The following is a 128,665-nucleotide window of genomic DNA, read 5'->3' on the forward strand; positions in this document are numbered from 1 at the left end:
CGATGCTAGTCGTAGTGCATTAAATATCACAGCAAGTGTGATATAAAATAATGTACAAATGACCCCGATGCTAGTCGTAGTGCATTGAATATCACAGCAAGTGTGATATAAAGTAATGTACAAATGACCCCGATGCTAGTCGTAGTGCATTGAATATCACAGCAAGTGTGATATAAAATAATGTACAAATGACCCCGATGCTAGTCGTAGTGCATTAAATATCACAGCAAGTGTGATATAAAATAATGTACAAATGACCCCGATGCTAGTCGTAGTGCATTAAATATCACAGCAAGTGTGATATAAAATAATGTACAAATGACCCCGATGCTAGTCGTAGTGCATTAAATATCACATCAAGTGTGATATAAAATAATGTACAAATGACCCCGATGCTAGTCGTAGTGCATTAAATATCACAGCAAGTGTGATATAAAATAATGTACAAATGACCCCGATGCTAGTCGTAGTGCATTAAATATCACAGCAAGTGTGATATAAAATAATGTACAAATGACCCCGATGCCAGTCGTAGTGCATTGAATATCACATCAAGTGTGATATAAAATAATGTACAAATGACCCCGATGCTAGTCGTAGTGCATTAAATATCACATCAAGTGTGATATAAAATAATGTACAAATGACCCCGATGCTAGTCGTAGTGCATTAAATATCACATCAAGTGTGATATAAAATAATGTACAAATGACCCCGATGCTAGTCGTAGTGCATTAAATATCACATCAAGTGTGATATAAAATAATGTACAAATGACCCCGATGCCAGTCGTAGTGCATTGAATATCACATCAAGTGTGATATAAAATAATGTACAAATGACCCCGATGCTAGTCGTAGTGCATTAAATATCACAGCAAGTGTGATATAAAATAATGTACAAATGACCCCGATGCCAGTCGTAGTGCATTAAATATCACATCAAGTGATTCACATATATATGCCATATAATGATTGTCCAAAATTATACAATAATATTACTACTGCTATTTATCTACAAATATAAAAATGAGCCTACTGTTGTAAGTGAGGATTTAACTTGGTTCAAGATCCAGAACGAGTTTCATTAAAATATCAGTAATTGTAATGTTAAAAATGCATTATTAAGGATACAAGAAATCTTTGTACTCGTTGATCCATAGTGAGGGCTTTAAATGCAGAATTAAAGAGATATACACTGAGAAGAAAATGTCATTTAAAAAACAAGTGAACCAAGTTATATAGCTGACCTTACCATCATAATACTGCATTTAAATTCACACATTTTCATTTGCGGTAAAGGTTTGTAGAAATTTAACGTTTTCTCACTGATAAAATATCTATTAGAAATCGAACATTTCATGAAAAGAATAAAACTACAAAACGCTTCAGATGATTGTGATGTAAATAATATCAATGTATATAATTCAAATTCAAGATTTACCAAAACATATTATTTCTAACTACTTGGAAACTAGTGGAAAAAACATTTCGTATCTTTCGTTTAAAAAATTTAAATTTAAAGAGGCAATTAACTATTGCAACAAAAACAGTTCTTCCGGTACTAATGATTGAAAAAGAATGATCCCATGGGACATTATAATTTATTAATATTGAACTCTAAACAAATCCTTAAGGAAGAAAGCTGTCAGGAAATACTGTAGTAAATTTAGAGTATGTGCACTTGGTTATAGCGCCCCGTTTTAAGCAATTCTTAGATTTGTGTGATTACTTGTGTGATTATTGGAATTCGGCGCCATGGAAATATTCCTGGCCCGAACTAATGAGCTAATTAATAGGAGCAAACTTCACGGAGTGAAGTGTTAGTGTGTTTCCATGATCTGGTTCACTAGTAGTGAATTCCGACCAAAACCGAATGAATGTCCCTGAGTAAAATAGTACATATTAAAATCTAGTGGTATACATTGGTAGCGTGACTGCAAGGACAGTACTTACGGTATTAAACCGGTAAATTACACAAGGGAATAAATAAAAAGGGACTTGGCAGACACCGTTTATGTCGCCATGTGGGCGAATATGGTGCAGTTATATCGGCGAAATGTGCCTGGAAAGCATACATTGACTGGCTTAAGGTGGCGGAGTTAAAATAGTTCCCATTGTTAGGGAGTACTCGTATATGTTCTAAGGCGTGAACGGTTGGTGGTACGGAAGCATAATGAAGCCAAAACACGCAGATGTACGGTTGATAGATAGTTGGCAGTTTGGTTTATCTGTGGTCTTGCATTAATTAGAGGAAAATTTAGGTATAGAATGGACACGTCGGGCTTTCTAATTTAGAACTGAGGTTGTATGGAAGTCTTTGGAAAGTCGGGGAAACTTATGACTTCTAGCGAGAATCGCGCCAGGGTTTGACAACCGCTCGGTCAAGTAAATACCCGTGTGCGTGTAACAACACCATTATATCCAGATTAAAATGGGTAGAATAGGACGCGAAATCAACAAGACTTTTACCATAAAGAAAATATTAACCACGTGAATAAAGTAATTACAAAATTAGAGATGAATGATAGTTATTACTAGTTATGTTCGATTTTTAACGTAGCTTTAACAATTTGTCAGTCGTATAGCTACGATGTCTGCAGTGTGGCATTTTATAGTGATATCTAGCACTATCCCACCCACTTATATTATCCTGATACCAGATCGACTAGTCTTAAAACTAACGTCTCAATGCTGAGCGCCTAGCGAGGCAGTTGTTAATATAAAGTCTTTGGCATGACTCGGCCGTGGTTTGAACCCAAGACCTCTCGGATCTGAGGCAGTCGTTCTAACCACTAGGCCACTGGAGTGGTCTTGGTCATTTTGATATCCTAGGGGAAATTAAATAGCATCATGACAATGCTAAAATGCTTGTTCATCTGCGCATTCCGTTACCACATTATCCGCATAAAGTTATTCGGGAATCAAATAAATTGTGTTTAACGTTTATATGGTCGTCAAAATTGTAAAGTTAAAAAACAGGTTATGCATCAAATTTTTTTCTCAAGGTTGCTTGCCGATGGAAGACATAGATGTGTATTTAAACTTTCAAAATGAAATGATTCCAAATAGAACTTTTTTATGGATGAACTAGCTTATGAAGGCGAACAACATACCAGTTTTCTAAAAGAAACATTAGTCTAACCTACTCACACGTAAGGAATATATCATCGATTTAGATAGTTTAAAGCTAATATAATCCCTACATGAATTACTTTATTTTTAAAAAGTATAATTCAACATGTCAGTTCCTTATGTAAACAAGTTATATTTAGATGTAAGGAACCCTTTCGATGTTGAAATTGCATTTCATGATAATGAAGGCTGTAATGCCACTTTATAAGTCATTTGAAAACGGATGTTACACCAACTGGTGAAAATAAATCAAATTGATCTTTCACTTTGAATATGGAAGAGTGACGTAACATTTGTACAGTAAAAAAAAAAACCACCTCAAATTTACAAGGGTTTCAATTACCTGTTACACACCGAGTGCTACCAATCAATTTTTAGTATGTTACGTGTTTAGACTAGAAGAAACAGTAATCCAGAAAGAGTGAAAACAAGCTTTTTAAAATTTAACAAATAATTTATTTTCCTGGAAAAATTCTGTACAAATGATAAAAGGATTTACGGATTCATGAATCAAATCCAAAAATAATTTAAGAATAATCCACGAATTATTTTGCAAAAGTCCTAATAACCAATGTTCTTTTAATTTCAAGTTCAAATCTTGATGGAAAATCAAAGATTGACGATGACGTATGTTGTAGTCAGTACTGTGCTTATCTACAGTTTCTTGTAGAAATACAAATAATGGCACTCCGGTGCTGGAAATCCAAATTAAACTTGTAAGCAATGTCTTTCCAAAATTTCTGTGCGAGCACTCCTCAAAATATTTCCAGAGAAAAAGAATTAATCCTTTTGAAATCAAACTGATCTGAAGAAAATTATAACTTAAATCTGGCTACAGAAAAATAACTTTACATCAGTATACAATCCCCCAAAATGAGAAATCTCTCTTAATGCATCTCTATTAAAGCTAACAAATGCGCGTAATGGAAAAACTGGAATTGCCAAATAGAAATGGGGGGGGGGGGGTGTCATGTGATCATGTTTATGTCACGTACACTAAAAATAACCCTTACGACAACCAATCGTTTTACTTAAAGAAATAAAATAAATTAAAAAAATTGTTTACCATGTAGTCCCCTCATGACCTTGGAAACTACCAATCATTTTAAAATATAACTTTTTTACGAAGGTAGCTAAAGTTCTGAAACAAGGTCAGAATTTAGATCAACACCTGGTGTTTATAAACTAAGTCAATGTCAAACAAGTTTCTGAAAAAGTATCAGCTCTAGTGAATAAATGTAGATTATAATAGCATATAATAAAATAAAAATTTAAAGCTGACAAATAATTAAATTAAAATAAATATGAATTAAATCAGATATACCTAACAAGTATACGATAAAATTGTGATGCCGATAAAAAAATTAGCTTTAAAAGATGATGAAATATCGGACATCGTGCATATATAAAAGTAATAAAACAGTCAGTGATGCTATTTGCGGCTGTCTTGGCTATCAAATGTGCTGCCCCACTGACATAGGCTTCAAACAAATAAACAAACAAACAAACAAACAAACCCCGACACACATTAGAAAATAAGAGAATACGAGGTTATCCAGACTACCTAATAAAGGAAGGGGACCAGTGATAGATAGATAGAAAAAGAGATAAAACCAATAAGTTGGTTTCTTCGTTCGTTGACAATTCAAAGCACATAAGCAAAGCTAAGATTACAGGTAAAAATATTACTACTAACCAAATTTTGAAGGAAAAAATAACTGGTTTAGGAAGTGGGAACGGACAATATTAGCAACAATAAAGAAAAATGAAACGTCTTCCACGATCTATTTCCCGGTTTAGTTATAATCCACTTACAAACAATACATTTTCCTCAAACTTTGTATATTGGTTAATCATTTAAGTATGTTTATATTTTTCTCTTTTTCCGAGAGAGGGGGAGGAAGAGGTGGTGGTGGTGGAGAGGCTCGCTTGGCACTGTAGTGGTCGTCATGGATTCTGAACTGGACTCTTCGTGCTGTTGTTGTTTTCTGTATTTTGCCAGTGTATTCTGGAACCACACTTGGGCCACACGCTTGTTTAGTCCAGTTAAGTGTGCCGTGCTGTCCATGTCCGTCTGTTTTCCTGTTCAATTAGAAATTGATACAAAGAGTTAGAGTCTGTTCCATGCTGAAGCTAGTTCCAAGTCATTTTCTCCTATGGACATTTTCAAAATCTGAATAACAAAAATGATAATAATAATGATAATAATAATAATGATGACGATAATGATACTAATAATATTACTAATGATAATAGTAATGATAATAATGATGATAATAATGATGATGATAATAATATCGATAATGATGATAATAATAATGATAATAATAATAATAATAATAATAATAATAATAATAGCCATTATCATCACTATAAACAGTAATGATAATATTAATTATATTTCATTACTTTAAGGATTACCACCAGAACGACTATAATAATGAAGGAAAAAACTAGCTTCATAATCATTACGTTAATATATATTCGATGAAATTATGAATGAGTATCTTATCTCTTTGATTTGCTTCAGATAAAATTTCAGGTCTTGGCTCACGTTTTCGTTAGAAAGAAAGGAAGGGAGGGAAAGAATGAAGAGTTAGACATGAATACGAAAATAAATTGGCACTGGAAATAATGTTATAATAATGTATCTGAAAAAGAGTGCATATTTGGTATCTTCATGTTGAAAATTTCAACTACTGGAACCGCAATAAACTTTTCGTTCACCATTTCGTATGCTTTTAAATTTCATATTCAAATATGAATCGTATCTAATATTGCAAGTCAACTGATGTCATTGCATATCTTGTATTGTCCGGAAAAAGAATGTTTTAAGAATTTCAGTACTGCTATTATGTTACCGCATTGTTGTCCTATGACGTATATACAAAATAAACCAACAAAATAAACCAACCCCACCTGACAGTTTCTTATTTATTTATCCGTTTCTAAAATACACATGTTTATTTACAAAACAATCTAACATTTAGAAAGGAACGGTATCTTTTCATTTACATTGCAGTTTAAAAGAACAAGCGAAACAGAACGCTACGTTTAGAAAGGAATAGGGACACATTTAGTACGAATTTAATCAGAGATCTATTTTCAATGGTTTGTATTGACCAACAATGATGTCTTTGCAAGGTCAGTAGAGTGTAACGGAAAATGTAAACATGCTACCTGAAGCGCCTGGACGATACAACACAGACGCACGCGCGCCCCGTGAACGTCGATATCGTACCTAATCTCTGGCATCGTCACTCCGAAAAAGACCCAACACAATAAGTTATATACCATACAAATGGTTTTTTAATAATAGGGGAAACTACAGAGGAAAACGTATGAAGCGAAAAAGTAAAAACCTAACCGTCTCCACCCTACAAAAACAAGGTGCAGAATTACGTCTATATGACATTAAACAATATTAAAACTTCGGTGCTTAAGATCTTGTAGTACTATCAGGTAGTATTAAAACAAGAGGTCTGCGGTTTTGTGAGTCTAACGTATTTGTACATGTATACAGATTCTGTGATGATATTAATAATCCCAGCATGTGTTTTTGCAGCTGAAACACAAACTGGTATAACTGCTGGTGATGTCATTGTTATTGTTGATAGCAATACGCCTGTTCCAGCGATAATAGCGGACACCAAATGCACAATTGTCAACGCCAACCGACAAATCTTAGCTTTGCAAAGAAATATCAACGATTCCATTTATTTTTTGCGAAAATTTATAAAAGCGTTTGTGATTAGAATATCCATATCTAAGCGAGATCAGTCCACCATTAATTGCAGTTACCGAGTTCATCATTGGGAGGTTGTTCTTGTCGACGTATTTCTTCATTGCAGCGTCATCGTTTGATTCTGGTTCTCCAAGGCCAACAATTTTTTTATTAGCCATATTGAGAGAACCAATCATTGCATCATCTGCGGTTTAGCAAACGATCATTGATATCAGTTCCAATCGTGTTAGTGTTGCTGTCTACGTATCTTTTTGTTGACACATCATCGTCTGATTTTGGTTCTCTCACATTAATAGTTGTATTTCTGCTGATATTGAGATCACCACACTCAGTATCTCCAATTTTTGTTGCGTTCAGTAATCTCTCCTATGAGTGTTAAGATTGATTCTTCTGAGTTTTTAATTCTACCGTTTAAATGTAAACACTACTAAGTTATCTTCTGTTGCATCTAGAACCCGCAGAATAATTTCAACGAGATATTACTCGTTTTTACTCGTCCGTGTTTACCCTGAAAAACGACTTCATTTTGGTCCACATTTGCAAGGTTCAAAAGATTAGCGAGTGCATCCTTGACCTCGTCGAGGGCTGAATATATAGATAAGTTGCCTTGAGGTTTGCTCGAAGTCTTAATCACATTAGATCTTCCGTAAATATCTACCATTATACTTTAAGATTCTTTTTAAAATGCTGAACGACGACGTATACTCGTGCACGACTTTATGAGGCGCTGATGTTGATGATGACACAGCGTCGAGTACAGCGAGTACTTCACGGCCACATATTGGCGGATCGATTATTGTCTGTGTTAGTAATGTTGAATACCAGACGGGAGTGTTTTGAAGACGAGTGCTTTGCAATCTGCCGACATATTTTACAAATTCTTTTGGTGGCGCCAACCCATACGAATCCAAACAATGTTATTTTTATTATTCTTACTATTATTACTGTTATTATTTTTATTGTTATTGTTATTACAAAAAGGATTGTTATTGTTACAAAACTGTATCAAGCAGCATCATTAATTAATGATGATAGTAATAACATTCTAATATACGGATTCTATACTATTTGTTGTATCAATATTTTACTTAAATAAGCCTTTTTATCTTATTGCCATCTCGCTTTTGTGACGTATTGTTATCAACAGGAAATATTAGCTTAATATTGTGGTAGAAGTAAAACTAGTAAATGAATGAGGTGACCTACTGTAAAAGTCGGTCAAGTTCATGTATACAAAAATAATTATTATATTTGAGAGCGGTGTTGTGTGCAACCGAATAGTCAATTAAATTCCATTTAGTATAATAAGAATATTGTTTTGGCATATATCTACCAGTATTTCTCAGTAGTATCAATGTATTGATCAAGTGTTACACGTTTACTCGGTAACTTATGTTCATCGAGAACTTTTGCAGTATCATTGAATAATAAAAAAGTAACCTAATCTTCTTCAAAATTGGCGTGTTTCATAAGGACCTTCTATCAAATAATTATTTATGAGTTCTAGAATTAAACTTTTCCGTTAAAAGGACTTCCTCCAGCCAGTGAAAGTCATGCTAATGTAACCATCAAAAGATATTGCCAAAGCTAGTAATATCTGCTTCCCCTAGTTGTATCCAGAGAGGTTGAGGTTGCTTTTAGTCCAAACTTATAAATGTCAGCTAACACTTGTAAACATACAACGCACCTGTATGATACTCCATGGTAAGCATGAATGGATATTGTGTACACATGATTGAACAAAATGGGAACTACTGCCCTTTTGCGGTCAAAGGCCACGATTTACTTGTCCATGGACTAGTAACTTTCAAAAGGCTCATTCGTAGGAACAAATGTCCGACTCGGACAAGCCTGGATAAATAAAATGTTATGTATGTATGCATGTGTGTATGTGTGTTCTAGCTAATGAAAATAATATAATACAAGGTATCGTTTTTATTCATCCCGTTTTGGGACAATTCAGGTGTATTTATTATATGACTGACTTGAACGGTTATTATACATGAAGGAATGAAAGAAAGAACGTACTTTCGCATGCATACACACATACACATACATACATACGATAGTAGTAGTACTAGCCCTGCTAGTTTTAAGTTTACATAGTTTGTAATTCATAATTTCGCATATGTTTACCAATTTGGAGTCGGCCAGGAAATGTACAATAGGGTGCGATTAATTCTGTTATGTATGTATGTATGTCTGGCTGGCTGGCTGTGTATGTGTGTGTGTGTGTGTGTTCTAGCTAATGAAAACAATATAATACAAGGGATCAATTAGATTTATCCCGTTATGGGACAATTCAGGTGAATCTTGTATACGACTGACTTTAACAGTTATTATACATGAAGGAATGAAAGAAAGAGAATGTAATTTTACACACACGCACAACATACATACATACATACATACATACATACATACAATAGTAGTAGTAGTAGCTGTACTAGTTTTAATTTTACATAGTTTGTAATTTATAATTTCGCATATGTTACTTTACCAATTTGGAGTCGATCAGGAAATGTACTCTTGCCGGATGTCTAACAATAGGGTGAGATTAGTACGAGATATACCTTGGGCAATATTGAGTAATCATATGTACGGTGAATGCACTCGCTCCCCATTGGGAAGTTTGGTGTGAAAGGAGGCGCAAGAGTGGCTTAAAAGTTCTTTAAAAGGCACTTTAGTTGTCAGTTCTGTATTCTAGAGTTTGTTATTCAATAATCATTGTCTGCCCCCCCCCCCCCCAATTCTTTTAATGTATGAAGCGTTTGTTGTGTATCAAGTGTTCTAGTATACTGAATCTAAAACATTCCTAGATTTTTGTAGCTGACCTTTGTAAATTCCTTCAGGGATTTTTCATTACAACCATTTGCTCTGAGCATTGGTCATTCAATGATTATTATTGGATGGCGTGTCTTGGATGTATGCAGCCAGCAGATGACGATCAGTGAGCGGAGATCAGAAGCCATTGTGGCAGCCAGCTACTGCTGTCGCATCTGCACATTTATTCACATCTAATATAGGATTTTGGATTTAATTATTGGAACTCTGTGTCAGGTATTCCTTTATCTATACTACTTTGCCATTATGTATATTGTCAGTGTCTTAAACATTATCAAAAAATGTATAAATCTGATTGCCGTAAGCACGAAGAAGGAAAAAGGAGGAAGTTGAGGTCTTACTTCCCAACTGACTTAGGAATAACTCGGGGGGGGGGAGGGGGGAGCTTGAATGTATACAGGGAAGAAGGGTGCAACGTGTTTGATCTGTACCCCAAAGGATTCCATCGTGGAGATAGGGGACCAAACAAAAATCAAAATAGGGAGCCCCCCCCCCCCATTACAAGATTGTTGAGACATATACACAGGTACACTGTTCAGGACTCCCACAAGAAATACCCAATCTAGAGCTAAGAAATAAGCTGGGGAAGAAACATGGGATTAAACTACAAGAAGACAAGACGGCAACCTTTTGGGGATACTCCACAATTGTCACCGGAAACCGCTCCTGTGGCCTAGTGGTTAGAGCGTCCGCCTCGGATGCGGGAGGTCGTGGGTTCGATCCCCGGCCGAGTCATACCAAAGTCTTACAAAAACGGTACTAACAGCTGCCTCGCTTGGCGCTCAGCATTAAGAGGTTAGTGTTAGGACTGGTCGGCCCGGTGTCAGGATAATGTGACTGGGTGGGACATCATGCTACATGTCTACGGTATGATGCCCCAGTGCTAGACATCACTATAAACTGCCACATTGCAGACATCGTAGCGATATGACTGAAAAATTGTTAAAGCTACGTTAAAAATCCAAATCACACACACACACACACACACACACACACACACACACACACATTGTCACCGGAGTACGCATACTCTACATAAGTACACAAGACGCCAGAAGGGTAACGTCTCATTAGAGCGCAAACCATTAGAGCTTATCACACTATAGCGCAAAAAAATATTTTTGTCCTACTAGAGCTAATCTTATTAGGGCGCATCCCATTAGAGCGCGAAGTACAAGCATCATCTGAGCGCGAACAATGAAAAAATAGAAGATGCTCCCCCCCCCCTTCACAAGACAAATAGAACAACGTGCAGTAGAAGTACACGCAATGGGACTCCCCATGGAAATAGAAACCAAGGAGATAACTAACAAAATCGCCAGAAAATTCAAGGCAAATGTTAAAGCACACAAGATGGCTACTATCTGGGGATTTGGACCCATAAAATTGGGCACTAGAATCTTAGTGATGGAAAGAGAAGAGGCAAAGAAAAGATACCACCATTTTTCTACGTCATGGGCTTCATGATAAAAACGTGGTATAGAGGGAGTGAGATGGACAGGGTATGCCCCATGTGCAAGCAAGTGGGACATGCACCCAAAAACTGCACAAATGGAAACATAAGACCGGACAACACTGGCACCTATGCAAGCAAAGTGACCACAAATAAAATAATAACAGAGTTACCGACATAAATAGAACAAATGATAGAAAACGCAAGAGAGAATACGGAGGGACAAAAACAGAAAAAGAAAATGTCCATAAACCGTAAACAGCGCAAATAGAAGAGACAAATCGCCAGTGGGACAAATTTTTAAGCCCATATAAAACTGGACCAGCCATAATACCAACTAAGGAGGGGATAACTCTGAGTAATAAATATGGTGCTTTACAAGGAATAGAAGAGGGAGAAGAAGAAATAACAAGTGGGGAGGAAGAAGATACAAATATCTCCGGAATGACCCCCTTGGATTGCTCGACACCACTGGCACACAAAATAATTCACAAACGGAAGGCAAGGACGCCCACACCGCCCTCACAAGAAGATGGAACATTTATAGACACATCACCAGAAAAAAACAGTGAAAAAAAAGAGGGACCAAATGGAACGAGGAAATGAGGAGGAGAGCGATAGCGGAGGGGATAATGAAGACGAGAAGACAGACAGAGACCGGGGACTCGACAAAGGACATGAACACAGAGACAAATACGGTTACATGGATATACCAGAACACGACGGGAAGCATGGAAACGGAAACGGAAAACACGACAGATGGGACAGAATTTACGGAAAAGTCACAAACAATAATTGAGAATAGTTTAGGGGGGACCCAGTTTCCCCCACAAAACAATACTATAACTTAAAGAATTAATATAACTATTAATATTATCAATATTAAACGAACATACTTTGAATATTATTAAAAATTACAACCAGCGGTAACCTGGGAAAAACAAAAAAAATGGAGGAAAAGAACTTCCAGATTCTGTCTATTAACACAAATGGGATTAACAAGGAAAAAATTACTAAATTAAGTACAATAACAAATTATGATATATGGTTTATACAAGAAACACACAATGGGTTCACTAAAGAATTAACCAAATTATGTGAAGAACAAATGGATGGGATTTTAATTTTAAATAACTATGTAGAAAATGATATTAGAGGAGGAGTGGCAGTAATTATTAAAAATAAAAAGGGGATACAATGGGAAAGGAAGGAGGAAGGGAATTTTTTTAAAGGCAGATTATTACATATTACGATTGGAGAATTACAGCTAATAAACGTATATTCACCAGCAAATAAATATAAGAAACAAGAATTTTTGAATAATCTTAATAAATATATTGAAAAATATAACATGGAATAGGAGGGGATTTTAACTGGGTGGGAGATGTAATAGATAGAAAGAGTGGAATTCTAACAACTAATGATTTAAGATTCAAACCAGAAATAGAAACCTTCGTTAATAACCATAAATTGGTAGATATTTATAGACATTTCAATATACATATGAAAACAAAATAAGTGAAGGCAGTAGGATAGATAAATTTTATGGAACAAATTTTAATAAAATCATGTACAAAGAAACAGGAATTGAGGATTTTAAAATATCAGATCACAAATTAATATATTTAGAAATAAAAATAAAAAAATTCATCCAGATGGGGCACAGGAACATGGAAACTAAATTGTAAAATCCTGGACTCACAAGACCTAACAAAAGAAATTAGGAAGAAATACTTAATTTTTAAAGACAAGAGGAACAATGACATAATCAAGGAATGGGAAGAACTAAAAAAAAACTTTAAAAATATATCGGTAAGACATTCACAAATAAGGGCATACAGGAATAAAAAGGAAAAGGAAGCCATTTTATATACACTTAAAGATAAACATAAAAACAATATCACGAAAGAAACAGAAGAAACTCAAACAAAAACACTAAACAAAATAAAGGAAGAAGAAATTAAAGGGAGAGAAATACGGGCGGGTAAATATACAAATATATATAAAAAAGCGGAGGGACTATTCAAAAGAGAGGAAATGGGGGGGGGGAGGGAAAATTTTAGACAGAATTAAAATAGGGAATAAATCAACTACCGATAAAAACTAAATATTAAACCACATACATAATTATTATAGCGATCTATACAACTCAAAAGCAATAGAAGGGAAAATCATTGACTATTTGGAAGGAGTAAAATGCGAAACGATAACGCCACAACATAAAATCTTATGTGGCGATTTCGTTTCGCTAAATGAAATTAAGACTAATACAAAATCTATCACTAGGGAAAGCACCAAGGAGAGATGGACTCGCTGCAGAATTCTATCAGAAATTCAGTAGTGAGTTGTCGCCAATTTTAGAATGGTTGTATAAAAATATACTATTAGGAAATGACAAAATGACTGAAAGTATGAGGGAGGGCACGATTACATTAATTTAGAAGGGAAAGGGAGAAAGGGAAGATATCAAAAACTGGAGGCCCATCTCCTTCCTTAACACAGACTATAAAATTCTTAGTAGGATACTAGCCGAGCGGGTAAAACAAGACATGGGGAAAATAATAAACAAAAATCAAACATGCGGAACCAAAGGACGAGACATACAAAATAATATTCTAAATATCAGAACTATCATTGATTATATAAATACTTCGGGTCAGAGGGGTGCTATGGCACTACTCGACCAGGAGAAAGCCTTCGACAGATTAGAACAAAACTATATACAGAAAGTTTTAAAGAAATTTGGATTTGGGAAAAACTTCCGAAATTGGACTAAAATCCTGTATAATGGAATTACTTCAACAGTACAGGTTAACGGAGCCAGCACAGATAAAATTGACATAAAAAGATCGGTGAGGCAAGGATGCCCCCTGTCGATGCTATTATACGTGATAGCGATTGAAATACTAAGTATAAAAATACGGAGAACAACCAAATTAAAGAATTCAAGTCCCGAACATAAAAGAAGAAATTAAAATGCTTCAGCACGCAGATGATTGCACTAACTTTATAAGGGATGCCACTTCATTCAAGTACCTTATGAGTGAATATGATATATTCGGTAAAGCATCAAGTTCCCAAATCAACCACGGAAAGACCGAAATTTTAAAAATAGGCAACTGGAGGGGAGATCACTTTGGGATAACCCCCAATCTAATAAAAGGTACGGTCAAAGCATTAGGAATATACTTTGGCAGTCATGAAGATAAAGAAAATTATAACCTTATTAAGAACAAAATAACCAAAAGTGTGAACATCTGGGCTCTAACGCCATTATGTCTCATGGAACGGGCACAAGTAGCAAAAACATATATGTATTCAAATATCAACTATATAACTAAATCAATTGACTTTAAAAATGATAGGCTAAAAATAATAGATAACCAAATTATTGACTATACCTGGGATTTTAAAACTCACTATATTAAAAATGAAATACTTTACAAAGCAAGGGAAAAGGGGGGTTTAGCACTTACTAGTCCAACTATACTAAAACAGTCAAATATAATAAAAAAAGTTTAAAGATTTAAAACCCATGCCAGATATGGCATGGGAAGGACTTTACATATATTGGTTTGGTTTTTTAATGAGGCGTAGGAAAGACATATACAATAATAATAAACTAAGCAGACTACTGGAAACACCCAAAAAGTTCAGGGAAATTAGAGAAATACTTATGAAATATAGAGACAGAACAGAACAGTGGGAATTAGAAAAAGACAAGACATACAATTGGATTAGGGAAGATATAACCGGGAAAACTAAGAGTAAAGTAGAGTTAGAAAATATATATGTAAACTGGGATAAAGCATGGGGAAACTGGGTGAAATTAGGGTCCTTAAAAATGCAAAGCCTCTGTTTCAAATACATGCATAATGCATGGTTGACCGGAGAAGTCGCAGTGAGGCGGCACATGATCAGAGTATCGCCGATATGCCCATTGTGCAAAAAAATACAATTTTACTAAAATACGTGCTATAATACAATGTGAAACAAGACATACTCTAAGACAGAAGATAATTGATGAAATTAAAGAGAAGACTACATACAAGACGCAGAATCTACTATATCTCGACGGTAATTTTGACAAGAAAACCTTGTACACAGTGACAAATTACATAGTAGACACCATGATGAAATGTGGACAAATTATAAAAATTGGAAGAGACTGAGGGACAATCCTCTGCAAATCGCAAACCTCCCATTTAGAGGAAGTAGGGGGAGGGACAGAGCCCTTTATGGAACAAGTACTATCAATGAACCACAGGGCAATATCACAAGGCGCCACGCGAAGTGAGCAGGTCTGTGAAAGAGAATGGAAAAAGCCCATAAAGGGAATTACAATAAATACAACATAACACAAAAACTGACTCTTAACATTTAGTCTGACTTTTTTTTCCTTGCCTACTATATTCTCACTCTTCTATTTCTATACAAAATTTAGAACAAAAATAAACTTTAGAAATTTTGGAAATAATAAACTAGAAGACAACCTGCTCAAGAGGGGAGAAGTGCAATAAATAATTAAAATACTGAACCCACCTCGAGCACAGTTGTCTTAATTGAAAAATACGAGAGCGACACCATATAGCAAACATATAAACCACTAGGGTTTTAATTTCACAACAACGCAACGCTATCTCGTCCAAAATGAAAATTATATAGCCTCCGAGAGAGGTGACAGGACAACTGGGCTGAGATTTGAACACGGCTGAAGTCCCTACATAGAAACAATATATAGCAAACACAACAAATAGCACCAACATATAACACACACGGGACGTAAGAGACCACTAGAAAGGTCACCAAAAGAACAAAGAGAAGCAAAACCGAAATTAGGTGATGGAAATCTATTTTGGAAAAAAAAACCTTAGACACACTAGGGTCATTTGGAATACCCCGACAAAATTCTAAATAAAACTTGCTTTGTAAAATTCTTTTAATAAAAACAACATATACAACAAATCATTGGGGGAAACACATGAAACTACTTTCTCTTTGATCAAGTAGGGGTGGAGGGGCATCTGTCTGGTACCCCCCCCCCCAAAAAAAAAAAAGAAAAAAAAAAAAGAACAATGTAAAACACATTTGTTAACTGTAACTATATATTTATTTTAAATGGGTTGATTCCGAATATGGCTAATACCAATTATCAGTTCAATAGCATCAATGCTCCCATCGTTGTACAGTACCGTCAGTCTCTGAATGCGTTTTTCAATGTCCAAATAGTTCTTGTTTGGACGTACCACATCTTGTCCTGCAGGGATTTGCAGTCGTGTAACAGCGGAACTTGCCTGCTCGTCACGAATTGTTCTAAGTAGATTTTTTAAAAATTGTTTTCTCCGCGTCCTTATGTGAATGCGCTTTAGTGAGATTTTTTTGTGCCCTAAAGAGAAAACAAAACTTTTCAGCGTCTCACTGACCGGCGCTCAAATGGGATGCGCTCTAGTGAGACCAAACCGCCAGAAGGTTGGCCCCCCCCCCCCCCATATGTAATGACATTCGTTAAAAAAAAAAAAACATGGTTTAGGGGATGCAAATACATAAGAAATTGTAACCGGTGTGGGAAAACGGGTCACCCGTCAAGGGAATGCCCTAATCCCACCAGAAACAATCGCATGCAGCCCAACTTAACACACAAAAAAAAAATTAGGGTGTAAAGAAAGAACAACAGGGAATTGCAGATCCGGTGAAAGAAGCCGACATCCGAAATAATGATCATGAATCATAAATATTAGTGACAGAAGCGCAAATGGAAGTAATTTGGGTGATAACTCCAGTATATACTCCAATCCCGCCTCATGGCAGAGTTATGAAAAACGAGCTTGGCGGAAAAGATAAAACGAAAGGCAAAGAATTAGGAGACAAGAAACATAAAGAGAAATAATAAAAAAAATGAAGTAGACATTACTTGTAGAAAATTGTGGCTCCTTTCTTTTAAATCATTGAGCCCAGCTTTACCTCACAAAAATTTATCAATTAAATAACTCTCAGAAAATAGGAGACGTATGATGTATTCAAATTGAACCATTAACCTCAGGCACGGCTCCGGAGGAGAAAGGAACCAATAATGGGGAGGAGGAAATGCGAAAGTTCCAGACCTCGACCCCCTAAAAACAGCTCAAAAGGAAAATGACACAGTCTACACAATGCCCACAAAAAGAAATTAAAGACCTTATTCAATCAATTTGAGATCCAGATGAGCGTATTGCAAATGCAGACTAAAAGAAGGGCTGTCTCCCTTACAAAGGGAGAACATACAAAATTAGCCTAAGTCTGGATCAATAAAGGACCATTAAGGCCAACTAATGTGATACTTCAATGCCGTCCAACCACAAACCCAAGGTAACATACAAGCAATATAGTATACACATATAACAAACACTGGACACTATTGATCTCTGGCCATGAAGACTCAATAGTAGTGAATAGGGATAGTATAGAGACAATGGGACTGACCATTAAAATCACCCCTGGGACAATATAGCGACTATGTAAATTTAACATGGAGAAAAACCCTGGGACAATATAGCGACAATGGGAATTTAACATGGACGAAAAACCCTGGGACAATATAGCGACAATGGGAATTTAACATGGGAATAAATGGTGGGACTGTCTAGGGACAAGGAGAATTTAACATGGGATTTTTTTAATTATATTTTTTTTAAAAAAATTTAAAAAAATGGGATAGGCAATTGAAAGTCTATCTCTTTTCGAGAGATGTGGGTGGCTTTGAAAAGGGCCTTTGGTTTTCTTCTTCTAATTTCTTCTATTTCTCCACCAGATTCTTATTTTCTCTCCTACACTTTTTCCCTTCTTTTCTTTCTTTTCTTCCTTCTTTTTTCTTCTTTCTTCTTCTTCTCCTCTTCTTTCCTCCTCTTCTCATTTTCTTCTTCTCTTTCAATTTTTTCGTTCCATGCTCTCATCCTTATCCTTTCCTCTTCATCCTCCTTCTCCTCCTTTATTTCTTTCAACAGATCACTTATCATTTCCTTTGCTTTTCGTAAGTTGTTAATCTACATCTTCACTCGATGGGGGCTATAAGAATAGTGATCCTCGTTTAAGTTAACTAACATTTGCTCCATCATACCCAAATTGTCCAGGACGTCTTGCAATGTTTTCATTTTATCAAGCTGGTTCGAAGCCATCTTCTTTTTTATTCTTTGTAGAATGGTGTGAATGACGAACGTTGTGGGTTCTTATACGAAAAGCGCGGACGTGAAGGAAAACATCCCCCTAAAGCTCAAAATTTATGTTACCTAGATCATGGCCAAACTACGCGCGTAAGTGAAGGAAAACATCCCCTACTTTTCTCATTTTATATTATCTACTATCCACATATGTGAAGGAGCAATAAACAAACCTCAAATCTAGTATCGACACACGCAAAGCGTTAAAATGAAACCCAAATCTACTATCCACACAAACCAACTTAAACACTTACAAAACCCAATAATCTACTATCCACACAAACGTATGTGAGCGCTTACAAACACAAACACATACACTCACACTAGAAAAAAAAGAGTGTTTATATTCACACTACTCTACATACACACATTGGCAAATGGATTACTATTTCTTTTCTAAAGGTTTGGGTAGCCCTGAAAAGGGCTGTTTGTTTTTTGAACTCCAGTCACACCTGGTTAATGATGACACCTTCCAGGCCTGGCACCACACACACATCTTCTTCCCCAGTCTCCTTTTACTTTTTTCTTGGGAGTGCAGAGGCGGGATAAGTGGCTTCAGAATCCCAATCTTCTGTCTCTGGGATTCTGAAATTTCCTCTCTCGTTTTCCTCCTCTTCTTTTTTTCTTCTTTCCTCCTCTTTCATCCTTCCCTCTTCGACAATGGCCTCCGCGGCTAGTTCATTTAGAATGTGCCTGGCATATTCCAGGTACATCTGGAGTTCTAGCAGTTTCACAATTCTGGTATTCATTGTCTTGTCAACGAATGAACAGGGTAGCTAGACTGCCCAGCGATTTTCAATTTATAGTGACAGCGCGGACGTGAAGGAAAACATCCCCCAAAACAAAATTTATATTACCTAGATCATGACCAAACAACGCGCGGACCTAAAAGAAACACTCACTCACTTTTTTTATACTACCCATTACTAATTTAAAAATTTTCATTAATCACTTCAATATACTATTCGCATACGCAAAGCAATCAAACCCCAAATCTACTCTCCACGCACGTCAAACAGCAAAAAAAAAAAAAAAAAACAAAACCATGATCATTATCTACTATCCACACAATCACATACAATCACACCACAAAAGAGCCAGTGTTTATAATCACACTACTCTACATACACACATTGGCAAATCGATTGTTATTTCTTTTCTAGAGTATTGGGTAGCCCTGAAAAGGGCTGTTCTTTTGTGTGCAAAGTTGAAGTTAGGGCGATCTTTTAGTTTCTAAGAATGCGACGTCCTCTGACGATAGACTTTCTGATTATAGGTCTGCTTCTTCGGAAAGAGAAGAAGAACTCTTTGGTGTCGATACGACAATCGACAAAGCCTCTGTCAGGTTCAGGTTCCTGCTGCTGCTGTTGTTGCTGTTGCTGCTCTCTCTGCTGTTTCTGAAGTCTGTACTTCTCTGTCCATTCTTCTTTCTCCCTGTTCACTTCTTCTCTGAAGAGCTCTTCTATCAGGTCTTCAGTGACTTTTAACATTCTCACATTCTCTATCTCTTCTGGCTTCGGTATCAGACTGTGTCTGACCCTATGCAAATTCACGTAGGCTTCGTTTAGCTTAGCTAGTTTGGAGCACATCTTCGTAGGAGGATGAGTCGACAATGGATGGTTAGACTGGAGGCTACCCCGGCTTTAAAGTCAAAACGCGGACGTGAAGGAAAACATCCCTCCACGGTTTTCGAGCCGCAACGTTCAATGAGTGTCATGAGAGGGATAGTAAGAAGTCAAAGAGCATGAATCAGGATACCTATAGCCCAACAAACCACAAAGGCCTTTTTTTTAAAAAAAACAACATTTTTTATTCAAAAATCACTTAACACTAACAAACAACTATAACATTTTTAACAATAATCCAACAATATAACATCAAACATTTTTTTTTCCAATCACGAACATTTTTTTAACTAACACTCTACTTTAAACAGGGCTGACAACGTTGTGAATGAAATTGTGATTTCCACTGTTGGAAGTCATTAGACCATTGATGGACACTACGTTTCCTAGCTTGAGGCAAAAGATAAGCATAATGGTCACATTTCCATTGATCTACTTTCACATCGTTTCTAGAAGAAGAACGAGGATCAAAATGAGTCACTAAATGTTCTAAGGAATAACCCAGGCTGCAATGATGCAGAAAATACGCACAGTACTGTCCACACACCAAGGAATCTGTGCCTTGTAATTTCCCATTATTGAATTGGGTGGTCTGAGCATTTCTTCTGATAAAGTCGATGATGTCGTCTTCCAAAGGAGGCAATCCATACGAATCGAAATATTCCACACATCCTTCTTGAGGAAAGTAGACGGCTACCCAGTGGGTTCCTGGGAGATGACTGTCGTCCGTGTTGATCACATAAGCTTGATGGTCTTGAGGTTTGCGATGAGGGAGTTCATCTTTAGCACAGACGACAGGATTCCAAGAAGCCGTGTACAAGCTGTGGTTCGAATGGTAATAAAGTTCCCAGGTATCCATGTTTTTCTTCTTCTTCACAGGTAATAGTAAGTGATCAATTCGATCCTGACTTTTTGCTTGAAAATGTCTGACAAATAACCGTTTCTTCGCTTCGTCTCCCCACTCTGATTCAGGACAGCTTCGATACGATGGATCTCTTGAGTGGTTAATGGTGGACAAGAATGTTCACGCAAGTCTTTATACCACTGATGCAACACGACTTCGTCCGAGATGAGACTCCAAGCTTCGTCCAGATACTCGTCCAATTTTTCTTCTTGACTCAGCATCAGGCATTTATCGTGTTGAATTTGACTGGGATGATCGTTTTGACATCCATGGCAATCTTTCTTGATCAATTCCGTCATTTTTTCGACCAAGTGTTTGGCAAAACAGGAGACTAAATGGGCTTCTTGTTCTGGCCATCTTGACTTCACCATGATAACTTCTTCTTCCACAGTCTCCTCACATTCCATCTTCAAAGTTTCTCCATTAGGTAAAGAGGGACAACAGTCTTCCATGGCTTCTAATAATCTAGAATGACTTCTCTTAAACTGTTGATTTCTATCGTATTATCAAATTCTGCATACAGGATGACGTTCACTGTCTCTGCTAGATTTGAAGCAAACTGAATTTCCACACGAATCTGGCCGGATTTTATAGGGTGGAAATGTCCCTCGTCGCTGCCTTGGTCAGGGGTGAAATCGAAAGCCCACAAAGCATAGCCTCCTGCGTAATCCTCGTACGTAATGCCATTACTGGTGTTGGTTCCTAACTGTCCGGTGGCTTCGTACAAGGACAAGTACGATCTCAAATAACTCTTCGCGACACTAAAGTTAGGTTCGAAAGGTCGGGTACACAAGGTCTTGCCATCGCGACTGACTTCGATCTTGGACACGTTAAAGTGTTCAAAGTGGAAAGGATTTTTATCGATAGCTCCGCTGAAAGCTGCATTGCTCACGATGCCAAGGATCAAACGTTTGGGTATCTGTCCTTGGAACAGATGATCTTCGATCATGGATCGTTGCCCCGTAGGAATGGTGAAGGTTTTCACTTCCACGCGTCGTATCGGATACTTAGCGGTCGTTCTGCTCAACGTCTGACTGATGTCGTTTCCCACTTTAGGTAACACTTCCACACGACGCACGTAAAGTCGGGCTTCTTGAATGATAGTTTTGTAAGAGGCATCAGCCATCAAACGGAATGCAGCACTGCTACGATTCAGTCTCAGGCGGACATCCACCCCGTTCAGCAAATACTTTTCTTGCAACCACATGTCCAAATGCAAACGATCCATCAGTTCTAAACTACGACTTTGCTTGATTTTCAGTCGTCGAGCTATATATCCCGCATTGTGAGGATTTCCATCTTCTGGTGCAATAGCTTGGTCGTTAAACGTGGTTGCACCCGCTGTGTCAGGTTTTCATACCACGCAAGCATCCAGATGAGTATTCTTGGCGTCTTTTCCGTACGTCAAGAGATTTTCCAGGTGGGCACGATAAGCGTAAGTATCCATGCTGCTGCTGATCAGTTTGTTATTCAAGTACAGATCCACTGAGCTGAACAAAGAATGCATGAAATTGTTGACGGGAGCTACTTTGTCATCGGCTCCTGAAGGAGTGTTGTCCGCTTTGATCACTTTGACTTTCAAGTACAAGTAACTGCTATTGAGATTGATGTAATCTTAGGGCTGTCCTTTTATTTCAAACTCGATAGGTGCTGAATCCGTCAAAGAGGAGACTGGATGAAATTCCACCCACTGGGATTCTTGCATCGTCATCATCGTGGGTGGCATGGCAAACAGTTCCAGTTCCGACTTGGAACATGCGCAAGATTCTCGGTGCATCATTTTTGTCTGTTTTTCAATAATCGAAAACGTCTAAGTCGGGAACGGTTCTTCTTTTCTTTGTCTTTCTAGCTTTAGACGCGTAAAGTCTGGTGAAAGGGTGTTTTCTTCGTCGTCTCTTTCTGCTTTGTCCTTGCTGAATGCCTGACTCGGTAGCGTGCAGGGCATTTATAGGTGTTTCTCGTCGGCCCAAAAGGTCTTTGCCCGTTTGCAGCAATACATTTTTGCCTGCCCTCATGAAGCCTTCTTTAGGGTTTTGTTTGTCGATGATAACATTTTGGAGAAATTCTTTGACTTGCGTCAGTGCCGCATCTTTCAAGGAGTGCAATCCTCGTGTCACCATCGGTTTCAACACCGGGACCACCGAACGAAAAGCCGATTTTAGCATATCTCCTAAACCGTGTCCTCGCTGTCGAGCAACGCCTCGGTACACTGGATACATGACTTACGAGTCGTGACAGAACCGTTTTCGAAAATGAAGTTTCACCGTGACTTGTCCTTTGGTGAATGAAATATTTTGTCCCAGATCTCCTTTTATAGCAATGTTGACCGTGTCCAAATAAGACTTGCTGACAGGCAAATAGTGAGGATGTCAGCGGACGTGACAGGATCCACTTTGAAATGAATGACACGCATTAACGGCTCGGAGGTGTGTCCCACCACGTTATACTCCACCACATCGGAATACACAAACATCAAATTCAGTCCTTGGTTCAGTTCTACCGGGGTACGAAAATACTTGGCAAAAGTATCGTTGTCAGAAATGACTGGTAATTCGGTTTTTTTTGTTCTACTTTCTTCCTCATCTCCATGTCCCCGCCCAACATGGCAAACAATTCAGGACAAATTAAGAAAGACATGATTTTACGCCCATCAGGAAATATCATCAGGAAGCGACGAGCTGTTTTGTGGTACTCCAGGGTGACACTTTTATTGGCACTCTCCAAAGCGTTCAGAAACACGACATTAAACCTGGAGGCTATGGTGCTGACCAAATGTTGACCACTAAAATAATAGCCTGGGGGAACGAACAATTGGTAGGATCACGTTTGAGTTTTGTCATCATAGGTTTTGTGATCATAGGTGACATGGGTATTCAAGTACTTTTGCGTTTGCTCGTCATGAACTGCCACATAAAAAAAAGTTTTGATTGGGAAGGACATTGAGGACTTGGGTCGGGTGAATGATTTCTACTAAAGCCACTTCCCAATGGGCTTCGTGATCTAATGGGATGGCCTGAGGTAATTTGGCCGTGTAACAGCACAACGTGTTCTTGGGAAACACCTCCATGGAACTGTCACTGGGTAAGTTTAAGTAAAATTGGTTAGTGTGACTCATAATTCCAGAGTTCTGTGGCTGTCCGAGGGGTTACTGGACGTCAGAGACGTGTCTCCGCCCAAAATGGGGTTGTTATAGTTATTGGAGTGGTGACTGACACTGGCACTGGGCACAAGGTTCCCGTTGTTCCCGTTCGAGGAGAATTTCAGGGAGGGATTGGGAAGCAGGTAACCGATGCAACTGCTTAATAAAATGGTCCACAATTGTTTGTCTCCTTGTTGCAAACTCAAATTGGCGATGGTTGCCCCGACGACACAATACACCACGAAGATTTGGCAGAAAAAGACGATTTGCGTTTTAGGCACACGTTCTCCACACCACACCCACAAAGGTTGCTTTTGAAATCTTGCAGAGAAGAACTAGATGAAGGAGTGGTCGACGTAGCTGTCTGTGTGAAAGGGCATGATGGTCACTTCTTTTTATAGTCGATGACTTGCGAAGCGTCGATCCAAGAATCAAAACTGGGTGGATATCCTTTCCAACGTACTTTGACTTCTTTGACACGTCGTTTACCCACTTTGCGTTCGAGAATGCTTTCGATGTCGTACACGTCGTCTTCTTTTTTGGTGACACGTTGTAATTCGGCAAATAAAACGTTCCTTTGAGCACTTCTCCGTTCATGTCTTCCAATTTATAGACGGCAGGATGACGGCCATGCACTCGTCCAGTGACACGAAACAATTCGGTCGTCCAGTTAGGTAAGTAACCTTTGTCGAAAGCGCGTTTGGTTTTGCCAATGCGTACCCAATCTCCTACGGCCAGCACTCCACTTTTCTTGGGGACAACCCTCGTCGGGGACGTACCAAACAGGCGCTCAAACATCAACACTTCGTTCTCGGGAGTCACTTCTTGCGGGGCACGTCCAATGCTTCGATGGTAAGATTGGTTGTACGCTTGCACCAGGTGCGGTAAGATGTCAATGTACTTCAGAGTGTGGTGATGCGTAAAATATTTCCATATGCGTTCTTTCAAAGTGCGTTGAAAACGTTCCACTATGCTGGCTTTGGTTTCGGGATTCTCGGTGGTAAAAAAATGAATGTCACGTTTCTTTAATTCTTTTTGGAAAGCTTGGTTCCGAAATTCGGTGCCTTTGTCTGTTTGCCATCGAAGAGGGTGACGACCGCTTTGTTTCAACACCTGTTGCAGGGCTCGCACTAACTCACTGCTCGATTTGGAAGTCAAGGGTACGACCCAGACAAATTTGGAAAAGACGTCGATGACAAAAAACAAATATTTGTAGCCGCGATTGTAGCTGGCCAAATTAGAGACATCGACTAAGTCGGCTTGTCATTGATGATCGATGCCTTCCACTTGGGTGCGACTTCTGGAAAACTTGCGTCGAATGGGATTGTGCAAAGTGTAGGTAGCTTGTTCTTGTAACCATCGTTGCACTTGAGGTAAACGGAGACTTTTCAGTCGAGTTTTGGCAGCACGATACAATTTTTGAACTCCTGCGTAACCTGCAGGATGTGAGGGATCGTAGTAAATGCTGGCTAACACCTTCTCCATTTTTTGTGTGTTAATAAGTCACCCACTCTTCGGTGATGCTACGTTGGGTGGGACGAAAGGGTGGTTTGGAAACGGATTTACGTGTCCGATGGGCTACGGGAGTAGAATTCGAAGGTAGTGGTGGCGGCAATGGAATGGCTTTGGTCTTCTTTTCTTTTTTCACTTCTGGTTTCCCTTCTTTCTTTTTCACTTCTGTCGAAGGAGGAGTGGACATCATCTTTTTAACCCAAGCTTTCATTTCTTCTCGTTGGGGTGTGGGGGACGGGGTCAACAAGGATGCTGCAGTCTTACTTGAAATGGGAGCTGCTGACGGTGTTTGAAACACTTCTCGCATCTCTTCTTCCTCAGGTCTTCGTGGGGTAGCATCTCTGGTGACCCCTGGGGATGGTAGTAGTGGTGGTGGTGGTAGTGACGATGGTGCTGGACTTTTCATCAAGGTCTTAAAATCTTTCAGAGTGGGTAGAGATGTTTCGTCTAAAGCTTTCTGGTGAAAGAGTTGCAGTCGTTGCAAGAGTTGACCATACTTTTGCGATTTTTCTGTTTCGGACAAATCTTGGCGATCCATCAAGGACTGCAATTCGTGTTGTAACTGGGACATCTCGCTCAAATGGGGATTGGGAGGTAAATGCGGGGTGCGTTGTTCTTGCCAACGAATGGTATTCCATCCATCGTTTGTAAGGCACTAAAGCTAGTTTTCGTCCTTCCATGGGGTTGTCAGGGATCGATTCTGAGATCTTGGGACTTCAGAGGGCCTTTCTATCTTGCTCCCACCAGTCCTCCCAACATGGTTCGCAAGACTCCTTTCAGCAATGGACCTAACAAGAGGGATAAAATGCCTCCACGTTGGACCAATATCTTCTTCTTTTGACGAATGGGAATTTTCTTTTGAACCATTTGACGCATAACGTGACGATGTTTGCCTAAGCATTGTTTCTGGTGTTTGGACAAAGGGATCGTGCCTTTCAAGACGTTCAAACAACATTCGCACACGGTATCGATGACCTCTTTGGAGGCCGATTGAATGAGTTTTTTTCGTAGGGGTGGAGAGAGGACAGATAACATGTCCCCGTGTTTGACTAAACGAGGAGGCAGTCCTTTCCTTTTCTTTCCTTGGGGTTGTTTAGAAGAGGGCTGTTGTCTGGAGGGTGACATCTTTGAGTCTTCAGCACCAAAAACACTGATACCCCTACTTGGTCACAGGCCTTTTTTATACTGGAACACGTCGCCACTGGTTGTCTTTACGGCGTATCAACTTCAGGACAGGCATGACACGTAGTGCAGGGGTACGTAACGGACTAAATCGAGCCAGTTCTTGCTTGGACAAATCCAGTAAACTTTGTAACATGCCCGATCTCTCTTGAACTTTGATTTTGGGAGAAGGTACTTTGTGAGCAGCGGCCACTGCCGTTAAATTGGAGAGACCTGCCACTGCGGAAGTTCTTGGGGTCATCAACGGAGATGTTCTTGGTGTGATCAACGTCTCCAAGTACTCTTCAGTTCTTGGTGACATCAACGGAGAAGTGAATGAACCTGAGGCTACCGGAGGCGCGGTCACCGACTTTGCAGGTCGTGGTTTGCGAGTGTAAGGTTGTGTCCTGGCCGAAGTGCCTCTCTTGCGACTAGTTTTCTTCTGTGGGCTTTTCTTTTTCTGGGGACTTTTTCTCTGCTTCTTTTTCTGGGGGCTTCTTTTCTTTTTCCGGGGTGGTGTCTGGTAAGAGGAGGGTCCCGCCACTGGAAAAGTTCTTGGAGACACGGGTCTAGTTGGGGACCTGGTCTTGACACTGTGGCTCTTTTGCTTCTTGGAGCTTCGTTTGACCTTTTTCTTGGGGAGAAGTTTGGGAGCATTAGGATCCCATCTTAAGAGAGAGCGAATGATGACCCCTCCTAGAGTATCGCTCCCTCCAGGTTTCAAAATGATTTGTTTTTTGGTTTGAGTGTCGATGTGGGGATCGACCAGTTGGATCAAAGCGACTTTGTTTCGATCAAAAAAACGTTTGGTTTGATGAGGAATCTGAATGATTCCTTGTAGTAATTGACGTGCTGTCACCGTGAACCATCGTAAGACTTCTTTGAGACTCACTTCTGAGACACGAGCTCGTATTTGTGGATTTTTTTCTCGACTGATACCATACAAGGCACGAATCAATTTGACGGGAAGATGCGACTGAAGGGACGTCATGTTCAAGCTGTGTGTGAGACAGACGAAAAGTGTCTGAGGCTTTTATAGATTTTTTTTGTTGAGTGAAGTTAAGTCAAGGACGGAGACGTGTACAGGACAGGCCCTCCGTCTTGGCACCAGTGGTGAAACAAGTGGGTACGAAATCGCAAATCCTCGGGGGTCGTAGGTTTCAAATCGACGAGTAAATAGGCGTGTGGAGTTTGAGTGTCATCGTCGTACGCCTGAGTCAGCCAAGGCGTTCCTAACTGTTTGGCTAAGACTTGCACTTGCGATTTATCTCGAGGGCTTTTAAACAAAACCACGTAATGAGCATTGAGACTGATGGTGCGATGGGCTTTACTTTGTTGAAACAAATTTTGGGTGAGGTAAACGACACTGGCATTACGGTGATGCCCTTTGCGCGTGAACCACAGTTTAATTTCTTCTTCGTCTTCTCCTAACATGTCGTCGAAAATGACCAAATGGGTTTGACGGGAGTCAGAGACGATGCCGTCGTCTTCTTTAGGAATGCCTTCCACAAACACGATGGAATCGCCTTGACTTTCTCGCAAGAGGCTGTACGCCGATTGCCACTCTTTGTAACACCACACGATGCGCTGAGGTGGTCGATCGATCAAATGATGTTTATGTTCGATCAAGCGTTTGACAAATTCGGTTTTGCCTGAACCGCTAGGTCCAGGAATGAGCATGTTAAAGGGATGGCGAAGATACAAAGCCTCGCAACTGGCACGATCTCAGTGTTCGTCGATGACTTTGACAGTGGAGGAAGAGGGAGCAGAGACAGCAGAGGTAGCCATAGTGTTAGGAATGTCACTTGTGACACGAAAACAAACAAGACGAGAGTTTATATACTTTTTCAGGACACGTTTATTGAATGTTTCAAATATGAACAACACGAAAGACAAAAATACATAAAAGCCAAATAGTTATGTACAGGAATAAAAAACACATCAATACGATCAAAGTGGAATATAAACAAGTCTCTGTACAACATGTTTTGGGTAACCAAGATGTCCTAGGGACAGTGTGTAATGTTCTTACAGTCTCTACATGAGGTATTGTCACACAAGTGTCCTCCCGGAATGACCTTTCAGGAATGTCCATGATAGTCCTGTCCTGAAGCGAGTGGTTGTTCTCGGTGATGGGTTCTTCTGGCACTGTCACTAACACAGATTGAAAAGTAACTTCTTTCCTTGAACAACTCTTGTGCATACTGGGCCACTTCTTGGGTCCAAGCCTCAAAACCCCCCCTTTTTCCAGTCACGAACATCTGTCCAATGGGGGTGTAATTCACAAGCTACACACGCATCGTCATACACGTCTTCGGTAGCTAAAAGTTGACGAATCTTTTTTTCCTGTTGAGGTCGAGAAGTATCCAGATGAAAACGCAAGGCTTTGAGCAAAAGAAGTCTTTCGTGACCATTTAAGGCCATTGGGGTGATAAGTACTGATCGTAAAGAGCCCATAAAGAATCGGCTGGTAAACGAAATCCCAGAAAACAATTCACTAAGACACACACTATGCGTCGTCCAAAATTGACTGGATGCAGATCTTGTAATAATTGATGGTAATGATCCACGGTTTGAATATGGTCATTGAGTTCCTTCCACGGAATCTGTTCAATCACTTGTGACATAAGCCGTGGCATGGATTCCTGATTTTATAGTCTCTTTATTTCGGAAGCAATAAAGGTACTTTCTAACTAGACATTTTCGTCCTCCGGTAGGGAATCTAAATCTTGCATACTGTAACCTACACTTCAGAGTTTGTCTAGATGTTTCGTCTTCCGCTAAGCAGATTCCACGTAAAATATGTTGGTAATCCTTTAACTCGTCTTCCTCAATACGTTGCTCTAGGTGAATCTCGAAGTAACCAAAATTACGAACATTTTAGTTCATTCACTAACTGAAAGTGATGAACAAGGTCTGACCACTGAAACAATTTCTGACGAATCAGTCCTCTTACACCATTCAGGTACCAGTGGTTAAACATCTGGTGACGTAACGAATGCAATTGTTCTTTACATTTGACTTGTATTTTGACCAGCTCTCGGTAAATGCGTTCTCTCACCTCCACAGGCAAAGCACGAATGTTCTCTTGTAAAGTATCCATGAAGAGGTCATACTATATCCTCTTTCTGACACAAGAAATGTACCGTTTGCACAGACATGGTTTTACTTCAGTGTCGAATTTAAATCGTTTAGTCACTAATTTACACATTATCATTCGTTCAGAAGTTTCCTCTTTCACTAAGTTGACATTGTGTAAAAGATGTTGGTAATTCGTTAACTCTTCCTCTGGAATTCGATGCAGTAAGTTTACAATGTAGTAAATAGAATCATCAATAGCAAACCATTCCTTTTTAAAACTAGGGGGTCGTTGATCAATGTCTGTCCAATGGAACACTTTCAACTGAATCAGTCCTTGTATAGCATTCAGGTACCAGTGATTCAAACACCTGTGACGTAACGGATGCAATTGTTCTTTACGTTTGACTTGTATTTTGACCAGCTCTCGGTAAACCTTTTCTCTCAACTCCACAGGCAAAGCACGAATGTTCTCTAGCAAAGCATCCATGAATAGGTCAGTCGGTACAATTCACAATCTTCTCCTAGTGCAAAAGTAATCCACATAGTGAGTAATTTCTGACCACTGCCACTCAGGGTAACGTCCAAGAATCTCATTGAACTCTTTTGATGTAAACGGTCTAGAATAATATAACAGGACGAATGCACACTTGACCCAGAGAAATCTAACACACACTGGTTGACTTTTTTCACTTTCCTCTTGTGAATTTCTCGACACAAAAGTTCTACAGTCACCCATTGAGATTTCACTCTGGCAAACCCTTGCCAAACTTCCTTGTAAATCTTATCTTGCAGTTCTTTAGGTAATGATTCGATATCGTTTTTGAAATGAAATTTAAATACTGGTCTCGGTGATGTCCAACATTTGACTCCTAACCAATCTTGTTTCTGCTTCGTCTACGACATGGTAAGTTATTTCAATGTATCGGTCCCACTAAGGGTAAGTAATGACAATTCGGTGACCATCGAGCATGTTCTAGGTAGGCCGAACCTTGTGGTTCCCAATGGTGAAGTGGCACACCGCAACTGAAGCACTTGACTTTATCCCCTTCGCCCAAGTAGAAAAATCCGGCTCTGGCTAATTCTTCGGGGATTGGTCCTCCCAGATACTTAGGCCATTTTCCTTTGAACGATTGAAGACGATTTTCAAAGTCGCAGTATTCCGACAAACGCACAGAAAACGAATATTCGTCTTTCACAGGTTCGTTTCGATGAGGGTTGGCTGACATGGACAAGAGTTTGCTCAGGGCTCGATGACATCCGTAGGGGGGTAAACGTGAAGGTGAACATTCACCTTTAAAACGAAACCCAGTAAAGTGTCCAAGAGGACGAGCGGCATCGCTTTCGCATCCCTCAGGTTTGGCACGCACAGCATCACTTTCCATGATAGGGGTAGTGAAAACAAAGTTCCCATGATGCTTTACGGCATCGCTAAGGTCACAGCGTACAGCATCGTTCCCATCGCAAGGCTCACAATCGCATTTTACTTCCGAAGCCCCACACTTGAATTGTGCCTGTCTGAACTTGTTTTGAGTTTCTCTGAAAGTATTCATCTTGTTCGCTTCGTCTTGGTAGTCACAATGAACTATCGATCTTGACCATAGCCCCTTTTTATACTAGTCGCAATGCAGTCTCAAGCTTGTACATCGTTCCTTTTTTGTGTCTAGTTTTGGAAGGTACCGCCGTCTCTAAGGTACCGTCATCATTGTACCGTAGTGTAATGGGTGGAAAGGCCATAGAAAGGTAAGGGCAGTGCGGAGACCATCGAGTATGTTCCAGAATAGCTAAATCTTTATAGACACTCGCTTCTGGTACACGATTTGATAGACTTTTTCCAAGGGTCGACTGACGATGTGGTGGGTGGGTAAACATACAATTTTGTTGGGTTGATAGGTGATCACTTTAAAGTGTTCATCTTCTCTAGACTGCAAGGCTTCTTTCAATACCCCAAAGTTGACCATACGACTGGTACGATAATTCAGAGTCAATCCTTTCACTTTACACTTCGTGTGCACTTCTCCTTGTTTGTCCCGGTATTCGTAGCCGTAATTTTTTGGACCACCACTGACGAAACTTAGAATCTTGTCATCGGGGTGCTCGTCTGTCCAGGCTCCTAAACGGTCTCCTTCGATGTCAGGGTGATGTCGACTCGGGTGATGGATGTAGATGCAACTGTCCGTGTCAAAGTACAGGACGCGTTCCCCTAACAGTTCTAAAGCTTCGTACAATTTTAAGCGAGCATGAGCTGTCACGTAAGCCGCAATGATGACATTTCCAAAGGCGTCGTCTTGTACAAAGTCCAGATCTTCTTCGTAATTGACCAAGATCAAATCCTCGCGAAAGACGTCCACGTGTTTCATGAATTTGGTTTTGTCGTGAATCATCTGGAAGTAGCGGGGAGGTTCTGTCAAATATTCCGTCTTGGGTAAACACGGTCGTTGTGCCATTTTGCCCCACAAGCAATTTAACATCACTTTGGCAAACGATCGCCTGCCTTCGTTTTTCTCTATGTGGTCTAAAGTGATGCCTTCTTGTTCCCGGTATTTCTCTTTGAATGTCTTTTGGTCTTCGGGAGTGTGACACCAGGAAGGATAGCCGCTGGCTTCTTGTTTCAGTTTCAAAAAGGCATCCACGTAGTCTGCGAAAATGCCTTTCTGAGTGGGGTCACCCTTGTCGCATTGTTGTGTCTTGGGAAAGTGGCAAATTTCGTACACTTCTAATAGTTGGTATCCCATGTCCAGAGCTTTGAACAATTCTACGCTGAACCACGTCCCCGTCAAGGCCCGTTCTTCTTGGGTGTGCTGACAAGTCTGGTCTTGGTTGCACGTTTCGGCACAAGTACGGCACAAGGGAAACATCAGTTTGCCTTGGCAATGGCGAGGTAAGACGGGATGGTACAAGTCCGTGGGAGGCAAAACTTTACACTTGATCAGACCTTCGTATTGTCGAATGTTTTTCAGGTCGATGTGTTCCGTGAACAATTGTGGGTGCCCTGCAGGAAAGCGACAATATTTGCACACGTAGGGATACAGCGAACACACGTCCAAGTATTTCATTTCTTCTCCTTTCTCTTCGTCGGCTTGGTACAGCAAACAGGTGGCATTGGTCCTTCCTCCGTACAAACTATCCCTCGGGTTCAGCGGGTCCATGAACTGGTAACTTTCCACGACACGTTTAAACTCAGGATCGATTTTCAAACGGTGATCGTATTCGTGTTCCCACATTTCCACCACTTGGTATCCTTGCTGTTCTAACTTTAGGCGTCGCTGACAAGTGGCCTGGTACAGGTCTTCCATGGTTCGTTGTAAAAACTGATTTTTAGTGCTACGATCAGGGTAACAGACGGGACATCCGTGAAATAAGCAACCGTTAAACTCGTACACGATCTTGGGATTTTCTAAGTCCCAGCCATCAACCGAATACATTCCGATGGTCTTTTCTCCCCCTCCATTGCAGGCATGCTGAATCCATTTGTCTTCCTTGTCGCACAAGTAATGTAACCAGCGTAGGGCTTTGACCGAGTATTGACGTTTGACAAAGTTGGTCGTTTGAGGACTGATGACAGCCACGGTGCTTTCAGGCATGAATCGTTGTCGATACACTAAGGAACACGCTTTGGCAATGGTGCAAGCTTCTTTCAAAGGATCGACCCCTCCGTGTTCCATGAACAGTTCTCGAAATTTTCCACAGCAACGCCGTAAAATGTCCACGTCGGAACGACAATACTTTAGCATTTCTTCCTGAAAGTCAAAAGGGTCGGAGGCGTGAGCCTGGTACCAAGCGTAGAAAGTTTCTCGTTGTTCGGTACGCATGTTGTCGGGGTCGTAATAGTGAGCCTCGGGTAAATGGGGTAGAACGGCGTGTTGATTGGCTTCCGTATTGAAAAAGTGAGGAAAATAACCTTTAGCCATTTCTGTCATTCCAAACGTTTTAGGCATTCGACTCAAAGGCATGGCCAAGTAACTCATCGAATCTTTAAACTGTACTTGTCCCATTTGCACGAAAATGATTTTGGCTCCGTTCAAAGTGACTTTAGGACGTTCGGTGCCATGTTCTGTATAGTATCTGAGAAGAAACTGTCCATCGTATCAGGAGAAATTGTGAGGCATCACCGTGGCATGACGATGACAATCTCCGTAACGTTCGATGTATTCTTGGCTCCATGTCTTGTCGATGGGGTCTAAGACCCATCAGGCAAAATCGTCTAGCGTGTTCGGTCCCCGAAAGATTTTTTCACGTCCTCCAGGAATTTTGCTGCAGTGAGGGCAATAACTCAAGATAGGTTCTTGAATACACTTCTCGCACGCTCGATGAGCCACGCAGAAATTAGGAATGTGAATGCCAGTCTCTTGCATGCATTCGAAATCGAAAAAATTGATATTGCATTTCTTCTTCTGTTCATCCTCTTTCTCTGGTTGGGGTTGGTATTTTTGCACGTAGCATTGGTGTTCCAAGTCCACGATGTGGTGACAAATGTGACATTTTTTCTTTCCTCGACATACGTGTGCCTTGACAGTTTTGGTACATAGGCCTTGTCCACACGTAGGGCACAATCTCAGCAGTTGACAAGCGCATTTCTTCTGTGAACCTTGTGTTTTCAAATGTTGTTGGTAACAGGCAGGGCTGACAAACGTGCGCAGACAAGCAGGACAATGCACTGGTTCTTGCCCTTCGCTCAGACAGGGTGGAGAGGCCAAACATCCTGAGCATTTCGATCCACACTGTTTGTGTTGCTGTCGATTGTTATAGCCATAGTCACATTTCTCACAGTAATAACCGTATCCCAGGAATCCGGTGATACTGGTAATGGTATCGAAATGGTCATCGTTTTGATAGACATGAATGTATTTTCCGTCCTTAAAGTCTTTCCCTCGAAACAACAGAGGTCCGCGCACTTCTTGAGGGTGCACTTTCAAGGTGTATCGTGGAGCTAGGGCATCTTGCAATTTTTGCATCTCAGGAATGCCACAGGGTGTGTCTTTGGACAGTCTGGCTTGTTGTAACAGGAGTTCTGCTTCGTTTCGTTGTTTGGCTCGGTGGGATCGTTGAATAGTTTTCCAGGTTCTTTTCCATTCTACCGTGTCGTTCTTGTTGGCATAGGTTCGTCCCACCACGAAGGCCCGAGCTAAACACATCTGGTCTTGAGGGTTGTGAATTTGGACGAGGCTACGCTTAATGCTGCGAAGCTCGTTCACCAATAACATCTTTTTGCGTCCAGTCCCTTGAGGAGGAGAGACGTGGGTCATGTCCAGTGTGGCTTTTCCATCGGTGATGTCAAACTTGTCATTGGATTGTTGTACGTGTTGAATTTTGTCCATGACTTTGGAAGCCGTCAATTCTGCGGGTCTGCTAAACTCGATCCAAACAGGGGATTTCAAACCGTCGTGTTGTATGGAAAGTCTCAAGCGATCGTCTTCTTTGGGTTGACATTGTCGCTTGAGTGTGGTGAGCAAAGAATCCCACATCTCGGTGATGAACCCTTCTGCTTTCTCTAACGGTACGTCGGACTTGAAATCTTTAAACTTCACCGTGTATTTGTAAGCCGTGGTTCTAAATTTTCTAGAGGTACGCTTTTCCGTCTCTCGAATGGAATAGTAATTCTCAGGGTTGACTAAGGGCGATGAACTTTGTTTAGAGGGTTTGGATTCTGGTTTACTCATGTCCTCTTCAAAATCACTGGCATGAATTTGTGCCAAGACTTCAGCCCTGGTACGAGGCGATAGATCACGTTTCTGCCTCTTACTTTCTTCTTCTTTCTTCTCAAATGAATTGGATCGTTTCAGCTTGATAGCAAAACGTCAAATGACTCAAGTTTAAACACCATGGACTAATTTATAGTCCTAGCAGACCAGCGTATATAAAGGGTGTGTGTCTTGTCCTTTCACTATTCATTTCACTCTCAAACCGAGCACAACGATGGAAGAGACTACCCAAATCGAACATTTCATCAGAGCGTTGGGAGGGGTCATTAGAAAATTTTCTTCAGACCAGCCGACGGACTACTCTCCTTCCTTGCGAGATAAAAGTCAAGATACTAGCTATATCTGTCAGAAGAAAAGGCATTGGTCTTGAGAGTGTTCAGACCGTCAAAAAAGAAAAAAAAGGGCTAAAAGAGACAAAAGTCAAGATACCTGTTATTATTGTCAAGAAGAAGGACATTGGTCTCCAGATTACCCAAAAAAGAAACAAAAGGAGTCAGAAGAAGAGAGGGATTCTTCAGAGGAAGAAGAGGAAGAAAGAAGACAATTCAATTTACTAGAGGCAAAGAAAAAGAAACAGGAGAAGAAAAGAAGAAGCGAAGAAAGTGAGGAGGAAGAGGAGGAAAAGACTGTGATGGTGAAGAAATTAAAAAAAGCAGAGAGAGTGAACAATGAGACAGAAGTCTATGAACTTTTTAAAGTGATTTGTTGTGAAATGTGAATTGGATTGTAAATATTGATAAAAGAATAAATTAGATATAAAGGTAAGTGTCTTTGGGTTTTGATTATAAAATAAGAACGTACACTCACACACTCATACACAGACACGTACTATAGGGGTAAAATGGTTTTTTTTTTAGTTATTGGCAATTGAAAGTCTATCTCTTTCCGAGAGACGTGGGTGGCCCTGAAAAGGGCCTTTGGTTTTGGGTGTAGGGGTGAGTATAAGCAATCAGCTTTAACTGTCTTAAGCCTTTGCCACGGCCAAGGCCTACTTCTGGACTGCGTACTGTTGATGATGATGATTTGGTTGAAATCACTAAGGGTGGTACGGTAGGCTTAGTCACAGGGTTGGAGTGTTTAGCTCGGGAAGGTCGTATTCTCTTCGGTCGTAATAAAGAAGTCTGATACATTTGTTTTAGACTTCTTAACTCCGCTAAAATGTCTAACAGTACCGTGACCGTTTGATTTTCACACCCTTGTTTCTTTGCTGCTGCTTCTTCTTCTTCTTGTTTTTTTCTTACCTCTTCTTCTTGCTGTTGTTGCTGTAAAGAAAAGCTTGTTCCGCTTCCTTTTGCTGTTGTATAAATTTCTCCAATTCTTCTTTCTGTCTCTGTCTAAAATTCTCCACGTGCGGTAATGAAGAAGGTGACGAAGGTTCCAGAACAAATTCTTGCGAGGTAAGAAAATCCACAAAATCCCAATTTACCTCTTCTGAAAGTAAGTCCGGGTTCCCTTGGGTGGTTTCCACTGCTTGTGCACCCCAACTGATCGTTTTCTGAGTTTCCGTCATGTTGAATAACTGTCGCATGAATTGACTGCGCACCGGCGCTAGCGAATCTATATAGACCACGTGACGTCACAGACTGCTCTCTTCGGATTGGATGCGGGCTGACTGAATTTTGTAACGCGTGTTTGGATTGGTCAATGAACTCAATCAGTTTCAATCCTTTCTCTACCTATAAATAAGCGCAGTTCACTGCATTGATTCACCTGTTCTCGGCGCCTCAGCATGTGGACCGACGTTGAATCTTCCACCCTTGTGTCAACAATGATGTTCAGGACGGACATACCGATGTATGTCTGATCCGAATGGACAGTTGTCCATAGGACCGCCAGCAGCCTATGGATACGTAGGATTTACGTGGAAAGGCAAGGATGCCTCAAAAGAGTGTTAGTGTATGGTCCTGCCATTAGACGAAGCCTAAGGACAAGAAGAAGTCACAGATGCCCTTCATGTTAAGGGCATATATTAACCCAAAGACCCTTTTCAGGGCCACCCACATCTCTCGAAAAGAGATAGACTTTCAATTGCCTACCCCATTTTTTTTATCTTTTTTATTTTAAAAAAAAATATTTTAAAAAATCCCATGTTAAATTCCCCTTGTCCCTAGACAGTCCCACCATTTATTCCCATGTTAAATTCCCATTGTCGCTATATTGTCCCAGGGTTTTTCGTCCATGTTAAATTCCCATTGTCGCTATATTGTCCCAGGGTTTTTCTCCATGTTAAATTTACATAGTCGCTATATTGTCCCAGGGGTGTTTTTAATGGTAAGTCCCATTGTCGCTATACTATCCCTATTCACTACTCTCAATAAACCAGCTTGGGTTTAATTAAATTGTCTATTTGAACACTAGCATATGGTGGTGCATAAACCCTATCTAAACTTCCATAAAATTGTATCAAAATTCTATTTAATATTTTTCACCTGTACAGTCACAATTAATGTCCATCATACATATATTAAAACATTTAAATTTTCGGCAATAGGGGGGTCCTCTCTAAGATGATCAAAATGGGGACCGCACCAATAATGGATGTATGTAGTTGCAAAATTCACAAACAATTCAACGCCCGTTCTGGAGAATAATTACATGCTTTATGCATTTGGACATAATTATTTAACTAAGTTTTTTCTTTATTAAGTGTTACAGTATTCTGAATCAAAAACATCCTTAAATTTTTGTAGCTGAACTTTGTAAATTCCTTCCCGGACTACAACTATTTGCGCTGCGCATTGATATAGAAATATTTCGATTCATGGCATTAGCAAGTCCAATTTACATACTTTAATTGCTTTGCAATATTTGTATCACTCATAATACATCCTTACTTGCATTTATGTACATGCAACGATTTCTAGTCAACTAACGGCATTAACTCACCCCACTTTACACAAACCCGCCCCCCACTTCCATTCAGCTTGCGTCATCCAAATAATGCATTTGAGCCAACTCGCCCCCCACTTTGGCTTCAACTCGCCCCTACTTCAATTAGATTCGCCCCATAAAGATTTTGCAGCTTATATATTTGCTGTTTCTCCAGTTTTCGTTCCATTTGATATTGATTTAATCAAAAAAACTTCTATATATCGTGAAATCTTACTGGGACGATACTCAGAGATGAGAGACAACCATATGCCACATTAAAAACCGATAAGTCTCCCCATAAATACCAACAATTTGGTTTGCACTAGACTAATCTGAATACTTAGCCGAACATTTATAATTAAAAGAAGCAAGGCATTAAAATTGATCGTACATCTCTGCATCAACATTGGCAAATATAAGTTATCAGTAATATTATAATTCATACGACAAACAGTCATCAGGGTGATAAATTATACTCCAATATCCTCAGTTAGACTCAAATACTTTCAAATACATCATTTTTGGTATAAATATTATATTTACGTTGTGTTATTGGTGTATTTAAACAAAAAAGTTATAATTTGTGAAATATTATTAATATATGTTAATAACTATATGTACCTTTCAGCGATCATGTGACAATGCAGTTTGCAAATGAATTAAAGTTTAAACGCTAGCAGGAGATATCTGTCCATAACAAAGTCGGCCCAGAACAAAGTCGGTCCATTACAGATTAGGCTCAAGCCAGGCTAATTAAGAAATGTCGCCATAACAGTCTCGGTCCATTATAGAGTCGGCACTCAAGAAAGTCAGCCTTACTCATGATCTTGTATGGCTTCGTGAAACTGTTGTTATTGGACAATAGCCAATACTGTCCGTTTTTGTTGTTGTTGTTGTTGTAGGGCTTAACGCCATTTTTCAGCACGCGATTGGCTATACATGGCGGCCAGTATTAATGGTGGAGGAAGAACCCGGGAAAACTCCGGAAAGAACCACCGATCCACGAGAAGTTACTGTCAAGCTTTCTCACATACCCACATTAGCCGAATCCGAGACTCGAACCCACGCAGACTGTCCGTTTTGGACCAAAGTTGTAATTTGGGAGATCTTATAAGGTTTGTCACATCTGTTATTAAACAAGAAATATTTAATTCAAACATATTACTTATTAACTAATTATTTCAACATTAGTTAATATGCAAAATTTGCGAGTTTGATTATCCGTGAGGAGACACATTCGTTTGTAAATGGTTGTGAAGTTCTATGTGACTCACTGTTATGCGTTGGGATGGGATGCTCCCAATATTTATTTGAATTACTGAGGAATTCCCACCCTGGCTCGTTTTTGTAGGAAGTGAAATTAGTGATAGAGAGAGGTAAAGCTCCGAGCCCCCAGTCAGCAATACCGACAATTAAATTATTAAGAACACAAAGGTGAAATCCGAAAGAATAACAATTTAATACAAATTAAACGATATTAATTTCTCAACCAATCTACTTCCTCTCGACCATGTGACAACCTATTTCATCACGTGATTATAGTGTGAGATGGCTTTCCCCTGTACTTGGTTTCTACTCATATGTGTTTACTACGCCAATTGCTTTCCTCCTTCCGGCGTTCTCCGATTCTTCCTGTCCTCTTCCCCTTTTGTCTTCTGTTCTCCTCCTCCTTTCCTTTCTCTCTTTCTCCTTCAACGAGGCTTGTTCTTCGCCTACTTCTATCCTGTCTCTCTGAGACTCGGGACTTCACTACTCTGTCCCCAAAAGCTTCCTTTACGAAGCTTTCTGTCCTTAGAATGTACTAAGAGGTTTCCCGCCAAATCACAAGTGACTCCCTCGGAGTGAGTATATTATGCTTTACCAGTATGACGGCTTAAAAGTCACTAATTCATTATTAGTCCGAATGACTGTTAAGTTCTGGTTCGAATTGTTGGCCTCACCCTTCCTCAGTTCTGATTGGATATAAATTCTACCCCCAGTCGGTTTAGTTTAACAGACGAGCCTCAGGCCATCTGTCAAAGCGGGGAGATTTACAATAGCGTTGAGGGTCCTTTGTTCTCAGAACAAAGCTTCTAAGATCTATATGCGAGTGTTAACATCCAACGAGGGGGCTTTTGTACAAACAAAAATCGCATTAAGAGTGCAGGGTCGACATATTGCGCTAACCCATTCCTTTGTTCCTGACTTACGCAATCGCGGGCAGGCAAACGTGACAATCGTCAACCGATATATATATATATATATATATATATATATATATATATATATATACCATTGCGGCCTTAGCAGGACAAAGACATTTGAAACTTAGTTCAATGTAAAACTTAGTATGATGGATAATATTTACTGTTGGTACCAACTTTAGAGTATATGGCTTGGAAGTAATCAGATTCACACGTGTCAACACACGTTTACTATTACAAATAGTAGTAAAGATACGTGCTGTCGTAAAACTCAATTAATAATTAACAGCGGCAGAACATGGAGAACTTCTAAATGTTGATTATGCAGTATCTAATAATCGGTCGTTGAAAGAAATGTACCAAAAATATGAAATATGAAATGGCCGTTGAGCAAAAAGAACATCGCAGGCACATTAGTATTATATAAATTTTGACCCAATAGGCTGACCGAGCATATAATGGGCCGATTTGGTTAGGCCAAATTCGTTACGGGAAGAGTTCGTTATGGGGCTGACTCTGCTATGGGCAGAGTAGGCCCGTAATCGGTTTAAACCTGCAGTTGAATCAGGTTAACTGATTTAACTATTTAAAACCGTTTTGTATTTGTGTGCGTCCTAATAAATAATAATTCTTTCTTGTTTATCAGTAATCGTGTCATTGCACACCGGCATTAGAGTTTTATTGTTATGTGCGTATACAAGCTTTATAAACTACTTTCTTGACTAAGAGTGTTGACGGATTATAGGACTACTCGGGCCATTACATAGTCGGCCCATGAGGAACTCGGCCTTCCCATATTGGCATATAATGTACGAGAGAGACGGACAGAGAGGACTTTGGAAGTATTATTTGTGAATTAGATTTAGCTTACTAAAAGGCAACGTCCTACCAAAACATTTATTGCGTCAAACACCTCACGTGTTTATATAGAAAGAGCATGCTATACGTGCGTTTCTGGATGTGATAAGTGGCGTGACAATATTTAAGTGACATTTTCCTGTCTACTTATGAAACATTGTATGTGAATCAGTTAGCATGGCAATGTTATAATAATTTTATGCAATTATATGTGTGAATCAGTCATACTTGTAATGTGCAGAATCAAAACAAACATTTTTCGAACCCAAATGTAAATATTGCATTAATGACCACCCTTTGAGACAATGAATTCACACCGTAATGAAATGTAAAGTAAAACACTCTAACGTCAGCCTGGCAAAGTTGTATAATAATAAAACAAGTAAACATGAATGTATTTATTGTTAATTTTTAATTTAGACTTCTTTTAGAATGTATAATTTGGATGATAACTGATCGATTTCTTCGAAAACACTTAAGGTAATAATTGACAGCGGAAAATAATATTAGAGACAGTTATTTCTTTCACTTTACCAGACAAGCTCTCTTTCTGTCTGTATTTTTCTCTCCAGACAATCTGGGTCGACTTCTCCAACCACCCTTATGTAACTTTTCTAGATACGTTGGACGGGTTATAAATGAAGCGAGTTCTCCCAAAGCGAGTTCTCTATTTTCCATAGATCCCGTCGTGTGTGTGTGTGTGTGTGTGGAAAATTATTCAATAGATCTCTTTATCTATGGATCTTGCATTTTATGCTGGAAAGATACATTAATATCCTTTATATACGAAGTCGCACGTTGATAACTGTGACTTAAACTACATATAGAAAGTGAATTAGAATAAGATGCTGGAGTTTTCATTAACGTATTATTCTAGAGTGAAGTATATTGCAATTATCTAATGTATTTGATCTGAAATCGGTTCACATGTGTAAGGTCCACTTTGAAATGCAAACAAATAAATATATAATTTGTATTTGATGCCAATGCAAAAACGGCAATAGTAGATTGCTTTGGGCTATAACGACGTTCCATTATTGTATTTCCTTTTTGGAACAAAGGATTGAAAATATTCAGAGCTTATCTCTGATACAAGTTTGAAGCTTAAATCGAGAAATAGAAAAATGAGCTGAAGCTACTCAATGAGGTAAATATACTCATTTGTGTTAAGGATTCAGATCTCCAGTTAGTGACGTGTCACAATAATAGCAGCAATCATCTGAAGGTAGCTTACCTAATATACTCAGGAAATGCCAACCGGAGACGTCAAAGTCACTGAACCTTAACGCCTAATTGAATTGGTAAGCTAAAAAGTAGCACATTTTCCACATGTTTTGGAATAAAATGTAGGTTTCCCAACTAAACATATCATTGCAACTGGTTGACTGATCACTTGATTTCAGCAATTATACTGCTTTATACTGATTTATTTGTGGACCAGTCTCCCAGCTATGGATGTGACAGATTGAACATGAGACTCAAAAGAAGAAGATAACGTAAGTGTTAATTCATGAAATTTCTATTTAAATTAGGTAAGCTTGGCAGGCATAACAATTGATATTTTTTTTTATATGGCTGTCGATATTGTTCAGTTAAATTACAAGCTTACGTGCCATTTAAATATTCTGTACAGGTCATGTAGATATTCATTACCAATTATTTTGCACATCCGCGACATTTTCTACAATTGGATTACACACCTTTCAAAGGTATTTGTCAAAATTTAGAAAAACAATTAATATTTTATTTAATTTGTGCAAAGACACATACATATCAATGTTGACATACATTTTAATTAAGGATTCCTTCTTGCAGTACCAGATAATATATCATTCTCCTTCTAAACATGATACAATTACTGAACCACACAGATAATAAAAACGGTATTTTTAACATTCTGACTGAAAATAATAACTCCAGTTCACGAAATTCTTTGATGTGCGCCTGGCAAAGTTGAAAAGAAAATGGTCTTAGCTGCTGTATTCATTTTCTCTAATTTATATTTTACCAGGCGATAATCCTATCAAATCCAGTACTAACCATTAAAAACCGTAATAATTTGTTTCTTAAATATGAAATATAATCAACCAAACTTATTTATATCGCAGAAAGAGTTTCTAGGCAACAAATTTCTCCCATTGAAAACTCGGCCTAGCTTTACCGTAACTCGCTCTTACTACAGAGTCAACTCGCTCCCACCTCAATTTAACTTGCCTCATAAAAATAATACATTTATGCCAACTCGCCCCCACTTTGGCTTCGACTGGTCCCATAACAAAATAATACAGTATATTTTGCTGCTTCCATAGTTTTCATTCCATTTAATATGGATTGAATCGTCGTTTTTTTTTTTGTTTAAATCTACAGTGAAAATCTTTGCTGGAGGATAACATGACAAGGAAGCACGAAGAAGAGAGACAAACATTTACCATATGCTCTCAGACTTATAATAATTATCGACGACAATTTCTAACGCAAAGGAGCAATGCGATAAATCGATCATATGGCATAAATATGAAATGTCAACAATGATCACACTGATCTATAAACAGCTGAAAGCAAGCAATTTATTTTTCTGTGATACAAGCAGCAGGGAGGGCGAACAGACCTAAGGATTCCGACAAAAAAAGTAAAGCTTCCACGGAAATCTAATCCGTAGAAGGGCTTTATTTTACAAATAAAAGCTTCCTGGGAGGTTTTTATTTTTGTTGAACCCCAACCTGGGAATAAAATCCTATTCGAAAAGATGGCTGCAAAATAAAGTTGTATACGTATTTATTTAATTGTTGCTTACCTTTTTGTCATGACTATGGGTATCGCCCTCCCTGCTGCTATAGTAATTTTAATTATTATGAGTCAGAGGAAATGTTAAAAGATTCTATCTAGACCTACTTGATATCTTGTTCTAGGATCACATAAATTTACCGTCACAAAACCATAAGGAGTAGCTTGAGCTCGACTAAATAAATTTTTAAATTTATTTAAATCCATGTCGCCGCTACACCAAGTTTGATGTATATTTCTAAGTGTATGAACATCAACGCCGTTAAAGACAACTAACATATTACATTTATCCCTGATGACTTTTGGTATTTGAATATACCTCTGAGTTACATAAATGACATAGGTGTTTTTATGCCGTCCGCGGGAAAATATTCTAGCAGGATTAGATTGTTTATCTAGCATGACATCGTCGTAGACAACTAGATTATTAATTGATCCATCTAGAACATCAACTGAGGGTGCTTCTTCGACATCAGTAATATAATCAATAATATTCTCACCGTCATTGAGCAACGCTGCGTTTTCATTAAACTCTTTTAATACCTGATAACATCGTTGATCATCTACAGATGGTGCAACTAAATATAACTTATCCCATTTTATCCATTTCATTATCAAATTCAGCAATAACTGAGTTTTACCACTACCAGATGGGCCAATTATTATCATTCTAATTGAATTTGGTAACGCAGCATGATGTTTAACTGGAACTGCTTTTTTGTAGCTGAAAAATCAATTACATTCATGATATAATTATATTATGTATTTATATTGTGTTAAGTGTAAAACACGTACGCCAACAAAGGATCTAACCGCGGTTACTACACGTAATAACAGATCAGCTGTTACTGGTACATGTGAAATATGTGGTACAAAAAGGTTTAGATTTACTTCATCGGGTAAAAAATCAACTAAATCAGAAACAATTAAAAAAAAAGAAGAAAACACGGAGGTGATATTGCAGCAAAGTTAATGTCTGTTCCAGGATTTTTTTGGTCTAAATGTCGTGGAGAAAAACATTTACCGTGATATAATTACTGTGGACCAGGAACACGACTCGATATCAGATTAAATAATCAGGATCAACCAAATCCTGGTGAGGATCCAATAAATGCAATTGATCGAGCTTGTCTGGCTCATGATATCGTGTATCGAAGTAATGATCTACAACAACGATATCTAGCTGATGTAAAATTAATTCATACATTAAATTCTATAAAAAAATAAATCTGTCAAACAAAGATTAGCTAGTTGGATAATTAATACCGCAATGAAAGGTAAATTAGTTTTAGATGCTGGTAATTAATATCATGGAAGCAATTTATTATTCCCCTGTTGGATTTTGGCGTGGTAAACCAGCTATTACAAAATTAGCAAAAGCTGCTTGAGTAAAGCCATCAGTAGCTGCTGCGTGATTATCAAAACAAGCTATATGGCAAATTTATTTACCACCACCTAAACGAATCGAATACGCGCACTTTGATGTCAGTGTACCAAATGAGGTTCACCAAGCAGATATAATGTTTTTACCACATGATACTGTTAATGATAAAACTTACAAGTATGTACTAACTGTGGTTGATATCGCAAGCAGATACAAGGAAGCTGAACCATTAATAACTAAAACAGCACCTGAGGTTGCTAACGCATTTGAAAAAATATATCAACGAGGTCCATTAACGTGGCCAAATTTACTTCAGGTTAATCCAGGGAGAGAATTTCTTGGTGCGGTAACTTTTTTTAATGAAGCAAAAAAAAAAATACAAAAATAAGACGCGGAAAAGTTAATATTCATAATGATCAGGCTATTGTTGAACGATTTAATAAAACATTAGCTGAGCGACTATTTGGTTATCAATATGCGATGGAATTCATTTAAAATAAAAGATCTAATGATTGGGTTACTAGGTTACCAAATGTCATAGCAGCAATAAATAATGAGCCCACAAGAGCGACAGCAATGAAACCATCAGTTGCTATCACAAAAAATTTATACCGATAGCGAGGCGTGATTTTTCAACTCGACCGGTATTAGGTGATGTTATTGTCAGATATTTATATAAACCAGGTGAAGATGAAGGAGGTAGAAAAAGAGCAACTGATCCTATTTGGAGTACAACAACACATAAAATAGTATCTGTAACAAGATCATCAGGTAGACCAGCAATTTATATACTTGATTCATTAGCTCCCCAACGTGGTTTTACACGTGAAGAATTACAAGTAATTCCAGTTGATACTCAGTTATCTCCTCAGTCACTTAGATAATCAAGTCCACGCCGATTACATTCTAAGCACGCTAGAGTAACATTTTCTTTGTTATGACCTAAATTATTATTTATTCTGTCTACGGTAAACTGTCTGGAATCATTTTTTAGATAACTCCAAGTCATAATACAGTTACAACCGCTACAATGATCACTTTGTTTTTCTTTCAGCGATAAAATAAAATCTACATCCAAGTCAAATTCATGATTATTATTTTTGTCAAATTGTTTATAGCTGAATAATTTTTTTCTTATTACGTATTCGTTGGTTTCGCAGTTAATAATTGATCTATCCAAGATAATACGGCCTGAGATATTTTTCTCACTCTGGAAACAGCTAAATATACTAAGTTGGACCATTCGATGTAGTCATCGATAATCCAAACCCGGGTATCAGAAATAGTTAATCCTTGTGAAGAGTGTATAGTCATAGCATATCCTAGGGTCCAAGGTGATTTTGTTGCCTTTAGTGCTTCTTCAGCTAAATTAATATCAACTGTGACTATATCATTTAACACAAGATTTTGCTTTCCCCGTCCTGGTATATCAACGTCGATATTTTGTAATCTGGCATCAGCTGGTCTATAGCATAACGGCACAGGTAATAATGGAAATTTTTCCTGATGTAACTTAAATTTTTTTGTTGAAGCACATCTCTGATTATTTTTCTACTAGCAACTATTAGATCATTTGGCGTCCACGTTAATAAAAAATCTTTCATTGATGTTTCAGAAATTACTTCACGCATCACATTACACTGAATTTTATTAGATTTTAATCGAATTAATTTTTTAAATTCGCTCAGTCGGCCATCTAATGATCTGTAGTCGGTATCAACCTCCTCTTAGTAATCAACAAAATCTTCAGCCACCTATGAGGTGTCTCTCCATCAATTGGATTTGGTTGACCATGATCGCCACACATGATTATAGCAACATTTTTCGTTAACAAACAATCAAGAAACATTTTTAATACTCCAACAAATACAGTACAAATCTCATCCCAAATAATAACTTTATTTATATATTTTTCTCCCATTCGAGATGGACTCCACGTACCACCGTTGTATTTGAAAAAAACTATGATACGTGCATGAATTAACCCCACGCTGTTTCATCTCTCTTGGTAATCTATGTGTTGGTGTTAAAACAATTACATCGGAGTTTTTAAATAATTCTATCATTCTTGTTGTTTTTCCTGATCCACCTGGTCCGTTTATGTAAACCATTTTATATCTCGCTGCGGGATCATACACTGATGGCGCTGTCGATATTTCTAATATGCTATCTGAGTAGTATTTGTTTTCGGCTGGTACATCAGCGTTTTCACAATAATATAAGATAATTTCATCTTTTACTCTCCATGTACCCCATGAACCATCTCCGGTTAATTTTTCTAACTCTGATAAATGTTTTCTATCAATGCAGAATGAATCAGTTGCTACTCTAACCGCGTCACAAGGAAACCTATTTATCATCGATAATAAATTTATACTCGCATAAGCTAACATCGATGATCTTAAGTGAGTATGCTGCGGTGACTCTCCTTCAAGAGAGCTGACCACGGTACCTAACTTTGTTCCATCAGATAAATAAATATCTTCTCTGCTACAAAATATTCCCCTCTCAGCGGTATCAGCTATTATAAAATCTAATTCGACCTCATCCATAATTAATCTACAATGATGTCGTTGATGATCATACGCACCACCCTGAGTAAATTTTCCAATTATTTTTCTGCTTAAATCTTTTGCATCATTGTGTTCCGTTGGTAACCAAACATCAACTTGTTTCTGATATGAAATAATTGCTTCATTAACTATTAGCGACGATAACATCACAGAATCCAGCATATATCTCAATAACACTACTGGAACCCATTTCTGTTCTGAAAAGTGTTAAACAAAACAAATATAACATATTTTATGCAATCCAGCAGCAAACTTAAATGATACAACACGAGCAAATCCTGTCATGGGAAACTCTGGTAATGGGCCATTAATTGATACACGGGTTATCTCATCAGTAGGATGACCAAATTGAGGGAAATATTTATTGCACTCGCCGTATCCTAAAAAACTACCTGGATAGCATGCAGTCATGTCAAATGAAATCATATTAATGAAATTATAATCATTATTCCATAATCCACCATGACCATATTCGATGCAACTTTGCTGAATATCTTTAAGAAATTCTTTTCTGGTTGGTTTCCATGAATTTTTTCTCTTGCTGCGTGAACAACAACAGATGGAATAGTAAAGCAATTAGCAAGTAAATCTTTATTTACTGAATATTTTTCTGCTATTTTTATCATTGAATCATGTAAAGATTCACTTCGATACATATCACCGTTGGGTCTGACAAACTGATCATATCGCTCATTACTAGAAAATAACCAAACAGATACAGGATCTGATTTACTTATTTTATAAATAAAATCAAATATATTTTCAGAGTAGAATTTAATATTACGATCCTTTGGAAAAATTGTTACTGATTTACTCCAAGCATGAGAATTGTGATCAATTATTTCAATAGGTGCTCCTTTGGATTTATACGCAGAAGAGTATAATATCTCACCCGATAGTGTTTTTACTGTTATCGGAAATTTTAATTTCGCTGATAACGCAGCAACATCACTTATTGATACACCATCAGCAACTGATTCGGCCCAATTATTTATTTTTTCTTTTCGTAGATCTGTTAATCCGTTTCCACGTCGCGCGTTTGTAAAATGTTCTATAACTCGTTCAGCTACACAATTTATTTTTATCGACATTTTCATCTTAGTGAGATTATCAGCAATAGGTTTATTTAATCTGTAAATACCATAAACAACAGCTGCTACCGGATAAGCTCGTGAGTAATAAGGTTTATCAATACCTGTTAGTAATCCGGGTCTAGAATTATTACTCGCCGTGACAGATTTTTTCCGTTAATTATAGGATCGCGTTTATCACGCGTAATCCAAACATCGTTCTCATTATTTACAATAAATTTTATTCTGAATATAAATTTATCATCACTAAGTGAGCTAATTATTTTTTTAGCTCTTGTGTCGTTCATAGTATTATCGATATCAGCTGCTTTCCACGTCGACCACACATGAGCTGCTCCATCATCGTAAAATTCTTTTTTAGCTTGATCAGCTTCAGGAATAATATATTCTGTCTCATCCAGATCGAATAACATATTATATTTTAAACAAGTATTTAAATAATAATGAACAGGTACAAATGGCTCATGGTTGGCTCATTAGTTTGTTGTAATAGATCATGCAGAAAAGAATGCTGTGGAATACATCTAGCTTATATAAAATGAGGAGGAGTTGGACCAACGAGATGTATCAGATGCAACATTGGAATTCATGGAAAAACTCGAATTTGTGCACAGTGTGGTGGAAAAAATACAGAGAACTAAAAAGACACTACGATAAGAAATCACCATGATAGTAATATTGCTATTAAGTGTGAAGAAGATTATTTTAGTAGATTTTCAGACAAACTTTGATTTAAAGAAATGGATTATTGTATATGAATCCTACATTCAGGAAGCATCCTACTGTTGATAATTATGAAGCATCTTGCGACGGTGTTGTTAGACACGTTAGAACGAAAAATAAAGTTGGTAACATTGATAAATATGGTTATCTTCATTTTGTACTGGAAAAACACATTAATCTTACTCACAGATTTGTATATGAGTGCTTTCATGGACCAATCAGGTATGGTCTAGTAGTTGATAATATCGACGGAAATCCACTTAATAACTCAATAGAAAATCTTCAAGCAATAACATCAAGTGAAAATTCTGCAAAAGGAAATGCTGGTTATGGACGTAAAATTTCCAAGGCAGTTAAATCAATAAACACAGAAACCAACGAAGAATTATATTTTCAATCGATGACCTCTGCTGCAAAATATTTTGGTATTAATCCAGCTTCAGTATATAGAATTGCAAATAAAATATATAAGTCAGCGTTTTCTTTTAAATTTGGTTGCTGAATAAAATTTTCTTATTATCCTCTGATATTAGATTTAGATAAATAGATAATAATATAATGAATCAAGAAAATGTTGATGAAATAATTAAATCCATTAAGGTATTAAAAATCAAATAGATACCACTATCAGATGAGTTAGATACTGATAAAATTATTATGGATTTTGAGACCATAATACAGAACAAGCAAGAAGGTAGATATACTCTGTCGTCCGAGTATAGATTTATAAAAAAAATTCAGTCTGCTATGTATAAATCACTTAATAACATCGATGAGACTGAGATAGCAGATTTCAGTCCGTTAGCAAGTGTCGCTGAAAGGATCAGATCAGAGTTATCTGACGAATACGAATCTAAAAAAATGATTGATACACGTGCACGACAAATAAGAAAGTTGATACATGGTGAAAATCAGTAAAAAATATTTAGCAGAAAAATAAAAATATATTTTTTTTTGTTATTTTATTTTTTTACCTATATAATTTATGATTTTATCAGCAAATTTATACTCAGAGTTTCTCCACGCAGATCAAGCAAATGTCCGGACTGATCAGGTAGTGAAAAATTTACTCGCTGCAGTAAATTATTATGACATCGAAGATAAACAGGATTAATTGGTTCTTGTATGATTAAAAATCCTGATGGTTCCTTTGGTGAGAATGAATAAAGAACGAACCCCTGTTGAGTTTGATCTGACACCGATGCATCAGCGACGTAGCTGTTCTCGAAGATATCACAATTAAGATTAACTGCGATAACGTTAGTTATGTTAACTATTTCAGGTGAAATATGTCGTCCGGTACCATCTTCAGCGTTATTACGTTTGAGGATAGCTGGTGGTGGTAATTTTTTTCTCCACGATTTATGTATTTCATTAAATGAATCATCTATGGTTTTAGCGAGAGATTCTCTTAATTTATCTGCGTTATATCCAGAAAATTTATAATTTGGTAACATCGCCTCGGTCAGTGAATACGCGGTTAAAAATTTTTGTTTATTATCTGATTTGTCACCAATTATTATCTGAATTAATAGTGTATTAAGATATTCCATGTCATGTATAATATGATTTACCATTTCTACAGGTTTAATAATCTCATTACATGAGCTTGATGCATCAAAAATACACTCATGAAAATATTTCTGTAATTGTTTTAATTTTTCATTATAAGCCTGATTATATAAATCTGATATTTGATTAATCTTAACTAAATCTAAAATTTGATTAGTTACTGGTTTGTCGAATCTTGGTAATATCATGCTAAAAGTCCACATAATATCATCTTTCTTTCTGAAGATAAAATCAAATACTGTTGACATCTCTATTCTATTTAATATGCAATAAAAACTTAAATCGTGATAAGCTCGTTTGTTTGTGACATAATCAGATTTTTTTGGTTCTGGTGGTGCTGGTTGTTCTGGTGGTTTAATTATAGGCCAACCTAGTATGGTTCTTATTGAACTCGCATAAATGTCAACCTGGTAATCTGAGCTTACTTCAATAATTGATTTTAATGTTTGTTTATGTACAGATATCTTTATTCCAGGATCAGTTCCTGTTATATTTTTTATGTTATATATGAGCTCATCATTGATAACTACCTGTTGATATTCCAACTACGTTCCAATCCGGTGTTCCATCAACTTTATTTTTATAAGCAAAAACAAAAGAATTATTTGATTGTAACCCATCAAATGATGTTGATCTGATATTTGGCCAGCTGTGATAGACGCGCAACTGAGCTAGTGCTATCTCGCTAATAGAAATAGGAGTAGGAAAAATAATACTAAATTCAGGTTTACTTGAACTAGCTGATATCATTGTTGTTTTTATCTGTGTCGTGTTCGTCGCAATCTGCTGCAGTAGCTCTGTCATTATTTATATTAGTATCTTTAATCGTTTGATTATAAATTTTAGTTATTAATGCAAACTCTGTATCGGATATAATACCGTCATTAAGGCTCTCTGATAACAGCGAAGGTAATTTTGAGTAAGCCGCTGTTGCTGTGTTTAATTTATCTTTATACTCAGCTAATTTTGCATTAGCGCACGAAGATATTTTTTTTGTTATGATATTAAATACACCAGCTAACGTGGTGGTAGCAGAAACAACTATGGTAACAGTTATCGGTGCTATCATCGTTATCGCAGATAATATTATTCCAACACCAGCAACAACAGCTGAGACAGAGTAAACAGTAACATCAATGATAACTAATCTGCGCTGATATTTTTTTATTTTTATCTGATAGATATCGATGATGTTCTTCAACGACATCTGCCATGCACGAGCCTGATTATGTCTGTACTTGGATGCGCTCATTATTTATTAATTGATGTTTTAACTAGAAATTCCATCACGTATGAGTAAGTTGCTCCAAATAAAACATTATCAACTTGCTATAATTCAAATGCTGCTTCAGTATCTTTTTGTAATTCAACTGTTACTGGGTGAGGAGATTCAATTGATAATCCAGCTATAATTACTTTAAATTTCATTGGACTGATTACTGATAATCTGTATATGCCAGTAACAGCTAGAATATATTTCATTGTATTATCTGTTCTTGTCCATGTTGCAGATAAAGATGATGATGCTACACGAACTGCATCATCAAGTAATTTTTTAATCTCTGCGAGTTTTATGCTAACTACAGGAGGTTTTCCAAAAAATTCATTAGCTGCTTTGTTCGGATCTAAAGTATTTTTTCTAAAGTTTGCGAAGGTTATTATATGAGAATCATATTCTGCGCGTAAAATACCTAATTTTAAATTTACATCGTCGACGTATTTTTTTTTTGCAGCATCTTCACCTGCTGTTGGATCTCCTAGTGAAGATATTTTATTTTTATTCATGTTAATTTCTCCTAACATTATATCACCGGTGATTTTTACGCGATTACTAATATCTTCATTGGCTTTTTTGATAGCATTGCTAATTTTTCTGGTATCTTCTTTAATAGTATTAAAATCACCTACGTGAGTATTATATTCATTTCGTTTGATGATATCAGTTATTTTAACATTACTTGTTTTTAACTTTCCATGTTGATCCTGAAAGACAGCAACCTCGTCAGATTCTGCTTCTACTAATGATAAAAGATTATTAATATCATCCTTTGTCGCATACTTAGATAGATCACCAGCATCAATTTTTTCTTTTTCTAATATTTTTTTTATTGTTCTTGTTAACAAAGATCTACCATAAATATCGACCATTTATTTGCTTGATTTAATTTACCCGACATGTACTCGTGGACTGTTTTATGATATGGTTTATCCGACTTAGATATCGCAGCAAGAATATTTATTGTTTCACGGCCGCATATCGGAGGATCAGTTAGTGTTTGTGTTGGTAGCGTAGAATACCACGATGGAGTATTTAACTGAGCTACATAGTTTAAAAATTCCTCAGGTGGAGCTAATCCGTATGAGTCAGCGGAAATAATTTCACGTGGATTAATAGCATAAGCTACCCAATGAGTACCTGGTCCGGTGCTGTTATCAAGATTTATGATTCCTGTTTCATATTTATTTGGATACGCTGGTAGTTGATCTCGCATAAATACTCCTCTGAAAAACTTTATTTTTAATTTTTTAGCAGCATTAATTAGATCATAATTCGACATCGGCGTTATTATTTTCCGTACCATGACGGAGGTGTTCCTGGTAATCGGAGACCTCGAACTTTTTTTTGCTATATCTTCCACCGAGCATTTATTTTGCTGCCATACCTGATGGTGTTCCAACAGCACCTAACGCAGCAGCTTTTGCTACAGCTGGTGCAGCAGCAGCGAATAACGCTGGTAACGCAGCTAACAGTGGAAAAAATCCGCCTATTTTAACCATATCTTTTATAGCACTCGGAGATAAACTAATTTGTACTCCGATACTGGATGATTTAGCTTTATCAAAATGTTTCTGCTGCATTTTAGTTATCGATAGTTTATTTGGCCCACCTTGAATCTGATTATTTTTTAGTGTTAATTTCACCCCACATTTTTTTGCTGTATCTGATTGAAGTTTTTTAGTCTGACTCGGAGTCAGAGTCACACTAGCATGTTCGTATGGCATTTTATAGATAACGTGATTGATTTAAATCATATTTTCTCCACAGGAGCATCAATAATTATCATTCTACCATCAATACCTTCAAGAATCATAGTTCTGTCGCTGAGTATGACAGCAACCGCTCTGAAATGATGATTATCTGGAGGATCAGCTATAGCAGGATTATGTATTTTAGCCTTAAAATGTATATCAACGACGGATTGTTTTAACTGATCAAGATGCTCCAATGAAAATTAATAGATCGGATATACACTTTTAAAATCTAACTGAGATATTTGTAAACCAGTATCAATATTTTGATCTCGTCCCATGTAACTCCACAAACGATGATATCCATGTGCAATTGAGTTATCTGCATAATCTAGCGATATCTCTTCAACTGTTTCCTGATGTCCATTTATTCTCAGTGAGATCTCACTAGCATTAAAATTATCAAATATCATATGACTTCTAGTTTGATTATTTAATCGATTAGCTCGTTGAAGAACTATAAAGATATGTCTAGGTGCAGAAACACCTTGCTGAGATGCTATATGCCAAGTGAAGCTACCATTAATATCACTAGAAATACTAACAGTAACCGTCGTCAACCAAGACATAACAAATTTACCACCCTGATCCATAAAGGATAATAATTTTTTTTTCCTCAGCTATTGATGGTGTCATCGATGGCATCCACAAAGTAAGCTTAGTTAACACAACTTTACCGTTATCACCCGCTTCTCTCCAAATAGCATCGTTGCTGTCACCTTTTCGATAAAAGACAACTGTGTGTTTAGCTCCAAAAATAACCTTTCTAAACCACCTACAGAATCCAAATATATGTGATAATGGAATAGCACATGAAAATCTTCTATTATCACCTAATAACATATTTTTTCGCGCAGAAAATCCAAGATTAAAATTAGTATTAGAACCCATAACAACTGGACTCATATCAGCATTTACATTAGCATCACTAGTTTTCTTTGGTGTTCCCATATGGTTCAGGATCAGCTCTATCAGTATTATCTTTAGTAAATATCATACTAGGACCAGCCGATCTAGTAAAATTATCTGAGTACCTTGCTAGGCCAATAATTGTTGTTGCTACATCAAGATTATCATTAATTGATCCAATTTCTTTTCCATCAATCATGTAAGCGGCGCTCTTGAATAATGCCATGATACCATTGTTAACGAATCCAACCTTAAAATTTGCACCATAGTTGGTGCCATCATTTTTTACGATATGACCAACAACCTCGATAAACGCCTCATATGGTAGAAAATACCTTGTTGTATCCTGTACCTGTAATTCAATTCGACTACTACTATTTGGTGTTATCGCGTCATACGAGTAGTACTGAAAATCTCGTACTGATTCATCTTTCTCTGTTAGCTCATGTAGCTTAAAAGCGTCATTGGATGTCCACGAGAACATTTTATTATTAATATTTATCGTCTAAAACGAAGACCACCTCCATACATGCCAGTATTTATTATTTCCTGTTGTGGTTGTAACAACGATGCTAGTTTTTGATTAGCTGAGTCATTTATTATTTTACTAATATCGCCAGGCATTTCAGTGGTACTCGGTAATTTTACAGCTGGTTTTTCTCGTCTTATGAATCTTAATATTCTGTCATTGACAGCGTCGAATGCTTTACTAACAGCAGCACCAACAGCAGCAGCAGCCTTATCACGAACAAAATCCATTGCTTTCATTGATAACTGCTTAGCTATAGGACCAGGTTTAGGTGCTATTCGTGTAATAAAACCTAATTCACCACCATATTTGATTTTATACATCGGTAATCTCGAGTTTACAACACGAGCTGGTAATGATGCACGACACGATGACCCTTATGCACGATCATTTTTATTTATTATTTAATTGTTTAACCGCTATAGTCATCGACGAGCTCATCAATAAGATCACGGTAAAGAGGTACATCAATAATATTTTCCTGAAACAGTCTTCGGCAGATATCAGTTGCTTCATTAATTATTTCGTGCGAGTTGTTTCCAGCTCGTTTTCCTCCAATAAGAACCTCTAATCGAGATACATCATTAACAACGCTATCAGGCAGATATTATAACCCTTACCAGTAATAGGATTTTGTGATCGAGAAAATATTTTTTGTGCCTCCACTACTTTTTCAGAAAATTTTTTATATTCTGGATCATCAACATTAAATTCCTTATTTTTAGATACAAAATACACTGCTGGTGGCCATAAATCATGCTGTATGTCATCAAGATATTCTTTTTTCAAATAAAGATCTCTAAATTCGGGACGCGAAGCAATTCTAAGTGTCTCATCCTCACCACTTTGAATTTTTTGAATAGCACCTTCCTTAAACATATTTTTATAATGTTCCAAAGGTGATTCTTTATCTTGTTGTTGAGTATCATAATAATCTTCTTCAATATCCTCATCAGGTTGTATATCACGATATACTAGTTCAGGAATTTTTTCTTCCTGCTGAGGGGGAGGTATCTGCTGAGGTTGAGGATCTTTCTTTTTTTTCTTTGTTTCTTTTTTTTTTTATTTCTTCTGCTCTCTGTTTCTCGTACTCTGATGCATCTAATGCACCTCGCATAAATGTTTGATAAAGAGGATCCTTTTTACTTAAACGATTCTCATCTCGTTTTACTTTAAATACTTAATCTTTCCATAAATTATTACTATTAATTTTAGGAAGATATTCAGGTTTTAAAATTTTTTTCTTTCCCTAAAAGGAGAGTGAGCAAAAGTACCAAGTTCACGTGTTTCTTTTTCGTTAGTAAAAGGAAATTTTTTTATTACTTGTAAACCATCATCATTAAGTTTATCCCATGGAAAGATTTTATCAGATTCATCTTCAGGTTCACCTGCATCTTCAGCTTCAGGTTCACCTGCATCTTCAGGTTTATCTACATCTTCAGCTTCAGATTCTGCGTGTCCTTCAGCTGCGACACCATCTTTAGGTTTATACTTAATTCTAGACTTATATTTGATTTTAGGTTTTTTGGTTTTAGATAGTACAGGTTGTGGTTGAGTTTGTTCCTCGATTCTTTTCAACACAGGAAGGATACCATGTTTCCTCACTTCAGGTTCATCCACATCACCTAAAATAACTTTTTCCGTGGTCTAAGTTACTGGTTTAAATAATTCTTGAGCTGATTCAGCGAATCCTTCCTTTGCATCTTGAGCCGCTCGCATTTTTCTTTTAACTGATTCTCGTACTGGTAGATATTCTTCTATTGATTTTAATCGCTCTCGTGCTATTCTGGTTCTTAATGCTTCTCCTACATCCATTGATTATAAAATAATTATTAATTTCAATACATATCTTAAAATTAAAATTAATTTTTTTGTAAAACTTTGATGTGAAATTTCTCTGACAAACTAATTAAAATTACTATAGCAGCAGGGAGGGCGATACCCATAGTCATGACAAAAAGGTAAGCAACAATTAAATAAATACGTATACAACTTTATTTTGCAGCCATCTTTTCGAATAGGATTTTATTCCCAGGTTGAAGTTCAACAAAAATAAAAACCTTTATTTGTAAAATAAAGCCCTTCTACGGATTAGATTTCCGTGGAAGCTTTATTTTTTTGTCGGAACCCTTAGGTCTGTTCGCCCTCCCTGCTGCTGATGCATGTACATGCAGTTACGGATGGTTAAGGTCAATGAATAAACAATGGAAAAGAATTCTGAGAACTGTTGATGGTAACAAAATACAGCGAAGCAGATTTTGCTAGCAAGACTACTATTCAAAGAAACCGAAAAAGATACAAGACGTTTTGAGTTTGCAAAATAGACTAAACCGGCATCAATTCATAATTTGTATAATACTTACTACCTGAAGTGAGAAGATTTTGTTTATTCTTAAAAGAATATGTTTGTGATGCGTGATTCACAATAGTTATTGCAGAAGTATTGTGATAGAGTGTTATTCTGAACTTTCTTGTGTAGTATAGTCAACACTAATATCGGAGTTATACACTTCGTATACATGCCAAAATATGTAAACACACAAGCAGTAAGGAGCAGTTGGTAAAAATAAAACGTACTCATACGAGTCCATTCGTCTGCAGACTAGTTCAAATACGATTATATATTTAATGGTGTGGTTGCAAATATTACAGAAATTCAATAAATAATAATTTAAAAATAATAATAAACATAATGACCATCAGAATAATAATAATAATAATAATAATAATAATAATGATATTATTACTATTATTATTATTATTATTATTATTATTATCGTTTTTTCGTAACCATTAATTTGATTATTATTATTATTATTATTCTTATTATTATTATTATTATCATTATTTGGACCTGTATTAATACCAGTATTAGAGGTACTCCTTTTGTAGTGGTAACAGAAATTGTATTACAGGTATTCGTTTTCAATGACATTACACCTGCTGATTAGTACATTTATTTTCAGCCACGAAATATTCTCATAAATCTGTGGACTAGTTCAAATATGTACGAATATACATTTAGTGCGGTGCTGATAATTTTTTTAAGAAATTTGTTTAATAACAATAATAATAATAATAATAATAATAATAATTATTATTATTATTATTATTATTATTATTATTATTATTATTAGTGTTTGCACAATTAAAAGAAAATAGTTATATTGGTACTTGTTTCAATGACACTAGTGCAAATTGGTAAAGTTCTTATCTACAAGGAAATTATTATTATATGTGTAATAATTATAGTATTATTGGTACCCCTTTATTACTTCAAGTGATAATAAAATAGTACTATTAGCACTCGTTTTCAATGCCATATTAGTGCTTGAGGTTATTTTCTTCTATGACAGGAAATAATCTAATGACAGATGTATAACAATGTAGACTCAATCGTACGAGGTATATCTTATGCAGTATAGTGACATGACCAATCCGTGTAATGCATCCGTTTCTCATTTGTCAGTTTTTTTAAGTGGAAAAGAAAAAAAATTGTCTTTCCACATACAAGTGTGATCAATGTTCTTTCAAAACCACATAATGTTTCATTCTGAATGATGAGTTTCAGTGAGTGTCATTCCAAAAATAGTTTGGATTTGTCTAGCTTGGACTTTCACCAATCATTCAAGGATCGTCATTGAGAAAAATCATGTGATTTACTTTTTCAAAACTCACGAGCTTTTTTACTCCGCTGGCACGGTTGACAGACGAGACGGAAATACATCGCTGCTGAAATTTGACTTGGTTGCGACATACCTACAGACATGTAACTAAAAATGCAAATGGCGAGATCCAGGTCAAATTTCAGCAACGATATAGTTTTGTCTCGTCTGTGAGCGGATTAAAGATATAACGAATGCTATGCTCGCAATTTCTGAGAAAATAAATCATATTCTTAACGAGTTCATGCAGGTATGCCTCGATGAAAGGTCGATCAAGTTTGTTAGGTGGCTACAAAGCGGATACCCTATGCCGATATCAAATGGTGTTGGCGAATTCCAACGTTTTGACACGGTGAATACTCGGACCCTACATACCAAACATCTGTGGATATATTTTTGATTAGTTAGTTAATAAGGGTGCGTACAATTTGTTAAAAAATTCTTAAGATATGTATAATAATAACAAACTGATAATGAAAATAATGATCAGAATAAGAATAAATTAAAATAATTAAAAAATAATAATAATATCAGTTTTAAGAGAAAAAGTTATTATCATTTGTATCATTGTTAACTTTTTTCTAAGGATTATTATTATTATTATTATTACTGTGATTATTATTAACGTTGTTCGTTTTTTTATTAAGAAATTTTATTATTATTATTTTTTATTATAATTTTTATTATTGAAATAATTATAGCATTATTGATATTACTTGTAGTGGTAATTAAAATATTACTAGTGGTATACGTTTTATTGCTTGTAGTGGTAATAATAATAGTGCTAGTAGCAGTCATTATGAATTGATAAAATAATGTTAATTGATTTTCTTCTCTGCCAGGAAAAAGTCTAATGCCGGATATCTAACAATGAATACTCAATCGTTCGGGGTATATCTCGTGCAGTATTGTGAATAGTTCATCCGTGTAATGAACTCGTTCCTCATTTGTCATTTTTTTAAGTGGAAAAGAAAAAAATAATGTATTTACACATACAAGTGTGATCAATGTTCTTTCAAAGCCACATAAGGTTTCATTCTGAATCATGTGTTTCAGTGAGTGTCATTCCAAAAAAATAGTCTTGGATTCGTCTAGCTTGGATTTTCACCAATCATTCAAGGATCGTCGTTGAGAACAATCCTGTGTTCTTCATCAATCTCATTGTGAAGTGAAGTGTAAAAGTATCATTCCAGCAAAGCTTTGTGATTCTGACATGTGGCCAACGATTCGTATTCTTGATAGATGATTAGTGTGGTCAACGATTGTTATTCCAGATGTTTTATATTAGGGAGATGCTTTACCAGTTTGAAGAATGGCAAATGAAAACTTTGATTCCAAGTGCTCCTGTGATGTGAAGCATCGTCAAATAGTGTTATTGAATCAGTTCTTTATGATAGGGAAGTGCGTCCACAAAAGTTATTTAATATGCGCAGATAAGTGGGAAGAAGTGCCTGCCATAGTAATTCCAGCAGTGATTTATGTTTTGACGTGGCCCTGTTATTCCAACTTCGTTAATGATTATGAAATTTGTGAAGTGGGTTTATGATTTCGATGTGCGTCTAGATTTGGTCATTCCACAATCGGATGCATTTGTGAAGTATGTCGAAAGACTTACATTCCAAAGCGCGCATTTTGAAATATATGCCCAACGATAATTTATGTGGCCGTCGTTCGTCATTGAGAAGTGTGATCAAGTTTTGCTCTTCAACATTCGCTATGGATGTGATAGGTTTCCAACGATATTTCGCGTGATACGTGATTTATGATTCAAAAATGTGGCCAAGGAGTTCAATTCCATCTGCGCTTATGGTTGTGAAATTTGTGAAGTGCGTATAGGGATACAAAGTGTGGCAAAATATTTTGATTCCTAATCTGCTTATATTTGCGAATTGATTTTAAAAGAATGTTTATTCTTAAAGAGTATTGAAGTGTAGAGTAAACTCGTAAATACATGTTTAGTAAGATCGTTATTGTAACCGAGCTTGTGTAGTAGAGTCAACGGTTGTTCCTGAGCTAATCTCGTCCTTTGCTTGTTCGATTTTCCTCTGACGCCTGACAACGCATATCTGATATTTCGACAACTATGTTGGGATGTAGGGTCAGAGCCCATTGCCCGTATAAAGTTGAAAACTGTTAGGTACATGCATAGGCTAACCAGCGACTAGTCACTTACTAACTGTCCTATCAAACTTGAACGATCATATAAACGAAACGAATATAATTTATTTTCTCAAACGTCACGAGCATAGCAATCGACACGCCTTTACTCCGCTGGCACGGTTGACAGACGAGACGGAAATACATCGCTGTTGAAATTTGACCTGGTTGAGAGAGTTGTATAGTCACGTGACTAGAAATGCAAATGGTGAAATCCAGCACAAATTTTAGCAACGATATAGTTTTGTCTCGTCTGTGAGCGGATTAAAGATATAACGAATGCTATGCTCGAAATTTCTGAGAAAATTAATCATATTCTTAACGATTTCGTGCAGGTATGCCTCGATGAAAGGTCGTTCAAGTTTGCTAGGTGGCTACAAAGCAGATACCCTATGCCAATGCCAAATGGTGTTGGCGAATTCCAACGTTTTGACACGGCGAATACTCGGACCCTACATACCAAACATCTGTAGATATATTTTTGATCAGTTAGTTAATAGGGAGCGTACAATATGTTAAGAAATTCTTTAGATATGTATAATGATAACAAACTGATAATAAAAATAATGATCAGAATAAGAATAAATTAAAATAATTAAAAAATAATAATAACAATTTTAAGAGAAAAAGTCATTAATATTTGTATTATTGTTAACTTTGTCTAAGGATTATTATTATTATTATTATTAAAATTATTATTATTATTGTTTATATTTTTTGTTATTATTATTATTATTATTACTGTTATTATTATTAACGTTGTTCGGTTTATTATTAAGATAATTATGATTATTATTTTTTATTATAATTTTTTTATTGAAATAATTATAGTATTATTGGTATTACTTGTAGTGATAATTAAAATATTACTCGTAGTATACATTTTATTGCTTGTAGTGGTAATAATAATAGTACTAGTAGCGGTCATTATTTAATGACAAAATAATGTTAATTGGTGATTTTCTTCTCTGCCATGAAATAGTCTAATGCCGGATGTCTAACAATGAATACTCAATCGTTCGGGGTATATCTTGTGCAGTATTGTGAATCACTAATCCGTGTAATGCACTCGTTTCTTATTTGTCAGTTTTTTTAGTGGAAAAGAAAAAAATAATGCATTTACACATACAAGTGTGATCAGTGTTTTTTCAAAGCCAGATAAGGTTTCATTCTTAATCGCATGCTTCAGTGAGTGTCATTCCAAAAAAAAATAGTCTTGGATTCGTCTAGCTTGGACTTTCACCAATCATTCAAGGATCGTGATTGAGAAAAATCCTGTGTTCTTCATCAATCTCATTGTGAAGTGAAGTGTAAAAGTATAATTCCAGCAAAGCTTTCTGATTCTGACATGTGGCCAACGATTCGTATTCCTGAAGTGCTTGATAGATGATTAGTTTGGTCAATGATTGTTATTCCAGATGTTTTATATTAGGGAGATGCTTTACCAGTGTGAAGAACGGTAAATGAAAAATTTTATTCCAAGTGCTCCTATGATGTGAAGTATCGTCAAAAAGTGTTACTGAATCAGTTCTTTATGATAGGGAAGTGCGTCCACAAAAGTTATTTAATATGCGCACAAATTTCACATTCATTAGCGAAGTTGGAATAACAGGGCCACATCGAACCATAAAACACTGCTGGAACTACTATCGCAGGCACCGCTTCCCACTTATCTGCGCATATTAAATAATTATTGTGGACGCACTTCCCTATCAAAAAGAACTGATTTAATAACACTTTTTGACGATGCTTCATTTCACAGAAGCACTTATTAATATGATTTCTCTACTTTGCGTTTTAATTACCATAACACTCGGTATATACAATACACCATCCCTACCAATTTCACTGTTTAGCCGGACTTTTGAAATTGAAACACTAATCAATTCAAACAGACACCACTTGTGACCTAATCCGCTGCTTTATGCGCAATATTCCAACCTCTATTAAAATATATTGATCTAGATTTTTTTTTTGGTGTTTGCTACATAAAATGCTTTATTATCTGATCATGGTACTGATTATTAAGACTTGTTATCCGAAAGTGCATAAATTTATTAATCCCTCTAAACTGTTGAACTTACATCAAATGATACTTTTGCACACCAATAACAAAACATGCCAAGAATTTAATTACTCTTTAAAAACTTGTTTTGCCTTGCATATAAATGTATAGTAATGCTATATTTTGTATTACAATACTTGTTTTTGATCAGAAAATGTATAACACAACAATAAGAAGAACACGTTATGTACCCATTTCGAGTATGTCCAATTGTTATTTAGTCCATTTGCAAATGTCTTGACAAATACCTGTTATAAACATGGGTATATAGTACTGTGCAATAATATGTTGAATACAGTCATATCCTGATGAACACTTTTTGTGCACAAACAACTAGAAAACTCTAATACTGGACCATCTTGATGATTCGACGAACTCATCTATAATCATAAATATGGGACATCACACTTTTTTTTAATGTGCATAAGTGTCTAAAAAGGCTTGGTAAATTGATAGTATAATGTAGCCAAACCCGTCGAAAAGAACCACCTGTGGCATGTAAACATAGCTATGGGCTTCTATAATAGCTGATAGGTTATTGTTACAATTATCTGGTTTAGGGAATTCAAACATTGGTAGTCTTAATTGGGTTATTTATTACTAGAGGTGACCACTGAAACAGTTCCGACTGTATTTACCTTTCAAATATTTAGGCGAAATGACAAAATGACAGAAAGACACATATTGACACAAAAACCACAAACAGTTTCATTGATCAGAGTTAGGGAAATATTTTAATTTTTCACATAATTATTAAATATGTCATACTTCTTCGTTTCGAAAGTATATTTGTTTTATTGTATGTTCTATTTGAACACGTTACCAGTTTTACATAAAAGCGGTTTTCTCAAATAAACTACTTACAAATTAGCCTTGCTAATGAAGCTACTCCGTTACCAAATGTCATCAAATTTAATTAAAACACTTTTAACGAGCTGTATGCAGTTTCTTATATATATATATATATATATATATATATATATATATATATATATATATATATATATATATATTAGTGTTTCAGTAGCATCTGTCTATTTAGACAAAAACTAGCTCATATTATGACCAAGCTAGTGATTAATAATTAATCTCCCATAGAACACATACATTAAAATGGAAACAAAATTTTATATATTAGATGGCATTCAATCCATACAAAGTTTGTGTATCATATTGACACAAAAACCACAAACAGTTTCATTGATCAGAGTTAGGGAAATATTTTAATTCTTGACAAGTGGGTGTTATGCGGTACTGTCTTGAACCAAACAGGGTTGACGCATGATCTACATCTTCGCATCAAGAGTGTACATACTACATTTCCAGCAGGGAATTAAATTCTGGATACCCAAATAAAAGCAAATATTGTTGTCAACTATAGTACAAAAGATTACTCTTTGTGAAATTAATAGTGAGACAAAATCCATTAACTATCTAACCGGTGCATCTCAAAACATTTAGTAAAAAAGTTTGTATTCCCTCACCGGTAGACTGTTCTCTATCTGTAAAATAAGTTTTGATTTGATATGCTCTATTCAGCTTAAATCATACATTTGCTAAACAGTATTATAGTCTCTTTCATAATTTGTTTGGAAATACAGAAACATATATTTATTATAACAAATTGGTTCATTTATGAAACAAATAATACAAATTTAAAGCGATTGTTAGTTACACGATAAATGCAGGCATGCAACTTTAAAACAGTTTCTAACTTCGTGAAAACGACACTGTTATGTACAATGTGTATTAGTAATCCCAGAAAATATCCTTAATGACACAAACAGTTATAACATTCGATGCAAAATAAATTCAACCTGGCACATTCCATTTATGGAAGAATCTATACTTTAAACCATGTCAAATCCTTGTGACACCGCCGTTTATAAGTTTATAAAACTAGATGTGAGCTAGAAACCTTTTATGTACAATTTAGCTTAATATATACGCTCCAATATTTACTATATAGTATTCTACAATTCACTAGTAACCATCGTTATACAAAGCTTACATTCATAGATATACTGTTCTTGTTGATCAGGTTATCATAAAGTCACCATAGGATTTATTACTGTCGTAGACATTCTGGCCCTCTCGCTGGAACATATAGGCAACGTAAAACCATTTTTTTCTCTACGCTGAATCGTTCCGGTACCTAAAAATGGAGCATACATTATATTTGGATCAAGCATAATAGGTTTGGTTAGTAGTTTATACAAGATGTGTTGTATACAATTGATATACTCGCCGAATAACTAATTTGTCATAGAGAATATAGTATCATGGCTTATATAATAGGTAGCTAATTTTATTCTAAATGTGATATGTATGCATTGGGATATGAAATATACTATTCTCCTGATGTTACGCCTTAAGCCTTCAAAGAATTCAAGTAGTTACACACTTTAATGCTTATGCTGATGCAATCATTAGTGTTGGCTAGTCTTAGCGTTAAAGTGGTCAGATCATGTCTGTGCGAAAGTAAGGTTGTCGACTGGTGCCTCGGCAGGTAGGAAAGGAAAGTTGTATATGGGCTATTCTCTCTCTCTCTCTCTCTTTTGCCATAGTAGTATGAAATATATTCATCCTGTATCCATTACTTCATGGTGTAATTTAATGATTGCTTTATGAATTACATGTCATTTCAACTTCATGTCAGTTGTTGGAGGACACTTTCTTATGTATTCTTATTTGTCATCTATTCGTATGTCTTTTGAGTATTTAAACTCATATACGCTGTTGGGAATTAAAATCGTATGTATTTATTTATTCATATGTTTGTTTCGATCACAATTTCATCGATTTATGTATCATAAGTGAACATCAAAGATAGGTATCATCGCAATACCACTAAATGACATAACGAATTAAATTTGAACTTACCAGAATATTAAAAACCAAGCTTGTCATGAGCACAAAATAACGTGACAATGACTTCGAAGTACTTCATTTTGAATTTAAAATTCGATCGGAAAAGTAGCATTTGGTGCATGTGTACGCTAATTTGTAGTTAGTCTCTGTTTAATCTAAATTAAGTACTATGTCGAAAACTAATTGTTTAGCCATTGTGTCAGACGAGCATATATTACACTAGGACCGAAATGTTTTAACATATACGTATTTATTTGTGAATACCTATGCCATTTTATATTTGTATTGTGCCTAGTCACTAATCCTATATCCAAAAAGTCTCCGATTCGGATCAGAAATACAGCTTTTAATGTGGGAACTAACACAGACAATCCTAATGCAGGTAACCTTATTAATATGTACAGATTCCTAATATCAAACGTTTCCTAAATATTGATTATTTTTTTTATGATATGATGTGTTCAGAGAGGATTGATGAATTATGACTCCTGTCATTCTCTATAAATATAACAGCCACAACGGTCAGAAATTTTAACGTTTAAGTTACATGTTTTGCAAAATATATAAATTCTATGCTACTTAGAGAGGTTTTATATTTCAATAACAATTCAAAAATATGAAATGGTCTTGATAGAAATTGATTTTATTGTTACATATAAATTGTTGCTGTTGCGAGTTTCAGGTGTAGTCTATGCACATGTAGTTTCATTCTTGATTCTAATGCAGTTATTTGACTTAGGACATCGTAACATATTAAGTGTTCTTTTATTGATTAAGTTTGCTGCTGCAAGCGACCTTTAGCCAGACAAAGAGAGAAAACATGGAACTCAAGGACAAAATACTAAAGTTACAGTTCATTTTAGATTTCTAGCATAAGATTGAACGTATATAAATTAGTGAGATTGTGACTTTTATTCCTTAAGAACCACTCAATATATCGTATATCTTTACTCTGTTAATGCTGATACCAGATATATATCACAAAAAATATGAAACGCCTATGATAATATGATAAAACATAAATGTGTGAGCGGCAATAGAGAAAAAAGGATTATAATTAACAGTTTGGTTTAATTCTCATAGTTTACATCAACTAATAATCAGACATCATCTAAGCAGAGTTTGATTGTGTTAAAAGTACTTACATCATTCTATTCCTATGGTTCATCTCTGCAGTCATTACTTCTTCGTCTTAGCTTGAAACAAATACTGTTTATGTTAGAGAATATGGCATAGGTATAGCGACGTATAAATTAGAAATAGTAAAATATTTTGAAAGTTTGCTACCATGGCTACATGTAAAGCAGGGCTGCAGAATGAGTACAATATGTACCAATACTATTTTCATACAAATATAATCCCTTGCGTACCTTACCTAACACCTCAAGATTGTAATAAATATTGATGTGAAATTTAATTTATGTCGAACATTTTTGGCATATTGGCCAATGTTATGTGTTTGGAAAATTGCTTAGATATTGATTTCAACTCCATGAAGCCTGCTAAGTGCACATTCCTGAGAAATGGATTGTTTATATCTATTGTGGAACGTGACTATTTCTTTTTATTTACTTGTCAGACTGTTTAAGATTAAACATAATATAAAGATGCGACAAACGCGTATGGCATAAGTGATGCGACTACCAAGCTATTTAAGATGCCCATATGTGGAGATTTTATATTAAAATTCAACTCATTTCTATCCAATTCACCTAAAAAAAAGACCACAATCGTTTTAATTCATGTTTTATTTCAGTGGTAAGACTCGATATTCGGTGGATCGGCCACTAACAGTGTTGCATATGACGAGTCGTTGTTTTGAAGTTAATGGGTATGTTTTTAGAGTAAAAACATTTAAGTTGTGTTAATGATCTAATTTAATTATATGTTCACGGTCCATTTGTCTAATTAACTTGTGCCACAGATCGTACTATGTAAATGATTAAACAGATAATTTTACGCAAAGCTTTCAAATCTCACTCCCTCAACAATAACTAATAAACTACTCTCTTGAAACCTTGATTCTCTAAATGAATATACGGTTCAGTTCAGAATGTTTTAGACTTAAAAGAACAGTTCTCTTGTTTCTTCACTCAAACACTAGATGCTCAATGAAATATAATCCATATGCACCGGCGTTAATACAGGATACATATCACACAGATGACATGTTTCAAAGAAATTGGTGGGTATCACTATGGAGTCTGTTTCCAACATTGCGAAAGTAAGTTCAAAACGTGCGTCAAGATAGTGAACGCTCTAGTTGTGTGTGTGTGTGTGTGTATATATATATATATATATATATATATATATATATATATATATATATATATTCTAATTTGATTAACTTATAGTTTCTTTAAATAAATAGGTGTTCCAGTATTTAAATTTGCCATGCACATGGGTTGCCATATTTATTTATGCATGTGTCTTTCGTTTGATATTGCAACTAATATTCAGAAACAACCGTTCCATTTCAACTCGTAAATACTCAACGGAGGCATCACACACATCAATAGCTTTCATGTTGCAGCGCATAAGTCATCCATTTGAGAAATATAGATTGTTTTCCATTTCTGGTGTTCTCTACTCAATTGTAAACGCACATACGAATATGAAGGTGACATACATTTTATTTGACGCACATACACAGACACGGACATTCTTTCGTACAAATTATTTCTTGTTGTGCAATATTTATTATTCTAGATTCTACATCACTGATTTAAGTCTTGGAATATGCCACAATGCCAATAGTTCCACGTGTTCTTCTTATAGTGAAAGCTGGGCCTTAGAAGTTTTGGAATGTTGTTGTATTTATATCATAAAATCTAGCATACATTTCTGAAAGTAAAGATTTACAAGAACACCAGAGAGAAAAATGCACACCCTTCTCTAAAATTTGAAAGAAAATGTTTATATTAGTCAATAATTAATAGATATTCAGTAATTGTGTGAACTGTGAGCTACTTCAATCCTAGAAATAAATTCAACAGAATATACTATGCGGCTGATAGTGATGATTCATGTCATGAGTAAATCAATATATCAACTGTCATTTAAGTAGATTAGAACCTTACAAACTAGGAACTGCTGCAACATTGTCAGGGGTTTCATCATGCGTACCACAATTGTTCATCCATATAGATATGATAATGATCCTATATAGTAAAACCAGTTTATTCAGCACATTTTATCCAGCTGTTGTGTTTTTAATTTGTATTTTACTTTCACCGATATTCTTAATCAAATAATATACATATTTTCTTTTGAATTTGTAAGAGACTCTTGATTATAGCCTTGTGTGTAAAAATTAAACTTCTAGATTGCGTTCTTATTATTACATAATAGCTCTTTACAGATTGAACATGATACAAAGTTATACATTTTCCGAACTGTACCCATTGTAGCGTGTTACATGAATATTCTCTGACTTTTTTTTCAAGAAGTGTGAATCGAAATTTAGATTATACAGTACAGTGGTAATGCAGGCGTAATTTACACTATTAAATAGCAGCATCATGATACAATATTAATGAAGGCATCCTAATCCATAGATAATATGCTTCAGATTTTGATTTGAAGGACACATTGTTTTTATTATATATCTTGTACCTTTCTTATAAAAGAATTTCGTATCTTCAAAATATTCTATAAGTTGAGTCACATGGGTATTTATTATCATAACCATACTTCATCATTAATTACATTAATTACACACAAAGATGATAACAAGAATAACTCTACCTAATAACTCCCGTTTACAAGCAAGGCACATCTAAACTTGTCCGATAGACACCCATCCACACCCATACATTAAATTAAACATTATATAGCAAATGACTATCTTTCAAATACACCAGCCCTTTGAGAGATCGAATTTGTCAGGGAAAACTATAGAGGGAACAAATATGACAAGCTAAAGTGCAACAAGAAACTGCCCAAGAACGTTTGATATTTGCAAATCCCTTTTTGAAGGCGGACGATGTAAATAAATCATATTTTCAAAAAGAAAAACATGTAAAAATATTTCACTCACTATTACGTTATCAAAACTAAAAGCAAAGAATATAATCCTAATATATTCTATTAAGCAGAAAACTGCATACTGAACTATATACATTTTGGCAACGCTCGTTTTGTCCGTTTGGGAAGAACACTCTTCCGCGTTTCACATTACCCTATCTCACCTATTTAACTCGATGAAACAAAGAAAATGTAACATTATAATTCTGCTTTGGATAACATTTATTGTATAGTTATAATCTAAAAAATGAAGGTACCGACCTTATAAAATTCCGAATGAGATATTATATATTTTATGTACTAGCGTTAAATAGCACGTCAGCACAATATAGGATACATGATAGCAATTAAAAATAATGTTCAAAAAATGTCAAAACCAATAATTGCGCATACACCATAGGAATATAAACGTTTCCAAATAAACGTCAACAAGAAACCGGAAATGTTTTCAAACTTGTTTCCAAAATTAAGAGTAAGATGATTTTTGAACGTGTCAGCGTCTAATGGCACCCAGCACAATAATGACTAAAACATGCCAGTTACAAGTACCTTTTCAAACGTGAAGAAAATAATTCTCGCACACAAAAAAACTAGGACGCTAAACCCACCCAGACAATTGTAAACATATATAGAGAGATGGGTTTCTAATGAGCTTCCAAAAATATAAAATATAAAATGAAATGGCATCAATGTCTGTCTGTCTGTACATATATATTAGAAGATATCGGCATCTCAGTAAAAATAAATCGTAACATGGTGCGATATTAAAGCAACTTTCGAAAACAATATAGTAAATTTTAAAACAAACAAAAAAAGATAAAACATTCAAAAACTACATGCAAACATAAAAAGGGTCATGTATTTATAATGTATTTGCAAATTAGAATGACATATGTATGCATTTATTAGCGGTTAACGTCACCTCAGCATACTAATCGGTATGCTTGATGGTGACAATTAAATATTCCAAAGATGTAAAAACCAAGTATAACACAACATCCCTACAAATATAGGAACATTAAATAGGTAGACGGAAATGAATTTATGTTCCTCTTTATGCAAGAGGCCTGATCTAATAGTTCTGATATTGCGAACCAGCAAGTTTCCTTTCTCTTCTGGTTTCGGTGTTTCAGTTTTGGTTGTGGGCTATTCAGCTATTGAGACCAGGATAATGTCATTTAAATGGTGTACTGCAATGGGGATTCGAACTATTTCTCTTGTTCGCTAGTTGGATCTATGTAGATCCATCCTCCTGTTTATTTTGTCGGTCTCACCAAAATACTCGATTAAACAAACTTTTGCATGTTATTAAGCATATCACGTTTTGCGTTTTGTTTTACATGTGAAGATGTTGCCGTAAATATTCATCTTTTTCCCTTGATGAGCTGAACAAATCACAAGCTTTTATACTATTTCGGCTACGTCTAACATCTTTCATCCCCACATGGCTAGTAGGATCCGTTCACAGTTTTGTTTGTGAAGATATTTAAATTTTCTCTGAAGAGGATATCTCTGAGATGTTTTGTTCAGCGGCATAATATGTCTTGTTTGCATGGAAAACATAATTTATCAGGATTTCAGATAACTCAATAGTAGACCTGTTCTACTTAATGATATTACTTACGCAAGAGAAATCTGATTAAAAAATCAGGATGAATAGTCAATTATTTAATATTTCTCCTTATTTTGTACATTAAACGTTTATCCCCATTTTCCATTTTCATCTTCCCATGACATCATCCACAATGTGTCTATCATAATTTCACTTAGATGCTGAGATGATTTCTTTATATCGTTTATCGAATTTTTTGTCATAGCAGACCTTTCATACTTGTAGTGCCTGGTTAAGTGATTGTTTTGCTTGCAATATTTTGGATTGTAGCTTGATGGGAGCATGTAGTGATGTTTGTTAGTTAGTTTGGAATATATATATATATATATATATATATATATATATATATATATATATATATATATATATATATATATATATACTTGTGAGTTTGTTTTCAACGATTTCTGTTGTTGCTTCCAAATGCGCATGATTTGTATTTGCAATTTATACAGTGAACGTGATTGATTGATGCAAGCCATAAGGCATTGAGTATGAGAGTCTGCCTACTAATTTGCCAATGAAAATAGTTGTGGTCAATGCCGTGTCTCTAATTTTCGGGTAGTGATTTCCACTGAATTCGAAGCCCTTTGGTTATGTTACTCGTTTCAGGAGTTTTACAAGACAGAAAATTTGTGGTTTCTTCTAGGGTCTTATTGGCCTTGCCTCATAGCTTTATGTTATTCCTTTATCATGTGGGATATTGGTGTACTAAGAAGGTACCTCTGCGTAGCAAAGAAGACTGTTGGATGGCAATGGTTCATTATGTTTGCTTTGAACCACTAAATAGGTGGGGTCTTGATGATAAGACGTAAGTTATGAGACATGATGTGTCGTGTGAAAAAAGAACTATTCATAAATGTTCTCCGCTCTGTGAAGTAGCTTGTACCAGCACCTATTGGTCTCCAAGGGTCTCCTGTTGCATGTGTCAAGGGTTTGCAGCCCTTAGGTGTTTGTGGGCAAGGTCATCCCATGGTTTTGTTCATCTTGGTTTGCCTATTCAAACATTTCATTACTGAGAGACATGACACTTCTTGTCTGACCGGTTGTACGTTCTTTAAAAACTTTTAATCACTTAGTTTCCTGTTGGCCTCGTTTACGAAGTTTGCTCTGTCCAATACTACAACCGCAGAACCTCTCTCAGCTGGTTTGATAGCAATGCATAGCCTGCGTTTTATTAATTGCAGGACATGCTTTTCTGTCTTTTGTCAGCTTAGAGAAACTTGGTCTTTTTTACTCTAATGTTCGACACTGTCGCTTGTTGCTCACAAAATAAAATACCCAGGTAATCCCTGAAAGCTTTTGGTGGTTTTATCAGAAGAACTATATTTCACCATTTACTCTGTAGCAAAATAAACATTAAGCCTAAATTTTCGGCTAAACTCATCAGTCTTTCAAAACTTGTTCGCTATCGTTGGTTTTCGGTCAGGGACAGAAACTGAGAAACATGGAAAGCAGGTTTATTTTTGCTTCCAAAATAGACTTTTTGATGGGATAAAACTAGAGATTAGGTCCGTAGGGCCGAATTCGTCTTTGTGTGTTGCTGTTGTTTTTATTTGACTGATTTCTCCTTATAATGTCTGTATTTCTTTTCAGTGCTTGATTGAGGCTCTGGGTTCTCAAGATCTCAGTTTTACAGCAATTCTACAATTGCGTCTTTGAAAGTCATTCTCACTTATTGTCTTTAAGGTTTGTGGTCGTATTTTCTGAACCATTGTTATAATAATATTCAAGATGTTGAGCTATTCGTAATAACGACAGAAACCAGAATTGATGTGTAATATATTCTGTATGCTTTACAAAACATATTTTCTGCATACTTTGCTGCTTTTTTCTGGCTTAATACCAATACATATACAAAAGTGATAATGGCAAGAAAGTAATTTTTGCGTGAAAGAACGCGCATTTGCGTATACGATTGATCCACTGAACGTAAAGATCATAATTTTAGTTTCTAATTCAGATTGTTCTACAACACCAACAATTCCCACATGTTTTGCGCATAGTGATAACATGGCTTTTCTTATTGTGACAACAACAGTGTTGTGTTGATATCATGGGTATCTAAACATGTATTCCTTGAAGCATAAATTTGCCAGAAAACATGAGGGAATGAAGAACTTGAATGCAACATCAGTAATTTTATGTTGTGCTTCTCTTTGGTAAATTATCAATCGATACACTTTTCATATTGCATAGTTGTTCCTTCGTTGCTGATTGACATATCACATAAATACTTTGCAAATGATGAGTTGGATAATGCAGCAGAACATATTGGGCAGCATTGGATAGACAAAAAAACAAAACAAACATCCAATGCTAATTTACCGGTGCGTCACATTACAAAGTTTCGCACAATCAAAAACATCTACTGATCTTAGTAGCACTCGATTATGTTAGGCTATCTGCCGATTTGCTTCATTCGACAACCGAGCTTTTACTCAATTTAAATTACTTACCCTTTGTTTTCTGTAAGGAAAGGAAATAGTACATATTACTGAATAATTCATGCGTAGTTCATAGAATATACATATATCAGCTTGATAATTCGGCAGCGAAATTTTCTTCAAAGCTGATAGTAACATTTACAAAAATATATGCTTATAACCTGAGAAAATTGCTATATCTGCTTAATAATTTAGCATCTTGTAAGCAATTAATCGTTACAAGGTAGAGCATGATTTTCCGCATGCGTAGAAAAGATGCCACCCACAATTGTTCTTTGATCACGTTTATTCCTTGCTTTTTTATCTTCCATGTGTTTGTTTTATTTCATCTGATTGTATACATAGTCTACCGATAGAAACAACAATTAACGCAGTGTTCCGTTCAGTTTTTAAGGGGGTCATGATTACAGCGTTGAGTGTAAAAAGCAATATGATTTTAATGAAATTTCTAGCTCGTACTCTTATCGCTAAATAATAACTCTCTGAAGATTTCATAGCCTGAAAACAAAATACACTTCCGTAACTTACTGAACGGAATGGATTAAATTTTCATATTTTAGAATATTTTGTTCTTCCAGAATTTCCCTTCTACGATAGAGAATCAAAATATTCATAACGATTGTCATTAGTTTTTAGAATCATAGTTCAATCTATGAAGAAGTCATAATAAACCTGCTAGAATATACATCAACGAACATGTCAATGTACCTTTGCATTCGTATCATGCGAAAATTAATATTCAATTTATTCAACATGTTAAGTGGCAAAACTACTTTGCACCATAAATATGATAAACAGATTTCAGCGTTAATAACAGACAGAGATTTTGACTAGATTATTTATGGCAATGAACAACATCCGGATTACGGTTCACGACCTGCTTATCTATTCAGTGTATCAAATTACTTACTTTGTTTCAAGCTCAGGAATCTATAGAATGAGCCTTTCCAACAAATCAGTTTACAACCCAAGCCTACATACACGTAGATGATACACACGCACATACCCACACATGACACATATTCTTTTAAATGAAATTGTTAGCACATTTTATTAGCTTTACTTAATAATTCCCTTAAGATTTAATATGTGCAAATCAGATACATTTTCAAAGTTTCTTAATAACGGGCGTTTTAGTTATTCTCTAACATTATGTTGTTTTGTTTTCAAAACGGGTTTTAATTTGCATTTATCGTAAAGACTCAATATATGAGCATCTTGTATTATTAATTTGCATATATCCTAAACGTGCAACAATATAGGCAAGAGTTTACATTTATGAACTGTGTTTCCTTCTGATATAACTTGTTCCTTTTGATATGAAAATGTGTTCGAAATCTTCTACAAGTAAACCAACAAAGCTACTTAATGCTGAATTAACTGCATACATAAATGACAATGTGAATGCTAAGGATTAAAAACCGGATACCGTATTACAACAAAATTACCTATTGAGAATGTGGTATGGTTTGGTTTGTCTTATGATCAACACTCTACGTTACAACCGACGCCCATCTAGACTTGCCAGAAACACAAACACACAGTTACTTATACCCACAAACGCGTGGGTATGTTAGAATATACTTACTGAATTTACTCTAGTCCATGATACATTTCTTTCAGTTCTAATCTGAAAAAACGAAATTAAAATGTTTTGCGCATGATATTTAACTAAGTTCACTAGACTTCCGTTTTTTATAGGTTACAAGTAACAAATGACCAGTTGTCACGGAGGAACAACTTGCTTGCTTTCACTTTGCCAAAAGACTTGGGAACTTTCTATGTAAGGGAAAGATAACGTCCATTTTGAAAATATATGTCCTCTCTCTAGTCAAAATATCTTATAGCCGAAGCAGAATTATTTGATACTTTCCGCAGAGAAAATATTCACCAGATTTTCAATTATGTTTGTACATGCATGAAAAGATATGTTATGCCCCTACATGGAATTTTACTGCAACCAAACCTTTTCAAAAGAACAAAACAATGAAATGGAAACCAGTGGGGGGTGTCCTTCAGCCCACATTCTATCATGAATAATAGCGCACACTTTAAACTGACTGTTTTCTTTCATACCTTATATATATATATATATATATAGATATATATATATATATATATATATATATATATATATATATATATATATATATATATATATATATATCTAATTATTCTAAAAGACTCACTGAGGTCAGTGAAACTAACTTTGCAATTTAAAAGGGGGCAGGGGCGTTGCGTACTGGACATCACTGTTTGACTAAAACCGTTCGTAAATTAAGACATTTCGAATTTCCTAAAAGTTGCTGAATTACTCATGCAATGATTTAAGGATTTGGACATACCATAATGGATATATACGGATATATATGTATCAATAAGGTAGGAATTTCAGTTTGTGGGAAAAAGGGGGTCTTTATTAAAAGGGGGCTTCTGTTAGAATAATTAAAGTATATATATATATATATATATATATATATATATATATATATATATATACATGTGTGTGTGTGTGTGTGCCAATGAGAAAACTAGCCATATTGTGATTTAAATTCTAGGATTATACAAGAACAAGACGATACCTATTAATATGTTAATATATTCAACGCGTACCATGTGTCATCATCCTTGATGCAGAGATTAGTATTGACATGGGTCTGATATCTATTTCGAGTTATATAATGACTTTGTAATGGTGTCAACCTTTTATAACTTGTATCTTAAAGCGTTCCTATTTTTGATCAATATGTACAAGATTCATTTGCTTGCTGTACATGGGAAGTAATTTTTATCGAACCGTGTCTCGACTGAAGCGTATGTATCTCCGATATTTGTGAAGGAGAGGATGGCTGGTTTTGTAGTATATGCTGAAGCTTGAATCCGTACAATCGAACCTCGAATAAATTGTTTCATTGGATCAAAAATCCAATTGGGCGTTCTCTTCTCACTTTTTGTGCCAAAATTCCCACGATTCGTCTAAATCTGAACGTCACGTAAAAGTTCATTAATTTTGTCAGCTGATGGTTCATTGAGTGCTTAAATGTTTGTGTGTGGATTTGTGCGTTTTTGATTATGGAAACATACTACTGAATCCAGATAGGCTTCTGACATCAATATCACAGAACGGAAATAGTAAATAATTTTAATTCAGCACATATACCTGGTAGCTATCAATCCGCATTGTTCTTACGACTCCATGGTCTTAAACTAGGCAACAAGATAGCAAGGAATTAAAATCAACGAAATTTATTTCTCTTAGTTACAAAGTGAATATTTAGGAGCAAATTGAATTAATGTGAATCAAATCCGAAAAAATCATAAATGCTCCATCACCGTCCAAAGGTACAGAATGTTCCGAATTAATTATAATAATCCTGAATGTGTTGATGTATGAATAGTCTTGAAAAGGCTGATCTGCCAACTGTCTGGAATGTGTTGATTTACCAATAGTCTTGAATAGGCTGATGTACCAACAGTCTTGATGTATCATAATGATAAAATCCAGAATAACTTTGAATGAATCCACAATAATCAGAAAATAGTTTTCTCGTGGAAAGGTCAATGAGCACATTGTAATTCCAATGAATAATTCTTAAATAAATGATTCCTATCAAATTATGCCTGAACACAACTGAAAATGAGTCCACACACTAATCTTAAGATAGGAAGTAATAGTTTTGTTTACCTCAGGCTTATATACAAACCCAGGACACAATACAAATGACCCGGATGTTGGTCACAAATTCGCTTCCAGAACATTCTACACCTTGAACTCAGATATTAGTAAAGAACCTGACAAAAAAACCAAGAGAATTCTTAGGAAGGTCAAACCTCGTCTCACAGTTGCTGACAAAGGAAATGTACACAAAACAAATTTTTAATATACATAACACTTTACCTCATATACAAAAAGAAGATTTATACGATATTTCTTTCATTGTATATTCGTCAAATATTTATATGTTACTATAATACTTAAAATTACATAGAAATGTAATTCTTATAAATGAGACAAAATATACATAAGGCAATACACTACTTATGTATGCGTGATGAAAGTACATTTGGTCTGCAGATGCTTCGGTCCTCGGCCTGCACTTCCCAGCCATCGGGTGAAATGTCACATGCTTTCATGTCCCTCTTGCACACATCCTTGAAACGGAGTGAGGGGCGGCTGACTCTTCTTGTGCCAGTTGCCAGCTGTCCATATAGGATGTCCTTATGCTGGGGATACTTGCACGCTGCAGGATCTCGCTGTATGGGATACGGTCTTGCCGGCTGATTTTCAGGATACGTTTTAGGCACCGTATATGGAAGGAGTTGAGCCGATGTTCTTGCCTCATATAGGTGCTATAGGTCTCACTTCCATATAGGAGGGTACTGAGAACGCAGGCATATTCCCTTGCTGTGCCTAATGTGATTGTTGTTTTCCTGCAACCTCAAGCTCAATCCAACTATGATTTTGTTTTGCATTGTGTTAGTAACGTTAAGGTGTTTATGATCTCCGACTACAAAAGTAAGAGAAAAAAATTGAACTAATATACACTTCAAAAGTGTTTTAAAGTTAATATCAAATCCAAACATTCCTTCTCGATTGTGAAAGACTTTATTTGTTTAGCTTTTTAGACCAATAGCTCACTGAATGATTCACGCCATTTTTAACTTCGTGAGTCAATAAAACATAAATCCTTACATCATTTGCATCAACAACGCTTTAAATAATTGACTCAGATTGGACATGAAATAACTAGTGCACACCTAATATGGCGCTTACTGTATCAAAACCCTCCTGGCATTTTTCAGACCAGTAGAAGAGCGCCAAATGAAACGCAATCCGCCTTTATTGTGACTTGAACCAGTCATAAACCTTTGCTAGTGCCTAATGTTATTGATATGAAAAAAAAATATTCTCGCTTTAATTTGATCTTGAATAGGACACTAAGAATATTACAAAAGAAACTTTATAAGATATTTTTGTCCTACCCATATGCCTGTTGTAATCAAGGCATAGAAATGAAAGCCACAAACATCTCGCATATATATGTTACTTATGTTTTCCATTTCGATGACATTTTACTTTGTGAGGATAACTTCTAAATGTGATAAAGGCTGCTAAGATTGCATCAAACCTCTCCAAAAATATTTTGTATCCAAAGAACAGCCTCAATATTATTCTAATAGTAGTCGTAAGCTGAAATACCTGTTATTCAGAGAGTTCTTCAGGAATCAGGGCAGTCAATGCCTTTTACATATTATTTTCACACAGACGTTATTGGTGATCTACTTCTAATAAAGTATCAAACAATCTTAATAATAGTCTTTCAAAACGTTAAACTACAGACAAGGATATACCAGTGGTGCATGCTGCAGGGAACGCGTGGGAACGGCGTTTTCTTATTTTGTTGCGATTTCCCTTACTTTTGATGCTCTCGCCATTCTCGCCTATCCACCCACCCGCATATAAGTCGCATGTCAGCGCTCACTTCTTTATTACCTTCTCTCACGTCCTTATTTAGCACTACACCACTAGTAAATACTAAACGTTTTCCTTTCCGTGTAAGCCTTGCATATCAGTAATTGATCTTAACATAATGTGCTAAACATCAAAAACCAAAAGGCAGCGGAGTTTAATTGAAATGCTTCCATGTGCTAAATTAAAAACATTTAATATTTCCGTTTTGTTCTATTGATGTCAGAAGCCTATTTAAATTCAATACTTTGTTACATAATTGTCTAAAAGCTTGAATACATTATTAAACTATTGCTTAGAACATCATACACAACCCATGTATCTGTTTCCATAATCAAAAACGCACAAATCCACACACAAACATTCAAGCACTCAATGAACCATCAGCTGAGAAAATCAGTATATTTTTACGTGATATTTACATTTAGACAATCGTGGGAATTGTGGCACATACAGTAAAGAGAAAACGCCCAATTGGATTTTTGATCCAGTGAAACGACTTATTCGAGGTTCAATTGTACGGATTCAGCCTTCAACATATACTACAAAACCAGCATCCTCTCGTTCACAAATATCAGAGAAACATACGCTTCAATCGAGACACGGTTCGATAGAAATTACTTCCCATGTACTGCAAGCAAATGAATCTTGTACATATTGATTAAAAATAGGAACGCTTTAAGATAAAAATTATAAAAGGCTGACACCATGACAAAGTCATTACGTAACTCGAAATAAATATCAGACCCATGTCAATAGGAATCTCTGCATCGAGGATGATGACACATGGTACGCGTTGAATATATTAACATATTAATATGCATCGTCTTGTTCTTGTATAATCCTAGAATTGAAATCACAGTATGGCTAGTTTTCTCATTGGCACAGACACACACAAACACACACACATACACACACTCATGTATAAACGTAATGAAGCAAGGGCTTACCTTCGATTCTACACCCTGCTTGCACTGGACAATACATTCACTGTGATAGTGAATTCTCGTACAATCGCAATGAACGTTTGATTTCAAAACATACGAAATGACAGATATAAACACTAATAAAGAAGGCGTTTAGAAAACAAAGATGGAAGTAGGTATCGCAGCGTTCTCCTTCTCGCGTAACCCTGACATTTCAGCCAAAAACCAAAACATAATTTGCGAAGCATCAAGGCAAATTCAGTCTGATATACAATAAAATGCTTTTGGAAGCCTCACACATGTATATATCAAACTATATGTATAAAATGTATAAATAAACTGTCATCTTAAGGACATAAAGCCATTTGGCCTATAACACAAATTTGTTTCGTAATTGAAAAAGTACTTGCAAAATCATCAACATTCAGCATAATAAATTTAGTGTTATATCTTTTCGTAATGAAACAAACTCACATACAAACGCTTAGGAAAACAAACGTACTCTCAAATCACACACACACACAGACACACACACATTCATAAATCATGACATTTACATCTTCATGACATTGCACATTTAGGGAAAGTTAATTTTGAATCAATTTTATACATTGCCTACTCGTTAGGTCCATCTATTTAGATTCATTACCCGACATGAGTATCTGATATTTTATCCAAATAAAATATTCTTTAGATGTTTTATTTCCGAGCATATGGTATCAAAGATTTATTTTGCCAGGATTTTATTTTCTTCGATTCTTTGATTTGAGTAATGTCCAAATAGGATTGTTCCAATCCTATCCGTCAATATTCTTCATTGATCGGCCGGATGTCTAGCTTGATATATTTAAGCAAAAAAACTCATTGTTTTACAAACATATTTCCTATTCCACTTGGTTCTCTCATCAACCCCAATAACAAATGAAATAAAAAAATGAGGATGATGACATAAACTCTTGGAATAGTGGGATATAAAGGGACCTCATTACCCGAATGGAATTCATGATCGAATGCAATATTTTATTGGAGATTCAATTGTACGGTTTCAGCCGTCAAAATATACTACAAAACCAGACATTCTTTCGTCCACAAATATAGCAGAAACATTCGCTTCAGTCATTACTGGGTTCAATAAAAATTACGTCCCATGTACTTTCATCCAAATAAACGTTGCACAGAATATTGAAACATAGGAATGCTTCAACATACAAGTTTTAAAAGGCTAACACCATGATAAAGTCATTATGAAACTTGAAATAAATATTAGCTTTTCCGATATGTAAATAAATATCATACCCAAATGCATCGAGGATAATGACATACGCGTGAATTAACTTATAAGTAGGCATCGTCTTGATGCTGAATACTCATAGAACTTAAATGATAATATGGCTAGTGACTCACTGGAACACATATATACAGCGTTTAAATGTAAACATCTTTAAAAGATATCGAAATAAACACGACCAAAAACTGATGTGCAAAAACAAACAAATCAGCAGGACACCAAAGCACACAGATCACCAATTATTGTCACTTTACGACTAATTCAAGTGTACTGGTATTAACATTAAGAAAACACAAAATACTGGTATAAAACGTTTACGACTTTTCTTTTCTCATATATATGAGATCAATGTAATCAAACTCTGCAAATACATCACGTACTTCAAAAGCGACAGAGCGTGGGATATCTATTTCCATTGTGATGATATCTGAGACGCAGATAATACTTTATAAATGTGAGGGAGACTATTTATTTTCCATGAATCGCATCATTTCAACGATTCTCCAATATAATGTCTGTCCGTAGAACATAGTCCATGCAGAAAATCAAGAGACATCCTTTCTAAACGTGACAATGCAGAGATGGAAATATAAAACGCGACGTTTTCATTTTCATGTAATCCTCACATTTCAGCCATTGACATTTATTTCCTAAACATTAATTCAAAACAAGGCGCATATGAACCGAAATACTTTTGGAAGCCTGGCACGCGCTGAGATCAAAACATTTCAATATAACTTCCTGTCATGTTTAAGACGGAAACAAATATCGACTAAAACAACCCGTATCGCGAAATTTACCTATTCAAGATATTGCGAATTTAAAACATCCCGCATATAAATTAATACTGGTACTTATTTCCGTAAGTAAACAATGCGTAGCGAGACACACACAAACTCACACGCAATCCCTCTCTGCCTCTCTCTCCCTCGCACTGGGAAACACACACGCAAACACGCACACACACATACATATATACACATGCAAACACGCACACATACACATTCAAGCACGCACACATACATACACACAAACACACACAGATATATATATATATATATATATATATATATATATATATATATATATATATACATTTATCCTTACAGTTTCGACATTCGATACTTCTTCGCATTGAAAAGAAAGATATTTAACACTTAAATTCATTGCATAACAACACGCAGTTTAAGTTTCAAAATATATTAAACAAAGATATGAAAATGATGAAGATGACATAAACTCTTGGAATTGAGGGATATAAAGGGCCGTCATTAATGGAATGGAATTTATGACCTAATGAAATATTTTATTTTAGTTTCGATTGTACGGATTCAACCATCAGCATATACTACAAAACCAAACATTCTTTCGTTAACAAATATCGTAGAAACATTCGCTTCATTCATTACAGTGTTTAATAAAAAATTATGTCCATGAACTTGCATGCAAAAGAACGTTGTACAAATTAATTAAATATTGGAACGCTTTGAGATATAAGTTCAAAACGTCTGACACCATGACAAAGTCATTATATAGTTTCAAATAAATATTCAACCCTGTCAGTACACAATTCTAGCATCGAGGATAATGACACATCGTACGCGCTAAACATATTAACTTATTAATATTCATCGTCTTGTTGAATAATCCTAAGATGAAAATCATAAAACTTCTAGAGTTGTCATTGGAACACACATTCAGCATTTCAATTAATAAATATATACAAGAAAATCGATCAAAGCACGACTAAAAAAAGACACGCAAAAACAAATGATTCGACAGAACACCAAACGACATTGACCCGCCATTATTGTAACTTTACCTTTCGTGAAACTGCAGTGGTAGTAAAATTAACAAAGCACAGAGAGATTTATACAAAAACTGTACAACTCCTCTCTTGTCATATTTTATCCATTGACCATAACTTGTTATTCATCAAGACAAAACTATGCGGACATGATTTGAAATACTATTCGAAGTCTGATACATGCAGACATGTAACATTTAAGTTTTATATCCTGTCATATTTGGGACGGAAACCTATCTCGCCTACAAAAAATTTCTTTTGTAATCCAGGAAAAACATGCAAAAACACATCGATATTTTGCTTAAGACACTGTCCACTACCCATATAATTTTACAATATTCGCCGGTATCGTGACATTTACCTTTTCATGATATTGCACATTTAAACATCGTGCATAAATATTAATACTGGTATATGCTAGCGATAAGAATCGCAAACAAACCTATCCACACACAGACACACATGCAGTTTCTCTGTCTCTATCTCATATATATTTATAGGTATATGAAATGTATATACTTACCTGTAAAATCCCTGTTCCAGATGAGACATTGTATCCGCGTTGAAGAAAAAAAATTAATACCTGTATACATCACCGTAATGAAACACATACATACACACATACAGACACACAACCAAACTGTCTGTTTTCTTCTCACTCTCTTCCTCTCGCAAAGATATATATATATATATATATATATATATATATATATATATATATATATATATATATATATATATATATATATATATATAGATAGATAGATAGATAGATATCTCGTATTTAGTTACCTTTGAATCCCTTGAATCCCATGTATCCAATCGGACAGGTAGAGGGCACTGAAGATATTAATTTATTCAATTTTCGAAATAATTGTCCTTTCTATAATTAATAATGTTGACTGAAAGAGATCTATATAATGATATCTCAGTGCAAGATTATATATCAATAATATCGTTATGTTTAAGTAAATGTGCTAAAATAAAGTCTGGTTTATTTTCTTCTAACTATTCAAGTCCAAATTATCTTTCCTCCACAAATTCTATTTACACAGGAATAAGGCTGTCATATTAGCAACATCTACAATGCTTTCAATCTTGAATTCTCTAACTTAATTAATATATATCATCTTGTCGCTTAATAATGTCAAACCTGAAATAAGAATCAGGTTTGTCTTCTTATTCCAACACATATATTTGAATTCATACATGCATATTTCTAAAGCTCACATTACAGACAGCGAAATACACACATAACGTTTCTCGTTCCATGAAAAACCGCCCATTTCAGCCATTGGCCTTAGCACAATTTGCCAAACACCAAGTCAAAACCAGGTGGACTAGAATTGAAATAATTTTGGAATCCTGACGTGTGCACAGATCAAGATAACTAACTTTTCCTTCCCGTGATCTCTAGCAAAGAAACCTATCGGGCCTACAATAACTTTGTTTCCTGATGCAGGAAACTCTTGTTAACATTACCAAACTCCAGCTTCGAGCTGAAGAAAAATAAATGTAATATTTAAATTCAGTGCACAACACAGTGCAGTTTATGTGTCAAAGGATATAAAACTAGGATAATAACACTTCTAACGAACACGTATAAATAAGCATTTCACAACATTTCCAAAACGAGGCAATATCCCTCCGCATCGTGATATTTACCTCTTCATGACATTGTACATTTAGCGAAAGTTAGTGTTTTCAATCTGATACATTTCCTAATCGTTACGTCCATTTCTATTTTATTCAGATTCATTATCTAACAGGGATATTTAATATTTTCTCCAAAGACAATAGTTAGGCTTCCAATTTTCGAGCATATTGTATCAAAGATTTATGTTTCAATATTGCATTTTATTCCAAGATGTGCGTAATGTCCAAACATAAGTCTTTCATTCCTATCTGTCAATATTCGTCACTGATCGGACAGGCATCAAGGTTGGGATATTTAAGCACATAACTCATTGTTCTACAAATTTATTTCCTATTCAACTTTGTTCTGTGATCTACCCCAATAAGGTATGAGACATGAAAATGATGATGATGACATAAACTCTTGGAATTGTGCGATATAAATGGACTTCACTACGACGAATATAATTTACGATGTAATGAAATATTTTATTCCAGGCTTGATTGTACGGATTCAAAAATCAGCATATGCTACAAAATCAACATCATTTCATTCCCAAATATCAGTAAAAAACATTTGCTTTAGTCATTGCCCGGTTCGATAAAAATTACTTCCTATGATCTTCCGTACAAATGAACGTTGTACAGATTAACTGAAATAGGAACCCTTTCAGATAAAAGTTCTAAAAGGCTGATACCATGACAAAAATAATTATGTAATTTGAAATAAATATTAGCCCCTATCAGTACCCAATCTAAGAATCGAGAATGATGACGCATCGTACGCGCTAAACATATTAACTTATCAATATGCATCGCCTTGTTGTTGAATCATCCTAAAAACATTAAATCATAATGAGGTTAGTTCTCCTATTGGAAAACGCACACACAGCATTAAAATTTAAAAATATAACAAGAAGATAGATATACACACGACTCCAAAAAGACATGCAAAAAATAGAGAATTCAGCTGAACACCATACGACTTTGATCCGCCATTATTGTAACTTTACCTGTCATGAAATTGCTTTAGTAGTAAGGTTAATAAAGCACAAGGATATCTATATAAAGCTTTTACAACCTCTCTCTTGTCACACATATGATATCGATGCAATCAAACTATGTAAATATGTCGCGTACTTCAAAAGCGACAGAGAGTGCGGATATATATTTACTAACAACTTCCATTCCGGTCATATTTGAGAGACAGATAATACTTCTAAATGTGACAGAGACTATTCCTTTTGCATGCATGGCACCATTGCAAACATTCTCCAATATATTGTCTGTCATAAGAACATAGCCCATACCGCACATCTAGAGACATCCTTTCTAAACGTGCCAATGCAGAGATAGAAATATAAAACGCAACGTTTTCATTTTCATGTAATCCTCACATTTCAGCCATTGACAATTCTTTGCTAAACATTAATTCAAAACAAGGCGGATATGAATTGAAATATTTTTGGAAGCCTGGCACGCGCTGAGATCAAAACATTTCAATATTATTTCCTGTCATGTCAAAGACGGCAACAAATATCGACTAAAACAAATTTGTTTCGCAATGCAAGAAACACTTGCAAGAAGGATCAATATTTTGCTTAAGACACAGGCCATGACCATATAAATTTACAATATCCGCCCGTATCGCGAAATTTACCTATTCAAGATATTGCGTATTTAAAACATCCCGCATATAAATTAATACTGGTACTTATTTCCGTAAGTAAACAATGCGTATCCAGACACACACAAACTCACACGCAATTCCTCTCTGCCTCTATCTCTCTCGCATTGGAAAACACGCAAACACGCACACATACATACACACACATGCAAACACGCACACATACACACATACACATTCAAGCACGCACACATACATACATACACACAAACACACACACACACACACATATATATATATATACACATGTATACATTTATCCTTACAGTTTCGACATTCGATACTTCTTCGCACTGAAAAGAAAGATATTTAACAGTTAAATTCATTGCATAACAACATGCAGTTTAAGTTTCAAAATATATTAAACAAAGATATGAACGCTAGCAACGAACACGTATAAATAAGCATTTCATATTTCCAAAAAGGAGAGAATTTCCCTCCGCATTGTGACATTTATCCCTTTACGACATTGCACATTTAGGAAAAGTTATATATTTCAATTTGTTACATTGCCTAGTGGTTATGTCTATATATATTTTATTCATATTCATTACCTGACATGAGTGTTTGTTAATTTCTTCAAAGATAATCTTCTTTAGATTTTTAATTTTCGAGCATAGGGTAACAAATATTTATTTTCCTGGATTGTATTTTATTCTATTATTTGAATAATTTCCAAATAATGTTGTTTCATTCCTATCCGTCAATATTCCACATTGATCCGCCAGACATCAAGTTTCCGATATTTAAGCATATAATTCATTATTTTACAACTATATTGTCTATTCCACTTTGCTCTGTGATCTACCCCAATAACGTATGAGATATGAAAATGATGAAGATGACATAAACTCTTGGAATTGAGGGATATAAAGGGCCGTCATTAATGGAATGGAATTTATGACCTAATGAAATATTTTATTTTAGTTTCGATTGTATGGATTCAACCATCAGCATATACTACAAAACCAAACATTCTTTCGTTAACAAATATCGTAGAAGCATTCGCTTCATTCATTACAGTGAATTATGTCCATGAACTTGCATGCAAAAGAACGTTGTACAAATTAATTAAATATTGGAACGCTTTGAGATATAAGTTCAAAGCGTCTGACACCATGACAAAGTCATTATATAGTTTCAAATAAATATTCAACGCTGTCAGTACCCAATTCTAGCATCGAGGATAATGACACATCGTACGCGCTAATACATATTAACTTATTAATATTCATCGTCTTGTTGAATAATCCTAAGATGAAAATCATAAAACTTCTAGAGTTGTCATTGGAACACAATTCAGCATTTCAATTAAAAAATATATACAAGAAAATCGATCAAAGCACGACTAAAAACAGACACGCAAAAACAAATGATTCGACAGAACACAAAAAGAATTGACCCGCCATTATTGTAACTTTACCTTTCGTGAAACTGCAATGTTAGTAAAATTAACAAAGCACAGAGAGACTTATACAAAAACTGTACAACTCCTCTCCTGTCATATTTTATCCATTGACCATAATTTGTTATTCATCAAGTCAAAACTATGCGGACATGATTTGAAATACTGTTCGAAGTCTGATACATGCAGGCATGTAACATTTAAGTTTTATATCCTGTCATATTTGGGACGGAAACCTATCTCGCCTACAAAAAATTTCTTTTGTAATCAAGGAAAAACTTTCAAAAACACATCGATATTTTGCTTAAGACACTGTCCACTACCCATATAATTTTACAATATTCGCCGGTATCGTGACATTTATCTTTTCATGATATTGCACATTTAAACATCGTGCATAAATATTAATACTGGTATATGTTAGCGATAAGAATCGCAAACAAACCTATCCACACACAGACACACATGCAGTTTCTCTGTCTCTATCTCATATATATTTATAAGTATATGAAATGTATATACTTACCTGTAGAATCCCTGTTCCAGATGAGACATTGTATCCGCGTTGAAGAAAAAAAATTAATACCTGTATACATTACCGTAATGAAACACATACATACACACATACAGACACACAACCAAACTGTCTGTTTTCTTCTCACTCTCTTCCTCTCGCAAAGATATATATATATATATATATATATATATATATATATATATATATATATATATATATATATATATATATATATATATATATATATAGATAGATAGATAGATATCTCGTATTTAGTTACCTTTGAATCCCTTGAATCCCGTGTATCCAATCGGACAGGTAGAGGGAACTGAAGATATTAATTTATTCAATTTTCGAAATAATTGTCCTTTCTATAATTAATAATGTTGACTGAAAGAGATCTATATAATGATATCTCAGTGCAAGATTATATATCAATAATATCGTTATGTTTAAGTAAATGTGCTAAAATAAAGTCTGGTTTATTTTCTTCTAACTATTCAAGTCCAAATTATCTTTCCTCCACGAATTCTATTTACACAGGAATAAGGCTGTCATATTAGCAACATCTACAATGCTTTCAATCTTGAATTCTCTAACTTAATTAATATATATCATCTTGTCGCTTAATAATGTCAAACCTGAAATAAGAATCAGGTTTGTCTTCTTATTCCAACACATATATTTGAATTCATACATGCATATTTCTAAAGCTCACATTACAGACAACGAAATACACACATAACGTTTCTCGTTCCATGAAAAACCGCCCATTTCAGCCATTGGCCTTAGCACAATTTGCCAAACACCAAGTCAAAACCAGGTGGACTAGAATTGAAATAATTTTGGAATCCTGACGTGTGCACAGATCAAGATAACTAACTATTCCTTCCCGTGATCTCTAGCAAAGAAACCTATCGGGCCTACAATAACTTTGTTTCCTGATGCAGGAAACTCTTGTTAACATTACCAAACTCCAGCTTCGAGCTGAAGAAAAATAAATGTAATATTTAAATTCAGTGCACAACACAGTGCAGTTTATGTGTCAAAGGATATAAAACTAGGATAATAACACTTCTAACGAACACGTATAAATAAGCATTTCACAACATTTCCAAAACGAGGCAATATCCCTCCGCATCGTGATATTTACCTCTTCATGACATTGTACATTTAGCGAAAGTTAGTGTTTTCAATCTGATACATTTCCTAATCGTTACGTCCATTTCTATTTTATTCAGATTCATTATCTAACAGGGATATTTAATATTTTCTCCAAAGACAATAGTTAGGCTTCCAATTTTCGAGCATATTGTATCAAAGATTTATGTTTCAATATTGCATTTTATTCCAAGATGTGCGTAATGTCCAAACATAAGTCTTTCATTCCTATCTGTCAATATTCGTCACTGATCGGACAGGCATCAAGGTTGGGATATTTAAGCACATAACTCATTGTTCTACAAATTTATTTCCTATTCAACTTTGTTCTGTGATCTACCCCAATAAGGTATGAGACATGAAAATGATGATGATGACATAAACTCTTGGAATTGTGCGATATAAATGGACTTCACTACGACGAATATAATTTACGATGTAATGAAATATTTTATTCCAGGCTTGATTGTACGGATTCAAAAATCAGCATATGCTACAAAATCAACATCATTTCATTCCCAAATATCAGTAAAAAACATTTGCTTTAGTCATTGCCCGGTTCGATAAAAATTACTTCCTATGATCTTCCGTACAAATGAACGTTGTACAGATTAACTGAAATAGGAACCCTTTCAGATAAAAGTTCTAAAAGGCTGATACCATGACAAAAATAATTATGTAATTTGAAATAAATATTAGCCCCTATCAGTACCCAATCTAAGAATCGAGAATGATGACGCATCGTACGCGCTAAACATATTAACTTATCAATATGCATCGCCTTGTTGTTGAATCATCCTAAAAACATTAAATCATAATGAGGTTAGTTCTCCTATTGGAAAACGCACACACAGCATTAAAATTTAAAAATATAACAAGAAGATAGATATACACACGACTCCAAAAAGACATGCGAAAAATAGAGAATTCAGCTGAACACCATACGACTTTGATCCGCCATTATTGTAACTTTACCTGTCATGAAATTGCTTTAGTAGTAAGGTTAATAAAGCACAAGGATATCTATATAAAGCTTTTACAACCTCTCTCTTGTCACACATATGATATCGATGCAATCAAACTATGTAAATATGTCGCGTACTTCAAAAGCGACAGAGAGTGCGGATATATATTTACTAACAACTTCCATTCCGGTCATATTTGAGAGACAGATAATACTTCTAAATGTGACAGAGACTATTCCTTTTGCATGCATGGCACCATTGCAAACATTCTCCAATATATTGTCTGTCATAAGAACATAGCCCATACCGCACATCTAGAGACATCCTTTCTAAACGTGCCAATGCAGAGATAGAAATATAAAACGCAACGTTTTCATTTTCATGTAATCCTCACATTTCAGCCATTGACAATTCTTTGCTAAACATTAATTCAAAACAAGGCGGATATGAATTGAAATATTTTTGGAAGCCTGGCACGCGCTGAGATCAAAACATTTCAATATTATTTCCTGTCATGTCAAAGACGGCAACAAATATCGACTAAAACAAATTTGTTTCGCAATGCAAGAAACACTTGCAAGAAGGATCAATATTTTGCTTAAGACACAGGCCATGACCATATAAATTTACAATATCCGCCCGTATCGCGAAATTTACCTATTCAAGATATTGCGTATTTAAAACATCCCGCATATAAATTAATACTGGTACTTATTTCCGTAAGTAAACAATGCGTATCCAGACACACACAAACTCACACGCAATTCCTCTCTGCCTCTATCTCTCTCGCATTGGAAAACACGCAAACACGCACACATACATACACACACATGCAAACACGCACACATACACACATACACATTCAAGCACGCACACATACATACATACACACAAACACACACACACACACACATATATATATACACATGTATACATTTATCCTTACAGTTTCGACATTCGATACTTCTTCGCACTGAAAAGAAAGATATTTAACAGTTAAATTCATTGCATAACAACATGCAGTTTAAGTTTCAAAATATATTAAACAAAGATATGAACGCTAGCAACGAACACGTATAAATAAGCATTTCATATTTCCAAAAAGGAGAGAATTTCCCTCCGCATTGTGACATTTATCCCTTTACGACATTGCACATTTAGGAAAAGTTATATATTTCAATTTGTTACATTGCCTAGTGGTTATGTCTATATATATTTTATTCATATTCATTACCTGACATGAGTGTTTGTTAATTTCTTCAAAGATAATCTTCTTTAGATTTTTAATTTTCGAGCATAGGGTAACAAATATTTATTTTCCTGGATTGTATTTTATTCTATTATTTGAATAATTTCCAAATAATGTTGTTTCATTCCTATCCGTCAATATTCCACATTGATCCGCCAGACATCAAGTTTCCGATATTTAAGCATATAATTCATTATTTTACAACTATATTGTCTATTCCACTTTGCTCTGTGATCTACCCCAATAACGTATGAGATATGAAAATGATGAAGATGACATAAACTCTTGGAATTGAGGGATATAAAGGGCCGTCATTAATGGAATGGAATTTATGACCTAATGAAATATTTTATTTTAGTTTCGATTGTATGGATTCAACCATCAGCATATACTACAAAACCAAACATTCTTTCGTTAACAAATATCGTAGAAGCATTCGCTTCATTCATTACAGTGAATTATGTCCATGAACTTGCATGCAAAAGAACGTTGTACAAATTAATTAAATATTGGAACGCTTTGAGATATAAGTTCAAAGCGTCTGACACCATGACAAAGTCATTATATAGTTTCAAATAAATATTCAACGCTGTCAGTACCCAATTCTAGCATCGAGGATAATGACACATCGTACGCGCTAATACATATTAACTTATTAATATTCATCGTCTTGTTGAATAATCCTAAGATGAAAATCATAAAACTTCTAGAGTTGTCATTGGAACACAATTCAGCATTTCAATTAAAAAATATATACAAGAAAATCGATCAAAGCACGACTAAAAACAGACACGCAAAAACAAATGATTCGACAGAACACAAAAAGAATTGACCCGCCATTATTGTAACTTTACCTTTCGTGAAACTGCAATGTTAGTAAAATTAACAAAGCACAGAGAGACTTATACAAAAACTGTACAACTCCTCTCCTGTCATATTTTATCCATTGACCATAATTTGTTATTCATCAAGTCAAAACTATGCGGACATGATTTGAAATACTGTTCGAAGTCTGATACATGCAGGCATGTAACATTTAAGTTTTATATCCTGTCATATTTGGGACGGAAACCTATCTCGCCTACAAAAAATTTCTTTTGTAATCAAGGAAAAACTTTCAAAAACACATCGATATTTTGCTTAAGACACTGTCCACTACCCATATAATTTTACAATATTCGCCGGTATCGTGACATTTATCTTTTCATGATATTGCACATTTAAACATCGTGCATAAATATTAATACTGGTATATGTTAGCGATAAGAATCGCAAACAAACCTATCCACACACAGACACACATGCAGTTTCTCTTTCTCTATCTCATATATATTTATAAGTATATGAAATGTATATACTTACCTGTAGAATCCCTGTTCCAGATGAGACATTGTATCCGCGTTGAAGAAAAAAAATTAATACCTGTATACATTACCGTAATGAAACACATACATACACACATACAGACACACAACCAAACTGTCTGTTTTCTTCTCACTCTCTTCCTCTCGCAAAGATATATATATATATATATATATATATATATATATATATATATATATATATATATATATATATATATATATATAGATATATATAGATAGATAGATAGATATCTCGTATTTAGTTACCTTTGAATCCCTTGAATCCCGTGTATCCAATCGGACAGGTAGAGGGAACTGAAGATATTAATTTATTCAATTTTCGAAATAATTGTCCTTTCTATAATTAATAATGTTGACTGAAAGAGATCTATATAATGATATCTCAGTGCAAGATTATATATCAATAATATCGTTATGTTTAAGTAAATGTGCTAAAATAAAGTCTGGTTTATTTTCTTCTAACTATTCAAGTCCAAATTATCTTTCCTCCACGAATTCTATTTACACAGGAATAAGGCTGTCATATTAGCAACATCTACAATGCTTTCAATCTTGAATTCTCTAACTTAATTAATATATATCATCTTGTCGCTTAATAATGTCAAACCTGAAATAAGAATCAGGTTTGTCTTCTTATTCCAACACATATATTTGAATTCATACATGCATATTTCTAAAGCTCACATTACAGACAACGAAATACACACATAACGTTTCTCGTTCCATGAAAAACCGCCCATTTCAGCCATTGGCCTTAGCACAATTTGCCAAACACCAAGTCAAAACCAGGTGGACTAGAATTGAAATAATTTTGGAATCCTGACGTGTGCACAGATCAAGATAACTAACTATTCCTTCCCGTGATCTCTAGCAAAGAAACCTATCGGGCCTACAATAACTTTGTTTCCTGATGCAGGAAACTCTTGTTAACATTACCAAACTCCAGCTTCGAGCTGAAGAAAAATAAATGTAATATTTAAATTCAGTGCACAACACAGTGCAGTTTATGTGTCAAAGGATATAAAACTAGGATAATAACACTTCTAACGAACACGTATAAATAAGCATTTCACAACATTTCCAAAACGAGGCAATATCCCTCCGCATCGTGATATTTACCTCTTCATGACATTGTACATTTAGCGAAAGTTAGTGTTTTCAATCTGATACATTTCCTAATCGTTACGTCCATTTCTATTTTATTCAGATTCATTATCTAACAGGGATATTTAATATTTTCTCCAAAGACAATAGTTAGGCTTCCAATTTTCGAGCATATTGTATCAAAGATTTATGTTTCAATATTGCATTTTATTCCAAGATGTGCGTAATGTCCAAACATAAGTCTTTCATTCCTATCTGTCAATATTCGTCACTGATCGGACAGGCATCAAGGTTGGGATATTTAAGCACATAACTCATTGTTCTACAAATTTATTTCCTATTCAACTTTGTTCTGTGATCTACCCCAATAAGGTATGAGACATGAAAATGATGATGATGACATAAACTCTTGGAATTGTGCGATATAAATGGACTTCACTACGACGAATATAATTTACGATGTAATGAAATATTTTATTCCAGGCTTGATTGTACGGATTCAAAAATCAGCATATGCTACAAAATCAACATCATTTCATTCCCAAATATCAGTAAAAAACATTTGCTTTAGTCATTGCCCGGTTCGATAAAAATTACTTCCTATGATCTTCCGTACAAATGAACGTTGTACAGATTAACTGAAATAGGAACCCTTTCAGATAAAAGTTCTAAAAGGCTGATACCATGACAAAAATAATTATGTAATTTGAAATAAATATTAGCCCCTATCAGTACCCAATCTAAGAATCGAGAATGATGACGCATCGTACGCGCTAAACATATTAACTTATCAATATGCATCGCCTTGTTGTTGAATCATCCTAAAAACATTAAATCATAATGAGGTTAGTTCTCCTATTGGAAAACGCACACACAGCATTAAAATTTAAAAATATAACAAGAAGATAGATATACACAAGACTCTAAAAAGACATGCAAAAATAAAGAATTCAGCTGAACACCATACGACTTTGATCCGCCATTATTGTAACTTTACCTGTCATGAAATTGCTTTAGTAGTAAGGTTAATAAAGCACAAGGATATCTATATAAAGCTTTTACAACCTCTCTCTTGTCACACATATGATATCGATGCAATCAAACTATGTAAATATGTCGCGTACTTCAAAAGCGACAGAGAGTGCGGATATATATTTACTAACAACTTCCATTCCGGTCATATTTGAGAGACAGATAATACTTCTAAATGTGACAGAGACTATTCCTTTTGCATGCATGGCACCATTGCAAACATTCTCCAATATATTGTCTGTCATAAGAACATAGCCCATACCGCACATCTAGAGACATCCTTTCTAAACGTGCCAATGCAGAGATAGAAATATAAAACGCAACGTTTTCATTTTCATGTAATCCTCACATTTCAGCCATTGACAATTCTTTGCTAAACATTAATTCAAAACAAGGCGGATATGAATTGAAATAATGTTCGAGTTCTGATACATGCAGACATGTAACATTTAAGTTTGATATCCTGTCATATTTGGGACGGAAACCTATCTCGCCTACAAAAATTTTCTGTTGTAATCAAGGAAAAACTTGCAAAAACACATCGATATTTTGCTTAAGACACTGTCCACTACCCATATAATTTTACAATATTCGCCGGTATCGTGATATTTACCTTTTCATGATATTGCACATCTAATCATCGTGCATAAATATTAATACTGGTATATGTTAGCGATAAGAATCGCAAACAAACCCATCCACACACAGACACACATGCAGCTTCTCTGTCTCTGTCAATCTGATATATATTTATATGTATATGAAATGTGTATACTTACCTGTAGAATCCCTGTTCCAGATGAGACATTGTATCCGGGCTGAAGAAAAAAAATTAATACCTGTATACATTACCGTAATGAAACACGTACATATACACATACAGACACACAACCAAACTGTTTGTTTTCTTCTCACTCTCTCGCTCTCGCAAACATATATAAACATATATATATATATATATATATATATATATATATATATATATATATATATATATATATATAGATAGATAGATAGATAGATAGATAGATAGATAGATAGATATCTCGTATTTAATTACCTTTGAATCCCTTGAATCCCATGTATTCAATCGGACAGGTATAGCGCACTGAAGATATTAATTTATTCAATTTATATATATCGTATTTAATTACCTTTGAATCCCTTGAATCCCATGTATTCAATTGCACAGGTATAGCGCACTGAAGATATTAATTTATTCAATTTTCGAAATAATTGTCCTTTCTATAATTAACAATTTTGACTGAAAGAGATCTATATAATGATACCTCAGTGCAAGATTATATATCAATAATATCGTTATGTTTAAGTAAATGTGCTAAAATAAAGTCTGGTTTATTTTCTTCTAACTATTCAAGTCCAAATTATCTTTCCTCCACAAATTCTATTTACACAGGAATAAGGCTGTCATATTAGCAACATCTACAATGCTTTCAATCTTGAATTCTCTAACTTAATTAATATATATCATCTTGTCGCTTAATAATGTCAAACCTGAAATAAGAATCAGGTTTGTCTTCTTATTCCAACACATATATTTGAATTCATACATACATATTTCTAAAGCTCACATTACAGACAACGAAATACACACAAAACGTTTCTCGTTCCATGAAAAACTGCCCATTTCAGCCATTGGCCTTAGCACAATTTGCCAAACATCAGGTCAAAACCAGGTGGACTAGAATTGAAATAATTCTGGAATCCTGACGCGTGCACAGATCAAGATAACTAACTTTTCCTTCCCGTGATCTCTAGCAAAGAAACCTATCGGGCCTACAATAACTTTGTTTCCTGATGCAGGAAACTCTTGTTAACATTACCAAACTCCAGCTTCGAGCTGAAGAAAAATAAATGTAATATTTAAATTCAGTGCACAACACAGTGCAGTTTATGTGTCAAAGGATATAAAACTAGGATAATAACACTTATAATGAACACGTATAAATAAGCATTTCACAACATTTCCAAAACGATGCAATATCCCTCCGCATCGTGATATTTACCTCTTCATGACATTGTACATTTAGCGAAAGTTAGTGTTATCAATCTGATACATTTCCTAGTCGTTACGTCCATTTCTATTTTATTCAGATTCATTATCTAACAGGGATATTTAATATTTTCTCCAAAGACAATAGTTAGGCTTCCAATTTTCGAGCATATTGTATCAAAGATTTATGTTTCAATATTGCATTTTATTCCAAGATGTGCGTAATGTCCAAACATAAGTCTTTCATTCCTATCTGTCAATATTCGTCATTGATCGGACAGGCATCAAGGTTGGGATATTTAAGCACATAACTCATTGTTCTACAAATTTATTTCCTATTCAACTTTGTTCTGTGATCTACCCCAATAAGGTATGAGACATGAAAATGATGATGATGACATAAACTCTTGGAATTGTGCGATATAAATGGACTTCACTACGACGAATATAATTTACGATGTAATGAAATATTTTATTCCAGGCTTGATTGTACGGATTCAAAAATCAGCATATGCTACAAAATCAACATCCTTTCATTCCCAAATATCAGTAAAAAACATTTGCTTTAGTCATTGCCCGGTTCGATAAAAATTTCTTCCTATGATCTTCCGTACAAATGAACGTCGTACAGATTAACTGAAATAGGAACCCTTTCAGATAAAAGTTCTAAAAGGCTGATACCATGACAAAAATAATTATGTAAGTTGAAATAAATATTAGCCCCTATCAGTACCCAATCTAAGAATCGAGAATGATGACGCATCGTACGCGCTAAACATATTAACTTATCAATATGCATCGCCTTGTTGTTGAATCATCCTAAAAACATTAAATCATAATGAGGTTAGTTCTCCTATTGGAAAACGCACACACAGCATTAAAATTTAAAAATATAACAAGAAGATAGATATACACACGACTCCAAAAAGACATGCAAAAATAAAGAATTCAGCTGAACACCATATGACTTTGATCCGCCATTATTGTAACTTTACCTGTCATGAAATTGCTTTAGTAGTAAGGTTAATAAAGCACAAGGATATCTATATAAAGCTTTTACAACCTCTCTCTTGTCACACATATGATATCGATGCAATCAAACTATGTAAATATGTCGCGTACTTCAAAAGCGACAGAGAGTGCGGATATATATTTACTAACAACTTCCATTCCGGTCATATTTGAGAGACAGATAATACTTCTAAATGTGACAGAGACTATTCCTTTTGCATGCATGGCACCATTGCAAACATTCTCCAATATATTGTCTGTCATAAGAACATAGCCCATACCGCACATCTAGAGACATCCTTTCTAAACGTGCCAATGCAGAGATAGAAATATAAAACGCAACGTTTTCATTTTCATGTAATCCTCACATTTCAGCCATTGACAATTCTTTGCTAAACATTAATTCAAAACAAGGCGGATATGAATTGAAATATTTTTGGAAGCCTGGCACGCGCTGAGATCAAAACATTTCAATATTATTTCCTGTCATGTCAAAGACGGCAACAAATATCGACTAAAACAAATTGGTTTCGCAATGCAAGAAACACTTGCAAGAAGGATCAATATTTTGCTTAAGACACAGGCCATGACCATATAAATTTACAATATCCGCCCGTATCGCGAAATTTACCTATTCAAGATATTGCGTATTTAAAACATCCCGCATATAAATTAATACTGGTACTTATTTCCGTAAGTAAACAATGCGTATCCAGACACACACAAACTCACACGCAATTCCTCTCTGCCTCTATCTCTCTCGCATTGGAAAACACGCAAACACGCACACATACATACACACATGCAAACACGCACACATACACACATACACATTCAAGCACGCACACATACATACATACACACAAACACACACACACACACATATATATATATATATATACACATGTATACATTTATCCTTACAGTTTCGACATTCGATACTTCTTCGCACTGAAAAGAAAGATATTTAACAGTTAAATTCATTGCATAACAACATGCAGTTTAAGTTTCAAAATATATTAAACAAAGATATGAACGCTAGCAACGAACACGTATAAATAAGCATTTCATATTTCCAAAAAGGAGAGAATTTCCCTCCGCATTGTGACATTTATCCCTTTACGACATTGCACATTTAGGAAAAGTTATATATTTCAATTTGTTACATTGTCTAGTGGTTATGTCTATATATATTTTATTCATATTCATTACCTGACATGAGTGTTTGTTAATTTCTTCAAAGATAATCTTCTTTAGATTTTTAATTTTCGAGCATAGGGTAACAAATATTTATTTTCCTGGATTGTATTTTATTCTATTATTTGAATAATTTCCAAATAATGTTGTTTCATTCCTATCCGTCAATATTCCACATTGATCCGCCAGACATCAAGTTTCCGATATTTAAGCATATAATTCATTATTTTACAACTATATTGTCTATTCCACTTTGCTCTGTGATCTACCCCAATAACGTATGAGATATGAAAATGATGAAGATGACATAAACTCTTGGAATTGAGGGATATAAAGGGCCGTCATTAATGGAATGGAATTTATGACCTAATGAAATATTTTATTTTAGTTTCGATTGTATGGATTCAACCATCAGCATATACTACAAAACCAAACATTCTTTCGTTAACAAATATCGTAGAAGCATTCGCTTCATTCATTACAGTGAATTATGTCCATGAACTTGCATGCAAAAGAACGTTGTACAAATTAATTAAATATTGGAACGCTTTGAGATATAAGTTCAAAGCGTCTGACACCATGACAAAGTCATTATATAGTTTCAAATAAATATTCAACGCTGTCAGTACCCAATTCTAGCATCGAGGATAATGACACATCGTACGCGCTAATACATATTAACTTATTAATATTCATCGTCTTGTTGAATAATCCTAAGATGAAAATCATAAAACTTCTAGAGTTGTCATTGGAACACAATTCAGCATTTCAATTAAAAAATATATACAAGAAAATCGATCAAAGCACGACTAAAAACAGACACGCAAAAACAAATGATTCGACAGAACACAAAAAGAATTGACCCGCCATTATTGTAACTTTACCTTTCGTGAAACTGCAATGTTAGTAAAATTAACAAAGCACAGAGAGACTTATACAAAAACTGTACAACTCCTCTCCTGTCATATTTTATCCATTGACCATAATTTGTTATTCATCAAGTCAAAACTATGCGGACATGATTTGAAATACTGTTCGAAGTCTGATACATGCAGGCATGTAACATTTAAGTTTTATATCCTGTCATATTTGGGACGGAAACCTATCTCGCCTACAAAAAATTTCTTTTGTAATCAAGGAAAAACTTTCAAAAACACATCGATATTTTGCTTAAGACACTGTCCACTACCCATATAATTTTACAATATTCGCCGGTATCGTGACATTTATCTTTTCATGATATTGCACATTTAAACATCGTGCATAAATATTAATACTGGTATATGTTAGCGATAAGAATCGCAAACAAACCTATCCACACACAGACACACATGCAGTTTCTCTGTCTCTATCTCATATATATTTATAAGTATATGAAATGTATATACTTACCTGTAGAATCCCTGTTCCAGATGAGACATTGTATCCGCGTTGAAGAAAAAAAATTAATACCTGTATACATTACCGTAATGAAACACATACATACACACATACAGACACACAACCAAACTGTCTGTTTTCTTCTCACTCTCTTCCTCTCGCAAAGATATATATATATATATATATATATATATATATATATATATATATATATATATATATATATATATATAGATAGATATATATAGATAGATAGATAGATATCTCGTATTTAGTTACCTTTGAATCCCTTGAATCCCGTGTATCCAATCGGACAGGTAGAGGGAACTGAAGATATTAATTTATTCAATTTTCGAAATAATTGTCCTTTCTATAATTAATAATGTTGACTGAAAGAGATCTATATAATGATATCTCAGTGCAAGATTATATATCAATAATATCGTTATGTTTAAGTAAATGTGCTAAAATAAAGTCTGGTTTATTTTCTTCTAACTATTCAAGTCCAAATTATCTTTCCTCCACGAATTCTATTTACACAGGAATAAGGCTGTCATATTAGCAACATCTACAATGCTTTCAATCTTGAATTCTCTAACTTAATTAATATATATCATCTTGTCGCTTAATAATGTCAAACCTGAAATAAGAATCAGGTTTGTCTTCTTATTCCAACACATATATTTGAATTCATACATGCATATTTCTAAAGCTCACATTACAGACAACGAAATACACACATAACGTTTCTCGTTCCATGAAAAACCGCCCATTTCAGCCATTGGCCTTAGCACAATTTGCCAAACACCAAGTCAAAACCAGGTGGACTAGAATTGAAATAATTTTGGAATCCTGACGTGTGCACAGATCAAGATAACTAACTATTCCTTCCCGTGATCTCTAGCAAAGAAACCTATCGGGCCTACAATAACTTTGTTTCCTGATGCAGGAAACTCTTGTTAACATTACCAAACTCCAGCTTCGAGCTGAAGAAAAATAAATGTAATATTTAAATTCAGTGCACAACACAGTGCAGTTTATGTGTCAAAGGATATAAAACTAGGATAATAACACTTCTAACGAACACGTATAAATAAGCATTTCACAACATTTCCAAAACGAGGCAATATCCCTCCGCATCGTGATATTTACCTCTTCATGACATTGTACATTTAGCGAAAGTTAGTGTTTTCAATCTGATACATTTCCTAATCGTTACGTCCATTTCTATTTTATTCAGATTCATTATCTAACAGGGATATTTAATATTTTCTCCAAAGACAATAGTTAGGCTTCCAATTTTCGAGCATATTGTATCAAAGATTTATGTTTCAATATTGCATTTTATTCCAAGATGTGCGTAATGTCCAAACATAAGTCTTTCATTCCTATCTGTCAATATTCGTCACTGATCGGACAGGCATCAAGGTTGGGATATTTAAGCACAAAACTCATTGTTCTACAAATTTATTTCCTATTCAACTTTGTTCTGTGATCTACCCCAATAAGGTATGAGACATGAAAATGATGATGATGACATAAACTCTTGGAATTGTGCGATATAAATGGACTTCACTACGACGAATATAATTTACGATGTAATGAAATATTTTATTCCAGGCTTGATTGTACGGATTCAAAAATCAGCATATGCTACAAAATCAACATCATTTCATTCCCAAATATCAGTAAAAAACATTTGCTTTAGTCATTGCCCGGTTCGATAAAAATTACTTCCTATGATCTTCCGTACAAATGAACGTTGTACAGATTAACTGAAATAGGAACCCTTTCAGATAAAAGTTCTAAAAGGCTGATACCATGACAAAAATAATTATGTAATTTGAAATAAATATTAGCCCCTATCAGTACCCAATCTAAGAATCGAGAATGATGACGCATCGTACGCGCTAAACATATTAACTTATCAATATGCATCGCCTTGTTGTTGAATCATCCTAAAAACATTAAATCATAATGAGGTTAGTTCTCCTATTGGAAAACGCACACACAGCATTAAAATTTAAAAATATAACAAGAAGATAGATATACACAAGACTCTAAAAAGACATGCAAAAATAAAGAATTCAGCTGAACACCATACGACTTTGATCCGCCATTATTGTAACTTTACCTGTCATGAAATTGCTTTAGTAGTAAGGTTAATAAAGCACAAGGATATCTATATAAAGCTTTTACAACCTCTCTCTTGTCACACATATGATATCGATGCAATCAAACTATGTAAATATGTCGCGTACTTCAAAAGCGACAGAGAGTGCGGATATATATTTACTAACAACTTCCATTCCGGTCATATTTGAGAGACAGATAATACTTCTAAATGTGACAGAGACTATTCCTTTTGCATGCATGGCACCATTGCAAACATTCTCCAATATATTGTCTGTCATAAGAACATAGCCCATACCGCACATCTAGAGACATCCTTTCTAAACGTGCCAATGCAGAGATAGAAATATAAAACGCAACGTTTTCATTTTCATGTAATCCTCACATTTCAGCCATTGACAATTCTTTGCTAAACATTAATTCAAAACAAGGCGGATATGAATTGAAATAATGTTCGAGTTCTGATACATGCAGACATGTAACATTTAAGTTTGATATCCTGTCATATTTGGGACGGAAACCTATCTCGCCTACAAAAATTTTCTGTTGTAATCAAGGAAAAACTTGCAAAAACACATCGATATTTTGCTTAAGACACTGTCCACTACCCATATAATTTTACAATATTCGCCGGTATCGTGATATTTACCTTTTCATGATATTGCACATCTAATCATCGTGCATAAATATTAATACTGGTATATGTTAGCGATAAGAATCGCAAACAAACCCATCCACACACAGACACACATGCAGTTTCTCTGTCTCTGTCAATCTGATATATATTTATATGTATATGAAATGTGTATACTTACCTGTAGAATCCCTGTTCCAGATGAGACATTGTATCCGGGCTGAAGAAAAAAAATTAATACCTGTATACATTACCGTAATGAAACACGTACATATACACATACAGACACACAACCAAACTGTTTGTTTTCTTCTCACTCTCTCGCTCTCGCAAACATATATAAACATATATATATATATATATATATATATATATATATATATATATATAGATAGATAGATAGATAGATAGATAGATAGATAGATATCTCGTATTTAATTACCTTTGAATCCCTTGAATCCCATGTATTCAATCGGACAGGTATAGCGCACTGAAGATATTAATTTATTCAATTTATATATATCGTATTTAATTACCTTTGAATCCCTTGAATCCCATGTATTCAATTGCACAGGTATAGCGCACTGAAGATATTAATTTATTCAATTTTCGAAATAATTGTCCTTTCTATAATTAACAATTTTGACTGAAAGAGATCTATATAATGATACCTCAGTGCAAGATTATATATCAATAATATCGTTATGTTTAAGTAAATGTGCTAAAATAAAGTCTGGTTTATTTTCTTCTAACTATTCAAGTCCAAATTATCTTTCCTCCACAAATTCTATTTACACAGGAATAAGGCTGTCATATTAGCAACATCTACAATGCTTTCAATCTTGAATTCTCTAACTTAATTAATATATATCATCTTGTCGCTTAATAATGTCAAACCTGAAATAAGAATCAGGTTTGTCTTCTTATTCCAACACATATATTTGAATTCATACATACATATTTCTAAAGCTCACATTACAGACAACGAAATACACACAAAACGTTTCTCGTTCCATGAAAAACTGCCCATTTCAGCCATTGGCCTTAGCACAATTTGCCAAACATCAGGTCAAAACCAGGTGGACTAGAATTGAAATAATTCTGGAATCCTGACGCGTGCACAGATCAAGATAACTAACTTTTCCTTCCCGTGATCTCTAGCAAAGAAACCTATCGGGCCTACAATAACTTTGTTTCCTGATGCAGGAAACTCTTGTTAACATTACCAAACTCCAGCTTCGAGCTGAAGAAAAATAAATGTAATATTTAAATTCAGTGCACAACACAGTGCAGTTTATGTGTCAAAGGATATAAAACTAGGATAATAACACTTATAATGAACACGTATAAATAAGCATTTCACAACATTTCCAAAACGATGCAATATCCCTCCGCATCGTGATATTTACCTCTTCATGACATTGTACATTTAGCGAAAGTTAGTGTTATCAATCTGATACATTTCCTAGTCGTTACGTCCATTTCTATTTTATTCAGATTCATTATCTAACAGGGATATTTAATATTTTCTCCAAAGACAATAGTTAGGCTTCCAATTTTCGAGCATATTGTATCAAAGATTTATGTTTCAATATTGCATTTTATTCCAAGATGTGCGTAATGTCCAAACATAAGTCTTTCATTCCTATCTGTCAATATTCGTCATTGATCGGACAGGCATCAAGGTTGGGATATTTAAGCACATAACTCATTGTTCTACAAATTTATTTCCTATTCAACTTTGTTCTGTGATCTACCCCAATAAGGTATGAGACATGAAAATGATGATGATGACATAAACTCTTGGAATTGTGCGATATAAATGGACTTCACTACGACGAATATAATTTACGATGTAATGAAATATTTTATTCCAGGCTTGATTGTACGGATTCAAAAATCAGCATATGCTACAAAATCAACATCCTTTCATTCCCAAATATCAGTAAAAAACATTTGCTTTAGTCATTGCCCGGTTCGATAAAAATTTCTTCCTATGATCTTCCGTACAAATGAACGTCGTACAGATTAACTGAAATAGGAACCCTTTCAGATAAAAGTTCTAAAAGGCTGATACCATGACAAAAATAATTATGTAAGTTGAAATAAATATTAGCCCCTATCAGTACCCAATCTAAGAATCGAGAATGATGACGCATCGTACGCGCTAAACATATTAACTTATCAATATGCATCGCCTTGTTGTTGAATCATCCTAAAAACATTAAATCATAATGAGGTTAGTTCTCCTATTGGAAAACGCACACACAGCATTAAAATTTAAAAATATAACAAGAAGATAGATATACACACGACTCCAAAAAGACATGCAAAAATAAAGAATTCAGCTGAACACCATATGACTTTGATCCGCCATTATTGTAACTTTACCTGTCATGAAATTGCTTTAGTAGTAAGGTTAATAAAGCACAAGGATATCTATATAAAGCTTTTACAACCTCTCTCTTGTCACACATATGATATCGATGCAATCAAACTATGTAAATATGTCGCGTACTTCAAAAGCGACAGAGAGTGCGGATATATATTTACTAACAACTTCCATTCCGGTCATATTTGAGAGACAGATAATACTTCTAAATGTGACAGAGACTATTCCTTTTGCATGCATGGCACCATTGCAAACATTCTCCAATATATTGTCTGTCATAAGAACATAGCCCATACCGCACATCTAGAGACATCCTTTCTAAACGTGCCAATGCAGAGATAGAAATATAAAACGCAACGTTTTCATTTTCATGTAATCCTCACATTTCAGCCATTGACAATTCTTTGCTAAACATTAATTCAAAACAAGGCGGATATGAATTGAAATATTTTTGGAAGCCTGGCACGCGCTGAGATCAAAACATTTCAATATTATTTCCTGTCATGTCAAAGACGGCAACAAATATCGACTAAAACAAATTGGTTTCGCAATGCAAGAAACACTTGCAAGAAGGATCAATATTTTGCTTAAGACACAGGCCATGACCATATAAATTTACAATATCCGCCCGTATCGCGAAATTTACCTATTCAAGATATTGCGTATTTAAAACATCCCGCATATAAATTAATACTGGTACTTATTTCCGTAAGTAAACAATGCGTATCCAGACACACACAAACTCACACGCAATTCCTCTCTGCCTCTATCTCTCTCGCATTGGAAAACACGCAAACACGCACACATACATACACACATGCAAACACGCACACATACACACATACACATTCAAGCACGCACACATACATACATACACACAAACACACACACACACACATATATATATATATATACACATGTATACATTTATCCTTACAGTTTCGACATTCGATACTTCTTCGCACTGAAAAGAAAGATATTTAACAGTTAAATTCATTGCATAACAACATGCAGTTTAAGTTTCAAAATATATTAAACAAAGATATGAACGCTAGCAACGAACACGTATAAATAAGCATTTCATATTTCCAAAAAGGAGAGAATTTCCCTCCGCATTGTGACATTTATCCCTTTACGACATTGCACATTTAGGAAAAGTTATATATTTCAATTTGTTACATTGTCTAGTGGTTATGTCTATATATATTTTATTCATATTCATTACCTGACATGAGTGTTTGTTAATTTCTTCAAAGATAATCTTCTTTAGATTTTTAATTTTCGAGCATAGGGTAACAAATATTTATTTTCCTGGATTGTATTTTATTCTATTATTTGAATAATTTCCAAATAATGTTGTTTCATTCCTATCCGTCAATATTCCACATTGATCCGCCAGACATCAAGTTTCCGATATTTAAGCATATAATTCATTATTTTACAACTATATTGTCTATTCCACTTTGCTCTGTGATCTACCCCAATAACGTATGAGATATGAAAATGATGAAGATGACATAAACTCTTGGAATTGAGGGATATAAAGGGCCGTCATTAATGGAATGGAATTTATGACCTAATGAAATATTTTATTTTAGTTTCGATTGTATGGATTCAACCATCAGCATATACTACAAAACCAAACATTCTTTCGTTAACAAATATCGTAGAAGCATTCGCTTCATTCATTACAGTGAATTATGTCCATGAACTTGCATGCAAAAGAACGTTGTACAAATTAATTAAATATTGGAACGCTTTGAGATATAAGTTCAAAGCGTCTGACACCATGACAAAGTCATTATATAGTTTCAAATAAATATTCAACGCTGTCAGTACCCAATTCTAGCATCGAGGATAATGACACATCGTACGCGCTAATACATATTAACTTATTAATATTCATCGTCTTGTTGAATAATCCTAAGATGAAAATCATAAAACTTCTAGAGTTGTCACTGGAACACAATTCAGCATTTCAATTAAAAAATATATACAAGAAAATCTATCAAAGCACGACTAAAAAAAGACACGCAAAAACAAATGATTCGACAGAACACAAAAAGAATTGACCCGCCATTATTGTAACTTTACCTTTCGTGAAACTGCAATGTTAGTAAAATTAACAAAGCACAGAGAGACTTATACAAAAACTGTACAACTCCTCTCCTGTCATACTTTATCCATTGACCATAATTTGTTATTCATCAAGTCAAAACTATGCGGACATGATTTGAAATACTGTTCGAAGTCTGATACATGCAGACATGTAACATTTAAGTTTTATATCCTGTCATATTTGGGACGGAAACCTATCTCGCCTACAAAAAATTTCTTTTGTAATCAAGGAAAAACTTGCAAAAACACATCGATATTTTGCTTAAGACACTGTCCACTACCCATATAATTTTACAATATTCGCCGGTATCGTGACATTTATCTTTTCATGATATTGCACATTTAAACATCGTGCATAAATATTAATACTGGTATATGTTAGCGATAAGAATCGCAAACAAACCTATCCACACACAGACACACATGCAGTTTCTCTGTCTCTATCTCATATATATTTATAAGTATATGAAATGTATATACTTACCTGTAGAATCCCTGTTCCAGATGAGACATTGTATCCGCGTTGAAGAAAAAAAATTAATACTTGTATACATTACCGTAATGAAACACATACATACACACATACAGACACACAACCAAACTGTCTGTTTTCTTCTCACTCTCTTCCTCTCGCAAAGATATATATATATATATATATATATATATATATATATATATATATATATATATATATATATATATATATATATATATATATATATATATATAGATAGATAGATAGATATCTCGTATTTAGTTACCTTTGAATCCCTTGAATCCCGTGTATCCAATCGGACAGGTAGAGGGCACTGAAGATATTAATTTATTCAATTTTCGAAATAATTGTCCTTTCTATAATTAATAATGTTGACTGAAAGAGATCTATATAATGATATCTCAGTGCAAGATTATATATCAATAATATCGTTATGTTTAAGTAAATGTGCTAAAATAAAGTCTGGTTTATTTTCTTCTAACTATTCAAGTCCAAATTATCTTTCCTCCACAAATTCTATTTACACAGGAATAAGGCTGTCATATTAGCAACATCTACAATGCGTTCAATCTTGAATTCTCTAACTTAATTAATATATATCATCTTGTCGCTTAATAATGTCAAACCTGAAATAAGAATCAGGTTTGTCTTCTTATTCCAACACATATATTTGAATTCATACATGCATATTTCTAAAGCTCACATTACAGACAACGAAATACACACATAACGTTTCTCGTTCCATGAAAAACCGCCCATTTCAGCCAATGGCCTTAGCACAATTTGCCAAACACCAAGTCAAAACCAGGTGGACTAGAATTGAAATAATTTTGGAATCCTGACGTGTGCACAGATCAAGATAACTAACTTTTCCTTCCCGTGATCTCTAGCAAAGAAACCTATCGGGCCTACAATAACTTTGTTTCCTGATGCAGGAAACTCTTGTTAACATTACCAAACTCCAGCTTCGAGCTGAAGAAAAATAAATGTAATATTTAAATTCAGTGCACAACACAGTGCAGTTTATGTGTCAAAGGATATAAAACTAGGATAATAACACTTCTAACGAACACGAATAAATAAGCATTTCACAACATTTCCAAAACGATGCAATATCCCTCTGCATCATGATATTTACCTCTTCATGACATTGTACATTTAGCGAAAGTTAGTGTTATCAATCTGATACATTTCCTAGTCGTTACGTCCATTTCTATTTTATTCAGATTCATTATCTAACAGGGATATTTAATATTTTCTCCAAAGACAATAGTTAGGCTTCCAATTTTCGAGCATATTGTATCAAAGATTTATGTTTCAATATTACATTTTATTCCAACATGTGCGTAATGTCCAAACATAAGTCTTTCATTCCTATCTGTCAATATTCGTCATTGATCGGACAGGCATCAAGGTTGGGATATTTAAGCACATAACTCATTGTTCTACAAATTTATTTCCTATTCAACTTTGTTCTGTGATCTACCCCAATAAGGTATGAGACATGAAAATGATGATGATGACATAAACTCTTGGAATTGTGGGATATAAATGGACTTCACTATGACGAATATAATTTACGATGTAATGAAATATTTTATTCCAGGCTTGATTGTACGGATTCAAAAATCAGCATATGCTACAAAATCAACATCCATTCATTCCCAAATATCAGAAAAAACAATTGCTTTAGTCATTTCCCGGTTCGATAAAAATTTCTTCCTATGATCTTCCGTACAAATGAACGTTGTACAGATTAACTGAAATAGGAACCCTTTCAGATAAAAGTTCTAAAAGGCTGATACCATGACAAAAATAATTATGTAATTTGAAATAAATATTAGCCCCTATCAGTACCCAATCTAAGAATCGAGAATGATGACGCATCGTACGCGCTAAACATATTAACTTATCAATATGCATCGCCTTGTTGTTGAATCATCCTAAAAACATTAAATCATAATGAGGTTAGTTCTCCTATTGGAACACGCACACACAGCATTAAAATTTAAAAATATAACAAGAAGATAGATATACACACGACTCCAAAAAGACATGCAAAAATAAAGAATTCGGCTGAACACCATACGACTTTGATCCGCCATTATTGTAACTTTACCTGTCATGAAATTGCTTTAGTAGTAAGGTTAATAAAGCACAAGGATACCTATATCAAGCTTTTACAACCTCTCTCTTGTCACACATATGATATCGATGCAATCAAATTATGTAAATATGTCGCGTACTTCAAAAGCGACAGAGAGTGCGGATATATATTTACTAACAACTTCCATTCCGGTCATATTTGAGAGACAGATAATACTTCTAAATGTGACAGAGACTATTCCTTTTGCATGCATGGCACCATTGCAAACATTCTCCAATATATTGTCTGTCATAAGAACATAGCCCATACCGCACATCTAGAGACATCCTTTCTAAACGTGCCAATGCAGAGATAGAAATATAAAACGCAACGTTTTCATTTTCATGTAATCCTCACATTTCAGCCATTGACAATTCTTTGCTAAACATTAATTCAAAACAAGGCGGATATGAATTGAAATATTTTTGGAAGCCTGGCACGCGCTGAGATCAAAACATTTCAATATTATTTCCTGTCATGTCAAAGACGGCAACAAATATCGACTAAAACAAATTGGTTTCGCAATGCAAAAAACACTTGCAAGAAGGATCAATATTTTGCTTAAGACACAGGCCATGACCATATAAATTTACAATATCCGCCCGTATCGCGAAATTTACCTATTCAAGATATTGCGTATTTAAAACATCCCGCATATAAATTAATACTGGTACTTATTTCCGTAAGTAAACAATGCGTATCCAGACACACACAAACTCACACGCAATTCCTCTCTGCCTCTATCTCTCTCGCATTGGAAAACACGCAAACACGCACACATACATACACACACATGCAAACACGCACACATACACACATACACATTCAAGCACGCACACATACATACATACACACAAACACACACACACACACATATATATATATATACACATGTATACATTTATCCTTACAGTTTCGACATTCGATACTTCTTCGCACTGAAAAGAAAGATATTTAACAGTTAAATTCATTGCATAACAACATGCAGTTTAAGTTTCAAAATATATTAAACAAAGATATGAACGCTAGCAACGAACACGTATAAATAAGCATTTCATATTTCCAAAAAGGAGAGAATTTCCCTCCGCATTGTGACATTTATCCCTTTACGACATTGCACATTTAGGAAAAGTTATATATTTCAATTTGTTACATTGCCTAGTGGTTATGTCTATATATATTTTATTCATATTCATTACCTGACATGAGTGTTTGTTAATTTCTTCAAAGATAATCTTCTTTAGATTTTTAATTTTCGAGCATAGGGTAACAAATATTTATTTTCCTGGATTGTATTTTATTCTATTATTTGAATAATTTCCAAATAATGTTGTTTCATTCCTATCCGTCAATATTCCACATTGATCCGCCAGACATCAAGTTTCCGATATTTAAGCATATAATTCATTATTTTACAACTATATTGTCTATTCCACTTTGCTCTGTGATCTACCCCAATAACGTATGAGATATGAAAATGATGAAGATGACATAAACTCTTGGAATTGAGGGATATAAAGGGCCGTCATTAATGGAATGGAATTTATGACCTAATGAAATATTTTATTTTAGTTTCGATTGTATGGATTCAACCATCAGCATATACTACAAAACCAAACATTCTTTCGTTAACAAATATCGTAGAAGCATTCGCTTCATTCATTACAGTGAATTATGTCCATGAACTTGCATGCAAAAGAACGTTGTACAAATTAATTAAATATTGGAACGCTTTGAGATATAAGTTCAAAACGTCTGACACCATGACAAAGTCATTATATAGTTTCAAATAAATATTCAACGCTGTCAGTACCCAATTCTAGCATCGAGGATAATGACACATCGTACGCGCTAATACATATTAACTTATTAATATTCATCGTCTTGTTGAATAATCCTAAGATGAAAATCATAAAACTTCTAGAGTTGTCATTGGAACACAATTCAGCATTTCAATTAAAAAATATATACAAGAAAATCGATCAAAGCACGACTAAAAAAAGACACGCAAAAACAAATGATTCGACAGAACACAAAAAGAATTGACCCGCCATTATTGTAACTTTACCTTTCGTGAAACTGCAATGTTAGTAAAATTAACAAAGCACAGAGAGACTTATACAAAAACTGTACAACTCCTCTCCTGTCATACTTTATCCATTGACCATAATTTGTTATTCATCAAGTCAAAACTATGCGGACATGATTTGAAATACTGTTCGAAGTCTGATACATGCAGACATGTAACATTTAAGTTTTATATCCTGTCATATTTGGGACGGAAACCTATCTCGCCTACAAAAAATTTCTTTTGTAATCAAGGAAAAACTTGCAAAAACACATCGATATTTTGCTTAAGACACTGTCCACTACCCATATAATTTTACAATATTCGCCGGTATCGTGACATTTATCTTTTCATGATATTGCACATTTAAACATCGTGCATAAATATTAATACTGGTATATGTTAGCGATAAGAATCGCAAACAAACCTATCCACACACAGACACACATGCAGTTTCTCTGTCTCTATCTCATATATATTTATAAGTATATGAAATGTATATACTTACCTGTAGAATCCCTGTTCCAGATGAGACATTGTATCCGCGTTGAAGAAAAAAAATTAATACTTGTATACATTACCGTAATGAAACACATACATACACACATACAGACACACAACCAAACTGTCTGTTTTCTTCTCACTCTCTTCCTCTCGCAAAGATATATATATATATATATATATATATATATATATATATATATATATATATATATATATATATATATATATATATATAGATAGATAGATAGATAGATATCTCGTATTTAGTTACCTTTGAATCCCTTGAATCCCGTGTATCCAATCGGACAGGTAGAGGGCACTGAAGATATTAATTTATTCAATTTTCGAAATAATTGTCCTTTCTATAATTAATAATGTTGACTGAAAGAGATCTATATAATGATATCTCAGTGCAAGATTATATATCAATAATATCGTTATGTTTAAGTAAATGTGCTAAAATAAAGTCTGGTTTATTTTCTTCTAACTATTCAAGTCCAAATTATCTTTCCTCCACAAATTCTATTTACACAGGAATAAGGCTGTCATATTAGCAACATCTACAATGCTTTCAATCTTGAATTCTCTAACTTAATTAATATATATCATCTTGTCGCTTAATAATGTCAAACCTGAAATAAGAATCAGGTTTGTCTTCTTATTCCAACACATATATTTGAATTCATACATGCATATTTCTAAAGCTCACATTACAGACAACGAAATACACACATAACGTTTCTCGTTCCATGAAAAACCGCCCATTTCAGCCATTGGCCTTAGCACAATTTGCCAAACACCAAGTCAAAACCAGGTGGACTAGAATTGAAATAATTTTGGAATCCTGACGTGTGCACAGATCAAGATAACTAACTTTTCCTTCCCGTGATCTCTAGCAAAGAAACCTATCGGGCCTACAATAACTTTGTTTCCTGATGCAGGAAACTCTTGTTAACATTACCAAACTCCAGCTTCGAGCTGAAGAAAAATAAATGTAATATTTAAATTCAGTGCACAACACAGTGCAGTTTATGTGTCAAAGGATATAAAACTAGGATAATAACACTTCTAACGAACACGAATAAATAAGCATTTCACAACATTTCCAAAACGATGCAATATCCCTCTGCATCATGATATTTACCTCTTCATGACATTGTACATTTAGCGAAAGTTAGTGTTATCAATCTGATACATTTCCTAGTCGTTACGTCCATTTCTATTTTATTCAGATTCATTATCTAACAGGGATATTTAATATTTTCTCCAAAGACAATAGTTAGGCTTCCAATTTTCGAGCATATTGTATCAAAGATTTATGTTTCAATATTACATTTTATTCCAAGATGTGCGTAATGTCCAAACATAAGTCTTTCATTCCTATCTGTCAATATTCGTCATTGATCGGACAGGCATCAAGGTTGGGATATTTAAGCACATAACTCATTGTTCTACAAATTTATTTCCTATTCAACTTTGTTCTGTGATCTACCCCAATAAGGTATGAGACATGAAAATGATGATGATGACATAAACTCTTGGAATTGTGGGATATAAATGGACTTCACTATGACGAATATAATTTACGATGTAATGAAATATTTTATTCCAGGCTTGATTGTACGGATTCAAAAATCAGCATATGCTACAAAATCAACATCCTTTCATTCCCAAATATCAGAAAAAACAATTGCTTTAGTCATTTCCCGGTTCGATAAAAATTTCTTCCTATGATCTTCCGTACAAATGAACGTTGTACAGATTAACTGAAATAGGAACCCTTTCAGATAAAAGTTCTAAAAGGCTGATACCATGACAAAAATAATTATGTAATTTGAAATAAATATTAGCCCCTATCAGTACCCAATCTAAGAATCGAGAATGATGACGCATCGTACGCGCTAAACATATTAACTTATCAATATGCATCGCCTTGTTGTTGAATCATCCTAAAAACATTAAATCATAATGAGGTTAGTTCTCCTATTGGAAAACGCACACACAGCATTAAAATTTAAAAATATAACAAGAAGATAGATATACACACGACTCCAAAAAGACATGCAAAAATAAAGAATTCGGCTGAACACCATACGACTTTGATCCGCCATTATTGTAACTTTACCTGTCATGAAATTGCTTTAGTAGTAAGGTTAATAAAGCACAAGGATACCTATATCAAGCTTTTACAACCTCTCTCTTGTCACACATATGATATCGATGCAATCAAATTATGTAAATATGTCGCGTACTTCAAAAGCGACAGAGAGTGCGGATATATATTTACTAACAACTTCCATTCCGGTCATATTTGAGAGACAGATAATACTTCTAAATGTGACAGAGACTATTCCTTTTGCATGCATGGCACCATTGCAAACATTCTCCAATATATTGTCTGTCATAAGAACATAGCCCATACCGCACATCTAGAGACATCCTTTCTAAACGTGCCAATGCAGAGATAGAAATATAAAACGCAACGTTTTCATTTTCATGTAATCCTCACATTTCAGCCATTGACAATTCTTTGCTAAACATTAATTCAAAACAAGGCGGATATGAATTGAAATATTTTTGGAAGCCTGGCACGCGCTGAGATCAAAACATTTCAATATTATTTCCTGTCATGTCAAAGACGGCAACAAATATCGACTAAAACAAATTGGTTTCGCAATGCAAAAAACACTTGCAAGAAGGATCAATATTTTGCTTAAGACACAGGCCATGACCATATAAATTTACAATATCCGCCCGTATCGCGAAATTTACCTATTCAAGATATTGCGTATTTAAAACATCCCGCATATAAATTAATACTGGTACTTATTTCCGTAAGTAAACAATGCGTATCCAGACACACACAAACTCACACGCAATTCCTCTCTGCCTCTATCTCTCTCGCATTGGAAAACACGCAAACACGCACACATACATACACACACATGCAAACACGCACACATACACACATACACATTCAAGCACGCACACATACATACATACACACAAACACACACACACACACATATATATATATATACACATGTATACATTTATCCTTACAGTTTCGACATTCGATACTTCTTCGCACTGAAAAGAAAGATATTTAACAGTTAAATTCATTGCATAACAACATGCAGTTTAAGTTTCAAAATATATTAAACAAAGATATGAACGCTAGCAACGAACACGTATAAATAAGCATTTCATATTTCCAAAAAGGAGAGAATTTCCCTCCGCATTGTGACATTTATCCCTTTACGACATTGCACATTTAGGAAAAGTTATATATTTCAATTTGTTACATTGCCTAGTGGTTATGTCTATATATATTTTATTCATATTCATTACCTGACATGAGTGTTTGTTAATTTCTTCAAAGATAATCTTCTTTAGATTTTTAATTTTCGAGCATAGGGTAACAAATATTTATTTTCCTGGATTGTATTTTATTCTATTATTTGAATAATTTCCAAATAATGTTGTTTCATTCCTATCCGTCAATATTCCACATTGATCCGCCAGACATCAAGTTTCCGATATTTAAGCATATAATTCATTATTTTACAACTATATTGTCTATTCCACTTTGCTCTGTGATCTACCCCAATAACGTATGAGATATGAAAATGATGAAGATGACATAAACTCTTGGAATTGAGGGATATAAAGGGCCGTCATTAATGGAATGGAATTTATGACCTAATGAAATATTTTATTTTAGTTTCGATTGTATGGATTCAACCATCAGCATATACTACAAAACCAAACATTCTTTCGTTAACAAATATCGTAGAAGCATTCGCTTCATTCATTACAGTGAATTATGTCCATGAACTTGCATGCAAAAGAACGTTGTACAAATTAATTAAATATTGGAACGCTTTGAGATATAAGTTCAAAACGTCTGACACCATGACAAAGTCATTATATAGTTTCAAATAAATATTCAACGCTGTCAGTACCCAATTCTAGCATCGAGGATAATGACACATCGTACGCGCTAATACATATTAACTTATTAATATTCATCGTCTTGTTGAATAATCCTAAGATGAAAATCATAAAACTTCTAGAGTTGTCATTGGAACACAATTCAGCATTTCAATTAAAAAATATATACAAGAAAATCGATCAAAGCACGACTAAAAAAAGACACGCAAAAACAAATGATTCGACAGAACACAAAAAGAATTGACCCGCCATTATTGTAACTTTACCTTTCGTGAAACTGCAATGTTAGTAAAATTAACAAAGCACAGAGAGACTTATACAAAAACTGTACAACTCCTCTCCTGTCATACTTTATCCATTGACCATAATTTGTTATTCATCAAGTCAAAACTATGCGGACATGATTTGAAATACTGTTCGAAGTCTGATACATGCAGACATGTAACATTTAAGTTTTATATCCTGTCATATTTGGGACGGAAACCTATCTCGCCTACAAAAAATTTCTTTTGTAATCAAGGAAAAACTTGCAAAAACACATCGATATTTTGCTTAAGACACTGTCCACTACCCATATAATTTTACAATATTCGCCGGTATCGTGACATTTATCTTTTCATGATATTGCACATTTAAACATCGTGCATAAATATTAATACTGGTATATGTTAGCGATAAGAATCGCAAACAAACCTATCCACACACAGACACACATGCAGTTTCTCTGTCTCTATCTCATATATATTTATAAGTATATGAAATGTATATACTTACCTGTAGAATCCCTGTTCCAGATGAGACATTGTATCCGCGTTGAAGAAAAAAAATTAATACTTGTATACATTACCGTAATGAAACACATACATACACACATACAGACACACAACCAAACTGTCTGTTTTCTTCTCACTCTCTTCCTCTCGCAAAGATATATATATATATATATATATATATATATATATATATATATATATATATATATATATATATATATATATATATATATATATATAGATAGATAGATAGATATCTCGTATTTAGTTACCTTTGAATCCCTTGAATCCCGTGTATCCAATCGGACAGGTAGAGGGCACTGAAGATATTAATTTATTCAATTTTCGAAATAATTGTCCTTTCTATAATTAATAATGTTGACTGAAAGAGATCTATATAATGATATCTCAGTGCAAGATTATATATCAATAATATCGTTATGTTTAAGTAAATGTGCTAAAATAAAGTCTGGTTTATTTTCTTCTAACTATTCAAGTCCAAATTATCTTTCCTCCACAAATTCTATTTACACAGGAATAAGGCTGTCATATTAGCAACATCTACAATGCGTTCAATCTTGAATTCTCTAACTTAATTAATATATATCATCTTGTCGCTTAATAATGTCAAACCTGAAATAAGAATCAGGTTTGTCTTCTTATTCCAACACATATATTTGAATTCATACATGCATATTTCTAAAGCTCACATTACAGACAACGAAATACACACATAACGTTTCTCGTTCCATGAAAAACCGCCCATTTCAGCCAATGGCCTTAGCACAATTTGCCAAACACCAAGTCAAAACCAGGTGGACTAGAATTGAAATAATTTTGGAATCCTGACGTGTGCACAGATCAAGATAACTAACTTTTCCTTCCCGTGATCTCTAGCAAAGAAACCTATCGGGCCTACAATAACTTTGTTTCCTGATGCAGGAAACTCTTGTTAACATTACCAAACTCCAGCTTCGAGCTGAAGAAAAATAAATGTAATATTTAAATTCAGTGCACAACACAGTGCAGTTTATGTGTCAAAGGATATAAAACTAGGATAATAACACTTCTAACGAACACGAATAAATAAGCATTTCACAACATTTCCAAAACGATGCAATATCCCTCTGCATCATGATATTTACCTCTTCATGACATTGTACATTTAGCGAAAGTTAGTGTTATCAATCTGATACATTTCCTAGTCGTTACGTCCATTTCTATTTTATTCAGATTCATTATCTAACAGGGATATTTAATATTTTCTCCAAAGACAATAGTTAGGCTTCCAATTTTCGAGCATATTGTATCAAAGATTTATGTTTCAATATTACATTTTATTCCAACATGTGCGTAATGTCCAAACATAAGTCTTTCATTCCTATCTGTCAATATTCGTCATTGATCGGACAGGCATCAAGGTTGGGATATTTAAGCACATAACTCATTGTTCTACAAATTTATTTCCTATTCAACTTTGTTCTGTGATCTACCCCAATAAGGTATGAGACATGAAAATGATGATGATGACATAAACTCTTGGAATTGTGGGATATAAATGGACTTCACTATGACGAATATAATTTACGATGTAATGAAATATTTTATTCCAGGCTTGATTGTACGGATTCAAAAATCAGCATATGCTACAAAATCAACATCCATTCATTCCCAAATATCAGAAAAAACAATTGCTTTAGTCATTTCCCGGTTCGATAAAAATTTCTTCCTATGATCTTCCGTACAAATGAACGTTGTACAGATTAACTGAAATAGGAACCCTTTCAGATAAAAGTTCTAAAAGGCTGATACCATGACAAAAATAATTATGTAATTTGAAATAAATATTAGCCCCTATCAGTACCCAATCTAAGAATCGAGAATGATGACGCATCGTACGCGCTAAACATATTAACTTATCAATATGCATCGCCTTGTTGTTGAATCATCCTAAAAACATTAAATCATAATGAGGTTAGTTCTCCTATTGGAACACGCACACACAGCATTAAAATTTAAAAATATAACAAGAAGATAGATATACACACGACTCCAAAAAGACATGCAAAAATAAAGAATTCGGCTGAACACCATACGACTTTGATCCGCCATTATTGTAACTTTACCTGTCATGAAATTGCTTTAGTAGTAAGGTTAATAAAGCACAAGGATACCTATATCAAGCTTTTACAACCTCTCTCTTGTCACACATATGATATCGATGCAATCAAATTATGTAAATATGTCGCGTACTTCAAAAGCGACAGAGAGTGCGGATATATATTTACTAACAACTTCCATTCCGGTCATATTTGAGAGACAGATAATACTTCTAAATGTGACAGAGACTATTCCTTTTGCATGCATGGCACCATTGCAAACATTCTCCAATATATTGTCTGTCATAAGAACATAGCCCATACCGCACATCTAGAGACATCCTTTCTAAACGTGCCAATGCAGAGATAGAAATATAAAACGCAACGTTTTCATTTTCATGTAATCCTCACATTTCAGCCATTGACAATTCTTTGCTAAACATTAATTCAAAACAAGGCGGATATGAATTGAAATATTTTTGGAAGCCTGGCACGCGCTGAGATCAAAACATTTCAATATTATTTCCTGTCATGTCAAAGACGGCAACAAATATCGACTAAAACAAATTGGTTTCGCAATGCAAAAAACACTTGCAAGAAGGATCAATATTTTGCTTAAGACACAGGCCATGACCATATAAATTTACAATATCCGCCCGTATCGCGAAATTTACCTATTCAAGATATTGCGTATTTAAAACATCCCGCATATAAATTAATACTGGTACTTATTTCCGTAAGTAAACAATGCGTATCCAGACACACACAAACTCACACGCAATTCCTCTCTGCCTCTATCTCTCTCGCATTGGAAAACACGCAAACACGCACACATACATACACACACATGCAAACACGCACACATACACACATACACATTCAAGCACGCACACATACATACATACACACAAACACACACACACACACATATATATATATATACACATGTATACATTTATCCTTACAGTTTCGACATTCGATACTTCTTCGCACTGAAAAGAAAGATATTTAACAGTTAAATTCATTGCATAACAACATGCAGTTTAAGTTTCAAAATATATTAAACAAAGATATGAACGCTAGCAACGAACACGTATAAATAAGCATTTCATATTTCCAAAAAGGAGAGAATTTCCCTCCGCATTGTGACATTTATCCCTTTACGACATTGCACATTTAGGAAAAGTTATATATTTCAATTTGTTACATTGCCTAGTGGTTATGTCTATATATATTTTATTCATATTCATTACCTGACATGAGTGTTTGTTAATTTCTTCAAAGATAATCTTCTTTAGATTTTTAATTTTCGAGCATAGGGTAACAAATATTTATTTTCCTGGATTGTATTTTATTCTATTATTTGAATAATTTCCAAATAATGTTGTTTCATTCCTATCCGTCAATATTCCACATTGATCCGCCAGACATCAAGTTTCCGATATTTAAGCATATAATTCATTATTTTACAACTATATTGTCTATTCCACTTTGCTCTGTGATCTACCCCAATAACGTATGAGATATGAAAATGATGAAGATGACATAAACTCTTGGAATTGAGGGATATAAAGGGCCGTCATTAATGGAATGGAATTTATGACCTAATGAAATATTTTATTTTAGTTTCGATTGTATGGATTCAACCATCAGCATATACTACAAAACCAAACATTCTTTCGTTAACAAATATCGTAGAAGCATTCGCTTCATTCATTACAGTGAATTATGTCCATGAACTTGCATGCAAAAGAACGTTGTACAAATTAATTAAATATTGGAACGCTTTGAGATATAAGTTCAAAACGTCTGACACCATGACAAAGTCATTATATAGTTTCAAATAAATATTCAACGCTGTCAGTACCCAATTCTAGCATCGAGGATAATGACACATCGTACGCGCTAATACATATTAACTTATTAATATTCATCGTCTTGTTGAATAATCCTAAGATGAAAATCATAAAACTTCTAGAGTTGTCATTGGAACACAATTCAGCATTTCAATTAAAAAATATATACAAGAAAATCGATCAAAGCACGACTAAAAAAAGACACGCAAAAACAAATGATTCGACAGAACACAAAAAGAATTGACCCGCCATTATTGTAACTTTACCTTTCGTGAAACTGCAATGTTAGTAAAATTAACAAAGCACAGAGAGACTTATACAAAAACTGTACAACTCCTCTCCTGTCATACTTTATCCATTGACCATAATTTGTTATTCATCAAGTCAAAACTATGCGGACATGATTTGAAATACTGTTCGAAGTCTGATACATGCAGACATGTAACATTTAAGTTTTATATCCTGTCATATTTGGGACGGAAACCTATCTCGCCTACAAAAAATTTCTTTTGTAATCAAGGAAAAACTTGCAAAAACACATCGATATTTTGCTTAAGACACTGTCCACTACCCATATAATTTTACAATATTCGCCGGTATCGTGACATTTATCTTTTCATGATATTGCACATTTAAACATCGTGCATAAATATTAATACTGGTATATGTTAGCGATAAGAATCGCAAACAAACCTATCCACACACAGACACACATGCAGTTTCTCTGTCTCTATCTCATATATATTTATAAGTATATGAAATGTATATACTTACCTGTAGAATCCCTGTTCCAGATGAGACATTGTATCCGCGTTGAAGAAAAAAAATTAATACTTGTATACATTACCGTAATGAAACACATACATACACACATACAGACACACAACCAAACTGTCTGTTTTCTTCTCACTCTCTTCCTCTCGCAAAGATATATATATATATATATATATATATATATATATATATATATATATATATATATATATATATATAGATAGATAGATAGATATCTCGTATTTAGTTACCTTTGAATCCCTTGAATCCCGTGTATCCAATCGGACAGGTAGAGGGCACTGAAGATATTAATTTATTCAATTTTCGAAATAATTGTCCTTTCTATAATTAATAATGTTGACTGAAAGAGATCTATATAATGATATCTCAGTGCAAGATTATATATCAATAATATCGTTATGTTTAAGTAAATGTGCTAAAATAAAGTCTGGTTTATTTTCTTCTAACTATTCAAGTCCAAATTATCTTTCCTCCACAAATTCTATTTACACAGGAATAAGGCTGTCATATTAGCAACATCTACAATGCTTTCAATCTTGAATTCTCTAACTTAATTAATATATATCATCTTGTCGCTTAATAATGTCAAACCTGAAATAAGAATCAGGTTTGTCTTCTTATTCCAACACATATATTTGAATTCATACATGCATATTTCTAAAGCTCACATTACAGACAACGAAATACACACATAACGTTTCTCGTTCCATGAAAAACCGCCCATTTCAGCCATTGGCCTTAGCACAATTTGCCAAACACCAAGTCAAAACCAGGTGGACTAGAATTGAAATAATTTTGGAATCCTGACGTGTGCACAGATCAAGATAACTAACTTTTCCTTCCCGTGATCTCTAGCAAAGAAACCTATCGGGCCTACAATAACTTTGTTTCCTGATGCAGGAAACTCTTGTTAACATTACCAAACTCCAGCTTCGAGCTGAAGAAAAATAAATGTAATATTTAAATTCAGTGCACAACACAGTGCAGTTTATGTGTCAAAGGATATAAAACTAGGATAATAACACTTCTAACGAACACGAATAAATAAGCATTTCACAACATTTCCAAAACGATGCAATATCCCTCTGCATCATGATATTTACCTCTTCATGACATTGTACATTTAGCGAAAGTTAGTGTTATCAATCTGATACATTTCCTAGTCGTTACGTCCATTTCTATTTTATTCAGATTCATTATCTAACAGGGATATTTAATATTTTCTCCAAAGACAATAGTTAGGCTTCCAATTTTCGAGCATATTGTATCAAAGATTTATGTTTCAATATTACATTTTATTCCAAGATGTGCGTAATGTCCAAACATAAGTCTTTCATTCCTATCTGTCAATATTCGTCATTGATCGGACAGGCATCAAGGTTGGGATATTTAAGCACATAACTCATTGTTCTACAAATTTATTTCCTATTCAACTTTGTTCTGTGATCTACCCCAATAAGGTATGAGACATGAAAATGATGATGATGACATAAACTCTTGGAATTGTGGGATATAAATGGACTTCACTATGACGAATATAATTTACGATGTAATGAAATATTTTATTCCAGGCTTGATTGTACGGATTCAAAAATCAGCATATGCTACAAAATCAACATCCTTTCATTCCCAAATATCAGAAAAAACAATTGCTTTAGTCATTTCCCGGTTCGATAAAAATTTCTTCCTATGATCTTCCGTACAAATGAACGTTGTACAGATTAACTGAAATAGGAACCCTTTCAGATAAAAGTTCTAAAAGGCTGATACCATGACAAAAATAATTATGTAATTTGAAATAAATATTAGCCCCTATCAGTACCCAATCTAAGAATCGAGAATGATGACGCATCGTACGCGCTAAACATATTAACTTATCAATATGCATCGCCTTGTTGTTGAATCATCCTAAAAACATTAAATCATAATGAGGTTAGTTCTCCTATTGGAAAACGCACACACAGCATTAAAATTTAAAAATATAACAAGAAGATAGATATACACACGACTCCAAAAAGACATGCAAAAATAAAGAATTCGGCTGAACACCATACGACTTTGATCCGCCATTATTGTAACTTTACCTGTCATGAAATTGCTTTAGTAGTAAGGTTAATAAAGCACAAGGATACCTATATCAAGCTTTTACAACCTCTCTCTTGTCACACATATGATATCGATGCAATCAAATTATGTAAATATGTCGCGTACTTCAAAAGCGACAGAGAGTGCGGATATATATTTACTAACAACTTCCATTCCGGTCATATTTGAGAGACAGATAATACTTCTAAATGTGACAGAGACTATTCCTTTTGCATGCATGGCACCATTGCAAACATTCTCCAATATATTGTCTGTCATAAGAACATAGCCCATACCGCACATCTAGAGACATCCTTTCTAAACGTGCCAATGCAGAGATAGAAATATAAAACGCAACGTTTTCATTTTCATGTAATCCTCACATTTCAGCCATTGACAATTCTTTGCTAAACATTAATTCAAAACAAGGCGGATATGAATTGAAATATTTTTGGAAGCCTGGCACGCGCTGAGATCAAAACATTTCAATATTATTTCCTGTCATGTCAAAGACGGCAACAAATATCGACTAAAACAAATTGGTTTCGCAATGCAAAAAACACTTGCAAGAAGGATCAATATTTTGCTTAAGACACAGGCCATGACCATATAAATTTACAATATCCGCCCGTATCGCGAAATTTACCTATTCAAGATATTGCGTATTTAAAACATCCCGCATATAAATTAATACTGGTACTTATTTCCGTAAGTAAACAATGCGTATCCAGACACACACAAACTCACACGCAATTCCTCTCTGCCTCTATCTCTCTCGCATTGGAAAACACGCAAACACGCACACATACATACACACACATGCAAACACGCACACATACACACATACACATTCAAGCACGCACACATACATACATACACACAAACACACACACACACACATATATATATATATACACATGTATACATTTATCCTTACAGTTTCGACATTCGATACTTCTTCGCACTGAAAAGAAAGATATTTAACAGTTAAATTCATTGCATAACAACATGCAGTTTAAGTTTCAAAATATATTAAACAAAGATATGAACGCTAGCAACGAACACGTATAAATAAGCATTTCATATTTCCAAAAAGGAGAGAATTTCCCTCCGCATTGTGACATTTATCCCTTTACGACATTGCACATTTAGGAAAAGTTATATATTTCAATTTGTTACATTGCCTAGTGGTTATGTCTATATATATTTTATTCATATTCATTACCTGACATGAGTGTTTGTTAATTTCTTCAAAGATAATCTTCTTTAGATTTTTAATTTTCGAGCATAGGGTAACAAATATTTATTTTCCTGGATTGTATTTTATTCTATTATTTGAATAATTTCCAAATAATGTTGTTTCATTCCTATCCGTCAATATTCCACATTGATCCGCCAGACATCAAGTTTCCGATATTTAAGCATATAATTCATTATTTTACAACTATATTGTCTATTCCACTTTGCTCTGTGATCTACCCCAATAACGTATGAGATATGAAAATGATGAAGATGACATAAACTCTTGGAATTGAGGGATATAAAGGGCCGTCATTAATGGAATGGAATTTATGACCTAATGAAATATTTTATTTTAGTTTCGATTGTATGGATTCAACCATCAGCATATACTACAAAACCAAACATTCTTTCGTTAACAAATATCGTAGAAGCATTCGCTTCATTCATTACAGTGAATTATGTCCATGAACTTGCATGCAAAAGAACGTTGTACAAATTAATTAAATATTGGAACGCTTTGAGATATAAGTTCAAAACGTCTGACACCATGACAAAGTCATTATATAGTTTCAAATAAATATTCAACGCTGTCAGTACCCAATTCTAGCATCGAGGATAATGACACATCGTACGCGCTAATACATATTAACTTATTAATATTCATCGTCTTGTTGAATAATCCTAAGATGAAAATCATAAAACTTCTAGAGTTGTCATTGGAACACAATTCAGCATTTCAATTAAAAAATATATACAAGAAAATCGATCAAAGCACGACTAAAAAAAGACACGCAAAAACAAATGATTCGACAGAACACAAAAAGAATTGACCCGCCATTATTGTAACTTTACCTTTCGTGAAACTGCAATGTTAGTAAAATTAACAAAGCACAGAGAGACTTATACAAAAACTGTACAACTCCTCTCCTGTCATACTTTATCCATTGACCATAATTTGTTATTCATCAAGTCAAAACTATGCGGACATGATTTGAAATACTGTTCGAAGTCTGATACATGCAGACATGTAACATTTAAGTTTTATATCCTGTCATATTTGGGACGGAAACCTATCTCGCCTACAAAAAATTTCTTTTGTAATCAAGGAAAAACTTGCAAAAACACATCGATATTTTGCTTAAGACACTGTCCACTACCCATATAATTTTACAATATTCGCCGGTATCGTGACATTTATCTTTTCATGATATTGCACATTTAAACATCGTGCATAAATATTAATACTGGTATATGTTAGCGATAAGAATCGCAAACAAACCTATCCACACACAGACAA

At 34.9% G+C, this 128,665-nt stretch overlaps 3 long non-coding RNA genes across 3 annotated transcripts; all 3 read right to left on the reverse strand.

Moving 5' to 3' along the window:
• Nucleotides 1-64,590: 64,590 nt before the first annotated feature.
• LOC149784493 (uncharacterized) lies at nucleotides 64,591-70,569 on the reverse strand. Its single transcript, XR_016414144.1, has 2 exons — nucleotides 67,901-70,569; nucleotides 64,591-66,039 (listed from the first exon to the last, which is right to left on the reverse strand). It is a non-coding gene; the product is annotated as an uncharacterized LOC149784493 (long non-coding RNA).
• A 5,859-nt stretch (nucleotides 70,570-76,428) lies between these two features.
• Nucleotides 76,429-90,045, reverse strand: LOC149784494 (uncharacterized). Its single transcript, XR_016414145.1, has 4 exons — nucleotides 89,856-90,045; nucleotides 87,920-87,946; nucleotides 85,124-85,171; nucleotides 76,429-76,470 (listed from the first exon to the last, which is right to left on the reverse strand). It is a non-coding gene; the product is annotated as an uncharacterized LOC149784494 (long non-coding RNA).
• A 4,536-nt stretch (nucleotides 90,046-94,581) lies between these two features.
• Nucleotides 94,582-97,579, reverse strand: LOC149784495 (uncharacterized). Its single transcript, XR_016414146.1, has 3 exons — nucleotides 97,532-97,579; nucleotides 97,251-97,289; nucleotides 94,582-94,629 (listed from the first exon to the last, which is right to left on the reverse strand). It is a non-coding gene; the product is annotated as an uncharacterized LOC149784495 (long non-coding RNA).
• Between the last annotated feature and the right edge of the window lie 31,086 nt (nucleotides 97,580-128,665).

Source organism: Sinohyriopsis cumingii, chromosome 14 (genome assembly GCF_028554795.1).
Source record: "Sinohyriopsis cumingii isolate HCF-2022 chromosome 14, ASM2855479v2, whole genome shotgun sequence".
Lineage (NCBI taxonomy): Eukaryota > Metazoa > Mollusca > Bivalvia > Unionida > Unionidae > Sinohyriopsis > Sinohyriopsis cumingii.